Here is a 144179-nt window from a genome sequence, read left to right on the forward strand (position 1 = left end):
CGGGAACTTTCTGCTTTAATTATCCCATCTTCCATCTTTATTCTGTCCCTCTCTCCCGGCTGCTTTTCCTTTGCATGGAACAAACATCGATCTCACTCACAGTGGAGAAAAGGCTGTCCACTGAGTCTTCAGTTTCTTTAGTTACATTTCTGCGCTCATTTTTTTTTTTTTTTTTTGCTGCACAGCTAACTTTCTCTTAATAATGGGCCATACACACCCTTACATCCTAACTTCATTCTCTTAACCTCCTACAATCTGTCTTCTGCCTCACCTCTCTACTAAAACAGCGATTTTGAAACCAGTTATCTAGTAATGGCCCAAACAAAACAACCTTTCCTCAAGGTCATTATCTCGGATCTATTTCTGGCACATGACACTATTAATCACTGACAACCTCTTCTGCCCTTTGGCAAGTCATGGTCTTGAACTTCCCTTCTAAGAGGCCCTGCATTCCACTGGCATTCCTGAGGAGTGAGGTGCTGGTGGAGAGTGAGAAGCTCAGAGCCTAAGAGAGGAGGAGGCTTCTACTTCAGAGTTGGGGGTGGGGGTGGGGGTGGGGAGCAGCTAGAGAGATGATTGGGAGAGCAGTGGGTGGAAATGGAGGGAATTGGTTGGGTGACTTTGTTCTCAGTAAAGTAAGCATGAAGACCATTGGCTGAGCGTGTGGAAGATGAGGTGAAAAGGTCAGTATTGAAGAAACTGGATAAACATCAGAAATATTTTAAAGAACAAATTGACAAATCCAAGAGAAATGAATATATGATCATAAACCAGCCGTGATGGCCCAGATTAAGACAGGTAGGCGAATTCAATCAGCACAATTGTGTAGCTTGTGCCCAAAGTCCAAATTTAGAGGATGCCAGTTAAGTAGCAATTGCAAGCTTAGAGGCCTCACGGACATGGCTGCCCAGGGTCCAGACATGGGTCTGAACCTCAGACCACGGCAAATATAAGATTAGCAAAGTTGAGAGAAGAGAAAAATGATGACAAGTTGGCAAAGCAGAGATCTCAGAGCCCCACTGATGGCATGATCCAGGTGGGGCATCCTCTGCATTAGTGGTTCTTAAACTTTTGTGTATCAGAGTCACCTGGAGGGCTTGTTAAAGCACGGCTTGCTGGCTCCACCCCTAAAGATTCTGACTCAACAGTCCTGGCTGAGCCTCCGATTTGCAGTTTCAGGTGATCCTGATCTTAGCGGTCCAGTCTGAGAACCATGCTTTGAGAGCCACTGCTCTGTTGTGAGAAAGAGAAAGGAGGTGAAAGTCATTGATGCTGAGGAGGTTGAGATCCTGGGAGGCGTAGGCCATTAGTCCACAATAAAAGCTCAGTGTGCTCAGGGACTCTCGAGTGAACAGGTGCTCAAAGCGTTCGGGGTCAGAAGGGTCCATTAAGGAGCGAGGGAGGAGAGCGGCAGAGGAGAAGCGCTTTTAGGTGATGGCTTCGGACCTGCTCTGCCAGGTAGGTTGAGAGCGAGTGTGACTTGCTCTGAGTTGGGGTCAGGGAAGAGAAAACAGCTTCGCGAAGGGGTTGGAAAGCCATTTACCAAGAAAGGAAAGCCATGTTTCCATTTGACAGTGAGATGGGAAGAACGCTGCCATAAGGATTTGCAGCTATGTGGGAGTTTGCTCCTTAAACAGGATCCCACAGGATGCCAAAGAAGAGACCTTTGAGAAGATAGAGGGAAATAGGTGGATGGAAAACTGGTGTTGGTTGTACGTGGGGCTGACTGAAAGGGAAAGCAGGGGAAGGAAACAAGGTGGGTGGGCTCTGGACTTAGACTAGAAGTAGGGGAGACCAGAGCTGAAGTTAGGCTGAGTATGGGGCTAGGAAATGTTGTGGACTTGTGCTAGCGATGGGGTGAGAGGGCCAACTAGGCATGCCACCTCCATTGTGGGACATCAACCCCCTCTGTTGTGTTGTGTGAAGATCTGGCTGTGTTTGCTGATGGTAATAGCGTTTAACTGGGGAGAAGGTAGGCAAAGGATGTTGTGAGTGGGAATAGGAGGCCAGGCAGAGGCTGTGCCTGTGTGGATATTTTTAACCCTAGGGTCTTTGTAGTATAGCAGGCAGAAGTCAATATTTGTCAAAATACTTGGTCCATATAACTGACCCCCTTTGCTGTCCTCCTTGTTATATTGAGTTAAGAGTTGTAATAGGAGAACACTAGACTCATTTTAGCAGTTTAATGGGGCAAACACACACTTTGAAGAAAACACAGCTTTGGTCACTTTGCTGCCATGCAAAATAAGACTGAGCTAAGGGAGTTCCCATTGTGGCTCAGTGGGTTAAGAACCCGATAGAGCATCTGTGAGGATGTTGTATTTGATCCCTGGCCTCGCTCAGTGGTTAAGGATCCAGTGTTGCCACAAGCTACGGCATAGGTCACAGATGCAATTTAGATCCACTGTTGCTGTGGCTGTGGGGTAGGCTGCAGTTCCCATTGCCTGGGAACTCCCATATGTCACAGGTGTGGCCCTAAAAAGAAGAAAGAAAGAAAAAAAAAGGACTGAGCTAAGAATCAAGATTCTTATTTGCACTTGTTTGTATTTTCACTAGTGTTTGGGTCTGTGGTTTCTGAAGACCCTTGCTGTTGGCCACAGTACCATAGCTTGGAAACAGATTGGCTTCAAAATTAGGTATGCTGTGACCCTAGTCCTCGCTTACCCCCTTCGACTGTGAAGTTTACCCACCCATCTTGTTCTCAGGGTCTTTAAGTGGAAAAAAAAGATAACGGATCTCATAAATGAAAATGATGAAATGAAGCAACCCTTGTAAAGTATCTTGTTTGGCAGGAAAGTTGCCTCCATGTTACTAGCTCCTTTTCCATGTGGAACGTGCTTGTAATGCAGGGCTTGGATATTCTAGAAAGGGAAAGCTTCTCAGCAGAAAATAGGGATTACATTTCCCTGCACATACGCTCAAGTTTGAAATTAAGAGGAAGAGGCTTTTGCCAAGTCTGGGTCCTGCTTGGATGATTGTTTTGAACCTGAAAGTTCTTGGCAGCTCTCACAGCACGTACCTCCCTTCATCTGTCCTTGGGCTGGACATACATTGAAAATTTATAGTTTATTTTCCCCATGCTTCATCTGCGTGCACGTCTCCGATGGTGTCAATTAGTGAAAAAAAAGTGGAAAACCTATATTTCCAATGTTCCCCATGCCACAGTGAGCACAGGCTGGCAATAACTTTCTCTGACACTGTGAATACTTGAAACTTTGTTTCAAAACATTTTGGGGAAAAAAACCCCTTTTTATAACCAACTCTGTGTATACTTTGAGGCTCCCAGAAAAACTTGCATAAATGTCACCAAAGTTAGTTGAGAAGGATGGGGTGGGGGGGAAGGTCCTGCTCTGAGTTCTATAGGTTTCTATCCTATTTGGGGACTTGAGGGGTGGGGAGAGGAATTACTCTTTGTGGAGTAAAAATATTAGGGCATCCTAAGGTTTTTGCACAATGCGTTGCTCTGACAAAATTTAGACTCTAGAAAAATCTACGCACTTCAGTTGAAAGTGAAGTAAAGAATGAGTGAGCCGACATCCTTGTTCACTTACTATGTAAATGTCAGCGCTGTGAGCATGGGTTTTACTTAGTCCTGCCTTATTTTGTTTCTGTCATAGAATGTTTCTCTTTAGATTCCTTGAGTTAGATGATGCAAATTTCTAGAGTATGAGTATGAGAGCGCCACCCTGAAGCTTTTCCTTCTTACAGCTGTGTGGGTGTGTGGACATTTCCCTAAGGAAATGATCCTGCTTCTGGGGATTATTTTCTTTATGTTTAGAAGGAAGATGAGGCTTGTTAGTGGAATGGGGGAGCACAGATCTGAACAAAGTGGACTTTACTGTTTGAGGGGCACAGTGTCCTCATCCTTCCCTGAGATGCCCTTTGGGTATGGCTCATTTTCCCAATGGGCAGGTTAGGTCTTGCTTTGTCTGCTGTACCCATTGTGATGCCTCACATTTTCTCTTAAGGGAGAAATTTAGAGGAACAATGATGATCGCACCCATAACCCATAGGGTTAGCAGTCTAAGGACTCTGAGGCTTTAGAGACTGCATGTAAAATGGGAGTAGAGAGTTCCTGTTGTGGCTCAGTGGGTTAAGAACCTGACTAGTTTCCACGAGGATGCAGGTTCAAACCCTGGCTTCACTCAGTGGGTTAAGGATCCGGTGTTTCTGCAAGCTGCCATGTAGGTCACAGGTGTGGCTCAGATCTTGTGTTGCCATGACCTGGTGTAGGCTGGCAGCTGAAGTGCCGATTTGACCCCTAGCCTGAGAACTTCTAAATGCCTCTGGAGCAGCCATAAAAAGAAAACAAACAAACAAACAAAAAGCAAAAAACAGGAGCAGAGGCTGGGGTGAGCAGCCTCATCCTGGGTATCAGCATTCTCCCTTTATTAGAGCACTGCCCTTGCATGTTTTTTGTTTGTTTGTTCTTCGGTTTGGGGATTTTTTTTGGCTGCACCCATGCATATAGTAGTTCCCAGGGCAGGGATTGAACCCATGCACAGCAGCAACCTTGAGCTGCTGCAGTGACAATGCAGAGCCTTAACCCACTGTGCCACAAGGGAACTCTGAGCCCTTGCAGCTTTGCTCCCTGGTTGGTTTGTGCGGCCCCTGCATATGCTGGTCCCCACAGACAGAGGTGAACCTGGCATGTGCATGGTGAGTCTGGTCTCTGACTTGCAGGCTTTGTTTCCAGAACAGGCTGATTTCCTTCAGGTTTAGCCATGCAGGAACACTGAAGCATCTGTATTTTCACTCTGAGGTCTCGAGGAAGCCTGCAGCCAGACAGGTCATCCTAAATGTTCCTGATCAGTCCTCCACGGAGGAGGCAGTGGTCAAGGTCCAGGTGGGCTGCCATGGTCCTCCCGTTCATCACTTCATGTACAACAACAATTTCTCCTTCCTCCGTTCCCCTTTCCAAAGGGGAGGGGGAGGAAGGAGGAGGTCATGCATATTTAATCAGGGGAAAGTAGGCACACATTATTTGGATAAACTACTTAATAGCGATGCTAGCCCCTCCTCGGATGGGGGTGGATGCTGCATTGCCTGCCTAGCCTGCTTTCATCTTTAATCATCTCTTCTCGGTGGTTTCCTTTGAGTGGGGATCTACGAAGGCTCTGTCTCTCCATCAAACCGCATCTCTAATTTAAACGGCTGTTAATAAGGGTTAAATCTGCAGGCTGAGCTGGCCCTTCACTTGTTACTCGCAAAGGGGGGAAAAAAAATCAATGGAGCAGGAAGCCAGAGGGGCGTCCATTTTGAGAAGCCGTAACGAATGATGCTTCCTTCCGAAAGCTGGCAACCTCCAGTTCGGCTCCCTCAGCCTCCTTTTCACATAGCCGAGCCCTCTGCGACACATCAAGCTTAATGAGACTGCACAGATCTCAAATAAGGAAGGGGAGCACCACTGCTGGGGCACTTGATTAAGGAGGATCAGAGAAAACTGGCTGGCTTTTAAAAGGAGCCCTTAATGGCAAAGGATCTTTTGGGAGCAGTGGAAGGAGGCCCCTAATTTCAGTGTTTCATGTCCCCTCTGGAGCACTTGAACGACCTAATTCAGTGTGAGCTTTTGGGTCTCTGCACTGGCAAACCGGTCCTCAAACCTCAGAACCACCGACAAGCCAGAGGATGGTGGTAGGTAATTAGGGATCTTTGATTTAAGCGCCACCCACCACCCCCATAGGCCATTAGAGGGAAATGGAGAGAGATCTTCTGTAACCGTCTTCCCTGTGATGAATCATCCTCGTAACCGTATTTTCCAAATCAATAATTAAATCACTTATTTAGCCAAGAGGAACTGCACTTGTGCACACAATGGCAAGATGTTTTGAAATCTAGAGAATCTGGTGGATGTATGGGCTCTAGGTTTAAGAAACGGAGCATTATCTGGGCATCCAGAGACTTTTGTTCAAATATCAGCTTTGCTGCTACTTTACAAACTCCTGTAATAAAATGCTCTAACTTGGATTTCAATGTACTTGTATATAAAATGAGCAGGTGAGGGCCATCTGTGCTTTTCCATTGAGACTTAGAGCTCTGAGTTGGTCTTGGAAGACAAGATACCATGGTGCTAAATCAAGAAAACTTGGGTATGCTAGACACAGCTCCAGGGAATAGCTACAACCCATCTCTTTGGAGGTGGTTTTTTTTTTTTTTTTTTTTTTTGTCTTTTTAGGGCTTCATCCATGGCATATGGAGGCTCCCAGGCTAGGTGTCAAATTGGAGCTGCGGCTGCCAGCCTACACCACAGCCACAGCAACTCAGGATCCGAGCCACATCTGCAACCTGCACCACAGATCACAGCAATACTGGATCCTTGACCCACTGAGCAAGGCCAGGGATCTAATCTGCGTCCTCATGGATACTAGTCAGGTTCATTACTGCTGAGCCATGACAGGAACTCCAGTGGGTCCTTTCTGAATTCTCCCAGAACAACTCTCCGGGCTTGCAGGGCTCCGGGTATTGCACTCCATAGCCTCTCTCTGTCCCCAGTCTCTATTGCAGAAAAGTTTTCCTTATATCCTAAGTAAGAAAAATAATCATCAAATGATAATTGACATGTCCAACACTTATTATCACATCGCAGGCACCTGGCTGAGTGATATATGGGCATGATATAGAAAGTCCTGGTAGATAAGAACATAGACTGGCACCAGTCTTCCTGGGTTCAAGTCACCATTTGGCTACTTGCTAGCTGTGTGACCTTGGGCAAGTTACGAAACAAACATAATGTTTATTAATGTCTGGCATATAGTAAGTGCAATAGAAGTGCTCATGTTATGATCTCATCTTAATCTTGAAATATTCCTATGTGGGTAGGATTATTCCCATTTTACAGATGGGAACCTGTAATTCAACAACTTACTTGAGATCAGCTGGTTGGCAGGAGGCAGTGCTGGGAACTGGGCAAAGTATGACCTCCTAACCAGGGTTCTCATACTCCTTTTGGTCTTTTAAAGGATCTTTGTGCCTCAGTAGAAGTAAAATGAATCAGCAACATTGATGGAGTAGGGATTTTAATACTTGCCTCCACATTGCTGTCTCAAAATCCTCAGATTTCTCTTTACTTGGTATCATAATTCCTGTTTCAATTCTTTTTCTTATTTGTGTGGCCTTCTCTCCAAGGTCATTGCATCTTTCCCTTGAGAATCTACTGAGACGTACTTAAGGTGTCTCCCTCTGTGCCTTGATTGGGCGAACCCCTGTTCACCCATTGCTAAGCAGCCCAGCAGTGGGGGCAGGGGCAGGCCTGACCATACTAATTGGAATTGAAAGGGAACCAACTCATCTAGATCACTTTGCATCCCAAATGTCACCTTTACAGAGCACAGAGGTCCAGAATAAATAGCGTTTGAAAGGAAGGATGGAGTCTGGATAGGGGAGGTCAGAGAATAAAGCGTTGTTACATGTGGGACCTTTTTTAGAATGATCTGGAGGGATAGCAGTGAAATTAGAGTTGTACCTCTTGAGGGCAATATTTTATTTTCTTCTCTGTTGTAAATTAGTATGGGTGGTTCAAACTGAAGAGTCCAGAAGTTGTTATGCCAAGGTGATGAAATTAGCTGTTTGGTCCATCTACACCTCTGGCTCCATACTCTAGCTCATGGTCTGATTTGATCTCTGGGTAGACAGAGGAGAAAGAATTTATGTGTATAATTTGAGTTTTTTGTTTGCTTGTTTGTTTTGTTTTTAAGGGCTGCAGCCGTGACATATGGAGGTTTCCAGGCTTGGGGTCAAATCCAAGCTACAGCTGCTGGCCTACACCACAGCCACAGTGACATCAGAGCTGAGCCATGTCTGCAACCTACACCACAGCTCAAGGCAATGCCAGATTCTTAACCCACTGAGCAAAGCCAGGGATCAAACCCGCAACCTTGTGATTCCTAGTCAGATTCATTTCCACTGTGCCACGAAGGGAACTCCTGAAATTTATTTAAAGTCATGTTTTCTTTGTGTCCTATGTCTTTTCAAGGAGGTGCATCCTATTTCTCTGCTCATGCCACCTTCTTAGTCTTGAAGCTTCTCGTGTGTTAGGACAACCTTATCTCCTCTTTGTGTCTTCAGTTCTTGTTCCAGTAAAGGGCACTATTGGTTCTATTGTTTCTTAGAAGAGTCTTTATTGCAATAACTGAGCATTCCAGAGAGGCCTTTCCTCTTTCTCCTGCCTTGTCTGGTTCTCAGCACCCAACCCTGGCAATTGGTGGACTCTGACAGTAGATTGAACTCAAGTTATTCAGCTTGTGATAAACGCTACTTCTAAGGGTAAAACCAAATTCCTTAGTCACTGTGGGTTGCAGCAATTACCTTCCCCTAATCTAGACAAACAGGCACGAGGTTTCCTTTGGTCTTGATCTAGAAAGGGAGCCAATGACAGAAATCTGAGACATAATTCATAAATACACTAACAGTTTCCAATAAAATGGTCACACATAAGGACTGCAACATCGCAATCTCCATTCAGTTCTGAAAGCATTGAAGAATGGCAAATTCAACTTTTTGATGACAAAACAAAAGCAGACAAACCAAAAAAAAGCCAAAAACAAACAAAAGACTGGACCTATACTATGATTTCGCAACAGGTAGTTTTTTGGGAAAAATACCTGTGTAAAATCCCATTTGCTGGTTTACTTTCAATAATTGATTCATTATCTTCATTGAGACACAGCCTGGGTTCCAACAACCGGTGCATATATAAGTATTTACAGCTGTTCTGCTCCTCACTAAGTGTGTGCACTTTGGCAAGTCCACTGGACTTCCTGGTGGAAAGAAACCCAGGCTGGTTAAAAAGTGGAGGCAAAGCTATGAAAAGCATCTAAACTTTAAAAAATTAACACCAGTTCTAGCTGGCAGTAAGCAAAGGGACTTGGCCACAGTAGACACTGGCCAAGAGAAGGTCCCCAGAAGGGCATTTGTAAGGGCACAAGGGGACAACTCGACAATAAGCCCATTTTGCTGCTCAAGGGGCAACACTTGAAGACTGTGTTCAGTGCCAGAGCCTGGGACAAGCCTGGAGACAAGGATCAGATTGTAGCTTTCTGAGGCGACTTCAATCAGTACAGCCAAAGGGAATTGCAGAGCAGCAGGGAAAGAGAATTCTGTTCTCCGGGCAGAGCAGCTGAACTGTCATCACCTGTGCTGCCTCCCCTACACCCCACCAGCCCACCTTGGAAACACTCCTGAGATGCTATGTCCTGGGGAGACTTTCCAAGGGCTCCTCTGTTGCTTTCTCTTCCCTCCTCCCGAAAAAGTCAAAAATGTAAAGAAAGAAAAGTTGGTGGCAGAGAGGGAAGAAGGGAAGGGAGGAAAGAAGGAAGGATCTCTTGCCAGGAAGGAAGGCACTTGGGTAACCAATGAAGCTTTAGTCAGAGAAGGGCAAGTGGAGGGTTAAATATATAAGAAAAAAGAATGCAAAACATCAAGGCTCAATGGTGCCAAGAGGTTTGGTCTCCTGAAAAGCCAAGGACGTTTGGCTGAGAGTGTGGTGAGGGAAGCAGTGTTAGATTCAGGCATTTCTGCTCTGCGACTTTGGGCGGACTTCAAAACCGACATAGCTGTGGTGCAGAGCAGTGATGGGGGGACGATCCCCAGGGTCTGCCCTGCCTCCCCCTCCCCTGAGCCCCTGACACGCCCCCTCCCCACCAGGGCCATGAAGGAATGTAGGTGGAATCCAAGCCAGGCTGGGGCTCAAGGAGGGATAACAGAATTCACGGCCGGGTTGGGGAGTGGGCCAGCACCCAGGGGCTCAGAAAGACAAGGGGTTTGTAAAGCGGGGAAAATATTAACTCCCTTGCTTCTGCGTTCTGTACTTGACTCCAAAATTGCAGGATGTGCTATTGTTTTCCCTTAGGTTTTCCGCTCCTTTCTTACGTTATTCATGTCCTTCTTTTAAGTGCCTCTGCTCTCTGTGTCTCTGCTCAGCGAAGGAGGGAGGCTGAGTGGGGGTTAGGCTGGGGGAGGATCGTGGAAGCAGGAAGGAACAGCTCAACAACTGGACCTTCCTCAGCGGCAGGAAAATCATTCCAGATTTGAAAAGGGCTTTGGTGAGATTTACGGATGGGGTGCCTGTGACTTTGCCAAACAAGCTCTTTTGTCTCAATCTTCCCTCATGCCTGGGTCTCTCCGCCACCCTGAGCTCCGCTACTTTTAAGGAGTTAAATCGGAGGGAAAGCACAGTTTGGACAAAGGTGTTGCACGGAGGTACAGAGAGCAGGCTGCCTGATATTTATGCGATCTGGCAGAAGGGAGGCTGTGTCTTGACACAGAAGCCAGTAATCAGGAAACAGGAGGGTAAGAAAGAGCAGGAAGGAAGGGAAGGGAAAGGAGGAGGGAATAAAGAAAGAGGGAAAGGAAGAAGAAAGGAAAGAGGGAAGAAAGGATAGAGGGAAGGGTCAGAGGAAAAGAAAGTGCAAATAAACCATAGCCTGAAGTCCCAGGAGGATGAATAAATGGGGGAAAGGAGTGGAAGGAACTAATATAATAAAAGTGAATGTTTCAAATTTCCCCACCACTGTCCCTTAGAATTACAGAGCTCTGAACAAACAACCTGATGAAGATGTGAACTTAACCTTCAAAAACAGGCAGGTTGGAAGTTTATAGCATTTTAAACATTTTAAACAATAACAACAAGCCTCATTGTTTATGCCTTGAGAGTTTAGGCATGTGAAGTTCATACTCAAAGCAACCAAGAGTCAGGAGTTGAAGTATGTATCAATAAGAACAGCCGTGAAAGCAAAGCTTCTGACTTAAATGAAAATAGAATACAGCGGGAACTATTGTTTGTGGTGTTTGCGCTGGGACTTACTTCTAATTGGGTTATTATCTTGAACCCAATGCAGTCTATCTCATAAAAGCTTGAAACTTAACTCCCAGCCTGTTTTTAGGAGGAAAAGTCCCTTAAGCCCTTTCTTTTCCTCCAAGGTCTTGAACTTCAAGTGTGGCATATACCTGATGGATAATAGGGAAATGCACTGATATTAGGGAAGTGCTCTGGGGCTTGCTTTATGTACGTGCACAGGGAACTGCAGGTGCATTAGCCCTACTGTGCCTCAAACTCGGGCCCCCATGCATGGAAGCACCACAAAAGCACAGATGAGCATGTGGGATGAAATGTCTGGATGCCCCCCCGCCACCTCCCCATCAGGGGGAAAAGGCTTTTACAGTATTTCGAACTGTTCTGCATCTCAGCACAAATAGAAAGTAGAAGAGATGGACCTAAAGATTTTCACACTAAGTGACGTTAGTGAAAGACACACATCATATGTTACTGCTTATACATGAAATCTAAAAAGTCGATACAAATGAAGGTCCTTGCAGAACAGGAACAGACTCACAGACTTTGAAAACAAACTCACAGTTACCAAAGGGGACAGGTGGCAGTGGGAGGGGGGTGGGTAGAGGGATGGACTGGGAGTTTGAGATTAGCATATGCACACTGAAGTATATGGAATGATTGGCCAACAGAGATCTACTGTCTGGCATAGGGAACTCTACCCACTATTCTGTAATCGTTTATGTGGGAAAAGAATCTGAAAGAGAATGGCTGTGTGTGTATGTATAACTGAGTCACTTTGTTGTAGAGCAGAAATTATCACAACATTGTAAATCAACTATATGTCAAAAAAACTTTAAAAAATGGGGGGAGTTCCCATTGTGGCTCAGTGGTAAAGAACCCCGCTAGTATCCATTAAGGACACGGGTTTGATCCCTGGTCTCTTTCAGTGAGTTAAGAATCCAGTGTTGCCATGAACTACAGTGTAGGCCACAGACATGGCTCGGATAACACGTTGCTGTGGCTGTAGCGTAGGCCCACGGCTACAGCTCCAATTCAACCCCTAGCCTGGGAATTTCCATATGCTGAAGGTGTGGCCCTAAAAAGCAAATAAATAAATAAATAAGGGGAAGAAAAAGTAGGAGAGACAAAGAAATGAAGGAGAAATCTGCCCCTCATGGGACCAGCATCTACCACGAGTGGGGCATTGGGCTGAGCACACCTTTTCCATGTCACGTGGCATTTCATTTCATGTAACAGCTGCTTTTAGAATCCTGTTTAACACATTGCACAGTCAAAGCAATCTCTTCTGGTAAACGGCCTCAGAGAGAGCCATCTCGCTTTACAAAGCCAGCTGTGAGGAGCTGGAAGGCACACAGCTGCAGACAGCTGCAAGGCTGGGCCGAAAGGGGATCCCAGAGAAGAGAACTCCTGCTCACAGGCCTGAGGCTGCAGGAGGGAAGTGGGGAGTTGCTGCTTCTGCATTTGCTGTCCAGGGCTTCTGCCTCCTGCCTCACTTATCTGATGGAACCGAACACATCAGCTGAACTTACAGAACCAAATGACCTGGGAACCGGAGCAGGGTTCTCCAAACCCTGGTTCTATATTTATGTAGTTTTGCTGTGTAGAATACTGTGATTTTTATCCCCCTAAGACGACCACCTCCCCCTCCGCCTCCCTCTGACTTAATGGATTGTCTCTGGAGATCTAGAAGACGCCTTTTGTGGGCTCCAGGAGAAACAAGGCAAAACCCTTGAAGCCAAAGAAAATTGTAAAAGTACATTAGGCAGGAGGTGGAGGAAGCCCTCCTCCTCTACTGCCAGTGAAACGTGTCTGCCCCAGGCATGAGAAGGCCACCTATGCTTGTTGCTCTCCCTTCAGTTCTTCTAGAGAAAAAGGGGCTTGAGCCCTGGGAACATTGCCTGGTGATTTGACCTCATGGGAATTCCCTCATCATCTGTACGAAAACTAATATAGTTGGTGCAAGCTAATAATCCTTCCCAGCATGAGTTGTCCCCAGGCTTTCCTTTTGAACTTGGTCATCGAGACTTATTGAGTAATAGAAAATGCTTTTAAAAACATGTTCTGAGCAATGAGAATAAAGAGGTCATAAAATGATCCAAGAAGCAGCTCCTTATTGACCCTATGACCTGGCCTGAGCCTTGACCAGCCTTGCCACCTACAAAGTACCCAGGAAAGCCAAGGTTCCTGCCATTCTGATGGTTCAAAGCTGGCAGTGCTGGGGGAGCAGTATCAAATGTCAGCTGGAGGGGTGGGGACGGGGAGAATTTCAGACTAGAGACAGGAAATGTGTCTAGGGGTTAGGGGCCAAGGAGAGCAGCAATGGGTCAGGAAGGAGACTGTGAGGTGGGGCAAGAGCAAAAAAGGTTCAGGACACAGGTTGAGAAGCTGGCAAGAATGAGAGAGAGTCTGTACTTATCAGGTACTGGTCACGTGGAAGCATAGTGGGTCCCACCCAATTTTTTATCTCCTCCACCAAGGAAATGGTCTACTTCCAGGGAAACAGAATATTTGCTTTGTAGTTTACAACATCTTACAGCCCTGATGCTCTCATTGGAGCCTTCAACAACCCAACAAGGTGAGCAGAACAGCTGGTGTTGTTGGCGTTTAATTGACTGTGAAGCTCAGACTAAAAGAGATGAAGAGATTTGCCCACTGTTACTAATGGCAGAGGCAGACCTAGAACTCAGGGCTGGTGACACCCTGTTCAGTGCCCTATCTCCTATATCGTATGACTCCCTAACATTGTTTAGAAAGGATTGAAACCCGAGAGGAGGAAGGACTGGATAAGGGGAGCTTCTGGAATGTCAGTCCCAGGCATTGGTAAACTTTTCCAGCCGTGCTTCCAGTGACTGAAATCTCTCCATCTGCTTTCTGTCCCTTGATGTTTTCTTCAAACCACAACATCACAAGAAATAATTTATTTGGTCCAACTGGACCTGTGATCATCCTTGAGCTCAGAAGGTGCCCCATGATTGGCAGCTGTGCATGGAGACAGAGGTGTTTCTCCCAAGAAGTTCTGTGTCCACCTTCCTTCTCTCCAAGGGCTGGAGGAAGGTGCCAGTGAGACAACATTTGCTAAATTTTTATTTTAAAGTGTGAAGCACTATACATATTCATTCATTTGTTAAATGAACCAAACAGAAAAATTCAAGCGCCTCTGCTGAGCTAGATACCATGTTAGGTGCTGGGGATAAAAAATTGAACAAAACACACCTGAATAGAGAAATGCTTGGGGGGAGGTGATAAGACTAAGTACTGTATTGCCTGGTTGTTTTGTTCCCAAAATTGCACAAAGCCCTGGACACAGATTGTCTTTTAGTTCTTCAACACACCCCAAAGAGGCAGTTATTACTACCCAATTACAGAAGAGGCACAAGGTTAAATAAACTGCCCAAGTAAGCCTGGGTTTAAAGTCTGGGATCTTGACTCCAGGGCTAGTGCTTTTGTGAGATAAGATATGATATATATAGGAGAGGGTTAGAGAGGCAGGCTAGGTGGAAGGACCATGATGAGGAAGGTGGAACAGGCTCCAATGGGAAGGGATGCTGGAAGATGGATGAGGAACTGACCAGGAGGCAGAATGATGGTAGGGGGTCTACCCCAGCTAAGGGGAGAGCATGTAAAATGGCAGGAAGTAGGATGGAGGAGAAGCAACAGGCAACAAGGAGCCGTTTCTTTTCTCTCTCTCTCCATTTTCTTGGTTCATTTCTTACAGTTTAATATCAACGCATAGAAAACTTCTGCTCTGAATTTCAGTGTTTGTCTTTCCATTGAGTAATAATTCCATCCAAGGAAAAACCATTCTGGGTGGTAAGGAGGGTCACTATTTATTTATTTAAGATGTGGGCAAACCCCTAATCAAAACTTCTACCATCATCTAAGCTAGCGTTTTCCGCCAAGGCACTTTGTGAAAACTTTTGCCTAAGGCTTTCAGATTTGGTTTGCTAGTTAAAATAATGTAATTTGGCAATTGCTGAGGCTTTGTGTGCGTCTGTTGTGTGTTTAAGTGGAACCTCATGGCAGATTTGGAAAATCAGGTCACAAAGGCTGCTTGAGAGCTACCTCCCTTTGGAAACACACCATAGGCTTCCATCTCTCTGTGTTACCATCTTTTACAAAGTGTTCACATTTTCATCATCATTGAGGTCATCCTTTTCAGCTGTGGGTTCTGTGAACATCTGTTGTCATTATGGGACCATGAGCTATTCCCCCTGGGGGAAAATGGAACATGTATGAATATGGTCAAAGAGAAATAGGTAAATATAGATGCAGAATGCATAAAAGATTCCAGGGAACTCTGAAATTAAGTTAGAAGGCTGAACATTCATAGGAGTTTAATTTGCAAGAGGCATTGATGAGACCGTGGGAAGTGGTGCTGAATAGGGAAGCAAACTTGCATATTTGCATAATTTCTATCCTTATTTGAACTTCCACTGTTAATTTTGAAACTTTTAACCATTTAGCATTCAAATCTATCATCTTTATAGGAAATAATATACACCCAAACTGCTTTATGACTTATAAAGTCCCAGTGACTGGTTAGTGGTTCCTACTTTTGTTTTGGCTGTAAAGGCTTATATGTGTCCTTTTCAGCTTCTGGAAACCAAGCCTCAGAAGTCTGGTGATGTGGACAGAATCCCTGAAGAAATTAACAGAATAAGATGGGACTAAAATTCTGGTGTTATGACTTTCTAGAGATTTTTAGAAAAGATCTTGCCACCAGTCGGCACCTTGCTTTTACTTCTTGGGAAAACCTCTTTGCAGAACATAGAATATACAAATATAATTGGCAGAATAGTTCCATTTGCAGAACCTATTTATAAAATCAGAATCTCCCTCTCTAGAGACTTATAAAGGAAAATTATCTTTTGGATATGACTTAAAAGAAGGCTTCCTTATCCTGAAGCAGGGGCAAGTCTAAAATATTCTTGATCAAGGTCTAGGATCCTGAGATTCCACTGAATAGGGTTTCTTGTCCTCACAGTGATAGAACAGGAGAGCATCGCAGTCAGCCATTCTTATTACCTTCCTTTACCCAGGCAAAGCATTGACCTTCGACTGTTCTCCATTTTTTTTCCATTGCCTCCACCAGTTGCATGTTCTTAATGTTGTTGCATAAATGAGTCTAATTAGGAACATAAGTCTCAGACTGCAGAAAATCGCTTAGCTGCTCTCCATGAACACTGAGTTTAAAGGAAATAGAATTAAAATGCAGAACAGTATCACAGTATCCGTTTCTCCATCTCCTCTCTCTCTCTCGGTCTATCCTCACTTCGTTACCACAGTGACTCTCATGACTCAATATTCCTAACAGACATCTTGCCGTTGGATTTTCATCTCCACTCATTCTTCTTTTATAGTCTTTTCCTACGCCTTACAGATAATGTGAAGCAGATATCTTCCCAAAGTCACTTCTGCTTTGTGTAGTAAATCATTTCCAGAGGCAAACTCTTCCCTTTTGTTCTGCAAGAACTCCCCCACACCCGCTAACCTCAGGTCTCATGTTGATCCATCCATTTATTCATCCATCCATCTTAAATAACAGTTTATCAAGAGCAGATCCATTCAGACTGTGTGTTAGCCAACACACAGGGAACACACTTTAAACTTTGCACCCACCTCCCTCACTATTGAAGCTGGAGGATGAAAGCTGTGTTCAGTTTTCAGCAAAACACACACATCAAGCTCTCCATAAATGCACAACTTGTGAGCACGTACTATATTCTTTTTCTGAAGGCATATCTACCTAAAAGAGGTTGGAAAAAAGTTAATCCTCCCCCCACTCTCTAGGAGACTGAACCAATTTGAAAAACTGCATAATAAGCAATTAGATATTAAACGAAGTAAAAGCCTAAGAGTCTATGCACACTTAGGGAAGGTTTGCATTGATCATAAAAAGCTCATTAAAGAATTAAGCTGGTGTTTGAAAGATGGGTAATATTTGGATAAAGAAGACAAAGGATAATATGGATAATCTACTATTTTCTAGACCTTAAGTGCTATATACATAGACACTTAAGTGCTATTATTTATATAATATTATATATATGTGTATGTATATTAACTCATTCAATCCATATGGAAACATGTGATGTAGTACTGTTAATATATTCATTTTGCAGATGATTAAATTGAACAGAGAGTTTAGGTAACACAGCTAGGAATTATCAGAGTCAGAAGTTGAACCTAGACAAGACTGGCTATAGGGCACAGGCTCTCAACCACTGTGCAACAGAATTCCTAATGGTAAACAAGAGGGGAGGAACAGGAGAGGCCAGATGAAAGAGGCCTGTGAAAGAACCAAATTCAGCTGGGTGAAGGATGGGATGTTAACATTCTCCAAAGAAATGAATAACATTATTTGTTTGGTAGCATTCACCAAATAAATGCATCTTTCTTTACATAAAATCTCTCTGCCACTTACCTGGTTTTTAAAAGGAATGTCTGCTGATCCTCACAAGTTAGGCTCCAGGAATCCACAACAATGGGTTAACTTTGTTCCATGGGCCAAGTTTTATTTTTTCCCTGATAAAAATAATATTTAATACAGAGCTCAGACTATTTGATTTATCGCCTGTTGGAAAATCCTTTTCATCACTGTATATTTTACCAGTAAATATTTAATCCTTGGCACCAGATGCCACCCTGTTTATTAACTTAAGGGTTCATATTTTAGAGTAAACTAAATTCTAAAATATCCTATGAAGAGAAGGATTGCTCATCTACATAGTCCACTGAGAAATAATCTCCCATAATACCACTTGATCACCCTTTTAATTATTGGAAAACTTCATCACTATAAAAATAAACTCTCCTTAACAATAATATCTATATTGTATTACGCTTGCTGTGGAATCCCAAGTTTTCTTCCCAAACAATTGTCTTAGGCCCCAAAACATGACCAGAACAAATGGCCTGGCTAGAAGCTTCAGGCCTTTGCTTGGGTGGCCCCAACTGCTTGACGATCCTGTTCTTCTGTCTTTGAAGCTTTGGTTTCAAAAACTTAAAACCACTAGACTCAGAAAAGATAAATCTTACTCAGTTTGCTTCAGAAAATCTAAACCCAATAAGAAGTCAGTGGCTTCTGGAGAGAGTTACTCATCTGTCTGTGAGGAATGGGCCTTTGGGCTCGCCCTGTTTTCTTCCCGGACTATTGGGGTTGTGCTGTACCGCATCACTCTAAAACATCTGAGTTTCCTCTCCTCGCTGCCCTTCCACAAATCCTCTATTTTAAAATATCCTATACTTCTATTCTGTTTATGCCCTTGACTTTGGAGGAACTGCCTTTCCTTCTCACCTTCCCCCTTGTAATTGAAATTGTAAATGACCATTATTTTACTCAAAGTTTAATATAGAGAGCTCACACATCTTTCATGAAGACTTCCCCAATTTTAAGTTGTGAATCTTTATACACATCTTAATTCTTAGTACACTAACACTTTTTTTTTTTTGCCATTCAATACTTCTTATTTCTTTATAGTTAGTAGAAAACTTAAGTTGTCTCAGTTTCTGCGGTGAGGAAAATGTCCAGGAAATTGGAGAAATATCAGAGCTATAATACACCCTAATCCTAATAAAATTAAAGTTGAAGTGAAAAGAATAACAAATAACTATGAAACAACTATTCATGATCTGAATAGTTGAGTGTTGCTTGTTACATTTAGTAAACACTTGATAAAGAAGGATTTACTAGGAGTGTTATATATGTATTTCCAGTAATCCATTTGATAGCATGTTATAAAGCATAAATAATTTTACAAATGATCACTAATTAATATTACTGTGTAGAATAGGATCTCTCTCAACATATCTCTTCTTAATTGATATCTTGGGTTAATGAACGTCCTTCATTTCCTCTGTAAGCCATTCTCACTGATGCCCCATAGTACAGTGAGTACTTGTAACTAATAGGCTACTTTCTAGTAAGCCTATGCAATTCTTTTCAGAAAAATCACATGTTCACTGAGTCAGTTGAATTTATTCCCAAACCTATTTATTTCCAATTGTACTTGGATTTATAATTATATAACTTAATTTGATACTATATAGGGAGTGCCCTCTTGGTCTAATGGTTCAATCTCTGGTCTTGGAACTGAGATCTCATATCAAGCCACTGCATGTTATGGCTCCCTCCAAAGTCGATAGTATGTAAGCCAATGGACTCTGAATGTGAAAATGTTTATTCGAAAAAAATATATTTTCAAAAGACTCAATAAATATAGATTCTATAACCAGATATGGGTGAGAAAACTACAATTTCAACAAAAATATCTTAAAAATCTAGAATTCTGTACTTAGCTTTCTGTACAAATAACTTTAAGTTCTGACTTCCCTTTAAAGAAACAAAAACTAGAGATTCTGGATGTTGCTTTAAAAGTATATTGTTTTTCAAACAAAAGTAGATTACATATTCTTCTCAAGTTCATATGGAACATTCACCAAGACACACCACATTTTCTGCCATAATATAAACCTTAACAAATTTAAAAGAATAGAAATCATACAATGTCTGCTCTCAGACCAAAACAGAATTAAACTAGAAATAGAAAGATAGTTGGAAAATTCCCAAACATGTAGAGATTAAACAACACATGTCTGAATAGTACATGGGTCAAAAAATAAATCCCAAGAAAAATTTAAATTATTTTAAACTAAATGAAAATAAAAATATTTATCAAAATATGTTTTGATAAGGATGCAGTAACAGCAGTTTTTAGAGGGAAGTTTGTAACATTTTAATATATGAGTGCATATATTAGAAAAGAAGAAAAATCTAAAACCAATAATCTAAGTTCCCACTTTAAAACTAGAAAAAGAAGAGCAAATTCAATCCAAAGTAAGGAAGAGAAAGGAAATAATAAGGATTAGAGCAGAAATCAAATTGAAAATAGGAAATCAATATGTAAAATCAACAAAACTAAAACCTGCTTCTTTAAAAAGATCAATAAAATCAGTAAACCTCTAGCCAGGCTAACTAATTAGGAAAAAAGTAGAGAGGACACAGAGAAATGAAAGAGAACTATAACTACAGATTGTATGATATTAAACAAATAATAAAACTGTGAACAACTTTATGCCCACAGATTTGCTAACCTGGATGAAATGAACCAATTTCTTGAAAAAACAAAAAATTTGCCAGAACTTATACAAGAAGAAATAGACAATATGGATAGGCCTACATCTATTAAAGAAATTAAATGAATGATTAATGGGCCATCAAAATAGAAAGCCCAAGCCCAGATGGTTTCACTGGTGAATTTTATCAAACATTTAAAGAAGAAATGATACAAATTCTCTAAAACCTCTTTCAGAAGATCAAAGTAGAGGGAATACTTCCTAACTCACTCTATGAGGCCAGCATTACCCTAGTACCAAAACCAAAGACATAATAAGATAAAAAAAACCTACAGACTAATCTCTCATGAATGTAGATGGAAAAATTCTCAACAAAATGTTAGCAAATAAAATATAACAATGTTAGAATTATATACATCATGAAAACATAGAATTTATCCCAGGTATACAAGACTGACTTGACATTTGAGATAGGTTAATGTAATCAATCACATTAATGGGGCAAAAAAAATCACATATCAATAGATGCAGAAAAAGCACTTGACAAAAATCCATTATCTGTTTCATGACAAATATTCTCAGGAAACTAGGAATAGAGAGGAACTTCCTTAACTTATTGAAGACATCTACAAGAAACTTACAGCTCACATGATACATAATGGTGAGAAACTTGAAGTTTTCCTACTAAGATCAGGTACCAAGCAAGAGTATCTCCTATCAACATCACACTGGAAGTTCTAGATAATGCAGTCAGACAAGAAAAGAAAAGGTAAATACATTGGAAAGGAAGAAACACAACTTTATTTGCAGATGACATGATTTTCTATAGAGAAAATTTGAGAGAAATGATGAAAAAAACATCCTGGAATTAATAAGCAATTCTAGCAAGATTGTAGGATTCCAGATTAATACACAAAAGTCAGTTTTCTGTATATCAGCAATGAACAAGTGGAATCTGAAATTAAAACATTAGCATTCCCCCCAGATAAAATAATTATGTATAAATCTCACAAAATACATGCAGGATTTATATGAGGAAAACTGCAAAACTCTGATAAATGAAATCAAAGAAGTAAATAAATGGAGTGATATTTTATGTTCAAGGGTGGAAAAACTCAATGTCATCATGATGTCAGTTTTCCCCAACTTGATCTATATAGTCTATGAGATAGTTTAATGCAATCTCAACCAAAATCCCAGTTATGTTATGAATATTGAGAAACTTATTCCAACGTTTATATGGAGAGGCACAAACCACAAAATAAACAACACAGTACTGAAGGATAAGAACTAAGTTGGAAGACCTGTACTTCCAGACTTTAAGACATACTAGAAAGCTACAGTAATCAAAGCAGTGTGGTACTGAGGAGAGAAATGATAAATAGATTGATGAATAGAGAATAGAGATCCCATAAACAAACCTACATAAATAAAGTCAACTGAATTTTGACAAAGAAGCCAAGGTGATACAATGGAGCAAAGATGGTCTTTTCAACCAAAGGAGTCTGGAACAACTGGGCATTCACATAGAAAAACAAATTTAAACACAGACTTTATATCCTTCATAAAAAGTAACTCAGAATGGATCACAGACCTAAATGTAAAGTGAAAACTATAAAACTCATAGACAATAACAGGTGAAAACCTACCTGATCTTTGGTATGGTAATGAGTCTTTAGATACAGCACCAAAGGCACAATCTATGAAATAAATAACTGATAAGCTGGACTTCATTAAAATTGAAAACTTCTGTTCTATGAAAAATAACATCAAGAGAATGAGAAGACAAGCCACAGACTGAGAAAAAAAATTTTTTTTCAAAAGGCATTATCTACTAAATGTCTATTTTTCCAAAATATATAAAAACTCAACAAGAAAACAAAAGCCCTGATTAAAAACTGGGTCCCACACCTTACTAGATCCCTTAACAAAGAAGATATACATATGGCAAATAACTATATGAAAAGATGCTTCACATCACATGTCATCAGGGAAATGCAAGTTAAAATAATAGTGAGATACCATTATATGCCTCTTAGAATGGCCAATATCTAGAACGCTGACAGCACTAAATGCCAGTCAAGATATGAAACAACAGGAAAGCTTGAGGGAATACAAAATGGTACAACCGTTTTTTACAAAACTAAAAACTAAAAACCATGCAACCTAATAACTGAGCACCTTGGTATTTACCCCCCCAAATTAAAAACATATGTCCACACAAAAACCTGCACATGGATGTTTACTGCAGTTTTATTTGTAATTGCCAAAACTTGGAACTAACTAAGATGTCCTTTGGTAGGTGAGTAGGTAAATAAATGTGTTATCTCCTAACAATGGAATATTATTCATCATTAATAAGAAATGAGCTCTCAAGCCACAAAAAGACATGGAAGAACCCTAACTGCATATTACAAAGTGAAAGTAGCCAACCTGACAAGATTAAATACCATATGGTTCTAACTACTGCATAAATAATACACTTTTAAAAGTTAAGAATTTATTTTTAAGAGCAGTTTAAGGTTACAGCAAAATTGAGAAGATTTTCATGTGGCCCCCCACCCCCACGCACACATAATATATTATTTATTTTTATTTATTTTTAATTTTAATTTTTATTTCTTTATATATATATTTTTTTCTACTGCACAGCATGGTGACCTAGTTACACATACATGTATACATTATTTTTTCTCACATTTATGCAATAAAAACTAAGCAGAACATTTATCAGCAGATCAATATTCAAAGAAAAATTTGTTCTCCTATATTATAAGGTTGGTAAATAAGTTTACATTAGCTTTTAGCTAAAATTAATGTTTATGGTACTTTTAGAAATAAGCTCCTTATTGAAAATAAGTCATCCTCAATTTGAATGACTTTTCTCATTAACTGTGAAACTAAGGATTTCTCCTGGAGCATGTTTCTGTTAGCTATCAATGTTGGACAGGGTTTGGTCCTAATGAGGTTAACCTTGTATGATACCTTCTGACCAATGACTCCTTAGATACAGGAATATCTGGACACTGGAGAGAGCATCAAACAGTAACTCAAGATCCAAGAACAAATGCAACAAGAAGCCCATCTCTCTGGTGAAAGAGCCCTCTTTATGTTCTGGATGGTATGACTGCTTAGATCTGGACTAGATCAAAACTAATGGGAGCTTTGGCAGATGCGTGGTACTGTAGCCTGCCCAATGCAATCCCAGATGTCAAGCCAAGTCAGGTGAGATGTTGACCCAGGATGATTGATGCCTCCAGAACTGGAAGGAAAATATGAATCATAGTAGAAGAAAAAAACCAAAAGGTCATATCCAGGGAAGTTGTGCCAAATGTTGGTCTAAGGGCTAAATGAGGTTGTGAATGGAAAGATGAGTCAAAAATCACAAAACTTTATTGATTGGAAGCCAGATGAAAAGTTTTATATGAGATTAGTCATAGCTAAAGCTGTGATCAGTGAAGGTATTTGAGAGACCAGATTTTATTCCCCCTGGTAAATTTTTATTTAAGAACCTAGAAGATGGAGAGAGGCTAGGGAAGGTTAAAACTTATAATCTTTTAGGGTTACATTTGTATATAATGCATTAATATTATGTAACCAATTTACTGATGAATTGTATTTTGTTGAAGATATAGATTTGAAAGAGTTTAATTTTTCTATAACTGTCCTCTGTGTAATGTTGAATTTTCCTTTCATTCTAGATGGTGACCCCCTTAATGTTATCTTGACCTTTCCATAACCTCTTCTCTGTGCACTAATGGTTTGGTATCTCTTTCTGAGATCCAGGACTTTCATCTTAAAATTTGCATCTTGAGGAGTTCCCGTCATGGCTCAGTGGTTAACGAATCCAAGTAGGAACCATGAGGTTGCGGGTTCAATCCCTGGCCTTGCTCAGTGGGTTAAGGATCTGGCGTTGCCATGAGCTGTGGTGTAGGTTGCAGACGCGGCTCGGATCTGGCGTTGCTATGGCTCTGGCGTAGGCCAGTGGCTACAGCTCCGATTAGACCCCTAGCCTGGGAGCCTCCATATGCCCCAGGAGAGGCCCTAGAAAAGGTAAAAAGACAAAAAAAATTTGCATCTTTAATATCCAAAGTGGTCTTTTCCTCTCCGCCCAGTTCCAGGACTTAGCTCTCTTGGAGTGAGGTTGTGGGTTGTGTGGCCTGGCTCTCAGGTAGCTCGACCTTTTCCCTCTTCCTCTCAGATGTTAGGACAGGAGAAAGAGAAAAAGAAGACAACTTTCTTTTTGACTGGGCAGTATTGCCATCTTGTCCTTGGGTGGTCTTGATGGCTGTGAACTCTAAGTACATGGATGGTTGCTCTCACATGCCTTATGTATGAAGAACTCCTCCCAAAGTAGGTTCCCTAGTCATTGGTGATGTCTTGTAAGATCTGTCCATATCTTCCTGGTGACTCCTAGGAGGTGGTATCATGCTTCACTTCTCAGGTGTTCTGCTGTCCTCAACCTTCTGGGTCAGCTGCTGAGAGACTGAGCCCTTATCTCTTCCCTGTGGCCTACAGGCCTATGGAATCATCGTCTGAATCGCTTTGAAGCTAAGAACAAAGGAAGTCAGTCCTGTCCCCGCTCATCACCGGTAGCCTCCTGCCACATCATCTCTTCCCCCTTCTTGTATCTCCTACATCCAGTAGCCCAATAGACATCTTCAGGTGTAACAGGCATCCAGTGGTGTCATTAAATACTGGTTTTCTTATTTTACTAACACCCTCAAGTTTTACAAAGTGATTCTCTCTTGGGTATGGGGGAAAATTACCCAGGGAATTTTCATCCTCTTCACAAGCCCTACGATGACTTCAAACAACTATTTTCACCAAGTTCTCTCCTCCTACTTGACAGGGCTTAATAGTGGCACCAGTTTATTGCAGGGCTGGCCCTCCGAATTGGCACTATTTGATAAACCTTAGGGTGGTAAATGATACACTCCTCAATAATCCTCTGAAATTGAGATGGGATTCTTGTTTTTTGTTTGTTTGTTTGTTTGTTTTTGGCCAAGACGTGCAGTGGCTTGATGTGGGATCTCAGTTCCCAGATCAGGGATTGAACCAGGTGGTGAAAGTGCCAAGTCTAACCACTAGACCGCTAGGGAACTCCTCCTCCCATTTCTTAAGAGTTTTTTTTTTTTTTTTTTTTTTTTTTTTTTTTTTTTTAAAGACTGTTGCCTTGAGTCTTAACTAATAAGAAAATCTCAGTTTGATTTTCTCTGACATCGGCTTTGGTAGCAGTGGCTTCGAGTTACTTTTTTTCCTTTTTTCACCCATTACCACTGGTGATGTAGAGCACTTTCTTGGTTCCAGATAATCCAGATAACCCTGGGTCAGACATTCTAATGAATTCCACTAATCCCACCTAAGAAGAGTCAAGTATAAATGGTTGGGCATAGGCCAATTCACTATACATTTCTTTGAACTCAATTTAGTATACTTTTATAGTTTTTCTACTGTATACAAGTGCTACAGGGTGGCAAAGAGTCATGATTCCAGGCTTCAAGATATTCTAGACAGGTAGAAATGTTTTTTTATAATTGTGTAATTTATTGTTTTTGAAAAAGTCATTTGATAGGCATTCAGGAGACTCTTTTTTTTTTTTTTTTTTTTTTTTTTTTGGCTGTTCCACAAACAGTTTCCACACATGCAGTTGAGGCTGTATAACGAGCAAGTTGAATCAGCTCTCTTTGTCTAAACTTTCTTGTTTTTTTAATAATAGGGTATTGGGGGAGTTCATCTCCAAGGGCTCAGTTCTGATATTGCTTAATAATATGAACCATAGAGATCTGTTTATTCCTGCTCATGTCCTGTAGCATTAAAAGCAGCCTTCTCATTTCCTTTCTGCTTTAATTTTTTTACCTTTTTTTTTTTGACGGATATATAACTCAAAGTTTAAGAATTACTCTAGTAAACATTTGCCTTGATCAATGAAAGGAAATGATGTCCTGAAGATATATGGTAGTAGACTGAATCTATAGATGATTGGAGAGAATTAAAATCTTAACAATATTAGAGCTGCCTTCCAATCCATGAATATGATAGCCATCTCCATTTATTTAGATCTTTAATTTCTTTCATGGTGTTTTTTTAGTTACAACATATTTTGGAAACACTTTAAACCTAAGTATTATATGGTGTGTGTTTTTTTACAGTGATTTTGTAAATGGAATTTTGAAAATAGTCAATTTCCGATTATCAGTAACTAGTATGTAGACATAAATTTGTTTTTGTTTTTGATTTTTTTTTTTTGTTTTTTTTTTAAATATTAACCTGAAACCTTGCTAAACTCACTTATGGATTCTAATGGTTGTTTTTTTTTTTTTTTAAGTATCATCTGTGAAGATAAATAGCTTCTTCCTTCCAATTTTATATACCTTTTATTTATTTTTCTTTATTTTTCTTCTTCTATCCCTACTCCTATTCAACATTTAACTGATGGTTAAATAAGGTATGACCGGCTAGGACCATCAGTTAAATGTTGAATAGGAGTAGGGATAGAAGATATCCTTGCATTGTTCCAGAACTTAGGAGAAAAACATTTAGTCTGTTACCTTTAAGGTTTTTTCCCCCAAGGAAGTTTCCTTCTCAGTTTGTTCAAAAGTTCTACCATGAAAGCATATTGCATTTTAAGTGCCTTTTGTACGTATACTGAGGTTATCATTTTTTCCCTTTAGTCTGTTGAGATAGTGAACAGAACATTGATTTATGTTTGAATGTTGAGCCAGTCTTGGATCTCTAGCATAAATCTCTCTTAATCATGATGTATTACCCTTTTTATATATCATTATATTTGACTTCCTAATATTTTGTTAGGAAATTTTGCAACCTGTTCATGAGATCAATTGTACTATAGTTTTCTTGTAATCTCTTTTGTTTGGGAATAAGTAATGCTGATCTCATGAAATGATTTGGAGAGAATTTCTATTGCTTTTATTTTTTGGAAGAACTTGAATAGAATTTATATTATTTCTTTCTTTATTAAAATTTATATATAGATAGTAATATAATTTAAGAATGTTGAAAATATATATCTCATTACTTTTTTATGCTTTATTGCACTGGTTCTATGTTCCAGAAATACATCAAATACTAGTGTATAGTGTACATTTTTTATCCTTCCAATGAGAGTGTCTCCTGAATTTCACCATTAAGTACATTGAAATATGACCTTGGTTTGATAGGTTTACTGTGTTTAAAAAAAAATAAGTCTTACTTTGTAAAGATTTGTATCTATCATGATGGATTTAGAAGTTTATCAAATTACTTTCAAGCATTTATTTTTAAGAACCTTCTTGAAATATAATTCATACACCATACTATTTGCTATTTAAAGTGTAGAATTCAATAGTTTTTTGTATACTCAAGAGTTTTGCAGCCCTTGCCAGAACCTAATTTTAAACTTTTTCATCACTCCAAAAAGAAACTCCGTGCCCATTAGTGGTCACTCTGCATTTCCACCTCCCACTTTCATCTAGTAACCATTAATCTATTTCTATCTCTATAGATTTGCCTATTCTGGGAATTTAATATAAACAGAATCTTAAAATACATATTTTGTGTGTATACAGTTTGTTTCACCTAGCATGATATTTTTAAGGTTCATTCATGTTGCAGCATGGAACAGTACTTTATTTCCTTTTATTCTCAAATAATATTTCATTGTATGGATATAGTATAGTTTACCCATTTATCAGTTGATGGACATTTGGATTGTTTCTACTTTTGTTTATGCTGCTTTGATATTCACATATAAGTCATTGTGTAGGCATATGTTTTTATTTCTCTTGGATATGCCTAGAAGTGGAATTCCTGGGTCATATGGTAACTGTGTGTTTAACTTTTTTTTTTTTTTGTATTTTCTAAACCAAAGTATCTTTCCCATTTTAAATTCTAACCAGCAATGGATGCAAGCTCTTATTTGTCTTTTGGGCTTAGCCATCCTAGTGAGTATGCAGTGGTAGTCCCTTATCAAATATCTGATTTGCACATATTTTCTCCTATTCTGTGCATTGTCTTTTCTTTGATGATTTCATTACAGCACAGTTTTTTTTTAATTTTGATGAAGTCCAGTTTACCTAATTTTTTCTTTTGTTGTTTGTGTTTTTACTCTTGTATCTAAAAAATTATTGATTAACCTAAGGTCATGAAAATTTACTTTTTTAAAAAAGTTTTATAGATTCAGTTCTTAAATTCATGTCTATGCTCTATTTGAGCTTATTTTGTCTATGGTATAAGAAAGGGTTCTAATTTTATTCTTTTACACTTCAATATTATTTTTTTCCAGCATCATTTTTGAAATGACCATTATTTCTCTATTTAAATGTCTCGACATCCTTGCCTAAAATCAATTGGCCTCAACTATAAGGGATTATTTTCAGTTTCTCAATTGTGTTCCATTGATTTTTATGTCTGTCATTAGGCCATTACCACACTGTCTTGATTACTGTAGCTTTGTAGCACACTTTGGAATCAAGAGTAGGTGCTCCAACTTTGTTCTCTTTTCAAGATTGTTTTGGCTATTCTTGGTCTTCAAAAATTGTTGATGTAACAAATTATACAATGAAGGTTCTGACAGTCAATCATCATTATCAGTCATCATTATTGAAACCATAAAGGAAAAAATTAAGCTCTATGACTACAGAATTCTATATATGACAAAGCATTGTAAATCAGTTTAAAAGGTAAAGTATAAAAGTATTTGCAAATTATGAGAAAGCCAATTGGTGAATATACTTAATTTATAAAGTATTACAGTAAGTTAAGCAGTAAAGCTAGTGTGGTAAGGAACATAATAAACAGTTAAATTTAGAAATAGCATAGGAAGTGAACAGATAATTTATGAGAGAAATACCAGTGGCAAATAAGCTTAGACAAAAAGTTCGAGTTTATAGTAATAAAAGAGATTGGAATTAAAACAACAAAATATTTCTTTTTTTCCATCTTTTCAATTAGCAAGTGCATATATTTTTCAGTGACTAATGTAGGTAAGGATTATTTAAACAGAAACTCGGGTCTTATTGCTGGTGGGTGAAAACTGGAGCCACCTCACTGGAGGTGATTTGACAGTGGTTGTTGAGAACCATATATATGCTCAAATCCTTTGATCACATAATCTCATTTCAAGGTATTTGTTTTGAAAAAATTATCAGAGGTTTTCCCAGAGATTTATGTACAAATAACCTCACAGTAGTATTAGATGTGAAAAACTGGGAAATGTAATGGTTGTATAACGATTATATAACTAATGAATATAGAACTGTAAAATATATTGTATATATAATGATTCTATAACAAAACCACAAAAAGTGAATAATAAAATAATTGGGATTTAGTTATATAATCAGATACTTTGGAGACACTAAAAATAAATAATTTGAAGCAAATTGATGAGACAAATGCTCCTGATTTAATATACTTTTAGGAGCATTTTGTCTCACCTGTAGTATCTGGTTGTATACCACTACAAATATTTTCATTTCCCCCCACTCATTACTTCCATTCATAGTTTACAGTTTATTATATCTGAAGAAAGTCTTCATAATCTCAGGCTGTAAATCAGCTAAAGCCATGTGAAAAATCAAATTTAATTGGCTGTATTTTAAAATATCTTCAAGAGTTATATGGCCCAAGTAATACTGAATAAAGCAAAAATCCCAATAAACACAAAGGTCTTAGTTTGTAGGCTATGCAGACTGACTCTTCCATGAAAAAAAAAAAAAAAAATAAAAATATCGAGAACCCAATGAGAGAAGCTGAAGAGAAACCAGAAATCTTGAAAGAGAAGTTGAATATGGAAGTTTCTTTTGTCCCAAGGATGTCCTTGCTCACTTAAACTATTATTTTGATGTGAGGTATGAGGTATAAAAATAAAACCTAAAATAGAGCCCCCAAATGTGAGGAGTCTCATAGACAATATATGGTGATCTTGGACCATTGGTACTTCTGCACACTTGACAGAAGAAAGTGCAAATATTCTATGGAGAAGGCCTGGGGTCATTCCTACAAAATTTCTTTCAAGTACAAAGACTAGCATACTGCCAAAGATAGCTAACTCCCCCCATCCCCCCCCAAAAAAAAACACCTGATATGAGTAAGAATCAACAAAAACAAAATAAAACAAGATAGGAAAATTCATGTAAAGATTTAGATATTGGAATATCAGACACAGCCTATAAAAGAGCCATGTTTAATATACTTCAAGAAATAGAAGATAAGTTTGGAAATGGCTTCAAGCAACAGGATACCATAAAAATGATACCACAAATTTGATGAAAAACTAAGTATAAAACACCCAGAAATAAAAATGCTGTAACTTACTTAGATTAAAATCTCAATGGTTGAGCAACAGATTAGCCATGACTGAAGAAAAAATAATTGGCAAACTGAAAGACAGGCCAGAAGAAATCACACAGCATGCAATATTAGGCAACAAAAGGTGGAGATCACAGAAGAAAGAGTAAGAGACACTTAGGACAGAGTAAGAAGGACAGAATAAGAACTTTAATAGGTCTCCAAATGAGAGAAGATACAGAAGCAATATTTTTTTTTTTTTTCCCACTGTACAGCAAGGGGGTCAGGTTATCCTTACATGTATACATTACAATTAAGAAGCAATATTTAAAGAGATATTTGCTGAGAATTTTTCAGAATATCTGAAAAACTCCAAGCCACAGTTTTCAAAGGCCCAATGAATCCCAATAGGATAAATAAATAAACTCCTACACTTCCACACATCAGAGTAAAACTGCATAGCACCAAAAACAAAGAGAAAAATCTTAAAAGCAGCCAGAGGAAAAAAAGATATATTATCTTTAAAGGAATAAGAATTAATCTGAGGTTGATTTCTCAGTAGCAAAAGTGGAAACAAGAAAGTAGTGGAATATTATTCTCAATTTGATGCAATAACTACAAACTGAAAATACCTTATTTAGGAAAAATATCTTTTAAGATGAAAGTAAGTAAAGATATTTTCAAATAAACAAAAACTGAGTTTGTCACTGGCATACCTTCTCTAGAGGATATTCTAAAATGTATTCTTCATGCAGAAAGGAAACCGATCTTTGATAGTAGTTCTAAAATGCAAGAAAAAAGAGTAAAGAAAACAGTAAAATTTATGGTAAATACAAATTATTTGTGTAAAACAAAAATAGCATTGACTTGTGACTTAAAAAACAATTTAAAAACATGACAATATCAGTATATATATTTGAAGGGAAAAATTTGTGGTGTCCACAGATCTTTCTATTGTCCAGCAAAAGAATAAAGTTGCTTATTAGTTTTAGATTTTAAGTATGCATACTCTAATCGTTCAGTTAACTACTTACAGGAAAGAAATTTGGTATGTAACTTCCAAACATAGGAAAGAAATGGAATGATAAATATGACCTCTAAAAAATATAAAAAAGAAATAATTACAAGCAGGACAAAATAAGCAAAAATAAGATATTAAGTTTAAATTCAAATATGTGTGATTATATTAAATGAAAACAAATTAAATTATCCAAATTAAAACTAATTTAAATATACACTGTCTACAAGAGACTCATCTAAAATTAAAGATATAAAGAGTTTAATTTAAAACCTTGGACAGTGAAATACCATGTAAATCATGAAAATGCAAATCGAAGTAGGAAATATATAGTTTTGTTAACATCAACAAAATTGACAAGTTAAAAGGTAATAATAGAGATAAAGAGCATTTCTTTTGGCATTGTTAGAGCTTAAATTCACCATGAACATGTAACAGTTTAAAATTCATATGTGCCTAATAACATAGTCTTACAAATATATGAAGTAAAAATGGACAGAACTACTAGGAGAAATCAATAAATCTACAATCAGAAAGATTTTAACTCTTCACTCTCAATCATCAAACAAATAGAAAATATGATTACTTCTCTGGAGGGCTCTGCCAAGCACAAAGTTCTTTAGATTTAGATGGAAAATACATGTTCATGAATTGAGAGTAAGAAAAATAAAAGTTCTAAGCAAGTGTTCAGTCTGGAAAAAATATGTTCATTTCTGAGGGTAGTCAGAGAAACAAAAACTTTCTATGCTGCCTCAAAGAGAGGTTCTGCGTTATGGCTGGGGTGGTAAGTGTCTGCAATTCAATTGTTCTCAGCAGATGTCCAGGGCTCTAAGATTTCAATCTGGTCAGTATCCCTGGTTATAAGGAACTCCAGTTAACTAGGGTGGTTGTGTCTTGCCTCATGGGTAGGCAAACTCAAGTAACTGTCTTTCTTGAATGATGATCCATCTTTTAATCCTAGGAAAATGTTAAGTATAGAAATATTTAAGAAGTTAAAAACCATAATAATTTATAATAAAGAATCTGCATATATATTTCATATATGTTAAATGTTTTATAGAACATATCTCAGATTAATAGCCTTATAACTTCAATTTAAACAGTATAATTGAGTAATTAATTTAGACTTGTAGGTTTAAGTTGAACTGTTATGTAAAGTATTGGGCTATATAAGATTCTAGGGTCACCATATTTTTAAATTATAAGAGCTTTTTAAGATACATAAGAATTATTTAGTACTCATAAAGTTTCTGTTTGCGGAGTCATACAACTGAATATTAGAAAGGAATTAGATGATATTACATCTACAAATTTAGTTCAACATACTTAAAGGGTCTAATTAACTACATTCATAAGCGGGAGCAAATATTATTTATAGATCCTTAAAATTTATTGTTAAAACTTATCAGATATATAAACAACTCCATAAGATTTATAATTTGAACTTAATGAGGTATTTGCATTTATAAATTAAATAAATAGAATATCAAATTCTTTAAACCAAAAATAATCTTTTCTATGTGCAAAAGCACTCTCAAGAGCATTGAAAGCCTCCATCTGAAGATGTTCAAACTTCCCCTTTTTTGCCTCATAACAATATCTTGGACAGATACTGTCTCTGTTTGCTTTCAGTTACTAGTAAATGCAATCCCATCCAGTTGAATTTAATTTGTTTTAAAATTTCATTTCCAATCGAATGCTCATACCCAATTCTCCCTGCCCCAGCAACAGCAAAGCTTCAGCTCGAAGGACATTTTTGCCCTTCTTCCATCCATGCCATTGGAACTTCCTTCACTGCATGATGGGGAAACGAGGTCTTCTGTCCCTAAGGAAGGGGACGAAAAATATCCCACACTCCCCATGAGGCTTGTGAATCTTATTTCTAGTCAAGCCTTTGAATCTTACCCCAAATCTTCCTTCCTATTTAGAATCTTCTACGCCCACAAGTCTGCACAGCGTATCATGTGTGTATGTGTCCACGTGAGGTTACTGGGGCAACGAACCCTGAGAAAATAGCTGACCCCAAATAATTTCAGCTTTTTTGGGGTACCTAGGGTACTTGATTTCTTCTTTGTCCTCAGTATAAGTTTCTAGATGCCAATTACAGGGCTATAGAAAGAAAAGAGAATTTTAGCGATTGTTAATTATCTCTGAAGGGGGGGTCACGGATAATTTTTATCTTTATGTTAAGGTATATTTTTTTGCTGTTTTTTTTTTAATTGTAGTTGATTTACAGTGTTGGGAAAGAAATCTTTTGAAAAGGCATTCAAAATAGATATAAAATTTGAGCTCTTTTTGTGATAATCATAGAAATTGTACTTAGTAAAGGATGAAAACATTTTAACTTGAAGAGAAAGAACGACAATGTTGTATACTTAGAAGTTAGGAGACACTTTCTCTTTAGTGTCTTTTGAAGAGATGCTTAGGCTTTGGGTTTTCCCACTCAGTATTCGAACATTCCCAAGTGTCTAGAGGGCCTTTTAGGGACCCGATTATCTTGAGAAGAAAACTGGGAGGGGAAACTTCTAATGGAAAATAAGGAAGGAACGCAGTGATTTCCTAACTGAAGGGCTAGCAGATGGAGGTGAAGGCTGAGGGTCCTTGAAAGGAGAAGCAAAGCCAGCTTCTCCAGGCTTCTGTTCATCAGGGTGAAGGGTGCGGAGGAGTCAAGTGCATGGGCTGGAAGGACGAGAAATTTGAAAGCAGGAGAGGATGGGATGAGGACACTGAGAACACCTAATATTTCCCCGCAAATTAGTCATCTCCTGCGGATGGACTCTATGACGCAAAGGTTACTTTCTGTCTTGTTTTTCAAAAGCCTGGTGATCCACACTGAGGGGAGCTGGAGGAGAGACACAGCAGACTGGCTGATGTCAGAGGGATAAAAGAGGATGACATGTCAGCAACACAAACATGAGTTTCTGCAGCTGACTGGCTCTGAGTGTGAAAATGTCAAAATTGGGCTCTGCCCTGAGATGCCGAGGAGGTGTGATGTTAGTGCCGATGACACAGATGGAGTCAGTGAGCAGTTTTGGCAGCAGACTCTCCAACGCAGCTCCAGCCTTCTTCTGGGGGGCCCGTGATGGCTTGAGTAGCTGTTACAGAGATGTCGGAACAGAGTTTCACCCCTAATCTTGTGGTTTCCAGTTGCAGAGCTAACTGTTCAGGGAGCTGGTGTGAGCTGATTCCTCAAGTTAGAATTTTATCCAGCTCTTTGAGGGAGGGTAGGCTTGTGGTGAAGAAAGTATTCAACTCTAAATTAGAATTGTCTGGTTGCTTCACTATCTCCTTCCTCATACCGTGATTTCCTTGAGGAAGAATAGCATTCACTATCTTTATATCACCCAGCATGAAATTAGTGCTCAGTAACAGCTTTTAAAAAAGTGAGTGGGAGTTCCCGTCATGGCTCAGTGGTTAATGAATCCGACTAGGAACCATGAGGTTGCAGGTTCAATTCGTGGCCTCACTTAGTGGCTTAAGGATCCGGTGTTGCTGTGAGCTGTGGTGTAGCTTGCAGACACGGCTTGGATCCTGCATTGCTGTGGCTGTGGTATAGGCTGGAGGCTACAGCCCGATTAGATCCCTAGCCTGGAAATTTCCATATGTCACGGGTGTGGCCCTAGAAAGACAAAAAGACCAAAAAAAAAAAAAAAAAAAATAGTGAGTAGAAGTTTTTGTTGTGACTCAGCAGGTTAAGAACCTGACTAGTATCCATGAAGACAAAGGTTCAATCCCTGGCCTCACTCAGTGGGCTAAGGATTGGGCATTGCCCTGACCTGTGGCATAGGTCTCAGACACAGCTTGGATCTGGCGTTGCTGTGGCTGTGGCGTAGGCCAGCAGCTGCAACCCTGGTTTGACCCCTAGTCTGGGAACTTCCATGTGCTATGGGTGGGCCCTAAAAAGAAAAAAAAGTAAGTAAACATCCTCTTACCATGGCAACGATTGAAATACTGGCTTTCAAATTTATTCCATGTAGCATCTGTGGCATCTCTATTTTTCTTTTCTTCACTGAACACCTCTTAGGGAAGTTATTTGGTCTTAGCAAAATTTGGGGGGAAATGTGGTATCTTTTGGCCTTCTATGTAGTCACTTACCAGAATATTAGTATTGTCTTGTACTAATAATAAGTTTTAGGTTTTTTTGGTCCCATTCATCAGTTTTAACCTAACAACAGGCCAGGCAGTCCAACTTGTCAACATAAATGTGTATTCAAAAGTCACATTCAGAGAATTTTCCATTGGGGGAATTTTAAAGCTGTGACTTTTTTAAACAAAATAAATTACACTGGAGTATAGCAGACTTAGAAAGTTGCGTCAAGTTTCAGGTGTACAGTAAAGTAAATCTGTTATACTTATACGTATATCTGTTCCTTTTCAAACTCTTTTCCCATATAGATTATTTCATAGTATTGAGTAGATTACCCCATGCTTCACAGTAGGTTCTTGTTACCTATCTATTTTATGGATAGTAGTGTGTATATGTTCATTCCAATCCCCTAATTTAACCATGTTCCCCCTTTGGAAACCATAAATTTGGTTTCAAAATCTGAAAGCTGTGACTTTTATTAGCCAAGAAACTATCCAGTGGTATTGGAGAGAATGGAAATAAAAATAATGCCACTGGGCTGAGGTCACTTTGTACACCCTTGCTCCATTGCTAAGAGTTGGAAGTTAACACTTCCCAAAGGATCCCCCCCAATTTTTTTTTTTTTTTTTTTTTTTTTTTTAAGGAGAATGTTAATAATTGCTGACCAGGAGAAACTCCTCTCTCTTCCTTTTTCCTGTGACTAACTTTGGGAATAAGTTTCTTTTCTCCTTAATAATCTCAAATGATTTGATCGACATTGATAGTATCATGCTATGGTTCCTCAGGAACACCAAGGACCAGCACGCCTAATAGAGTCATCCGTAACTTTGTAATGCCTTTGGTCTTTCGGGGAGTCTTCCGCTTTGGACAGACCACACTGATGACTGTGTTAGTGAACCACTCCTTTAACTACACTCTGGTTACAAGATGAGATTGGGAAGAGATGATGAAGGTTTAGGAGAAGAGTTGTTGCAAATCCAAGCAGTGGATGAAATTCCAGAAGCTTAAGGCTTCAAGGAAAAAAAAAACAAACAAACTATGACAGATTTAAATGAGATAATGCTGTTTCTCTGGTCCTTCTGAGTCCATACCAAAGCGTTGTCCTCTAAACATTTTAAGACAGTCAGGAAAATGCATAGTTTTGAGCCATGAGACCACCTCTTAGTCTAAGAAAATTTGTGGAGATGAAATGGATTTTAGAGGTAAAACACTAAAACTATATTTTAAAGCAGAGGACACACAGGACCAGAGAGATTTTTTTTTTTTTTTTTTTTTTTTTTTGTCTTTTTAGGGCTGCACCCTTGGCATATGGAGTTCCCAGGCTAGGGGTCAAATCAGAGCTACAGCTGCTGGCCTACGCCACAGCCACAGAAATGCCAGATCCGAGCCTTGTCTGCAACCTACACCACCGGTCACAGCAATGCCTGAGTGAGGCCAGGGATCGAACCCACAACCTTGTGGTTCCTAGTCGGATTCGTTTCCTCTGTGCCACAATGGGAACTCCAAGACCAGAGATTTTAAGTGAAGTGTACAATCCTTCGTGCTCAGGTTGTGATTAGAATCTAGTTTTGCAGTCCATGACTTCATTCATAGTACTTGCTGATTTTCCACCTTATAAAAATGGTTCATAACACTGTATGGATTAAAATTTTAAAAATTTAAAAACGCTGTGATGCTCTCTTGAAAAGGCTGGAGGAGGAAGTGTGATAGGCAGGTCATGGCATAAACATGGACTTGATAGTCTGGGTTTATGCCACTTCTAAGCTATGTAATCCCAGGTAAATTTTCAAACCTCTTTGAGCCTAAGCTTCCTTTTCTGTGAAAGGGGGATAAACAATAAGGTTACCTATTTCAGGGTTGTGAGATTTAAGTGAAATAGTGCCTGGCAAAGTGCCAAGCACAGAGTCATTATTTTGAGACGTGACTCAGTGTGTCCTGATTTATTCCTTTGCTGACATGTATGCTGTGAGCACACTTCATCAGTCACTTTTTCACTGTCATGCCCGCAGTGACCCCACACTTGTTGCGGGTCCTCTCTTAACAAGTTGATGATAATTGGACAACTGCTAGGGAAGGTGAATGATGATGTCACATATTTACTTATGAAATAATAAGCCCTTGGAACTTTACAACTGGAGTGGTCTTTGAGGGTACATAGCTCAGTGCTCTCTGAGATAGCAACATTTTCTTTAGAATACTCCAGAGTTAAAAACAAAAATAATGCATCTGGATGTCTTAGTCCCCTTCCTCAATTCATTCAGTCTTGTCGATGTTACAACCTGCATCTGCTGAGTACCTACTGTGTCCTGGGCACTTCATTATATGTTCTGTGTGTGATCTCAGTGAACGCTCATCATAATTTTGAAAGTTCTGCTACTTTGGCCCCATTTTTAAAGATACGTAGACAGAGGTTCAGAGAAGTTAAACAATTTGCCTTTGGACACATACGAGTATTGTGATTTGAAGTGTACTTGACTTCAAATTCTCAGCTCTGAACCACTTCCCACACAAAGAATAAACCTGAAATCATTTCCTCTGGACTGTGTATATGTTCACTACCTCAATAAGCCTATTTTTGATACATTAGGGAGATGGGATTGCATGAAGGTAACTTTGAGATTTCTTATATAAAGCCTTAAACAGTGGTTTTTACCTGCTACAGACATAACATTGATGCCTACTATAACATCAAGCTAAAAAAGACCCCAAACAAATAGAAACATAACTTTGCCTCTTTTTTTTTTTTTTTTTTTTGCTATATATTTCTATTCTTCCTGCTTTTCTTCCTTGACTCTTAAGGATGGTGATGCCAAAGCACTGGGCAGAGAAAATAATCTTGCCAATTATTTTTATTTTTTCTGATTCTTCAGATAATTTGACCTCATGGAACCCAAACATCCAGATAAGCTGCATCTACACACAAAGTAACCAAACTGTCACTGAGCCATTTCAGCCAAATCGGGCAGTCCGGGATCTAGAAGGACCACAGATTTTTGCCCCTTGCCAGGACCCATCCGCCTGATGTCGTTCCTTTCACCTGGCCTCATTTCTCTCCTTGGGGTTATTATGTTTTGCTGCGAAGACCGTAGGCACAATATGAATTTTACCATTTCCATTCAGGGTTTGGGTGAGGAGCAATCCTTTCCATCCCCGGTTCCGCTGACCTCGCTCCTCGGAATGCTGCTTCCACCCAGTGGGTTACTGAGACGTTCTCTCTCCCAAACGCTGGCCTGAGATTGAAAACCTCTCCCTCCCACTCCACCTCAGCACCCCACCCCGCCGCCCCGCTTTTTTTTTTTTTTTTTTTTCCACCCTGTGAAAATTGTTTAATCCTCTTCTACGCAGCACTCTTTGCTGCCTCTCTTTTATCTGCCACGGTCACGTGTCAAGATACACCTTAACACCATCTCTTTTTTCTCCTTTGTGATGCTCACTCCTTGACGTGAGGGTGAAGCGATTTCTCTTTTAAAACAACTCCTGGCAAAGCCTCTGCCCTTTTGTTCTGCTTGGATCTGAGCACCCTGTCATTTCTTTGCAGGCCGCAGTTGTATTTTTGCTCTGGCGTCACTGGAAATCGTGGCGTCTCGCTGAGTGATTTGTTAGAAAGCTCTCGTTGAGCCACTTTACCCATCTCCCAGCCAACTGCAGAAGAGACTCAGACTCCTCTGACGTTGCTGCGTTTGCGCAGTTCAGTGGAGGTTACTGACTGGATTTCAGCAACATTCCCTCTCCAAGTTCTTACCAACAAAGATTTTCTTGCATTTTACTTCTGAGTCAGGAACTGCTCAATTGCTCTTGAGTACTTACGGTCAGCTCAGCCTTTCCGCAACAGACCTTTTATGTGCCTCATCGGGGCTCCCTGTTTCCCCTTGACCTGGCTCTTTGTCCTTCCTGTGAGTTCGTAGCATGGCACTCTGGAGCAGAAGGGGGAGCATTATTTGGGTTGCAAGGAGGAGACCCTTCATGTTCTGCAGTAAACGCTGGCATTTGGCAAGTTATAGCACTTCCTTGGGTCTTTGTTTTTTCCTTCTAAACACATGCACTAGATCAGATTATCTTTAAGGGGGCCCTCCTTTCGGGGGAGACATGTTGTGAAATGTTAGCGTCTTTTGAAAGCCCTGGAATAGATTGCTGAGTGGACAGTTAGTTGAATCAGTTGGCAGCAGTCCATGATGATACTATTAAAATTACCTTGATTTCAGGAGTTCCTGCTGTGGATCAACAGGTTAAGAACCCAGTGTAATCTCTGTGAGGATGCAGGGTTGATCCCTGGCCTTACTCAGTGGGTTAAGGATCTGGTGTTGCCACAAGCTGTGGCTTGGGTCACAGATATGGCTCAGATCCAGTGTTGCTGTGGCTGTGGTGCAGGCTGGCAGCTGCACCTCTGATTTGATCCCTAGCCCAGGAACTTCCATATGCCATGGGTGTGGCTATAAAAAGAAAAAAAATTACCTTGATTTCTGGCTAAGGAGACTAATGATTTTCTATAACACGCTTGTTATCACCGAAAGATATACTGAGTGATGGATCCAGTTTTGTTTACTACTGTCTCCAACTGTTTCATATTGTTTGGCCCATTGCTGACTAATGAAAAAGAGATTTGTTTAAAAAAATTATTCATTAATTCACTCCCTAATTTTTATTTTATTTGATTTTTTATGGACACACCTGGGGCATATGGAAGTTCCTGGGCCAGGGATTGAATCCAAGCTGCAGCTATAGCAATGCCAGATCCTTTAACCCACTTCTCTAGGACAGGGATCAAACCTGTGCCTCTACAGTGCCCCAAGCCACTGCAGTCAGATTCTTAACCCACTGCACCACAGTGGGAACTCTACTTACTCCCTAATTTGTCCACCAAAGGACCATGCTAGACGTGTTCTACATCCTCAAAGTGTTTATACTCAAGCTAACTTAATTTCTTTGGTTAAACTCTGTCTAGAAACAGGGTGAAAAATTACAGTTCTTGTGTTATTTTAGAAAGCAGAAATTAAAAAAAAAAACTCATTAAAGATTAATTCTACTTGGAAGGATTCCCTTAGGCTGGCTCTGAATTCTCTTGTAATTGGTATAATCCAGTTCATTGGGATCAATGCTAGAGGTTAACTTGGAAACACTGGCCTCACTAGAGCCTCAATTAATATGCTTTGAGAATGTTACACTTTATTATTGATAGAATGAGACCTTGGGTGAATTAGGTGTGTAATTCTGACACTAAGAAATATAAGATATTTACCATTCAGGTAGATTTTTTTTTTAAACCTCTTCATACATAGAAAGGGGAATTCAGTAGAAAATATATGTGAAGTATGTACTTTGATGGTAAAGCATCATTATTATTATCATGGGTGCTGCCAAGATTTGGTAATGGGGGAATAAAACTGCAGAGTGTTAGTCAGCAACTCAGCTATTGGGACGGAAGTCTGACCCATGCATGTTTCACCGGATTCAAAAGATAGACTTTTCTCCTTGGATAAAGGGGAACGACTTCATGTGGTGACCTAAATGATATTGTGGCATTTGAGAGCCAAAGTGATTTTTGTGGGTCAATAGCACATTTTCAGGGAATATTACTTTGCCTTTGAAGGAAATGATCCAAACAAGATATAAAAATAAGATAATCTGAAAGACATCAGGGGAAAATTCTCCTTGCCTAAGTAGAGAGTAAGAAAATAACCTTATAATAATGATAACCTACTTGCAAAAAGAAAGCACTATTATATTAAGCAAACTACAAGTCTCTCTTCCCAAACCCTCTCCCTCTCCCCGCACCACCTTCCTCTATTCTATGCAAATCTTGGTATAATCCCAGGTTAGGATTGCTCTACTCTAGCCAGGGACACCCACAGCCAATTTTACTGACTCCTGCTTCTCAACCAGCATCCCCATCATTTCTCAGTAGCTGGACTGTTTTCCTTATTTCTAGTCATGTCTCCACAACTTACCCTTTCCTACAACAACTCTGTAGGATACCCTTGCAAACTCCTGCTTTATTTGGATTCTGAAGCATCCTTCACAGCAATTTGTCTCATTTGCCCCTGGACTTTAAGTTCTTGGAGAGACAGAATCCTCACACCTCTTTATCTTTCCTTACCCCCTTTGGTCCTGTCTTTTGAGCAGCTGGTGGGCAATATTTTTGCCAGAGAAACAGTCCTCTGGATAGAGTTAAGTTTTAGCAAGATCCTCTCCCAGGCTATTCAATGCCTTACGATGTCTGCCTGTAGAAAGGAAAAGACATTTTGGGGTGACATTCAATCCCCTCATCTCCCAGAAATACAAAAGGAGTCTAAACGTCAACTAAGTTTTAGGTTACTTAGAGACAAGCTTTCTACTTCAGTGATTTCAGAAATTGGGTGGATTGTTCTTTGTCTCATAAAGAATTCATTTTTGAGATGCTGATGGCCTCAGCCCTGGCTGGTGGCCAGCCTCAGGAAGTGTGGTTCACAAGCCGTCAAGGACTGTGCATACTCCACATTCCTTGGGTAATGCAATTCTGGACCCAAATCGATTCCAGAAGTCTGATCTTCCAGGAGGGGCCCATGCTCCGAGCTTGTTGAACAGTCCCTCCAGGTCCCCCCTGCCCACCGCCCCGATCAGCCTGGGAGGGTTACGCAGCCAATCAAGGAGCTAAGCAAGCAGTTTGGTGAGACCAAAGTTGCAAGGATATGAACAAGCTGATGAGCTTGGCAGCTTTTGTTTGAGGAGTTTGTTTCATGTGTTGGATAAAGTCTGGGAATTTACCCTTCAAAATTCCTTAGATTTAGTAACATGTCAATGCACTACGTTAATGCAAGTTTTTCTTTCTTTCTTTCTTTCTTTCTTTCTTTCTTTCTTTCTTTCTTTCTTTCTTTCTTTCTTTCTTTCTTTCTTTCTTTTTTTAAGGTTAAAAGCCGCCTTCCTTTTAAAGTATGAGTAATCCATCCAAATCCTGCCTAAGGGAACAAAAGGGGTGCCGGTAATTTTCTCTTTCACAAAATGCAGAGACTTCCTCTCTGTCCTCTCCAAGTACTATTCTATGAACTGAAGGGAAATTACACTCCTCACCATTGAAAAAGAGATTATGCAAAACGAGAAGGTAAAGCCAATCACCATAATACAAATACAAATACCAGCTTAGTTCTTGCATGGAATGAGCCCTGTGCCTTTTCTTTCCAGATGTGGGTGTATATACACATCTACCTCCCCCCCCCAAATTCTGTTATCTGGTATTTTTAAGAGCTCACACAAAGTAGAATCCTTGGTAGGAACATCATGAGCTCCAGCTCTAGACTCCAGATCTTACAAAACTCTCCTCTTCCCCTTAAAAGGGAGCATCTCCAGTGAATCTCTCCTGGTGCTGGGGAGTAGGGAGAGGGGGAGGAGGGAGGGAAGCGCCAAAACTCAAGGGTTGCCATTTTAGGTAGAAATTAACCAAAGAGAAAATGATAGAAGGCAGAGGCTTGAGCAGAACATCTCAAACAAAAGTGATAGTTGGAGACCATGGAATTTGGGGTGTTATAAGCAGCTCAAAATGATTTCATATCTCATAGTTACCACTCAGAAAATACTATGTGCTAAGCACTGGGCCAAGTGCATAGTGTACATTATCCTCTTTTACCCTGTAGACTTGGTGAAGGAGGTTCCCTCTAGTTTTAAATATGGACACTGAAATTGAGAGTGGGTAAACCATTTGCTCAAAGGCCAGATATTTAGCAAGGGATAGATACAGTATTCAAATCCAGGCAAATCTGGTTTCAACACTACTGGGAATGAGGATTCTATCTGTGGGGTTCTGTAGAAGTTGGATGCCAGACAAGGAAATGTGGAATTTATCCTGTAGGCAATACATGATGAGAAGAGAATTAAGTTCTTTGGGAAGGAGGCATGGTTAGATTACTGTTTTCTTTGTTTTTTTAAATATTTTTTGTCTTTTTAGAGCCACACCCACAGCACAGGGAAGTTCTCAGGCTTGGGGTCAAATCGGAGCTGTAGCTGCTGGCCTACACCATAGCCACAGCAACACTGGATCCGTAACCCACTGAATGAGGCCAGGGATCGAACCCGCATCTTCATGGATACTAGTTGGGTTCCTATGCCACCATAGGGGCTCCAAGATTAGTTTTCGAATGATTTCTTTTTTGGCCAGTTGTAGGTTAAGTTGGAAGGGTGTGAGTTCATATTTTTATTTTGTATTCATATCATTTCACATTATATTAAAGTCAGTAGTTTTCGAATTACTTTTCTGGTGGATAGGGGCTGTTTAACTCTTTATCCCTCTGATAGCATATGGTAGTAGATGAATGAATGTAGTTTTAACTTCTACATAGAAAATTTCTATGTATGGCCACTTCCCCAACTCCATTTGCTGTCCCCTAAAAATGTCATCAATATAAATGAAAAACTGGCACTAACTTTGGGAAGAAGTCTTATGGGGTATAAAAGTGCAGCTAATATTAGAGGAAAGATTGCCGAAGTGGAGAAAGCCCTAGTCTTTAGCAAACTGGGGATTTGAATCCCAGCCTTAATATTTGCTATGTGCACTTAGGCAGACCTCTTCCCTTTTCTGAGCTAGAATTTCCTCATCTCTCTAATGAGAGTAACCTTTGAGGAAAGCATGAATGATTCAAAGTATAAGGGGGGGATTCTGGATCCTAGTAATATTCGCTTTTTTTTTTATTAGCGTATAATTGATTTACAGTGTTGTGTCAATTTCTGCTGTACAGCATAGTGACCCAGTCATACATAGATATGCATTCTTTTTCTCATACTATCTTTCATCATGTTCTACTCCACGAGATTGGACATAGTTCCCTGTGCTTTAGAGTAGGACCCAACTGCTTATCCATTCTAAATGCAATACTTTGTATCTACCAACCCCAAACTCCCTGTCCGTCCTACTCCCTCCCCGACTCCCCCCTGGCAACCACAAGTCTGTTCTCCATGTCTGTGATCTATTAATGTTTGCTTTCTTGTTCTGAACAACGGTTATGTGGGTTGTTCACTGTGTGAAAAGTCATCAATTCCATATATATATCTGCATGCGTTTTATATTTCAATAAGTTATTATAGAAAAGGAAATGAGGAAATTTGGGTCTAATCTCATTTATTGCTTTTCCAGTTTGGGTACTCAGTAGGCATAATTATTGATCCTTGACAGAAATAAAATTATAGATATTGTCACATCCAAACACAAATATCATGAAAGACTCTCCCGTAAACTCTCTAGAACAGCCATTTAAAGAAAGAAAGAGACTAGAATAGAAGGACTGCTGGTTAAATGTGGCAGAATGAATACAACTGTTCAGTACTACTTCTCAAATCTCCCTAAAAGGACAGTAAACAAATATAAAATGCACAAAGAGACTATGACAGAGAAAATGGGAAAGTAAATGTCATGAAATGAAAATAATATTTCAAAATTTATTTTTATTTTTACTTTTAATTTGAAATAGTTTAATAGTCATGAGAAGTTGCAAAGATAGTATAAAAAATTTCACCCAGCTTTCCCCAATGAGAACATCTTATATAACCACAGTACATTGTGGAAACCAGGAAATTGACATTGGTACAATATTATGACTCATCGGTACAATATTATTACAGATCTTATTTGAATTTCACCAGTTATAACATTCTTTTTCTCTCCGGTCTCTCTCTCTCTCCCTTTCTTTTTTGTTTTATTTTTTTTGGTGTATACTTCTATGAAATTGTATCATATGTCTGGATTTGATGAATACTTAACCACACACAGAATACAGAACAATTCTATCACTACAAAGAAATTCCTTCATGTTACCGCTTAATAGTCACGTCTCTTCCCCAACCCCTAACAGCTACTGATCTGTTCTTGCACTACAATTTTGTCATGTTGAGAATATTCTATAAATGAAATTGTGTAGTATATAAATCTTTGATATGGGCTTTTTGTCCACAGTCAGCATAATACCTTTGAGTTCATGCATAGTTTGTTCCTTTTTTTTTTTTTTTTTTTTTCCAGGCCAGGGGTTGAATCAGAGCTGTAGCCGCCCGGCCTACAATACAGCCACAGTGACATGGGATCCGAGCTGCATCTGTGACCTATGCCACAGCTCACAGGCAATGTCGGATCCTTAACCCACTGAGTGAGGCCAGGGATCAAACCCTCATCCTCATGGATCCTAGTCGGGTTCGTTAACCACTGAGCCACAAAGAGAACTCCATAGTTTGTTCCTATTTGCAGAGTAATCTATTGTATGAACATACCAGTTTCTTTATCCATTCACCTGTTCAAGAACATCTGTGTTGTTTCTAGTTTGGGTCTATTATAAATAAAGCGGTACGATAAACATTTGTGTACAGGTATTTGTGTAAACGGATTTTTCATTTCTCCAGGATAAGTACTTACGGCCAAAACTTGGCCTCTGTCCACCAGTGCTGAATATAAATATGGAGACAGAGTTTGGGGCAAAGGAGAAAAAAAATAGCTTTATTGCTTTTCTAGGCAAGAGGTCACAGCAGGCTAATGCCCTTAAGACTGTGCCCTCCTTTGTGAGAGAATAGGAGGTGGTCTTTCAGTTTTAGGAGTGGAAAATAGGGCCACAGGTAAGGATCAGGGTAGGTGCAAGCTTTCATTCTTCTTCAAGCCTGGCGTTTAGTGGCCCTGGACTTGTTCTGGTTGTCTTCCTTCTTTCCGGAATGAAGAATGCTTAATAACATCTTTCATTGATTCATTGGTTCGGGGTTTATTTCTGCAGAAGAGCTCAAAGGTACTTTTATGTGTATTCCTTGAGGAGGAACCAGGACCCTGCCCTAGGGCTGCACTGTTTTTTCTGGACTACTTCTCCCTTCTCTCTTCATCCCCTCCCTTCCCTGATTAGCAATTGTTTGAACCTGCCCTTTGGAACTCAGGGAAGGTGTGGAGGCTGAATGAGGCCTATTTCCTAAAAACAAGAAGTGGGAGGATTTCCTGCTGTGGCGTAGTGGGTTAATGGTCCGGTTTGTCTCTTTGGTGGCGTATTTTGATTCTGGCCTGGTCCAATGGGTTAGGGATCGAGTGTTGCCACAGCTGTGGCAGAGGTCATAGCTCCAGCTTGGATTCAATCCCTGGCCGAGGAACATCCATATGCTGCAGGTGTGGCTGAAAAAGAAAAAAAGAAATGGGGAACACAGGAAGGCTTTTTTGCCCAGGAGCCCCACAGGGCCCTGCTCAGCTTCATACCTAGGAGTATGACTCCTGACCCAGAAGGATGACTGCTTAACCTTGTAAGAAACTATCAGATATTTCTAGTGTCTTTACCAGAAATGTATGAGAGATGCAGTTGTTCTTCTAGTCCTTGGTGTTATCAGTATTTTTATTACCAATTATTATTGGTATTTTAAAATTATAGCCATTCTAGTAGATGTAAAGTGATATCTTATTGGAGCTTTAATTTGCTTTTTTCCGTTGGCTAATGATGTTGAACATCTTTCCATGTGTGGATTTGTCATCCATTTATCTTCATGGGTCAAGGGTTTGTTCAAATTTTTTGCCCATTTTCTAATTGGATTGTTTGTTTTCTTATTGAGTTTAGAGAGGTCTTTATATATCCTGATATCTTTGTTGGCTGTATGATTGCAAATATTTTCTCCTTGTCTGTGACCAGGGTCTTATAAAGAGCAAACATTTTTAATTTTGACGACATCCAATTTATTGACTTTTTTGGAGCATGGTTTTGATGTTTAAGGACTCTTTTGCCTCACTCTTAGTCATAAGATTTCTTCAATGTTTTCTTCTTGAAGTTTTATGCTTTTATATGTTGCATGGAGATAATCCATTTTGAGTAAATTTTTGAATAAGTTTATGTGTGGAGTTTATGTTGAGGTGCTTTGTTTTGACTATGAATGTTTATCCCAAAAGCATTTGTTAAAAATATATCCTTCCTTCTTTGAAATGCTTTTGCACTTAGTCAAAAATTATTTGGCCACATATATGGGCTCTATTTTGTGTTTTTTGTTTGTTTGTTTGTTTGTTTGTTTTTTGTCTATTTGTCTTTTTCTAGGGCCGCTCTTGCAGCATATGGAGGTTCCCAGGCTAGGGGTCGAATCGGAGCTGTCGCTGCCAGCACAGCAGAGCCACAGCAACCTGGGATCCAAGCCACATATGCAACCTACACCATAGCTCACAGCAACGCTGGATCCTTAACCCACTGAGCAAGGCCAGGGATCAAACCCACAACTTCATGGTTCCTAGTCAGATTCGTTAACCACTGAGCCATGACAGGAACTCCGGGCTCTATTTTGGATTCTTTATTCCATTAATCTGTGTGACTGTCCCTTCATCAATACCACACTGTTTTTGTTTATTGTATCTATATAATAAGTCAAAATCAGATCATTTTTTTCTGTCTTTATTCTTCTTTTTAATACTGCTTTTGTTATCATAGTTTATTTTTCTGCTTATATAAATTTTGGCATCAGCTTGTCTATATCTGCAAAGAGTCATTCTGGGATTTTGATAGAAATTGCTTTAAACCCATAGATCAATTCTGGGGAAAATTGATATGTATACTATGTTGAGTCTTTTAATCCCTGAACATGGTATAACTTTTCATTTATGTAGATCTTTTTTTGACTTCTTTCATTAGCGTTTAGTAGTTTACAACATAGAGGTTATGTATATGTTTTAGTGGATTTATAACTTTATTTCATTTGGTGGTGATTTCAACTTGTACAGTGTTTTAAATTTTACTTCTATCATATTGAAATCTAATTGAATTTGTGTGTTGACCTTGACCTTGTGATCTTATGAAATCCCTTATTAGTTCCATAAATTTTTTATAGATTATTGGATTTTTCTATGTAGAAAGTCATGTCACCTAAAAATAGAGAAAATTTTTATTTCTTCTTTTCTGATCTGTATGCCTTTCATTTCCTTTTCCTGCCTTATTGCACTGGCTCAAATTTCCAGTACTATGTTTACTAGAAGTGGTAAGGATATCCTTGCCTTAGAGTTGATCTTACAGTTGGTGAAAGCGTTCGGTCTTTCACAATTAAGTATCATGTTAATTCTAGGTTAACATCAGATCTTTATCAGATTGAGAAAGTTTTATTCTATTCCTAATTTTCTGAGAATTTTTAGTATGAGTGGTATTGAAATTTGTCAAATGCTTTTTTCTGCATCAACTGATATGATCATATGGTTTTTCTTCTTTATTGACCGTTAATATGCTTGATTACACTGGTTGATTATCAAATATTGAACCAAGTTTGTATTTCTGGAATACATCCCTCTTAGTCATGGTGCAGTAAATACTATTTTGATATATTTCTGGATTTCAGTTGCTATTTTTTTTTTTTTTTTTGTCTTTTTGTCTTTTGTTGTTGTTGTTGCTATTTCTTGGGCCGCTCCTGCGGCATATGGAGGTTCCCAGGCTAGGGGTTGAATCGGAGCTGTAGCCACCGGCCTACGCCAAAGCCACAGCAACACGGGATCCGAGCCGCGTCTGCAACCTACACCACAGCTCACAGCAATGCCGGATCGTTAACCCACTGAGCAAGGGCAAGGACTGAACCCGCAACCTCATGGTTCCTAGTCGGATTCGTTAACCACTGCGCCACGACGGGTACTCCTTCAGTTGCTATTTTTTAAGATTTTATGGCTGCACCTGTGGCATATGGAAGTTCCCAGAGCAGGGATTTAATCTGAGCCATAGCTGCAACCTACACTGCATCTGTGGCAGTGCTGGATCCTTTAACCCACTGCACTGGGCCAGGGCTCGAACCTGTGCCTCTGCAGTTACCTGAGCTGCTTGCAGTCAGATTCTTAACCCACTGTACCATAGCAGGAACTCCTTGAATTGCTAATATTTTGATGAGGATTTTTTGCAATTCTGTTTAGAGGGATATTGTTTGTAGTTTTCCTTTTTATAAATTATGGATTCAATTTCTTTAATGTTGTAGGACTATACAGGTTATCTATTTTGTTTGGGTGAGTTTGGTAGTCTGTGATTTTTGAGGTATCAGACAAATTTATCTAAATTGTCAAATTTATGTCTTCATAGTTACTATAATATTTTTTTCCTTTTAATATCTATCCTTTTAAATTTCTATAGTGATATCCTTTCTCTTATTCCAAATATTGTCAATAGATGTATTTTAATTTGTCAGTCTTGCTGGAGGTTTAGTTTTACTGATTTTTTTTTAAATCAATTTTAGATTACTGTTTTAAATTTTATTGATTTCTGTCCTTTATTTCCTTCTTTCCTTTTGCTTTAGATTTCTTTTATTTTTTACTCTTTTGAGGTAGATTTTCAAAATACTAATTTGATACATTTTTTTCTTTTGTGATAGCAATCTTTTAGTGCTATAAATTTTCATGTTAGGACTGCTTTAGCTGCTTCCCATGTATTTTAATATGTTACATTTTCATTTGAATTCCGTTCAATATATTTTAAATTGTATTGAGGTTTTCTGTTTGAGCCATGAATTATTTAGAAACATGTCCTTTAATTTCCAAGTGTTTGGATTTTCCTGTTATATTTCTTCTATTGATTTTTAGTTTGATTATATGATAGTAATAGAATGTAGTTTGCATTTTCAGTTCTTTAGAATTTGTTTGTTTTATACTCAAGATATGATCTATAGTAATAGTTTTATTTGTCGACTTAACTGGATCATGGTATGCTCAGATATTTTTTAATTTTTTAATTGTTATTTCCCCAAAATAATTTTTTTCTACTGTATAGCATGGTGACACAGTTACACATACAGGTATATATTCTTTTTAAACATTATTTCTTGATATGTCTGTGAGAATGTTCCTGAATGAAATTAGCATTAAGTTTGCTTGTCCTCCACTATGAGTGGCACCATCCAATCCATTAAGCCTGAATAGAACTAATAGGTGGAAAAAGGACAAATTCAGTCTTTCCTACCTTATTGCTTGAGTTGAAACACTGACTTTCCCCTGCCCTTGCTAGTCCTGATTCTCAAGCCTTCAGACTTAGACTGAATTAGGCCACCAATTTTCCTGAGTCCTCAGCCTGCAGACAGCAAATTGTGGGATTTCACAGTCTATGTAATTGCATAAGTGTGTGAGCCAATCTCTTATAAAACACTCGTAGTGTGTGTGTTTATACATACACACACAGCATTAATTCTTGAACAATGCAGCGATTAGAGGTGCCATGGTTGAAAATTCATATATAACTTTATATTTGCCCCTCTGTGTCTATGGTTCCACATCTGCTGATTCAACTAAGCTCAGATTATGCAGTAATATAATATTTACTACTGAAAAAAATCCACATATAAAGGAACCTTGCAGTTCAAACCCATGTTGTTCAAGGGGCAACTTCATGCTCAAACTTTATACATAGAATACATATTTTATATATTGTATGTTTTTTAATACATTTATTTCTAAAAATTAAATTATAGTTGATTTGCAATATTAGTTCAGGTGTACAACAGTGATTCAAAATTTTTATAGCTTATATCCCATTTTAAGTTATTATAAAATATTGACTACTTTTTCCTGTGCTCTGCAACATATCCTTGTAGTTTATTTACTTTATATGTAGTAATTTGTAACTCTTAATCCTCTTATTTTGTCCCTCCCCACTTACTCCTCCCCAATGGCAACCAGTAGTTTGTTTTCTATACCTGTGTGTCTGTTTGTTTTGTTGGATTAATTCTTTTGTTTTATTTTTTAGATTCCACATATAAGTGATAACATACTTATCTTTCTCTGTATGACTTGCTCCACTAAGCATAATACCCTCCATTCACATTGATGCAAATGGAAAAATTTCATTTTTTTTATGGTTTGATAGCATTCCATTATAATACCACCTAATGGTAATGGTATTATATAAAGAAGGATAGATATACTTCTTTATCTTTCATCTGTCGATGGACACTTAGGTTGATTCTGTATCTTGGCTATTGCGAGTAATGCTGCTATGAACATGTACCTTTTTGAATTAATACGTCTATATTCTTGAATGTCCCATGAACAGTTGAAAATAATGTGTAGTCTGTTCTTGTTGGGGGAGTATTTGTAAATGTCATTTTCATTAATTAATTGAAAGTATTATTCAGTTCGTCTATATTCATGCTGACATTTTGTCTAGTAGTTCAATTACTGACAGAAATTCTGAAATCTCCGACTATATTTTTGAATTTTTCTGTTTCTCTGTTCTGTTAGTTTTTGATTCAGGAATTTTTTGCAGCTCTATTTTTTTTTTTTTTTTTTGGTGCATATACATTTAAGATTATGTCTTCTTAGTGAATTAACCTTTTTATTTTCATGTAATGTTTTTATGTCTAGTAATTTTCTCTGCTCTGAAGCTTATTTTGTCTGATCTTAACATAGTTTCTTCAGCTTTCTTTTGATTTATGTTTGTGTGTTTTTCTTTTATCATTTTATCTTTAATCTATTGCTATAATTATATTTGAATTGAGTTTTTTTTTTTTTTTTTTTTTGGTCTTTTTTGTCTTTTTAGGGCCACACCCATGGCATATGGAGATTCCAGACTAGGGGTTGAATCGGAGCTGTAGCTGCTGGCCTATGCCACAGTCACAGCAACCCAGGATCTGAGCCATGTCTGTGACCTACACCACAGCTCACAGCAATGCCAGATCTTTAACCCACTGAGCATCCTCATGGATACTAGTCATGTTCGTTAGCCACTGAGCCATGACAGGAACTCCCCTGAAGTGAGTTTCTTAGAGATAGCATATGAGTGAATCATGATCCACCCCCTCCACTTTTTTTTGATATCTTTGGAAGTTTCCCTTTTAATGGATTTTCTGACATGATTTAAACCTGCATTGAACTTTGGGATTTATGTTTGTTCTTCCTGTTTTACCTTCCTATTCTCTTTCTCCTATCTTCATGTGGAATACCTGAACTTTAAAAAAATTCTATTTTAATTTATCTAGTTGTTGTTTTAGTGTATCTATTTCTATAGCTATGTTAATGATTGCTTTGGGGATTATGATATACATACATAACTTTTTTGCAGTTTACTAGTATCAACATTTTACCTCTTCAGATAGAATTGTAAATACCTCATCACCATTAGGTTCACTTCCCCTTTTGCCTTTAGGATATGGTTTTTAAATTTTTTTTTTAAATCGTGTATACAATTTTTAAAAGTTACTTTTTATTTATTGTTATTATATGATACAGTTGTCAATGTTACATTAAAACTATATAAGACAGTGTTATAACTTTAATTATCAAATGCAATTAAAAAACTCAAGAGGAAAGGAATTATATATTTACCTATATATTTGCTCTTGGCATTGCTTCTTTTATTCTTAATGCTAGTAGATTTCTTCTATTACTATTTCCTTTTTGCCTAAAGAGTTTCTTTAGCCATTCTTTTAAAGTACATTGGCTGACAACAGATTCTCTTTGCTTTTCTTCATCTGAGAATGCCCTTATTTCACCTTTATTATGGAAGGATATTTTCACTGAATATATAATTCTAAGGTGACAGTCCCTTTTTTTTTTCAGGACATGAAAAATGGTGTGCCACTTGCTTTTGGCCTCCATGAATGAGGAATCTGTCATCACTCAAATCATTTTTCTTGGAAAGGTAATGCACATATTTTCCTTGCTGTTAGTCTTTGAATGTTTGATTATGATGTGTCTTGACATGGAATTTTGGAGTTTATTTTGTTTGGGATTCACTCAGTCTCCTGAATCTACAGGTTTATGTCTTTCACCAAATTTGATATGTTTGGGGGCCATATTTCTTCAAGTACTTTTTTTCAAGCCCACTCTCTTTCTCCTCTCCTCTTGCGACTTTAATGACAGAGATGTTAATTATTTGTTATCGTCCATAGATGTCTCCTCTTTCCACCAGAAAAAAAAATTCAAATACTCAGATAATTTATAAGTGAGTTCAAGGAAGAGATAATCCTTGATTTATACAATACACAGGGACACATATTTTTCATAGTTATGAAGGAAATTGAACCTTGATTCCAAGATTCAGGTAAAGGCAGCACCATTAAAAAAAATTATAGATACATTTTATTTATGAACACAGATGCAGAGATGTAAGTTATAAGCCTGTCAAAATAATGTATTAAAAATAACTCAGGTGTTCCCGTCGTGGTGCAGTGGTTAACGAATCCGACTAGGAACCATGAGGTTGCGGGTTCGATCCCTGCCCTTGCTCAGTGGGTTAACGATCCGGCGTTGCTGTGAGCTGTGGTGTAGGTTGCAGATGCGGCTCAGATCCCTTGTTGCTGTGGCTCTGGCTTAGGCCGGTGGCTACAGCTCCGATTCGACCCCTAGCCTGGGAACCTCCATATGCCGTGAGAGCAGCCCAAGAAATGGCAAAAAGACAAAAAATAAAAAACAAAAAAACTTCATAAAGTACAATTTTTACCTTAAGTGAAAGGAACAAAATTCATGTGATTATCTCCATAGAGTCAGGAAAGGAAAAAAAAAAAAAAAAAAAAAAAAGCTGATCAAGTTTAAATCTACTTATAATTTATAACTATCAAATAACAGGAGTTAAAGGGAATATCCTTAATAAGATAAAGGATATTAAAAATGATGTCAAACATCATGTCCAACAGGAAAACTTTAAATGCATAAGACTTAAAGAAGTATATTCATCATCATTATTATTGCTCAGCACAGTACTGACAGCTCTGGCCAATATAAGAAGAAAAGAAAAGATGTCAAATGTATAAAGTTAGGGAAAGGAAAGAGAAAAATGTTGTTATTCATGGATGATAAGGTTATCTACAAAGAAAATGTTAGAAAATCAGGCTGTTAGTATTAATAAGAGAGTTCTATAAAAATGATAATGATCTTCTACACAACAATTAAGCAATTTCAAAAGATAGACAATAAAATACCACTTAAAATATCATTAAAACCTATGATGGACGAAGGAATTAATGGAACTCTAAAGTTTTATGTGAAACATTTGAAAACTCAAAAAAATATAGAAGAGTTACACTGTGTATGTAGCTGCAATGAGTTAATTCTGTTAATATTTTTTCTTCAAATTTATTTTATATTCAATGAAATTCAAGTTAATTAAATTTCCTACAAGGTATTTTTGGAAAAAAGGCAAATTTAATATCTAAAATTAGGATTCATGAATGAATGAGGCCAGGGCTAAGGGAATTTTCATAAAAGAGCTAAAAGACATGGCTACTGTATGATGTATAGCATATAAAGACATACAATAAGGCATAAGAATTTAAAACAAAATGGTGTAGTGGAACAAGAAGAGACAAAAGAGAACACATAGTTTAAAAAGAGGTCATGTAGGAGTTCCTGTCGTGGCACAGTGGTTAACGAATCTGACTAGGAACCATGAGGTTGCAGGTTCGATCCCTGGCCTTGCTCAGTGGGTTGAGGATCTGGCGTTGCTGTGAGCTGTGGTGTAGGTCGCAGACGTAGCTCGGATTCTGTGTTGCTGTGGCTCTGGCATAGACTGGTGGCTACCACTCCAATTAGACCCCTAGCCTAGAAGGGGGAGGGAGTGGGATGGACTGGGAATTTGGGACTAATAGATGCAAAGTATTGCCTTTGGAATGGATAAGCAATGAGATCCTGCTGTATAATACTGGGAACTATATCTAGTCACTTATGATAGAACATGATAATGTGAGAAAAAAGAGTGTATACATGTACGTGTGACTGGGTCACCTTGCAGTACAGTAGAAAATTGACAGAACACTGTAAACCAGCTATAATAGAAAAAATAAAAATCATGATTAAAAAAAGATTAAATTAAAAAAGGTATTGAAGAAATAGCAAAGTTACTGTGGCTTGATCTGAGGAAGTTAAGGTGGAGAATAAGAGGAAATGAGATAAGAGAGAGAAAGGCAGATAACAAGGACGTTGTATGTATTTGAAGAATTTGGATTACACTCTGAATAGGATGGAAAGTCATTTGAAGAAAATGTTTTGCGGAAGGAGTTCTGATGGAAATTAGGTATGCTTATAGCCTAAGATTCAGCATTTCCACTACTGGCTAAATTCCACAGGAAAACCTGTATACAGATACCTAAGACATATGCAAGAATTTTTTTTTATTTTAAATTGAATTTATTTATTTATTTTTTGATGAAAGTGAGGAATAGGAGGCAATTGAGGCATCCTTCATTAGAGGAATGAATAAGTAAAACCCTTTCAACAATCAGTGCAATGAAGAACTACATATAACTTCTAAATAGCTCAGAATGAAAGAAACAAAAACAGAATGAGATCTATGGCAATATATACACATATAAACTACAAATATACCAAAGGCAATACTACCTTTCAAATATACCCAAATTTCCAAGGATATAGACCACTTAATGTGATTGCCTTTGAAGAGGTAATGAGAATGAAATGAGAATTGGGGATATAAAATAAAAATAAATTTTCAGAAAGAGAAAAGGCTTATGGAGAGGCTAAAACAATCATCGGCAATATTACATTTCCTCCGTCACAACCAGCAGTCTATTTCCCTCTTGAAAAAAAAAATCAAGAACTTTTTTTTGTTATTATAGGGAATTTTGAGTAACAGCAAATCTCTAAGTAGCCATCACCCAGCTTCCCAAATCATTAGCTCATGGCCAGTCTATGCCCATTTGCACCCTCATTCATTTTCCTCTGCTTGCTTTTATGTATTTTTTTGAGCATTTAAAATCAACTTTTTAAAGATGTAATTTACATATCTAATAAAATACACCCATTTACATGCATATGATTTAAATGGTGTTGGATTTTATTCTGGTAAGCAGTTAATTTACTTCTGGATCAGCTTTGTTCTTTGAGGCATATTTTTAAGCTTTGTTAGGGTGATTTTGGAAATTTTACTCTGCAATGATTTTAATCCCACTGCTAAAGCATGATATTTCTGTGTCTCAATGAAATTTTTTAAGTGTTCAATGAAGTCTTTTATTGGTCTGGATAGGATTTGAATGTCTCCTAGTCCTGTATGTGTTCTGGTAGCTGTTCAGTTTCTAGTTCCCTGGTACTTGATTGTTCCTTAGTAATTGTTCTTTACCAAGCCTTGTGCAGTCTTATCCTCTGCAGCCACAGTTTAGTATTCATACAAAACTCTAGGAGATCCCTTCCTAGATTTCTGGAGTTCTTTCTCGGCACAGATCCCTTCTCTCAAGTAAATCAACTTGAGTATTTCAGCCACACCAGCTTCCCGGACTTGGAGTTCTGTTTTCTCAATAAAAATTCTTTGCTCTGCTAAGGACCTTGCCTCCTGGCTTTATGTTCTGGAATATGTCTTCAGACAAAAAACAAAAGCTATCGTTAGGCTTACATTTTTATCTTTTCTCATTGGGTCACAGTCTGTATTTGTTTCCTATATTTTGACCAATTTTCTAGTTATTAAAGGAGGGATCTAGTCTGATACCACTTAGTCTATCACAGCCAAAAGCAGAAGTCTCAGAAATCTTGGGTAGTAAGCTTTTCAGAAGAATATTTAGACTGTAGCAAGGGCCATGATATATATTCTTCTGTTCAATTATTTTTATCTGTATAGAACTATCAATTATTTAGGGTTATGCCAGATTTTAAACTACTCTTACAGTATTTTGAAGCAAATATCAGGCATATATTATTGGTAAATATTTTGTAAATGTAAAGTATACCCTTTAAAGACAGGGATTATTAGAAAAATTATAATTCCATGATAATAGCTAAAAATTCAATAATAATTCCTCATTAAATATACAATGTTCAAATTTCCAGTTGATTGAAGTTTTTAAAATAAAAAAAATTTTTTTAAAATAATCAGAATTCAGGGAGTTCCCATCATGGCTCAGCAGATACAAATTTTACTAGCATCCATGAGGATGCTGGTTTGATCCCTGGCCTCACTCAGTGGGTTAGGGATCTGGCATTGCCGTGAGCTATGGTGTAGGTCGCAGATGCAACTTGGATCTGGTGTTGCTGTGGCTGTGGTATAGGCCAGCAGCTACAGCTCCGATTCAACCCCTAACCTGGGAACCTCCATACCCTGCAGATGAGGCCCTAAAAAGACAAAAAAAAATTTTTTTAATCAGAATTCAAGATTCACAAATTGTCACTGTTGTATCTTCTAAGTCTTTGTAATTCTCCGTGTTAATTTTTCATTTCTTTTGCATTTCTCTTGACATACATTGTTTTCGGACTGTAGCATTTCCCACACACTTATATTTTGCTGATTGCATCCCTATGGTGTAGTTTAACATGTTAGCTTATTAAATTATCCCCACTAACTACTAGTAGTTGGAGGAAGAAGTGACTGTTTACAATAATCCATGTTTCCATTCAGGTTGTTCCTCTTCATTTTGTAAGTTCTATTTTTTATCATCTTCCACAAAGTTTTTTCCCACAATTTACTAATCAGACATTTCCTTCTTTACTTTTTGGTTCCTTATAGTTTTCCTCTTGATGTTATATATAACCTACATTTTAACTTCCTCTAGTTAGTCAGCTTGTTGGATTTGAAATTACTGGGCAAACCCCACTGTCCAGATTTATCTGCATGATACAGAGGAAAGGCATATGATATACTGGATACCTTGTTTATATCATGGAAATGCTTGGATCCCCAAGCAGACATGAAGGCCAAATGAAAGTAGTACACGTGTTGCAATTGTTTCTATGTGTGCATGCTCATTTGACTGTTGCTTGGACTATGTGGCTGTTTTAAGATATGTCAGTCTCTCTTTAGTTGCTTAGTACAAAGTTTACTGTTAACCTTTTAAACAGGTCAGTTTAAAAGTCCAAGTGGCCTTTCTTAAATTTCACCTGCAGTTTCGAGACACTGGAAGAGCCTTGGATTTTAATCAGAAACCCTGGAGTTAGGCTCTGGCTCTTATTCCAAGGCTTGGTAAACCACAACTACCTGAACCTTTGTTTCTATATCTTTAAACCAGGGATTATAGTACCTATTTTAAGCAACTCATGGGGCTATTGTAAAAAAGAAATAGTTTTTTTTTTTTTTTTTTTTTTTTTTTTTGTCTTTTGGCCATACCCTTGGCATATGGAGGTTCCCAGGCTAGGGGTCTAATTGGAGCTGTAGCTGCCAGCCTATGCCAGAGCACAGCAACACCAGATCCGAGCCTCATCTGCAACTTACACCACAGCTCACGGCAACACCAGATCCTTAACCCACTGAACAAGGGCAGGGATCGAACCCGCAACCTCATGTTTCCTAGTCAGATTCATTTTCACTGCGCCACAACGGGAACTCTGGTTGGTATTTTTGAAATTGCTTTATAACAGTACTGTCTAATAGGAATATAATGTGAGCCACAGAAGTAATTTATATTTTTCTAAGCCACATGACCGAAATGTTAGAAGAGTCCAGTGAATTTAACTTTAATGATATATTTTGTTCAACCCAATATAAGCAAAATGTCATTTCAACAAGTGACCAATATGAAAAAATGATAAAGGAGATATTTTACATTCTTTTTTTTAACTTAGTTTTTGAATCCAGTGTATGTTACACTTTATAGCACAGCTCAATTTGGATCCTGAATGTATATTTAGATTACAAAATATTTACAGTTAAGTAAAATTTCCCAATGTAAAAAGTTTTTCAGTAATGGAATCAAGTATTGGTTTTTAAATTAAAATTCATTAAAATCACGAGGGGCTTGGAGTTCCTGTTGTAGCTCAACAGAAAAAAACTGACTAGTACCCATGAGGATGCAGGTTCCATCCCTGGCCTCACTCAGTGGATTAAGGATTCAGCATTGCCATGAGCTGTGGTGTAGGTTGCAGATGTGGCTTGGATCTGGCGTGGCTGTGGCATGGGCCGATGGCTACAGCTCTGATTTGACCCCGGGCTTGGGAACTTCCATATGCAGCAGGTATGCCCCCCCCCCAAAAAAAATTAAAACCACATAAAATTAGAAATTCCTTAGTCATGCCAGCCATATTTCAAGTGCTTAACAGCCATATGCAGCTAGTGGCTATTATATTGGATAATGTCACTATATCAACTATTGAGCTCTATGTACCTGACAGCTTTTACAGACATTCTTAAATCTCAGTTGGATGTTACACTGTTTGTTTCACTTTGGGCCTCTACATTAGAGAGATGAATTTCCTTTGCTTTGACCTACAAAAGAATTTCCCAAGGAAAACCTCCCAGCTTTCCTGACAACTGGACAACAGATTGCTTCCATTTCAGTAATCAGAATTTATTTTGTCTAAAGAGTCTCTACACTTTCTGGGAAATAAATACATCTCTAAGAGTAGAGGAAAGATGACCAAAATAGACTGTTTTTAAAGAGCTGAAAAATCAATTCCTGGTAGTAATGCAATCTGGAATACATGAAACCATTAGTATAGGGAGCCCACAGCAAGGTCAGGATCTATTCTGAGCTGTGGAGAATCGAGTTCCCATGTGACTTCAGTGCATTACCAAGAACAGATTGTGATTCTGGGTAAGACCAAACCCATCATCTCAGGGTGAGGAGCATCACATGGGGTCACCTCAGATATCTGGGATCTCCTGGCAGAGGTGAGTCAGGGCAGTGGGGCAATGATGAAGGACACTCTACCCCAAGCATCTTTTCTTTCATGAATGCATCACAGAATTTGGTTCCAAGGCGTTTCTTTCCTCCTCCTTACTTGAATAACTAGGAACTCTTCACAGTTCTTCTTGGTCCCCACAGAGAATCTTTGATCTGAAAGAGCCTACAGCATTCAGTTAGCTTGGGTTGTTTTATCCAACACTTATCTAGTACTTGCCACATCCCAGACATGTTCTAAGCCCTTAACCTATATTAACTCATTTAATTCTTGCAATGAATTTATGAGGTAGAGAGTATGATAATGGCTACAGATGAGGAAACTGAGGCAGAGGAAGCTTAAATAACTTGCACAAAGTCATACTGCTAGTAAGTGATGAGGAAGGGATTTGAACCCAGAAAATATAGATTTCTGACTCAATAAACCCCATGGCCTGTGCTACTACTGGGTGTAGATCAGAGGCTAGATTTCCATGCCCAACCCAGAGTCACCCAGTCATTAGGAACTCAGAGGACACTTTCCCTAATTAACTAGTGAAAATGGGGAGGAGCTCGGAAACCCATCTGCCTCTACAGCTTTGTCTTGCTCCCACACTCCTCTAAGTGCGGAGGGCTTCCATCTCCACGGCCTCTAACACGATTCAATGCATCTTCCAAGGCTCAGCTCAAAACATACCTTTTCCACTAGATTTCTTAAATCTCAGAGTCAAAATGATTCCCTTTTTCATCTCTCCAACCTTTTCCAACCTCCTACTGCCTAATCTCTATTGCAGTTTTCTGAAAGCTGCCTTGAATTACAGAGCCGTCTCTCTCTCCTCCATGGCTGTGAGCCCCTAGAGGATGGGAAGTATGTCTTAGTCATTGCATTCCCCTATCATGAAGCCTTTGCCTTCTATCACTCAGTAAATGTTCATTACTAATTCATTACTGCTTATGTATTTCTAATTTTGAATAGAAATATATTACATTGGAAAATGCACTGCAGTGGATTTCAAGAAACTTGAATTCTAGACTTGGTTCTGTCACCAACTAACTATGTACATTTGGGCAATTTATTTCCTCTCTTTGAGCCTTAGTTGTCTGTAATTGGATGAGATAATCTCTGAGGCCTCATGACATTTATGGAATAGGCTATTATTTGTTCTGAATTGATAGACACGAAAGGTTGTTAACAAGTCCCTGAAGGGTGTTTCATACATTCTGAGATTGCTCCTGGGCTACTGGGTTAAGGTTCTTCTCGACAGGAACACAGGAGAGGGGTCAGCAGAAGCAGCCACTTAAGATGGGCTCAGGCTGGCTGGTTGGTTGTGCTTTAAAATTCCAGCCTGCTGAAAGCTTGGATCCTTAAGGAAAGGGCCCTGCATGAAGGGTGGTTATGATGGAAGATGGCAGTAGGAAACAGAAGGGATGATTCTGTCGTCAGTGCACTTCATATGTGCTAAGAATCTCTGGCTAACTAGGCTTCCTTCAAGAACACCCTGGAAATAGCATGCAGATAAGAGGTATGCACATACAGGTGATAAGGCAGTTGAAAACAAAAGATAGCAAGTGTGGGTGAGACGGCAGAGAAGTTGGAACCATTTAATGCTGTTGGTGGGAATGTAAAATGATAAGCCTACTCTGGAGCACAGTAGGGTAGTTCCTCAAAAAATTAAAAAACAGAACTACTCTATGATCCAGCCATCCCACTTTTGGGGGGATATACCCCAAAATTAAAATCAGGATCTTAAGATAACTGCACTCAAGCATTCACTGCAGCACTATTCACAATAGCCAAGGTATGGAAACACTCCAGATGGATGGATAAAGAAATTATAGGATATACACACAGTAGTATTTTCAACCTTTTTTTTTTTTTCTTTTCTTTTTATGGTCATACCTGCAGCATAAGGAAGTTCCCAGGCAGGGGGTTGAATCAGAGCTACAGCTTACGCTATAGCTCACAGCTAGATCCAAGCATCTGTGACCTACACCACAACTGACAGCAATGTCATATCCTCAACCCACTGAGCAAGGCTAGGGATCAAATCCATATCTTCATGGATACTATGCCTGGTTCTTGACCCACTGAGCCACAATGGGAACTTCTAGTCAGCCTTTTAAAAAAAGGAAATCCTGTTATTTTTTATGGCTGAGTAGTATTCCATTGTGTATATATACCACATCTTCCTAATCCAATCATCTGTCAATGGACATTTGGGTTTTTCCCATGTCTTGGCTATTGTGAATAGTGCTGCAATGAACATATGGGTGCATGTGACTTTTTCAAGGAAAGTTTTGTCTGGATATATGCCCAAGAGTGGGATTGCTGGGTCATATGGTAGTTCTATGTATAGTTTTCTATGGTACCTCCATAATGTTCTCCACAGTGGTTGTACCAGCTTATATTCCCACCAACAGTGCAGGAGGGTTCCTTTTTCTCCACACCCCCTCCAGCATTTGTTATTTTTGGACTTATTAATGATGGCCATTCTGACTGGTGTGAGGTTGTATCTCATGGTAGTTTTGATTTGCATTTCTCTAGTAATCAGGGATGTTGAGCGTTTTTTCATGTGCTTGATAATGTCATTTGCAGCAACATGGATGGAACTAGAGACTCTCATACTGAGTAAAGTAAGTCAGAAAGAGAAAGACAAATACCATATGATATCACTTATTTCTGGAATCTAATATATGGCACAAATGAACCTTTCCACAGAAAAGAAAATCATGGACTTGGAGAATAGACTTGCAGTTGCCAAGGGGGAGGAAATGGGATGGATAGGGTCCTTGCGGTTAATAGATGCAGACTATTGCCTTTGGAATGGATTAGCAATGAGATCCTGCTATGTAGAACTGGGAACTATGTCTGGTCTCTTATGATGGAGCATGATAATGTGAGAAAATAGAATGTATACATGTATGTGTAACTGGGTCACGATGCTGTACAGTGGAAAATTGACAGAACACTGTAAACCAGCTATAATGGAAAAAAATAAAAATAATTATATAAAAAAATTAAAAAAAAGAAATCTTGCCATTTTGGACAACAGTGATGAACCTGGAGGACATTATGCTGAGTGAAATAAACCAGCTACAGAATGCCAAACACTGAATGTTACCCTTTAAATGAGACCAAAAATAATCAGACTCACAGAAGCAGAGGATAGAATGGTTATGACCAGGGGCTAAGGGATGGGGGAAGTGAGGAAACTGTTATTCAATTGGTATAAAATTTGAGTTACATAATCTGATTGTGCTCTAGAGATGTGTTTTACAACCTAGTGCCTAGAGTTAACAATTCGTGCTGCACTTAAAATTTTGTTAAGGAGAGCTCAAGTATTCTTACCACAAAAACCAAACAAAAAGCAGAGGGACACAGGGAAACTTTTGGGGGTGATGGATATGGTGGTGGTTTCCTAGGCATTTTTGGACATATGACCACACTAATCAAACGATACCCATTAAATATGTGCAGTGTTTTGTGTATCAATTATACCTCAATCAAATAGTAAAATTAAAAAGTAAGGCATTATGGTTTTCAAGCCAGAAAAAAAAAAAAAAAAAAAGATTGGGTCTGTCTGGATCACTTAGAATTAACATTCAACTTTAAGAACAAATGAAGAGGGTTAGAAGGCAGGAAATAGTGGGATTAGGAGATTAAATATTTGCCTGGGTCAAATAGTTTCAAAGTCCCTAAATGTCAAATATAATTTTTTAAGTTACGAAATAATGGATTTTAAAATTACTTCTCAGGGATGTATCCTACTTATCAGAGCCATAGAAGAGGAATCGGTCTCACATCTCCACCCTGGATAAAGCAATGCAGGTTTGTTTTTGTTTTCATTCCTTTACTGGCACATGCTGGAACAAACCCTGGCTTCTGAACCATGGGATCCAAACTCCAGGTCTTTCACAGCCATGGGGAAGGTGCCACTTGGGTAAATCACTTTACCTTGCTGGATCTTAGTAACAGCTTCTGCGAAATGAAGGGATTTATTATAAATCCTCTCTAATAGCCCTTTCAGCTGGAGAAAAGGTGACAGATATCTTCCTCTAGATTCTAAACCCCTCAAAGGCAGGAGCTGTGCCTTGCACATCTCTGTAGCATCAGGTGCCAGCCAAAGGTCCTGGCATATACTAGGGGCTCAATAAATGTCAGTTGAATTGAACTGAATTGGATACATGAGGAAGTAGGAAATAAGAACTAGAAAGGAAAAAAAAAAAAAAATGAAAGCAAGCTTTTCCCTCTCTCTGTGGGCAAAAGCTGGAAGAGACCATTTTCGTAACAGGAAAGGACATTCCATCACCTGAGCAGCAGAAGCCCCTAAGGTGTATAAATGCTTTGGGGGAAGGTTATTGATTATAAAATAAGAGAGTGCTGATAAATTACAAGGCCCAGATCTAATAAAAATGGAGGCACAATGTTAAGCCTCTACATATAATAATACATAAAAAATCAGTGGAAAAGCTCCCAAATTGTAGCTTACATTTTCAAAATGTAAATAATATTTGTGAGTAGGTAATGCATAAATGTAAAAGATTTTTAAAGCTTTTATTAGAAATATCAATTTGGTCTTTTTTTTTTTTTTTTTTTTTGCTATTTCTTGGGCTACTCTTGTGGCACATGGAGGTTCCCAGGCTAGGGGTCTAATCGGAGCTGTAGCCGCCAGCCTACACCAGAGCCACAGCAACACGGGATCCGAGCTGCGTCTGTGACCTACACCACAGCTCACAGCAACGCTAGATCCTTAACCCACTGAGCAAGGCCAGGGATCGAACCCACAACCTCATGGTTCCTAGTTAGATTCGTTAACCACTGTGCCACAACGGGAACTCCTCAACTTGGTCTTTTTATAAGCCATTCGTTATTCAAATAAAAATTTACTTTCCTTTTGAAAGTGACCTTGGAGCGGAAACACCAGTTAGCCTGTCTGATACTGTACCACCTGGGACTGAAGGCCAGACCCCTCCAGACTGCTGCATAGTGGGACGGCAGGGGAAATGTTGGCATCTTGATGGTGAACCATGAGTAAGGTAAGGGTGACATTAGCCCATTGTACAGAATGGGAACCCAAGGCCTAGAATGGAGACAGATTTGACAAAGTCACTTAGAGGGACACTGGTGGAACCCAATTTGGAAAATCAGCTAGCCTCTCATTGGGTTCTTTATTGATCACGCCTTCCTGCCCAGGGCAGTTTATTTGAAAGGGACGCTCACTACAGTCCTGGGGTCAGGAGCCAAGCACCCCAATGGCTCAGTGCCTGCTGGAAGAGGCAAGAATGTTTCTCTGGCTGAGGCTTATGACAGTTTCCAAGGAGAGCCAGGTTCGCTTTGGAGAGGAGCACATTGGCATCTTTGTTCCCAAATGGGTCACATTGCCTCATGTTTATTGAATTCTCTCCATCACAAACTTGATCTCTGAGTCCCAGGAAGGAGGGCTTGCTAGCTAGCAAACATGCAAAGCTGAACTTTATTGACTCTGGGTAAAAGAATCAAAAAAGGGAAGTTAACTTTTCACTCATTCTCTCCTCAAAGCCATCAAAAGAATTATGAAATCTTTTCAAGATCAAACACGGAGGTTCTTCACAAAGGTTGTTTCTGTGAATTAATCTGCAGATCTCTCCTCATCTCCTGCTGTGCAGAAGCCAGGGGTGGGGCAGGTCGCCTCCTCTCTGCATAGGCGTAAAGGCCATCCAGGACCCTGTTCCCTGCTTCCTGCGTTCCCCATCTTCAGCACACGTGGTCCACATCTCAGGCCCTGTTCCATCTGGAGGGTTAGAGGAACTAAAGCTGGAATGCAGGAGTAGGGACCCACCTGTTCTGTCCAAATAAGAGACTATTAAGACATTTGGACGAGGCACGTTTTGAGGACGTAATTCTGGAGAAAGGCACTCATCCCCCAATAGGCCCAGTTTATTTTCCTGACTTCTCTCCCTCCGTGACACCGCTGCCTCCATGCACTGACTACATTGTCTTTTATTCTCAGTGCTCCCAACTTGCTCCAATCATCACGTTTCTTAAACTCCTTGAAAACCAGCTTGTTAGAGCTGTCTCCAATGCCATGCAGTTCTAACTTCCTCTGATTAATTGGGAGGCTTGGCAATGTGTGAGTATGTTTTAGAAACTGTGCCGTGGGTGATTATGGCACTGAGCAAGCTCCCTTCTTTAATATTTCATGCTGAGCTATTTTCTACTCTTAGAGGTAGATTGGGGGAAGGGGCAGTGTGTAGCCATTGAGTGTATTTTCATCTGTCCTTTTTGCCATGTGTTGCTAAACTACTTGGCTTCCCCCTCCTTCAGCCAGAAAAATAAGTGAAGAGAAGGGAAGACCATTGTTCTTTAGGCAGGTGCTAAAAGGAAGCGTTGCTAAATGATCCAGGCAGCTTGGATCCTCTGCTCCCTTTAAAGAAGACACCGCTGGGGATGTGTGCATGGTGATTCATTATAGGCGGCAAAAATATCTGTGATCCAATGTGCTGCTGCTGAGCCTTCTGCCCTCCTGTTTTGCAGAGTTAATGATAAAGGCCAGTACATCCTGGCAAACCTAGTCTAGGCTTAGGTGTTTCTCCATTTCCCTAAATACCCATTTTCTGTCTGGTCGCCAGGCAGCTAATCTAATCTATTTTATTTTGCTTCTTGTAATTTCATTATTGGGTGTAACCTTGTCCCAAAGTCTGAGACTGTCACAGCCATGAAGCTTCTCTAATAGCCTTTTACAGTTAGTCCATTGATTCATTTACCCATTAAATATTTATTTGTAATCTTTGTGCTGGATGTTGGGTATCCAAGGATGTTTAAGACAAATACATCCCCTCTGTTCTTTTGAAGGGTACTATCGAGCCTCAAAGGTGTTCACTGAACAAGAATTTGCAAATGTGATGGGTATGATGCCGATATGCAGGGAGCTATGGAGTCACGTCAGAGGAGACTTCACCTAGAATGCGGATGCGTCAGGAATGGCCTCTCTGACAAAGTGCCATTTAACTTTAAGGGAAGGAGTGAGCACCGAAGAATCCATGAAGAGAGGAGTCACACATGTGAAGGGTCTGAGGTAGAAAGGGGTATCCTGTGTTGTAAGTAACAGAAGGCCAGTGTGGTGGGAGCAGAATAACGACCAATGGTAACTTGGCATTTTATGAACCTGGCTGTGTTCAAAGCAGTTTACGTGTTTAATTTTTGTAACCTTCATGGCAAGTCTTTGATGAGGTCCCTGAGAACACAGAGGAGTGAACTAAGTTAACTAACCCAGGGTCATACAGCTAGGAAGTTCCATAGCTGGGATATGACCAAGACAGTCTGGAGCCAACCCCTGCCCCCTCTGAGCACAGCACCACACTTCAGAGATGGCAAAGCCAGGACAGTCAAGGACCACATCACTTGATTTAGGAAGTCTGGAGTAAGATCATAAGTTAATTTAGACCACACTGAGAGTTCAATACAGCACCCAGGTCTTCTCCATACTAACTTCAATTTCTTTCTTCATGTGGAAAATTGGGAGAACCCACCAAGAATCTGACTCTATGTTAGGCACCGGAGAACCATAAGAAGAGATCAAATTCGTCCTTAAAAGGCTAATAAAGTCCCCATAACTTTGAGGGAAAGAAGAGGTTCATGTGGGGTAGAGAGCTGAAGGGTTCATGGAGCAAGCTGAATCTTGAAGTGACCGAGTAGGAATCATTAGGGTCTAGACTGAGGGAAACAGTGGAAGCTTGTCCACACCTTTCCATTCTTTTATTTTTTTCAGTATATACTGATTACGTAGTTTCTCCATGGTTTGGGGCTAGGGATCAAGAAGAGTGCAGTGAATTGGACAAATAAAATAGAAACCAGCATGAGGAGGGCACAAGCATGAGAAAGCTTGTGACTCTGGATAACACAGAAGAAGCCAGTAGGCACCCAAGAAGCATGTGGAGAGTTCACGGGGGCTGAGCTTAAGAGGAGGGAAATGGGGATAGTGAGATAAAGCAATTGATTGTTCAAGGTGCTATCAGTGTCAGATGAAAAAAAAATTTCCCCTGACAGATGAGAAGCCATTTCTAGCTCTTGTGAAGGAAAGAAAAAGAATTCATCTCTAGAATGCTTTGCTGGCAGTTGTGTGAAGTCCACACTGGACAGCAGTGAAACACAAGTGTTAATATAATGTCATGTCAGGTGGGAGAAGGCTCAAGGAACAGAAAAGTAGGTCTAAATGTCTTTCATTTCTCACATGCCTTGCATATCCTTTAAGATGGTAGTTGCTGGGAAATTAGTATGCATTCTCATCCTTAGAGGTCAGGATTAAATCAGTTTCTCTTTGTTTCTAAAAGTAGACAGGACTTTTGGCTGATAGGTCAGTTTTATTAACCAAAAGCTACCTTTAAACTTGGCACTTCTTCATCCAGAAACAAACATAATATTCACTCTGGACTGCCCTGAACAGAGTAAGAGCAATGAATGTAATTTAAGGAGATGGTCTTTAATTAAAAGAGCTACTTGGTAAATTTCAATGGGTGCCTTGTTTTGGCTATGCATTCTTTTCCATTTGAATATACTTTTCCAAATCCTCTTATTTGTTGGAGGGTTTATCACGTTTGGCTTTTACCTGGTAAATTTTTATTTAATCTGAGAGAAGGCTGTGTCAGGTTAACTGTAATTCAGGCTGGGCACGTGCTGGGTACTCTAGCTTCAAAGTGTGTGGGAGGACGCTGAGTCCCAAGGAGTCAATGCAGGCTGTTGTGTGGTGAGCTCTCAGGGTGACAGTTTGGTGCCCAGCTTATCAGGGCAGTCAGGAGAGTGAAGGGTGGTTTCTTTTCTTTTTACTGGCATACACTTTAAGCCTGCCTCCTCTAAGTAGCTCCTCTGGATGGACTTTTCTCCACTCTGTGTGTATATTTTCACTCTTAACACAGTGTCACACATTTTGTTGGTTGGCATTATTTAGGGTGTTGGTTGAGGTGCTATAGCAATAAGTGAATGCTGCCCATAGTCAAACAGGTCAAGCAAGAATCATTGTACTGTTCTAGCAACCACCCTGCATTGCTAACTGTCACTTGCAGAGCTAATGCAAAGGCATGAACATGTTATCTGGTTTTACCCTCAAATATTTTTTCCATAGTATCACAGAATTTTGGAACTGGAAGGAACCTTATGGATGGTAAAATGTATCCCTGCTATTTATCGACAAGGAAACTGAGACATAGAAAATGGGGCATGGAGGCCAAAGGCCACAGGGCTAGTGATGAAGTGCCTGGTTTAGAATACCAATTTCCAGACTATGGTCTCTCTGAAAACCTCACCACCTAAAGTTCTCATACTTTATGAATGAAGAAACATGGACTTGTAAGACTGGAGACTTATTGAGTGTTTAAAAAAAAAAAGCAATCAACCTAGAAATCATGTGCATAGATCTGTCTTCAACTCAGGTCTCTGGACTCCCAGATCAGGATCATTCAACCATTCTATGGTAGAGGTATTTGGGACTGTTTAGATGCATTTGGAAAATGCATCTAAACAGGTAGAGGTAGAATGAAACAATTAAAAAGTTTCCCCAAACGCCATGCTCTGTAGATCCTGACCCTTTTAAACACTGACCCCATGTCTATATTTGTCTTAGACATGTCAGGGAACTGCAGAGAGTGGGGCTCAGAGTGTGCTGAGATAGCCCCCAGGTTAGATAATTCAACATAATACTTCCAGTCACCAGAGTTAATTACTTCAGACGTACAGCTTAAGTATAGTCCATGAGTCAGATCTGAACCAATTCCTGGAAATGAGGCTTAGATGATGAGAGCTTGGGGAGTCAAGAGTTCTAATCCCTTGGTCCCACTGGAGGGGAAATGGGGATCTAGACCTACCCCTTCCAACTCTCTGACTGCAGAAGCCTCACATTGCCTCCACGCAGGACTGCTGGGGGCTGCCCACTTCAGCATCTCCTCCTCTCCTGTCTTCCCTGGGCAGCACTTTGTATGCTGGAATATTCTTCCCTGTCTTCTCACAGTATCCCTTCGTTCAGCTAAGGTGGCCTCTTTTGTGTTCCAGAGCTCTCTTCTGCTCTCCTTCATGACTATCAGGGGTCTTACCCGTTGGTCTATTTGGGGACATTACTGTAAATATGGTGAATTTATCATTTGTGGGATTTGTACCTCTATTAGTCAGCTAGGGCTGCCATAACAGAATGTCACAGAATGGGTGGCTTAAACAATCAGAAATTTGTCTTCTCATAGTTCTGGAGGCTGGAAGTCCAAGATCAAGGTGCTGGCACGTAGGCTTCTCCCAGGACCACTTTCCTTAGCTTTCAGAAAGTCACCTTCTTAGAGTATCTTCACATGACTAAGTTTTCTCTCATCCATGGTATATGGCTCTTCTGATGAGGACACCAGTTGTACTGGATTAAGGCCCCACTCTTAGGACCCCATGTAACCTTAGTGACCTCCCTAAAGCCCTCATCTCCAAATATAATCGTACTGGGGGTTAGAGCTTCAACATGTGAATTTGTGAGGACACAAGTCAGTTCATAACAGGCCTGCAAGTCATTCGTTTCTAATAAAGTATATGCAGACTTACCCCAGAGCAGTAACTCTCTAGAAGCAATAATGGAAGGCATGACTACAGGCAAATGAGGGAAGTGTTTTGGACAGAGACCCCTACTCCTAAATACACATCTCCTACACTGCTTACAAATAAAGCTAGATATGGACAACTGAAGTTTTGCATTCCCAATCTCCTCGTGATGGATAAGTGGAGTGGTAAAATCTCCAGGATCATAACTCCCGAAGCTGCCCAGTTGGCACTTTCAGTTGGTGCAGAGAATTACCAAAGGGAGGTACCCATATTCATCACAAGCAAGTCAGTTTTCTTTTGTTTGATGACTTGAGTTTCATTTTTAATATTTTCAAAAGTAGAAAGATGTTTATGGGTATCTACATTCATATACAAATAAATGTGACTATGTTATGTATACCTGGAAATATTTTCTTTCATTGTGAGCTTTGAGAGGGTTAGAAAAATTCATAGATTAGATCAGATGCTGGAGACTAAGGTCACCATAATCTGGGGCTTCATTTTGCCCCATGAGACAAACTACTATGACACTGAGCCAAACATCCCCGCATCAGGCACTGATAACCTTGATAATAGCGAACAGTGAGCCAGTGGTGCTTTAATCGATTGTCACTGTAACTCTACAAGGATAGTGTTATATTATCCCCATTTTATGGAGTGGAAAGTGTGGCATGGTTTGCTCAAGGTCACAGTTCTACTAAGTGGGGAAAGGGTGAGTATCTATCAGCCCTCAAAATCCAGATACATTTGTGGTCACTCTGAAGAGACAAAACACAAACATTAGAAATGAAAAACAGAGGGCTAATCTGTGTAGTTGACTTAGTGCTGTAGCCTTTGAAGGAAACAGTTGGAAGATAAATTGCTGGAAAAATGCCTGTCAAAGAGACTTTACCTGAACCAAGCCTTGAGACACAGGTAGAATTAATTTTTTAAATTACTTTTATTTTAAAAAATTTTTATTGGAGTACAGTTGACTTATAATGTATTAGTTTCAGATGTACAGCAAAGTGAATCAGTTATATATAGACATATATCCATTCTTTTTTCCCATATAGGTTATTACATACTATTGAGTAGATTTACCTGTGCTATACAGTAGGTCCTAATTAATTATCTATTTTATATAAAGTAGTGTGTATAAAATATGGGTAGAATTTAGAGAAGGACAGAGGTGGGGAAAAGGTGTCTGCAGAACTGGAGGCAGAAATGGCAAATTGAAGGCAGGAAAGAGAAAGAAAATTGGCAGGTCTTTGAGGATTTGGAAGTAAGAATGAAAAGAGGCTGTGTTCCTATTTGTCAAGATTGGGGTACGTGCATCTTTTTGAATTATAGTTTTGTCCAGATCTATGAACTCTACCCAATATTCTGTGATAATCTATGTGGGGAAATAATCTGAAAGAGAAGGGATATGTGCACATGTATAACTGAATAACTTTGTTGTACAGCAGAAATTATCACAACCTTGTAAATCAACTATATTTCGATAAAACTTAAAAAAAAAAAAAGATTGGGAGCTCCCGTAGTGGCTCAGCCGAAACTAATCTGACTAGTAACCACGAGGTTGCCGGTGTAGGCATGAGACTGTAGCTCTGATTGGATCCCTAGCATGGAAACTTCCACATGCCACAGGTGCAGCCCTAAAAAGCAAAAAAGAAAAGATTGGCTCTGGATTCCATCTTGAAGGATAAGCAAAGTTCTCACTGAATCTTGGAAGGTGGGTGGGACTTGAGCTGGTAGATGTTCATGAACAGCAGTTCACCTTGGTCAGACATGTGACTCTTGAGTCAAGTGGTAGGAATTTGTATGTGAAATCTATTTTAATAGCAAAAAAGCCACCAGCCCTTCTGCTTACTGAAAAATAATAATTAAACATAAAGAAAAAAACAAAACAACAACAAACCATGACATTTTTGTAGCTTTGTTCTCTCTTGGGTGCACATGGATTTGTATGGAATTGTATGGAATTGTTCTTACAAGAGCTATAGTCTGAGTGAAAGTGTGAGTCATAGTTCTGTCTTCTCTGAGCCAGAAAAAAACTTCCTATGCAATCAGTAATATTATGTTCTCAACAAAAGACATGCTTAACATTGTCAATTCAGACTTGAGGCTCTCATTATGTATGAGTTACCTTGAAGTCATTTAACTTCCATCCATAGAATGAAGAAGTATAAGAAGATCACCTCAGAATTAATTATTTTTCAACATATGTATCTTCATTCTTCATGGGTTTACCTGACCTATAACTTTATTTTTAAAAGATTATTGAAATATAGTCAATTTACAATGTTGTATTAATTTCTGCTATATAGCAAACTGATTTAGTTACACACACACACACACATATATATATTTTTCTGTAATGGTTTATCACAGGATATTGAATATAGTTCTCAGCGCTATACAGTAGGACCATGTATACCCATCCTATGATAGTAGTTTGCATCTGCTAATCCCAGAATCCAAATCCTTTGCTCCCACACCCCCTCTTCCTCTTGGTAACCACAAGTCTGTTTTCTGTCTGTAAGTCTGTTTCTGTTTCATAGATATATTCACTTGTGTTGCATTTTAGGTTCCACATATAAGTGATATCATGGTATTTGTGTTTTGCTTTCTAATTTTGCATAGTATGATAATGTCTAGGTCCATCTATATTGCTGTAAATGGCATTATTTCATTCTTTTTATGGCCGAGTAGTATTCCACTGTGTGTGTATGTATATACACACATACATACCATATCTTCTTTATCCATTCATCGGTAGATGGAAATTGAGGTTGCTTCCATGTCTTGGCTATTGTAAATACTGCTGTTATGAGCATTGAGGGTGCATGCATTTTTTCAAGTTTTGTCTGAATATATGCCGTGGAGTAGAATTGTTGGACTGGATCATATGGTAACTCTATTTTTAGGTTGCTGAGGAACCTCCACAATATTTTCAGTAGTGGCTGCACCAATTTACATTTTCTCAACAGTGTAGGATCGTTGCCTTTTCTCCACACCCTCTCCAGCATTTCTTTTATGTAGACTTTTTAATGATGGCCATTCTCACAGGCGTGAGGTGATAGCGTATTATAGTTTTGATTTATATTTCTCTAATAATTAGTGATGTTGACCATCTTTTCATGTGCCTATTGGCCATCTGGATGTCTTCTTTGGAGAAAGGTCTATTTAGGTCTTTTGCTCATTTTTCAATTGAGTTGTTCGTTTTTTTGCTATCAAGTTTTATGAGCTGTTTGTATATTTTGGAAATTAAGCCCTTATCAGTCCCATCATTTGCAAATATTTTCTCCCATTACGCTTGTCTTGTCGTTTTGTTTATGGTTTTCTTTGCTGTGCACAACCTTATCAGTTTGATTAGGTCCCATTTGTTTACTTTTGCTTTTATTTCTATTGTTTTAGGAGGCTGATCTAAGAAAACATTGCTATGAATTATGTCAGAGAATGTTTTATCTGCAGTCTTTTCTAGTTTTATGGTATCATGTTTTATATTTAAGTCATTAAGTCATTTGAGGTTTTGGGGGGTTTTTTGTTTTTGGTTTCTTTTTTTTTTTTTTGCCTTTTAGGGCCACACCCCAAGCCTATGGAGGTTCCCAGGCTAGGGGTTGAATTAGAGCTACAGCTGCCAGCCTACACCACAGCTCACGGCAATGCTGGATCCTTAACCCACTGAGCAAGGCTGGGGATCAAACCTGCATCATCATGGATCCTAGTCGAGTTTGTTAACTGCTGAGCCATAAAGGGAACTCCTTGAGTTTATTTTTGTATGGTGTGAAGGTGTGTTCCAACTTCTTTGATTTACATGCAACTGTCCAACTTTCCCACCACCACTTGCTAAAGAGACTCTCTTTTCCCTATTGTGTATTCTTCTATCTTTTGTCAAAAATCAGTTGACCATAGGTGTGAAAGTTTATTTCTGGGCTCTCTGTTCTGTTCCATTGATCCATATGTCTGTTTTCGTGCCAGTATCACACTGTTTGGATTTCTGAAGCTTTGTAGTATTATCTGACATCTGGGAAGTTTACACCTCTTGCTTTGTTCTTTTCCCTCAGAATTGCTTTGGCAGATATGAATCTTTTGTGGTTCCATATAAATTTTAGAATTATTTGTTCTAGTTCTGTGAGAAATGTCTTGGGTAATTTCATATGGATCACATTAAATCTGTGAATTACTTGAGGCACTATGGCCATTTTAAAAATATTAATTCTTCCAATTTAAGAGCATAGGATATCTTTCCACTTCTTTGAGTCATCAGCAGCTTCTTTAATCAGATTTTATAATTCTCACTGTAAAAGTCTTTCACCTCCTTGATGAGGTTTATTCATAAGTTTTGCTTGCTTGCTTATTTATTTATTTATTTAACATTTTAGGCCCTCACTCATGGCATATGGAAGTTCCCAAGCTAGGGGTTGAGTTGGAGCTGCAGCTGCCAGCCTATGCCACAGCAACACCAGATCTCAGCCACATCTGTGACCTACACCACACCTCACAGCAACGCGGGATCCTTATCCCACTAGGCAGGGACAGAGATCGAACCCACATCCTCATGGATGCTAGTTGGGTTCATTATTGCTGAGCCTTAACACAAACTCCTATTCATAAGTAGTTTTTAATGATATTTTTAAAATTTATTTATTTATTGTCATTTTGCCATTTCTTGGGCCACTCCCGCAGCATATGGAGGTTCCCAGGCTAGGGGTCTAACTGGAGCTGTAGCCACCAGCCTACGCCAGAGCCACAGCAATGCGGGATCCGAGACACATCTGCAACCTACACCACAGCTCACGGCAATGCCAGATCCTTAACCCACTGAACAAGGCCAGGGATCGAACCCACAACATCATGGTTCCTAGTTGGATTCGTTAACCACTGCGCCACAATGGGAACTCCCAATGAAATTTTTTAAAGTGATTTTTGGAGTTCCTGTTGTGGCTCAGTAGAAATGAATCCAACTAGTATCCATGAGGACACAAGTTCAATCCCTGGCCTCACTCAGTGGGTTAAGGATCTGGTGGTTTTGTGAGCTGTGATGTAGGTCACAGATGTGGCTCAGATCTGGCATTGCTATGGCTGTGACGTAGGCCAGCGCTACAGCTCCAGTTTGACTCCTAGCCTGGGAACCTCCATATGCCAAGAGTTCAGCCCTAAAAAGACAAAAAGAAAAGTGATTGATTTTTAATTTCCCTTTGTGATTTTTCATTGTAATGTAAAAAAGTGCAACAGACTTCTACACGTTAATCTTGTATCCTGCTACCTTGATGAATTTATTTATTCTAGTAGATTTTGCATGGAGTCTTTAGGGTTTTCTGTATAGAATATCATATCATCTGCATAAAATGCCAATTTTACCTATTTCTTTCCAATTTGAATCCCTTTTCTTTTTCTTGTATGACTGCTGTGGCTAGGACTACCAAACTATGTTAAGTAGAAGAGCTTAGACTGGGCATCCTTGTCTTGCTCCAGATTTTGGTGGAAAGGTTTTCAGCTATTCACCATTGAATATTTTATTGACTGCTGGTTTGTCATAAATAGCTTTTTTTATGTTGAGATATGTTCCTTCTATACCCACTTTGGTGAGAGTTTCTATCATGAAAGATACTGAATTTTATCAATGCTTTTTCTGCATCTATTGAGATGATCATGTGCTTTTTTGCCTTTTTTTCCTTGATATGGTGTATCACATTGATTGATTTGCATATTTTGGACCATCCATGTGACCCTGGGACAAATCCTATTGATAACGGCGTATGACCTTTTTAATTTGGTTTTTGGGATTTGATTTGCTAACATTTTATTGACAATTTTTTGCAACTATATTCATCAAAGATACTGGCCTATAATTTTCTTTTTTGGTCTTTGTCTGATTTATTCTTTTGAAAGAATTTGAGAAGGATCAGATCAGTATAAGTTCTCCTTTGTACATCTGGTGGAATTCCCTACTGAAGCAATCCTGTCCTGGACTTTTATTTGCAGGGAGATATTATTATAGTTTCTGTTTTACTTCTAGTGGTCAGTCTGTTCAAATGATCTATTTCTTCTTGCTTTAGTTTTGGTGGGATGTATGTTTCTAAAAAGTTGTCCAGTTCTATGTTGTCCAATTTGTTGGTATATAATTTTTCATAGTATTAAAGTTTTTTTGTGTTTCTGCAGCATCAGCTTGTATTTCTCTTTTATATCTTATTTTGTTTATTTGGTTCCTTTCTCTTTTCTTCTTTGTGAGCCTGGACAGAGGATTTTCAATTTTGTTTACCCTTCCAAAAGATCAGCTCTTGGTTATGCTTATTTCTTTCTATTATCTTTTAAATTTCTATTTTATTTCCTCTCTGATCTCTCTTATTTCCTTCCTTCAGCTGACTTCAGGTTTTGTTTGTTCTTCTTTTTCTAATTCTTTTAAGTGGTGGGTTAGGTTGTTTATTTAATATATTTCTTGTTTTTTTGAAGAAGGCCTGTATCACTATGAACTTCCCTCTTAGGATTTCTTTTGCTATAGCCCAAAGATTTTGTATGGTTGTATTCTCATTGACATTGTCTAGAGTTATTTTTATGTTACCTCTTTGATTTCATTATTGACCCATTGATTCTTTTAGTAGAATGTTGTTTATTCTCCATGTAATCTTTTTTTTTTTTTCTCATCTCCCTTTCCATGCTAGATTTCTAGTTTTATGCCATTGTGGTCAGAAAAGATATTTTAAATAATTTCTATACTGTTAAATATATTGAGGCTTTTTTGGTATGTGTTCCTGGTACACAATCTATCCCAGAGAATATTCCATGTGCATTTAAAAAGAATACATAGTCTGTTTTTTTGGGATGTAATGTCCTGAAAATAATAATTAGGTCTAACTGTTCTGTTGTGTCATTTAGGATCTCTGTTGCCTCATTTATTTCTGTCCGGAAGATCTGTCCATTGATAAGAGTGTGTTGTTAAAATCTACTATTACTGTATTCCTGTCAATTTCTCCCTTTATGTCTGTTAGTATTTGTTTTATGTATGTAGGTGTTCCTATATTGGATGCATAGATATTAACGAGTGATCCTTGAATTGATCCCTTTATCATTATGTAATGTCCTTCTTTATCTTCCTTTATGCCCTTTGTTTTAAAGTCTATTTGTTTGATATGAGTATTGCTATCCCTGCAGTCTTCTCATTTCCATTTGCATGAAATATCTTTTTTCATCCTTTCACTTTCAATCTATGTGTGTCCTTTGCCCTAAAGTATGTCTCTTGTAGGCAGCATATTTTAGACTCTTATTATCCAACCTGCCACTCTATATCTTTTGATTGGAGCCTTCAGTCCATTGACATTTAAGGTAATTATTCATAGATATGTATTTATTGACAATTTAAACCTTGTTTTCCTGTTGATTTTTTTATTTCTTCTTTGTTCCTCTCTCCCTTTTTTCACTTTTGTAGTTTGATGGTTTCTTTTGTATTATGCTTGAATTTTATTCTTTTTGGTTTTTGTAAATTTATTGTACGTTTTTGATTTGTGGTTACCCTGGTTGTCAAGTATGTTAACCCCTTCCTATATCTATTTGTTTTTGACTAGTGGTCATGTAGGCTCAAACACATTCTGGAAAATAATCTACATTTCTATATTCTCCTCTCCCACATTTGATGATTGTGATGTTGTCTTTTACATCTTTCTGTTCATTTTTTTTCTGTTCATTGTGGTTATCATTACTTTCATAGATTTTTTTTATTAAAAAAAAAATTTGCACCAGCTTATTTAAGTGATTTACTTTCCAATTGTGATTTTTATCTTTCCTATAGATTCCTGCTTCTTTTCTATTTACAGAAGACCTTTCAAGATTTCCTTGAGGATAGGTTTAGTACTTATGTATTCCCTTAATTTTTGCTTTTCTGAGAAATTCTTTCTCTCTCCTTCTATTCTAAATGATAATCTTACTGGGTAGAGTGTCCTAGGTAGCAGCTTTTCCCCTTTCACGACTTTGAATATATTTTGCCAGCCCCTCAGACCTACAACGTTTCTATCGAGAAATCAGCTGAGAGTCTTATGAAAGTTCCCTTGTAACTAATTGTTTTTCTCTTGCTGCCTTTAGAATCCTATATTTAACCTTTGCATTTTAATTATAATATGTCTTGGTATAGGTTTGTTTGGGTTCATCTTGTTTTGGACCCTCTGCACTTGTACCTGGATATTTTCTTTAGGTTTGGGATGTTCTTAGCCATAATTTCTTCAAATATATTTTCAGCCATCTTTTCTCCTTCTTCTCCTTGGATCCCTATTGTGCATAGATTTTTTTCATACTTTATATTATTCCAAAGGTCTCTTATGTTGCTTTCATTTTTTTCATTTGTTCTTAATCTGTACTTCTATCAACAGCCCTTAATTCCTTTAGTATTTTCATTATCTTCTTTTTGAACTTGATATCTATTAGACTGAAGAGGTGTATCTCATTGTTCTTTCTCTTTTTCCTAATTGGGAGTGGCTCCCCTGCTTCTTTATTTTACTTAAATTTCTCTTACTATATGAGTTTAGGAGAAACAATTATCTACTGAGTTCTTGAAGGGCTACTTTTATGTGGGAGTATCCCTGTGTAGCCTGCATGGGTTTAATGTTTGGTGTGAGGGATCCTTTTACTATAGCTGCATGTTGCCTGTTTCTTCAGTGTGTGCTGGCCATTATTCTCTTGAATAGGGAGTGTGACTGATGTTGTGGTGACCAAAGTCTGCACTGGATATTGAGCTGGGCCTCCTCTCTTCTTGGTGGTTATAACTGCCCTGATGTTATCAGAGTCTGCTCCCTAGATGTTGGAGTAGAAGCCCCGAAATCCACTTCTGAAGTGTGTGAAGTAGGCATGACTGGAGCAATCCTGATGGGAGAGGGGCCACTGAGTATGCCTTCAGCAGAGCTGTCCACCCAGGATTGCACTCTGTGGTGTCTCCTGCATGGACTCACAAAGTACACTATTACTGTTAATGCCCTCAACCCCATCTCTACTATATGAATGCAATTGACCCTGGTGTCCTTGAAGTGCTTTGTTCACAAAGCCACCAGCACAGATCCTTAGGCATCAATCCACTGAGGTCAGGTACCCAGGACCACAGTAGTCACACACCTGGACCCACCATGGAGTTATGGAAGCAGCTCAGGCTCCGACCCTGCCTTTGAATGCACACACCCACAAATCCCACAGCTGCCAGGGCCAGACCCATCACAGCCACAGGAGCACATGTTGTTCCCCTCCCAGAGCTCCTAGTGGTGATGCCAAGAAATAAGCTCCTAGGGCAGGCCCTTCTCCTCCCTGTGTGTGCTCCTCAGCAATGGCATTTCACTTATATGGTAGAGCGCCAGGACTTCTGTACAACCCACAGTTGTGGCCTGTACCACACTCCAGCCATTTCAGGCTGTCTTTGTGCAGCCAATCCCAGTCTTCTCCTTTGGTCTATCCTCTGAGTTTCAGCACCCAGCCCCCTACCTGTATCAGCTGGCTTGGGATTTGGGATTGCTGTGTCTGTCATCTCTGTTCTGCCTGCTGCCAGCTGGCTGCTGGGCTCTCCTCTGAGCCTCTGAAGCTTCCTTTATGTACCAGCAGATCTCCCTGCCAGCGAAGGGGCTTCCCTGGGTGAGGGAACTTTTCCTATTTCATAGCTCTCTCCCAGGGGTGCAGGTTCCATCTCAGTTCCTTTTCTTTTTTTCTTTTGTCCTCCCTGGTTACTTGGAGTTCTTTGTTGGTACTTCTGGGTACTTGATAGCTTTTGCCAGTGTTCAGTAAGGTATTTTGTAAGAACTGTTCCACATGTAGATATATTTTTGATGTATCTGTGGGAGGATGTTGGCTCCATGTGCTTCTATTCAGCCATCTTGATTTCTCCCTGATCAACCACTTTGGTTATGTCACTAGATATATCTGTATGTTTCCAACCAAAGGCAGCTTCTTACATGGGTCTGGATCTTTTATATAGATCCAAATAGCCACATTGCCTTTTTCCTCTGCTCTAGATTTCTCTTCTCTTCAGAGATAAAATATTAGGAAAGAATGGAGGGTTTTGGTAAGAAGTTTTGTCGTACAGTAATTTTACATTTGAGAAGTTGTTTCATGGAGGTGGTATCAGAAGTAACAGGAATATGTTGCTGTTGGGAGTGAGAGATTAATACCATTATAACATTGGATATGGGGAGTATGGACAGTGGGGAAGGGCTGGAAAATTCTCAAAATTCCTATCCCTAGGTGGGTAAGCTTTGTGACTTTACTAAGATGGGGGTCATGTTAAACCAGCATGCTCTCAGCCTGTCATCCTATAAAGTTGACAAAACCCAATTTATCATATTATTGAAAAACATTTTCTGAGCATCTCTTCCTGCACTAGGGAAGGGAAATATCAAGGAAATAAGCTATGGTTCCAGTCTAGGATATCATGGTTTGCTTCTGGAGGCTAGACTCAGCTCATGAAAAATTACGTGCCATACACAGCAATTTATAACAAGTCCTAAACAATCACACAGTGCCCAATAATTTGCAAATGATGTGCATCAGAATCTGCTTTGGGCTTGTGAAAGTATAGATTCTCAGGCTCTATTCCTGGAAACCCGGGCCTTTGCATCTGGGTTTCTTAACAAGCTCCAAGTCCACTACAGATCTATTGGTGAAAACAAGGAAAGAGCAGGGGGAAACTCACTTCAGGCTGGGACTTAAGGACAGCCCCCCACCCTGATCAGAGGTGGGAGATGCAAGTTCATGGAGATGAAGATGTATCAGTGGATAGGCAATTTGGGTGGAGTGAGAGATTTTAAGAGGAGGTGGTGTCCACTGGGTGGATGCCTGGATGGCTGTGGATTAGTACCATCCTGTGAGAGAAGGAAGAGAAAAATGGTTTAGAATGGACAAGAACCCTGACAGAGAAAGTGATGGTTTGAAGAGGCAAGTGGGAGGAGAGGAAAGTAGGTCTTGGATCCACTGGGCACTCAGCTGGTGAGGCCGCTCAGGAGAAAGGAGAGGGGTACGGACACCTGTGTTCTCCACCCCCCTCCCCACCCATATGTTCAGTAAAGCTAACTGATTTCTAGCACAATGCAGGCTGTACTTTAAACAAAACACTAAGAGGAGCCAATCCACTTAGCTCCCCCAAAGGAGCTCACTCACCCAGAGGAAGCCTGACAAATGATCACGTAAAACACTATGCTTTTAAGAAGGTCCCTTATATCTCTCAGAGAGTCAATATAGTCCATTATGTCAGTTCCTCTCCACTGGCTTCTTCCTTAGCTATTTATATTTCCATTTAGTTGAAGCTTAGGCAAAGCTCACCAAGACCCAGAAAATTAGAGTTATCAGAGCCTCGTTAGTTATCTTTTCTACAACCATCTATCTTTTTCATTCCACCCACTCCGAGCCTGGCAGTTTGTCTCTTGCTTTGGACTTCCTTCTGAGACCTTCCAGTGTGAGCTCCTTTCCAGTGTTTCCACTCCAGATCTTTTGATGGTATCTTTTCCTTCATGGGTCTTCCTTCCTGTGTTTGTTCTTTTGGAGGGGGGCAGAGAGTAAGGAGTTGGAGGAGGGAAAAGAGCTGGTCTGTTCTGATTTTCCTGCACGCTCCGGTCTTACTTCTCTATTTACATCCTACACTTTGTACACCCTAGTCTAATCCCTTAAACACCACTCACAAAATCATAGGAAAGATGGGATGAGTAAATACGGACACAGAGATAAGCTGACAGTGCCTTGAAAGATAAAGTTAGGGAGTAAGAAGAGATACTGCTGCAAAAGAAAGTAAAAGGTGGGGGTGCTGAGAAAGGGATGGGAAAGGCCAGTATAACAACAACGACAATAGCAACAGAAACAACAATAGCAGCAGCAGCAATTACTATGTATTAAGCAGCCAATATGTGCCAAGTATTATGATAGCATAAAATCACTTAATCTTTATAATGCTCCTTTGACAGTAGATTATTTCTTCATTTGGAAAATAGGTACAGTAAGACTCAAAGAGTTTAACCATATTTTTCAAGGTCATACTACTAGTATGAGGCACAGCTGGAATTCAAACTCTGTCTTTATCCACTACATCATGAAGAAGTAATCAGCAACTTTTTTTAGACTTAAACTCAAGATATAAATATTTTAAAATTGAGATATATTTATACACTCATATACTTGCACATGCACAGACACACAAATCAAGAGTAAAAACATTTATTTAGTTCACTAATATTCTTTCACTTTATCTCATAATCTTAGAATTGGAAAGACCACCGGATTCTTCAAGTTCAATGACAGGAATCTCTCTAAAATATTTCTTATTCTTCCTCAAGTATTTTAAGAAAAAGGAGAACTCACCACCACAAAGACAGTTGGACAGCTTTGAAGTTTATAAATTTGTTCCTCTGTTACAGTGCTGTAAGGATGATCTCAGACTTGTCCAACAATTTTTGCCTTCTCAAGTTACACAAAATATATCACATTGTTTTTCTCACAGTATAGCTCTTTGTGTGTGTTGCTAAGAATTTCCACACACATACAGAGCCTTAAAGTCTCCTCTTTTCTAGCTAAGTACCTCTAACTCTTGCGATTATGACTAATTTAACAGTTTTCATCTTGCTTATTGTCCTCTGACCAACCTGGGTCATACAATTGAGCACAGAACTCAAGATACAGTCAGACCACACAACCCAAAGAGGATTTTTGCTTCTTATTATTGGGTACCATGCTTTTGTTGAAATAGCCTAGATTACATTAGCATTTTGAAAGCCAGTGACACTGTTGATTCCTGTTATACTTGTAATCAACTGAGACCTATAGGCCTTCAATCTAAGGTAAGGTATTAGGAGGTATCTCTGTTATTTTTAACCTTGTTAGTTTGGCCCTTGTTCTCTTCTGGCAAGATCTTTCTAGGTGGTAATTCTTTTACCGGTGGCTTTCCTTCAGAACTTTGTGTAATCTATGATTTGGTAAGAATATTTTTAATTTTTTTCATAATATATTGTTGAACATAACTAATAAGTTAAAACAGTTTTATAGTATGATTTTTTTTTTGAAAATATCTCTTATTTGTACAGAAATGATCTGGATGAAAATATACTAAAATGTTAATAGTCCTTATCTCTGATCATATGACTTAGGATTTTTAATTTTTAATTATCCATTTTTCTGATTTAATAAATTGTTATTTTTAAGAGGAAAACTTCTAAGTGGAAAAACTGGTGTATTACACATCTTTTTGTTTTGAATGCACAGTATCTTTATTATTACCTAATTGCCATGTTTGTTTTGAGTCTTCAATTTGACTTGAAGTTTTTTGAGGACAGGGCACTTATACCTTCATTATTCTTTATGGAGCTGGCATAATGCTGGATTGATTGGTTTGCCTCTAAATTGACTTTTCCTTTCTCTAGTGCTAAAGTCATGGCCTTTGACTTTACCTCTTGTTCATGTCAATGTCCTAAAATAATGGGAACATGATGTTTTATCTGTGACCTACACTTAAACAAATTAGGCTGATTCATTTCTGGTGAATAATCATTTAGTGTGTTAACAAATCTATTTAGCCAATCGAAAGTCAATTATTTTGATTTGCCATGGCTGGCTAATAAATGTACAATGTAAACATAAATAATGAAATAATTTTGGTGAGAAAGGACTGTTGTAAACCCTCCAAGTAGTGATTTGTTGAGACCATCACTATGCTAAGAATTCCTACAAGTGGAGATGAAGACACGACTCTAGATTTTATTTATTTTTCTTTTGATTCATGATTTTAAAGTGCTTACAGCTTAGTTGGTGAGATGAGACTTTCAAGAACAAAAAGATGTCAGGTTGCATATTGGGATGTTGGGTTGGTATTTGATATTGTCTCAAGGTCATTAGATTTCTTTCTTTGACAGTATTTGGTTATGGGAAGTGGTGGGGGTGGGGATAGGATTGGGCCTCCAGTTGTAACCATTGGAAGATAATAAACTGACATTCACAGAAAAGTTATTCCTATAAGGTTTTTCTATGTATTTGCTTTGCAGGATTGTAGAAAATACACATTTTCTATAAGGTAGAAATAACTTACCCTGGCTCTTCCATTTTCTGCCATTGTCCAGCTCACCCTGATTTCCCCTTTTTCCTGAGTCCCTGGGAAATATGGGCTGAACAGATCCTTTGTCTTTCAGGAATAACACACAGATTATACGGAAAATATGGTTGTGATAATACCTTACATGCTCACAAAGGGCAAAAACCATGAGGAGACACAACAAAATTCTAAAATTTCTATCAATTAACTTGTAGCCGCTTGTAGTATGCAACGCTCCACAATTAAAGTTTGACACCCCTCCTTGGGTAAGGATTTTTTTTTTGTTTGTTTTTTGCTATTCTCTTTCATTGCCGCTTGATTGTTCTCATTCCTGAGAAGCCTAAACTGGACTAGAAAATGAATGACTCTTTCTCTCCTTCTCTCTATTATTCCTTTCTTTTCTCCCTCCTTTTCTTTATGATTCTATTTAATCTACCAAACCACAAAGAAAAGTAAGAATTATTACTTTCTCTTAAACAGCAGAAAAGAAGAATAAGTTTCCCCAAGGTCACATAGCTAGTGAGAGGCAGAGGCAGGGTTCAAATCTTTCCACTCCAAAGCCAGCATCATTTCTTTGACACCTGCAGGGCAGGTACTGGCCTTCATCTCTGTCTCTCTAGGACCTGGTATAGGTCTTGGTACAAGATGACCACCAACAAGCTTTTTTTTTTTTTTTTTGGAATTGGATTTTAGTTTGAATCTTGGAACATCGAGTTGGACAGGGCCTTGGAGGTCATCTAGCACCTTGTTTCTATAAGGCAGGTACCCACCTGGCATCCTAGAAAGAGTAGGACCCAGAGATTTCCTGCTTCAGTCCTTCTTTCTTCTCCCACTGCTCCCACACAGTGCTTCTGGCCAGAGTCCTATGCTATACAAATCACAGAGCATGCCTATTTGTCTTTTAACTAACTGAAAATCTTTTCCTTTATGTAAAATTAATATATCTATCTGCATTGTAGAAAATGTACAAAGCCAACTCAGTAAAAAGAAAATTAAAAACCATATAGATATTTTATACAGATTATTTAACAAAAATGCAATCATATTGTACAAACTCTTCTAACCAATTCTTTCACTCAACTATGTACTATAAACATCTTTCAGCATTAGTGGTTATAGATGAACCTCACCTTCAATGACTCCATAGCTTTCCCTATGCTGGATGGATGGTTGGATAAATTATCACTCACAGCTAGTTCCTAGAAGATTAATATTTAGATCACCACTTTTTTAAAATTTTCATTTAAATGGTTTCTAAATAATTTCATTCATCCAGAGATTTACTTGCAGAAGTGCAGGAGTCATTCATTTCTTAAGTTTGCTTCTCTGAGGTCTAGACTATCCTACACATTCACATTAGATCATAGAGGAATATATCATTTTCTTGTGTATATAGAAATATATTTAATTTGGTACAAGATGTATCTAATTGTTCAGAAAGTACAAGTTCAAATGTAAAACATTATTCAGAATCAATTTATGTTGATGTATACATAAATTCAGTTCCAATGGAGATAGCCTATCATATATAGAAATATGTCTTTACCCAAGAAAAATAATATTTAAATAGTGTTCCAGTTTTATGATTAACAAGGTATTGCTTAGTTAACAGTAATGGAAAATAATTAGTTGTTAATTTAATCTTATGTTTCCTTCTTTCTACTTCTTTTGGGAAAAGAGAAAATTCTCTGTCTATGAAGAGCCACCTTCCTGAAGGCATTTAACATAGGGAACTTGTTATAAAAGCCTTGAAGAGATAAAACCTTTTTCCTGGTAACCCAGAAATTATTTGCCACAGGAAGGAAATAAGGCTAAAGAAAAAAAGGAAAGGATTAGTGTTTCTGCTGTGCTAATTAGTGAGGGTACCATGTATAATGCTGTTACCATGGATGATGGAGGTACTTAGTGGATACTGAAGCCATGGGGTAGACCACCCAATAGACACTGACCTCACAGAGAGGGAATCTCATGGTCACTATCAGAACCACCAAAGGATTGTTGACACCAAATCTGGGATCATCAAAGCAATTCAGCCACTTCCACAGTTGCTGCCAGAAGCAAAAGAAGAAAAAGGAGGAATAATAACTTGTCTTCACTTCCCATTTCTGATCTCACTCCAGTGTTTTGTAAAATGCAGAACCCATTAGGAAGGCAGTTGGCACAGAAGTCTGAGCAGTGAATGGAAGGATAGGTATGGGAATGACAGACAGTACATAAATAACTGACATCATTTTCTTCCTACTACTTGGTGACATAGAGGAAGCTTCATTGCAAGGCAAGAGATCTGGTTCTGGTTCAATTAAAAGACCCTAGCAATCTTACCTGGAGTTCAAGTGAGAGTGTCAAGGGGAGGGATAGTAACCATCAAAAGGGCTTTTATCCTCCATACTCAGTCTTAGTTAAATGGGGAAGCAGATACCTTGCTTCTTGGTCCTGTAGAGATAGGGTCTGGGTCCTTCTGTCACTTATGGCAGTCTCAGGCATGGAAAAGCTGGCAAAATGCATAGCGCTGTGGAGATGGAGAATATAGCTCCAGTCAGCATGCTTTGATCTCTTCCATCCATCTCGTCCCTTCCCCAACTCCACCCTCCTGAGACAGGTCTCAAGAGGTAAAGTCCAAAAGCCAGCCTTGGTAAAGTTAAGAAAATTGAAATCACATTAAGCATCTTTTCTGACCATACCACTATGAGACTAGAAATCAACTACAAGAAAAAAAAACCTGCAAAAACACAAACACAGGGAGTTTAAACAATATGCTACTAAACAACCAATGGATCACTGAAAAAATCAAGAGGAAATTAAAAAAAATACAGAGATGAAAATGAGAACACAATGATCAAAAACCTGTGGAACACAGCAAAAGCAGTTCTAAGTGGGAAGTTTCTAGTAATACAAGCTTACCTCAGGAAACAAGAAAAACTTCAAACAGCCTAATCTTACAACTAAAGGAACCAGAGAGGGAGGAGCAAACAAAACCCAAAGTTAGTACAAGGAAAGAAATCATAAGGATCAGAGTAGAAATAGAGGCGAAAAATTAGGAAAGATTAATAAAACTAAAAGCTATTCTTTGAAAAGATACAAACAAAACTGATAAAACTTTAGCCAGACTCATTAAGAAAAAAAAGGGAGAGGGCTCAAACTAATAAAATCAGAAATGAAAAAAGTTATAAAAGGACACCATAGAAATACAAAGGATCATAAGAGACTAACTACTAGGAGCCTACTACAATAAAATGGATGACCTAGAAGAAGTGGACAAATTCTTAGAAAGGTATAATCTCCAAAGACTGAACCAGAGAGAAATAGAAAATATGAACAGACCAAATACCAGTAATGAAATTGAATCAGTAATTAAAAAACTCCCAGCAAACAAAATCCACCAGATGGGTTCACGGGTGAATTCTACCAAATATTTAGAGAAGAGTTAATATCTATCCTTCTGAAACTATTCAAAATATTTCAGAGGAAGGAAACTTGTACTCATTCTATGAGGCCACCATCACCAGACAAAAATATCACACAAAAAGAATTATGGGACAATATTATTGATGTACATATGTGCAAAAATCCTCAACAAAATATGAGCAAATCAAATCCAACAATACATTAAAAGAATCATATACCATGATCAAGTGGGATTTATCCCAGAGATGCAAGGAGTTTTCAATATCTGCAAATTAATCAATATGATATACCACATTAACAAACTGAAGAAAAAAAAACTATACAATTATATCAATAGATGCAGAAAAAGTTTTTTATTAGGGAGTTCCTGTCATGGCTCAGCAGTAACAAACCACACTAGTATCCATGAGAATGTGGGTTTTATCCTTGGACTTGCTCAGTGGATTAAGGAACCCAGTGTTGCTGTGAGCTGTGGTGTAGGTCACAGACGCAGTTCGGATCCAGCATTGCTGTGGTTGTGGTATAGGCTGGCAGCTGTCACTCTGATTAGGCCTGGGAACTTCCATATGCTGTGGAAGCAAGCAAACAAACAAGAAACAAACAAATAAAACCTTTTAAATTCAACATTCATTTACTATAAAAATTCTCCAGAAAGTGAGCATAGAGGGAACCTGCTTCAAAATAATAAGGCCATATATGACAAACCCATAGCTAACATCATACTCAAAGATTTTTCAACTGAAACCATTCCTTCTAAGATCAGAAACAAGACAAGGATGCTGACTTTTGACACCACTCTTGTTCAACACAGTTTTGGGAGTCCTAGCCACAGCAATCAGAGTAGAAAAAGAAATAGAATCTAAATTAGAAAGGAAGAAATAAAATTCATTGTTTGTGAATGATGTGATACTATATATAGAAAACCATAATGACTATCAGAGAACTACTAGAGCTCATCAATGAATCAGTAAAGCTGCTGGATACAAAATTAATTTACAAAAATCTGTTGCATTTCTGTACACTAATGAACTACAGAAACAGAAATTAAGGAAACTGCCCCATTTACCAGCGCATCAAAAAGAATAAAATATCCAGGAATAAGCCCACCTAAACAGATGAAAGACTTGTGCTCCAAAAAAAAATTTAAGACAGTGATGAAAGAGATTGAAGTGGACACAGACAGAAAGAAATGCCATGTTCTTGGATTGAAAGAATCAATAGTGTTAAAATGACTGTAATACCTAAGGCAGTATTACAGATTTAATACAATTCCTATGAAAATTCCAATGGCATTGTTCACAGAAATAGAACCAAAAATTTAAAAATTTGTATGGAAACACAAAAGACTTCAGTAACCAAAACAATCTTAAGAAGAACAGAGCTAGAAGAATCACATTCCTTGACTTCAGACTATACTACAAAGCTAAAGAAAAGATAGTCTTTTCAGTAAGTGGTGCTGGGAAAACTAGACAGCTACATTTAAGAGAATGAAATTAGAGTATTCTCTAAGACCATATGCAAAAATAAATTCCAAATGGTCTAAAAACATAAATGTAAGACCAGATACTATAAAACTCCTAGAGAAAAACATAGGCAGAATACTCTTTGATGTAAATCACAGTGATATATTTTTGGGTCTGTCTCCTAGAATGGAAAAAAAAATTTAAAAATTGGATCTAATAAAACTTAAAAGTTTTTGCATAGAAAAGAAAAACATAAACTATACAAAAAACTACCTAGAAAATGAGAGAAAATATTTGCAAAGGATGTTACTGATAAGGGCTCAATTCCCAACTATACAAATAGCTCCTACAACTCAACAACAACAACAGCAAAAACCCCAAACAACTCAAAAAATGAGCAGAAGACCTAAGCAGACATTTCTCCAAAAAGACATACAGATGGACAATGGGCACATGAAAAGATGCTCAGTATTGCTAATTATTAGAGAAATGTGCATTGGGGTGCACTGAGGTTGTGGGATGGAAATCCTATAAAATCAGATTGTGATGATCATTGTACAACTATAAATGTAATAAATTAAGTAATAAAAAATTTTTTAATTACAGTGAGGTATCACCTCACAACAGTCAGAATGTCCATTATTAAAGAGTCTATAGATAATAAATGCTGGAGGGGGTGCAGAGAAAAGGGAACCCTCCTACCCTGTTGGTGGGAATGTATATTGATGCAGCCACAATGAAGAATAGAGTGCAGAGGTTCCTTAAAAACCAAAAGCAGAGTTACTGTATGATCTAGCATCCCATTCCTGTGCATATATCCAAAGAAAATTCTTATTTCAAAAAGTACCTGTACCACAAAGTTCATAGCAGTACTATTTGCAGTAGCCAAGACATGGAAGCAACCTAAATGTTCATAGACATATGAATGGATAGAGAAGATGTGTTACATATATACATGGAATATTAGCCATAAAAAAGAATGAAATAATGCCATTTGCAGCAACATGGATGGACCTAGAGATTATCATACTAAGTGAAATAAGTCAGAGGAAGACAAATACCACATTATATCACTTTTATGTAGACTATAAAAAAAAGGATACAAATGAGCCTATTTATAAAACAGAAACAGACTCATGGATATAGAAAGAAAACTTATGGTTACCAAAGGAGAAAGGGAGGATAAATTAGGAGTCTGAGATTAACAGATACACATGACTATATATAAAAATAGATAAATATGTAAATATGCAAAGACTTACTATGTAGCACAGGGAACTATATTCAATATCTTATCATAACCTATAATGGAAACAATCTGAAAATATATATTAATATATATTATTTTATATGTATTAATATATGCATATGTTCAGTGATATGCACATGACTGAATAACTCTGCTATGCACTTGAAGTTAATACAACATTGTAAATTTAAAGCGAGCGAGTCTAGGCCTGAGCTTGGGTAAGGCATAGCACCCCTAGAGGAGGTGAATGGGCCCCAGATTTCTTACTCCACCTTCTGAATCCTCCTCTTCACCCCTGATCCATACCCCAAATCCCATCCCCGGGGCAGGGATGGTATTATGAGCTTTCATTTAACTTCTCTGAGTGCCCCAAGACCACCACACACAACTTCCACTACGCAGATAACTGGGTGGAGGGGTAGGGGGAGTTCCTCACTGATCTTGGCTCAAGCTAAGGTGTTTGTAAACTGAGCACTGAGAAGGGTATAGAGAAGCAGAAGAGAACTATTTCTATTTACCCAGCTCTTAAAACTTATGCATGTCCCTTGAATGAATGACTGCAGAAGCCACAATCCATTCTTTTTTTTTTTTTTGATGCATATTGAATGCAATGCCAACTATGTGCCATTCACTCTGCTAAGTCCTGAGGATAGAGTGATGAGAATCATGCAGAAAAGTTATGACACAAGCAAGAATTACTCCTGCCACAAACGTCTGTGAGATCCCTCCTCAGTGCCCTCTTTGGACTCTTGAACATTCCATGACGTACAGGTAATTCTACTTTACAGATAGATAAACTGAGACCTAAAGCAAATCACTAACTACTCCAGCTTACATCAGGTGTGCAGTATTCTACTGAAATAAGAACACAGAGCTATAGGGTCCTATAAGGACAGTGCCTCCTTCTACCTCATTCACTCCCACTCTACACTCCCAGGGTGGGGTCGTAAGAGCAGAGCTATTGATTTTGCAGTTATTTACCTGATAGCCTTAAATGAGATAGCCTTGTCCATATAGTTGATATTCCTGAAAATCTTTGTCAAAGAGAAATATCTGGCTATCATAAGCCCTTTCAAGCTCTGTGTTTACACTCTGTGGCCACCATCTGGGGTAGATGAGGTGGAGGTCTGGAGAGTTCTACCTGGGACAGACTCTCCAGAAAGCACCGAGAGAGTGCAACATGATGGGCAGGGGAGGGTAGCCCCTTCAGCAACAACAAGGTGCTGCCCCGTTGTTGGCCAAAGACCAGTAGAGAGTCTCTTCCTGTTATCACTGTGATCCCCTTCCACTTGTTACTGTGGCAATTGTCATTTAGTGGCTCCATGGTCCATCGCAGAAAGCTCAGGCTTATTGTTTCCCAGGATTTAGTCAGTCGTCATCTGGGCCAGACTTGAGATGCCAGAGGAAAATCCTTGGTTGAAACAAGGCTCCCTCCCTCTGATGCTGGCATGGCCCTGGGGTCTTACGGACTTCTACTCTATGATGATGATCTGCTTGCCAAGGGCAGGTGCTTGGAAAATGCTGGAGTTTGAACATGTGGATCTCAACATTTAGGACTTTCTTGTGATAGCCCACTGGAGAGACGCTGAAGAAAAGGTGGTTCTGTTTGATGTACTCTCCTTAAAAGATGAAAGCATATTGCCTGTAAGAGTGTTAGGATTATTGACTACCCTGCTGGGATGGACCCTATGGGAGAGATCCATCAGGAAGCTGGGTGGGAATCGGGGTGAGTCCTGCATGATATAGCTCTTTCACTGTGTACAGGTATTCCATACCCATCTCCCCCTTCACTTCTGATCCCTGTCAGCAAGTGCCACCAGGTGCCACCAACAGGGCTACAGACCAACAAGGCTTAGTCCAGGGTCCAGGGTAAGCACTGATGTGAACAGTCTCTCTGGCACTGGCCTTATGCTTTCACATAGCTCAGAACTGAATGAATAAATAAATGAGTAGAGGAATAAGTTAATCATATCTTTACCCAGAAAATCAGCCCTTGTTTATGACAACTTCGTTAAAGAACTCTAGGACTTTTCTATTACTAAAACATTCTCTGTCATGCCTTTATACTTCCTGTGATCATAATGGGAAGAAGGCACCACTGGATCACAAAATCCTACAGGAATTCAGAGAAGGAAAAAAGCATTTATTTGAGACTTTGAAAATAGATGGTATTTGAAGGAAATGTTGATTTCAGATGGCAGAATGATTAAGGGAAGTTGTCCTAGGCAAGAACAATAAGAACAAAGGCATGGAGGTAAGAAAGTAACTTCACATGTTAGTTCTAAAGCACTTATTGTTGGAAACCATGAGAGAAAATGTTGATAGGGGATGTTCTTGATGGATGGAGTATTTGTCAGTATTAGATTCAGGATATATAATTTGCTTTTGTTATCTTCAGTGCCTCACCCAGAACTTGATAAAGAATAGCATTTAGTAAATGTTTATTGAGTGAGTAAATGAATAAATGAGTGGATAAATGAACACATGGATTAATGAATAAATTCGATGGGAAAGAAAGTGTTCAAATTGAAGCCAATGAGCCTGGAAGGATGGTGATGTTATGGGCATAAATGGGACATTTAGGCACAGTTAGATAATGGTAGAAGCGTCAAGTGGAAATTTCCCATAGGAAGCAATTCCAAATTAAGAAGAATGTGGAGATTTGTGAATCATTATTACAATGGTAATTTAAACCACAAGTCTGGATATGCTCTTGAGGGCAATTAAAGCTAAAAAGCAGAAGCTAAGGGACTAAGCAGCATGGTTTACACTTTAGGCAGTGGTAGAAAAAGAAGATAGAAGAGAAACCAGGGACTCCATGTTTCCCCATGGAGAACTAGGAAAATAATATGAGTGTAAGATAAAGAAGCATTAAAAAAAAAGAGTGTGGAGGGTGATTATGAGACTATGCAGCAAATCTTAGAGACAGTAGGTTGAAAGGACAGGGTCTAGTTCCTTAGACAACCAAAGACAGTGCAGATGGAAGGTAGAATTAGTGTTGGGAAATGGCTGGTGTGTATTATGCTGGCAAACCTCCAGGATACAGAGAGAGGATGAGACATTGGCAGCTGGGGCCAAGGAGATTTCTCTGAGTGTGGGACGTCACCTGCAAAGCTAAAGTTTGAAACACCATAGATGATTTTCAGGGTCAAGGACAGAAGTGTTATTCTCAGAGAAGATGACCATGAGCAAAGAAAGAAGAAATGCATAAATAACTCATATTTGGGGTACAGATTATGAAGTAGGTCTAAGAATTTCACATTTAGCAGCTTTCAGGCTGAATCTCTCTCAGCTCTAATTTAAGTAGGCAAGCCATTTAAGAGAGAACTCAAGACCATCTAAAAAGGAAATAACTAGGTGTTCCCATCATGGCTCAGCAGAAATGAATCTGACTAGTATCCAAGAGGACACAGGTTCAATCCCTGGCCTCACTCAGAGGGTCAAGGATCTGTGTTGCTGTGAGCTGTGCTATAGGTCGCAGACATGGCTTGGACCTGGCATAGTTGTGGCTGTGATGTAGGCCAGTGGCTACAGCTCCGAGTCGACCCCTAGCCTGAGAACCTCCATGTGCTGTGGGTGTGGCCCTAAAAAGACCCCAAAAAAAAGTGTGTAAAAAGGAAATAACTAAAAATAAATAAATAGCAAGATGGCAGAATATGAGGACATGGAGCTCACCTCCTCCCTCAGATACACAAAAATATATCTACATGTAGAATAATTATTACAGAATACCTACCAATGGCTGGCAGAAAACCTCATACAACCAAAGCTGTAAAAAAGATCCCTACATAACCTGGTAGGATAAAAGGAATCAGAAAGGGAACTGTGGGGAGTTCCCGTCTTGGCGCAGTGGTTAACGAATCCGACTAGGAACCATGAGGTTGCGGGTTCGGTCCCTGCCCTTGCTCAGTGGGTTAACGATCCGGCGTTGCCGTGAGCTGTGGTGTAGGTTGCAGACGCGGCTCGGATCCCGCGTTGCTGTGGCTCTGGCGTAGGCCGGTGGCTACAGCTCTGATTCAACCCCTAGCCTGGGAACCTTCATATGCCGCGGGAGCGGCCGAAGAAGTAGCAACAACAACAACAAAAAAAAAGACAAAAAGACAAAAAAAAAAAAAAAGGGAACTGTGATCCTAGTAGGGAGCAGTGAAAGAAGAAGGATTCCTTTATCCTGGGAACCCTCTTCACTGGCTGGGAGATCAGCTAGGACAGAGGGAGCTTTGGAGGCTCAGATGAGAGTACATCAGCCAGCAGGCAGCAGGCAGAACAGAGAAAGACCAGCACAGATAACCCTGGCCACCTCACTGCAGTCACCAGCCTGGATGCTTGTCTGCTGGTGCACACTGGGACTAGGTGCTGAAACTTGGTCTTCAGCATACAGACCCAGCCAGAGGACTGGGGTTAGCTGCATGGAAACAGCCTGAAGAAACTGGAATGTGGACTGAGTCACAACTAGGGGTGTGCCCGTCAAGGAACCCCAGACCATCATAGGAACTCCATTGTTAACATGTATGCAAAAGGAAGGAGTAGGGCCCTGTCATAGCAACCTCTTTATCCACATGTTCATAATGGACATGGTTCCACCTCTACAAGCTTTAGGAGCTTGCAAGCACAATGTGTTGCCCACAGGAAATGAGGCTGAAATCTGAGCCATGTACCAGTGACTGAGCAAGTTTGGTGGATTTATGCACTGCTGGCTTTGTAAGCTCAGCACCAGCTAGACATCTGAGGGAGTGATGGGTGCACTTATGGTTGGGGCAGGTCTAGCTTTGCTGAGGCAGGCTTTATGGGCATGCCCACTCAGAGGTGGGGCTGGGGTCTGGGCTGATTCCATAGCTCCTATGGTGGGTCCTGGTGCCTGTTTTTAGCAGATCTTTGCTGGTGGCTTTGTAAGCACAGCACCAGAGGGACATCTAAGCCAATTACCTGCATCCCTAGGGCTAAAGTGGGGCTGAGGGCAATGCCAATAACAGTGTACTTCGTAAGTGCACACAAGGGGTGACAGACAATGCCACAGAGTGCACTACACAGAGCTCTGGAGAAGGAATACCCAGTGGCTCCACTCCCAGGCAAGTGCTCCAGTCCTACTAACCTCACACTGAAGCTCAGAACCAGATCGGGAGTCTTCTACTCCAACTGGGGAGCAGACCTTGTTCCCCAACAGGGCTGTGACAGCCACAGGGCAAAGAGCAGACCCTGCTGGACATGCAGTGCAGGCTTTTGTCACCACAATACTAATCCTGCCCCCATCAAAGGAATAATGGTCAACACACACTGAAGAAAGATGTGGCAGCCATCCATACTAAAAAGATCTCTCACACCACACGGGCTATAGAGAGATGCTCTCATGTAAAAATAGCCCTTCAAGACCTGAGTAAATGTTTCTTCTAAGTTCATAGAGTCAGAGAAATACAAGTAAAATGAAGAAGCAGAGAATCACTCCCAATTAAAAGAATGCAAAAAATTCCCTGAAAAAAAAAATGAAACAGACCTTTCCAGTCTACCAGAGCCTGATTTCAAAAAGTACGTAATAAAAATACTGTAGGAATTAAGAAAGGCTATCAATAGAAATGCAGATCAGTGTAACAAGGAACTAGAAACTATAAAGATGAGACAATCAAAATTTAAAAACTCATTTGCTGAGGTGAGAGCCAAGCCAAAGTCAATAAATAGCAAACTAAAGAATGCAAAAGAATAAATAAGTGATCTGGAAGATAGAATAATGGAAATCATCCAATCAGAAAGGCAAACAGAAAGACAATTTTTAAAAAAGAGAGCTATATAAAAGACTTATGAGATAATATAAAGCAATACAATTTATACATAATAGGGATCCCAGAAGAAAAAGACAGACAAAAAGGGTTTGAAAACATATCTTAAGAAATTATGGCTGAGAATTCTCCAAACTTAAAGAAGGAAAGAAATATCTGGGTACAGGAAGCACAGAAGGACCAGAACAAGATGAACCCAAACAGACCTATAACAAGACATAATTGAAATGGCAAAAGTTAAAGAGACAATTCTAAAGGTAGCAAGAGAAAGACAAAGAGTTAGTTACAAGGAAACCCCCATAGACATTTCTCTACAGAAACATTGCAGGCCAGAAGGGAGTGGCAAGATATGTTCAAAGACATAAGAGGGAAAAAAACCTGCAATCTAGGATACTCTATACAGCAAGATTATCATGGCAAGATATGTTCAAAGACATAAGAGGGAAAAAAACCTGCAATCTAGGATACTCTATACAGCAAGATTATCAATTAGAATAGAAAGAGAGAAAAAGAATTTCTCAGACAATCAAAAAACAAAGGAATACATAAATACTAAATCTGGAGTTCCCGTCATGGCTCAGTGGTTAATGAATCTACTGAGGAACCATGAGGTTTCAGCTTTGCTCAGTGGGTTAAGGATCCAGCGTTGCCCTGAGATGTGGTGTAGGTCACAGACACAGTTCAGATCCCATGTTGCTGTGGCTCTGGTGTAGACCAGTGGCTACAGCTCTGATTAGACCCCTAGCCTGGGAACCTCCATATGCCACGGGAGCAGCCCTAGAAAAGGCAAAAAGACAAAAATACATACATACATACATACTAAATCTATCCTAAAGGAAATACTGAAAAGTCTTCTCTAAAGAGAAAAGAAGCACAAATCTATATGAAAGATAAAATCACAACTGGAAAGTAAATAAATCAGTACACAGATTTTTTAAAAAATTGAAATGTCTGTGAAAGTGAAGGTAAATATAATGAACAGGAAGATGTAAAAGAAGATATCAAAATCATAAACTATGGGAGAGGAGAGTAAGAAAATGTAGACTTTTTTTAGAATGTTTGAGCTATTATGAATATCAGTGTAAAACAAATAGATATAGGAAGGGGTTAACATACTTGAAAACCAGGGTAACCACAAATCAAAAACATACAGTATATTCACCAAAACCAAAAAGAAAACTCAAGCAAAACACAAAAGACACTTATCTAACTACAAAAGGAAAAAAAGGAGAAAGGAACAAAGAAGCAATACAAAATCAATAGGAACACAAGGTTTAAATTGTCAATAAATGCATGTCTATCAATGACTACCTTAAAAGTCAGTGGACTGAATGCTCCAATCGAAAGACAGAGTCACAGGTTGGATAATAAAAAAGGATTTTACTATATGCTGCCTACAAGAGACCCACTTTAGGGAGAATGGCACACATAGATTGAATGTGAAGGAATGGAAAAAGATATTTCATGCAAATAGAAATGACAAGAAAGCAGTGATAGCAATACTCACATCAGACAAAATAGACTTTAAAACAAAGGGCATAAAGGAAGATAAAGAAGGACATTATATAATGATAAAAGGATCGATTCAGTAAGAGGATAGCACATTTGTTAACACATATGCACCTATATTTAGGAGCTCCTAAATATATAAAACAAATAGTAACAGGGAGTTCCCATTTGGTGTAATGGAAACGAATCTGACCAGTATCCATGAGAATGCAGGTTCGATCCCTGGCCTCGCTCAGTGGGTCGGAGATCTGGCATTGCCATGAGCTGTGGTGTAGGTTGCAGTTGTGGCTCAGATCCCTCCTTTGTTGTGGCTGTGGTACAGGCCGGTGGCTACAGCTCCAATTTTTTTTTTTTTTTTGTCTTTTTGTCTTTTTAGGGTTGTACCCACAGCATATGAAAGTTCTTAGGCTAGGGGTCGAATCAGAGCTATAGATGCTGGCCACAGCCACAGCAATGTCTGTGACCTATACCACAGCTCACAGCAACACCAGATCCTTAACCCATTGAGGGAGGCCAGGGATCAAGTCCAAGTCCTCATGACTACTATTTGGGTTCATTAATCACTAAGCTACATTGGGAACTCCTACAGCTCTAATTTTTTTTTTTCACTCTAATATTTTACTTTGTGTTTTATACTTTCTATTCTATTTTATTCTTTTTTTTAATTTTTTTTTTTTATTTTCCCACTGTACAGCAAGGGGGTCAGGTTATCCTTACATGTATACATTACAATTACATTTTTTCCCCCACCCTTTCTTCTGTTGCAACATGAGTATCTAGACAAAGTTCTCAATGCTATTCAGCAGGATCTCCTTGTAAATCTATTCTAAGTTGTGTCTGATAAGCCCAAGCTCCCGATCCCTCCCACTCCCTCCCCCCCCCATCAGGCAGCCACAAGTCTCTTCTCCAAGTCCATGATTTTCTTTTCTGAGGAGATGTTCATTTGTGCTGGATATTAGATTCCAGTTATAAGTGATATCATATGGTATTTGTCTTTGTCTTTCTGGCTCATTTCACTCAGGATGAGAGTCTCTAGTTCCATCCATGTTGCTGCAAATGGCATTATGTCATTCTTTTTTATGGCTGAGTAGTATTCCATTGTGTATATATACCACCACTTCCGAATCCAATCATCTGTCGATGGATATTTAGGTTGTTTCCATGTCCTGGCTATTGTGAATAGGGCTGCAATGAACATGCGGGTGCATGTGTCTCTTTTAAGTAGAGTTTTGTCCGGATAGATGCCCAAGAGTGGGATTGCGGGGTCATATGGAAGTTCTATGTATAGATTTCTAAGGTATCTCCAGACTGTTCTCCATAGTGGCTGTACCAGTTTACATTCCCACCAGCAGTGCAGGAGTGTTCCCTTTTCTCCACAGCCCCTCTAGCACTTGTTATTTGTGGATTTATTAATGATGGCCATTCTGACTGGTGTGAGGTGGTATCTCATGGTAGTTTTGATTTGCATTTCTCTTATAATCAGCGATGTTTAGCATTTTTTTCATGTGTTTGTTGGCCATCTGTATATCTTCTTTGGAGAAATGTCTATTCAGGTCTTTTGCCCATTTTTCCATTGATTGATTGGTTTTTTTGGTGTTGGGTTGTATAAGTTGTTTATATATTCTAGAGATTAAGCCCTTGTCAGTTGCATCATTTGAAACTATTTTCTCCCATTCTGTAAGTTGTCTTTTTGTTTTCTTTTGGGTTTCCTTTGCTGTGCAAAAGCTTTTCAGTTTGATGAGGTCCCATGGGTTTATTTTTGCTCTAATTTCTATTGCTTTGGGAGACTGACCTGAGAAAATATTCATAATGTTGATGTCAGAGAGTGTTTTGCCTATGTTTTCTTCTAGGAGTTTGATGGTGTCCTGTCGTATATTTAAGTCTTTCAGCCATTTGGAGTTTATTTTTGTGCATGGTGTGAGGGTGTGTTCTAGTTTCATTGCTTTGCATGCAGCTGTCCAGGTTTCCCAGCAATGCTTGCTGAATAGACTTTCCTTTTCCCATTTTATGTTCTTGCCTCCCTTGTCAAAGATTAATTGACCATAGGTGTCAGGGTTTATTTCCAGATTCTCTATTCTGTTCCATTGTTCTGTCTGTCTGTTTTGGTACCCTACAGCTCTAATTTGACACCTAGCCTGGGAACTTCCATATACCCTGAGTGCGGCCCTAAAAAGCAAAAGAAACAACAACAAAAAATAGTAACAGAGGAATTGACAGGAATACAGTAATGGTAAGAGACTCTAACAACCCCACTCACATCAGTGGACAGATCTTCCAGAGAGAAAATCAGTAAAGCAACAGAGATCCTAAATGACACAATAGAACTGTTAGACTGGATATTTTCAGGACATTGCATCCCCCAAAACCAGAGTACTCATTCTTTCCAAATGTACATGGAATATTCTCTAGGATAGACTATGTCCTGGGACACAAAGCATCAACAACTTAAGAGTATAGAAAATATTTCAAGCATCTTTTCTGACAACAATGGTATGAAACTAAAAATCTAGCACAGAAAGGGAAATGAGGAAAAAAAAAACCCAATTACATGGGGACTAAACAATGTACTTACTAAACAAGCCAATGATTCAATAATGATATCAAAGAGGAAGTTAGAAAATACCTCTAGTCAATGACAATGAGAACACAACCATATAAAATCTATGGGCTATACCAAAAGAGATCCTAAGAGGGATGTTCTTAGTGATACAGGGCTTCTTCATAAAAAATAAGAAAAATATTAAATAAACAACATAACTCACTATCAAAAAGAATTAGAAAAAGAAGAACTAACAAAATCTAAAGTCAGCAGAAAGAAATAAAAAATATCAGAGGGAAAATAAAATAGAGATTTAAAAGATAATAAAAATAAATAAATATAACCAAGACCTGGTTTTTTGAAAGGGTAAGCAAAATTGGAAAACCTCAGGCCAGGTTCACCAAGAAGCTGAGAGAGGAACCAAATAAAAATAAGAAATAAAAAAGGAGAAAAGCCAGTCAATACAGCAGAAATGCAAAATATATACATATATATATGAAAATACTATGAACAAATACATACCAGCAAATTGGACAACATAGAAGAAATGGACAAGTTTCTAGAAACATGCATCTCACCAAAACTAAAGCAAGAAGAAATAGATCATTTGAATAGACTGATCACTAGAAGTGAAAAAGAATCTATAATTTAAAAAATAACCCTGCAAATAAAATCCAGGACAGGATTGCTTCATGGGGGAACTCTACCAAATATGCAAGGGAGAATTTATACCAAGCCTTCTCAAATTTTTCCAAAAGACTGAAGATGAGGGAACACTCCCAAAGTCATGCTATAAAGCCACCATCACTTTGAAACCAAAACCATACAAAGACACACCAAAAAAGAAAATTACAGGCCAATATCTTCGATGAATATAGATTCAGAAATTCTCAGTAAAATATTGGCAAATCAAATCCAACAAAACATAAAAATGGCCATATACCGTGACCAAGTAGGATCCATCTCAGGATCTTATGAATGGTTCAAAATACACAAGTCAATAAATGTGATACACCCATCAACAAAAGAAATGGCAAAAACTTGAGATTTCTCTGGTGGCTCAGTGGGTTAAGGATCCAGCACTGTCACTCCTGTGGCTTGGGCCACTGTTGTGGTGTGGGTTTGATTTCAGGCCTGGGGAACTTCTGCATGCCATGGGCATAGCAAACAAGCCACATAATCATCTCAATAATGCAGAAAAAACATTTGCTAAAATTCAACATAAATTCATGATAAAAACTCTCACGAAAGTGGGTATAGAGGGAATATATTGCAAAAATAAGAAAGCTATTTATGACAAACCTACAGCCAATATAATACTCAATAGAGCCAAAAGCCTTCCCACTAAAATCTTGAACAAGGCAAGGATGTCCACTCTCACCACTTCTATTCACCATGGTATTGGAGGTCCTAGCCACATCAATCAGACAAGAAAAAGAAATAAAAGAGATCCAAACTGGAAAAGAAGAGGTAAACTTGCCATTGTACACAGATGACATAATACTCTATGTAGAAAACCCTAAAGATTCCACACAAAATCTGCTAGAATTGATAACTGATTTCTGCAAGGTAGCAAGATACAAGATTAACATACAGAAATCGCTTGCATTTTTTTACACTAACAATGAAATATCAGAAAAGGATAGTAGAAAACAACCACTTTTAAAACCTCATTTAAAAAATACTTATGAGGCGTTCCCATCGTGGTGCAGCGGAAATGAATCCAACTAGGAACCATGAGGTTGCAGGTTTGATCCCTGGCCTTGCTCAGTGGGTTAAGGATCTGGCGCTGCCGTGAGCTGTGGTGTAGGTCACAGATGTGGCTCAGATCTGGCGTTGCTGTGGCTGTGGCGTAGGCCAGTCGCTATAGCTCCAATTCGACCGCTAGCCTGGGAACCTCCATATGCTGTGGGTACAGCCCTAAAAAGACAAAAGGAAAAAAAAATATGAATAAACCTGACCAAGGAGGTGAAAGTGTTTACACTGAGAACTATAAACCATTGGTAAAGGAAGTTGACAATGATTCAAAGAAATGGAAAAGTATTCCATGCTCTTGGTTTAGAAGAATGAATACTGTTAAAATGGCTATACTACCCTAAGAATTAACAGATTTAATGTAATCTTTATCAAATTATCCATGATATTTTTACAGAACTAAAATGAATAACCTTAAAAGTTATATGGAACCATAAAAGACCCAGAATTGCCAAAGCAATCCTGAAGAAAAAGAACAAAGCAGGAGGCATAATCTTCCCAGACTTCAGATAATACTACAAATCTATGGTAATCAAGAATGTGATATAAGCACAAAAACAGACATATGGAACAACGTAACAGAATAGAGTCCAGAAATAAATCCACACACCTGTGGTCAATTAATCTTTGAGAAAGGAGACCTGAATATAAAATGGGGAAAAGATAGACTCTCCTGTAAGTGGTGTTGGGAAAACTGACAGCCACATGTAAATCAATGAAGTTAGAATACATCTTCACACTATATACAAAAAATAAGTTTAAAATGATTTAAAGACTTAAATATGACATGACATCATAAAACTCCTAGAAGAGAATGTAGACAAAACATTCTCTGACATAAATCATACCCATGTTTTCTTAGGTCAGTTTCCTAAGGCAACAGAAATAAAGATAAACAAATAAGATAAACAAAGATTAGCAAATAAAAGCAAAGATAAATAAGATAAACAAACTAATCAAACATAAATTTCTGCATAGCAAAGGAAATCATAAAACAAAAGACAACCTATGGACTGGGAGAAGATATGTACAAATAACGCAACTTAAAACTGATTATTTCCAAAGTATACAAACAGCTCACAGAACTCCATAACCAAAAAAAAAAAAAACACCTCATATCAAAAATGAGCATAAGACCTAAATAAACATTTCTCCAAAGAAGACTTACAGATGGCCAATAGGCACATGGAAAGTTGCTCAACATTGCTAACTATTAGAGAAATGCATATCAAAACTGCAATGAGATCTCACCTTACAACAGTCAGAATAGCCAGTTTTAAAGAGACTAGAAATAATAAATGCTGGAGGGGGTTGTGAAGAAAAGGCAACCCTCTTCTGTTGGTGGGAATGTAAATTGGTGCAGCCACTATGGGGTATAGTATGGTGGTTCCTCAAAAAACCAAAAACTGAGTTACTATATGATCTAGCAATCCCAGTTCTGCATATATCCAGACAAAACTATAATTTGAAAAGGTATATGCACCCCAGTGTTCACCGTAGCACTATTAACAACAGCTCGTACATGAAAGAAACCTAAAAGTCTACCAACCAATGAATGCATTAAGATGTGGTATGTATATCTAGTAGAATATTACTTGGTCATGAAAAAGAATGAAATGATACCATTTGCAGACCTAGAGATTATCATACTAAGTGAATTAAATCAGAGAGAGAGGAGTTCCCGTCGTGGCGCAGTGCTTAACAAATCTGACTAGGAACCATGAGATTGCGGGTTCGATCCCTGGCCTTGCTCAGCGGGTTAAGGATCTGGCATTGCCGTGAGCGGTCGTGTAGGTTGCAGATGCGGCTCGCATCCCGCATTGCTGTGTCTCTGGCTTAGGCTGGTGACTACAGCTCCGATTCGACCCCTAGCCTGGGAGCCTCCGTATGCCGCAGGAAGCAGCCCTCGAAAAGGCAAAAAGACAAATAAATAAATAAATAATAAATAATTAAATAAATCATAGAAAGATATCATATAATATCACTCATATATGAAGTCTAAAAAATGAAAAGAATGAACTTATTTATAAAGGAGAAACAGACTCACAACATAGAAAACAAACTTACAGTAACTGAAAGGGAAAGGGTTGGTGGGGGGTGAATTAGTAGGTACAAACTGCTATGGGTAAAATGAACAATAAGATCCTACTGTATAGCAAAGGGAATGATATTCAATATCTTGTAAAAACTATAATGGAAAAACTAAATAGGAAGTCAGGGCCTCTATTTGATAGATCAATTACTATAAAAACTGTACAGGGTTTATTAAACCTTTTGGCTCTCTGTTGTTTTTTCCTGTGATGGTGGTTATCTAGAGCACGAGGAGGAAAGAGGGCAGTCAGGGTTACTACCCCCTGCTCCACTGCCAGCCTTAGCAGGGAAAGAACTTGAAGATGGAGGTATGTTTCAAACGAGGAAGAAATGAGATGGTTGAGAGTCCTTGATGCTGGAGGGAGGTAGGCAGGAAGGGAGGGAAGGAGGGAAGAGAAGGAAGATAGGAGCCAATTCAGGACTGAAAAAGCTGCCTACAGGCTTAGCCATATGCCCTTGAATGTAAGACCAGTGGTTAACCTCAGGACTTCAGAGTTCTAAAAATCCCAGAGTCAAGTTCTGCCCTCTCTACTCACCAGACAAATAACTTAATCCTCAGCTTATCAGTATGAAATAGCATAGCAACAATAAGAACAATGACGAAAGTAATAGAATCTACCTCTGGAGTTCTTGTGAAAATTATACAAAATAATGTGCCTGATATAAGACTTGACATTCAATAAATGGCAGTTTTTAGAAAAGTAGGTTCTTCACAGAGATATATTAACTCTTTGGACCCCCAATGGTCAGTCTTATTGGATAAATGAAAATTCCAGTATCAGTTTACCTAAGTCCTAGCCCTTCAGACTGCTAAACAGACCCTGGACACTAGAATGTTCTTCATGCCAGGTCATGAGAATGGTATGTCTGTTGTTTTCCAGGATGGTGGGGTGCCATTTAAAGCCAAGAAACTCAAATAAGACCCAAAGGAGAGAAATCCGCTAATGAGCCCATCAAAATAAAGAGGTAAGAGTGTCAGCTTCTGACCATCTGTCTTGTTCTGGCAGCTCGTGCTGAACAGACCCCACCCCCGTGCCTTGTCCGAAACTTGCCAATGCCATTGATTTGTATTAATCTGATTGAACATTCATTACTCCAAGTACCAACCTGTCACTGTTTGCTTAGCTTGCATGAAATCAGAGCTACACAAATCAATGTGTGAAATCTTTGTATCAACATATAAGAAATAAAAAGGTTTATGCTGGCAGGTGCAGGTTTTCCAACAGATTAAAACTGACACATTGGCATGATCCATGATGCAGGCAATGATGAGGTGCAGTGAAATGTCAAAGGTTTTGAAAATGGCATACTGAGGAAAGAAATGCATTGGTGTCAGGGGAAAAATGTGGAAAGAGAGGGTTGTTTACAATAAAGGGCTTCGGGGTTGGCACACATATGATGACTTTTTCTGAAGAACTGACTTGTTTTCAGCAGGGTTGGCTTGGCGCTCTTGTCCCCAAGGAACCAATAAGAAAAACAAAGGTTAATGACTTGAGCAGGGTCACCATGGGCCATGGCAGTGCCAGGACAGAAAGGAAGAGCCTGGATGCCTGTTTTCCCCAATCACTAAACCCCCTGATGCTCAGAGGAAGAAACACTCACCTCTTGCCCTCTATATATCTTCTCCCTCTAAGAAATGAATGAGGGAACTCATCCCCATCCAAACAATCACAAGCCCCCAACAGAATCCTAAAGCAGACTGATCAGGGCAAACATCTGCATGTTTTGTGCAACGAATGCTGTGTTCTATACTTCAACTTATAAGACACTCATTCATTGGGTAGAATGTCATAGTTTTGCTTGAAAGAACACCTTTAATAAAGATTATGGTCAGCTTAATAAAAAAAGAAAAAGCCGCTTCTACTTATGACATACACTGCACTTAAGTACCCACACACAAAGCACCATAGCACTTCATAACTGTGACAAAATGTCCCTTTAATTTCGATTCCCCATGTCTCACAGCATACTTGTGGACCATCTGCTTTCAACACCGATGGATTGTGTATGCTTCAGGAATGCAAATTCTTTTTTTTAAAAAATAGTAGCCAAGAAAGGTAAATAAATATGCTGCTGCTGAAGAAAAAGGAATCCACTACCAAACAACTCCTAATCTATTAATAGCACGTGTATGCAAAAACAAAAGAGAAATCATCTTTGGCAAATATGTAGGATGATGTGGTAAAAAGAGACTGAGCTCTGGAATTTGACTTGAGTTTGAATCACGCCCCTACCTCTCATTGGTGTGAGATGTTTTTTTAAAAAATCAATTTTTGAAATTTTTCTGACCCTATAAAATGAGAGTAAGAGTCTGTAGGAGTTTCATGAGCATGAGGTGAGGAAAGAGTGTGAAAAGTCTAACATTTTGCCTAAAACATAGTAGACTCTCAATGCAGTTTTGTTTTCCATTGGATCATTCATTCCACTGGATCATTATCTGCATCTCCACCTCCATCTGTTAGAATCTATACTATAGAAATGCTATGATTAATAATTTGTTAACTGGTTGTAAATAGATACCCATATTTCCCAGCTTTAAAATTTCATTTCTTAGAGCAATAGAGACATAATAAAGTAAATAAAATTGAGCTTTATTACCATTTGTCCAGGATTCATCAGTATGCCTGCTGGTTGATACACAAGTGACTCTTTCTTCCATTGTCTCTTTTTATTCTGGCTATCTGTGGTTGAACACTCAATCACCCCAAAATTTAGTAATTAAAGCAACAACAATCATTTATTTTGCCCTCAAATTTGCAATTTGGACAAAGCTCAGTCTGGAAGGTTTGTCTTTGCTCTGTGTGGCAATATCTGAACAGTTCAACTGGAGACTGGCAGATCTGCTTCCAAGATAACTTGCTCACAGTGCTAGTAAATTGGTGCTTGAGGTTGACAGGGATCTCAAGTGGCTAGGGGTCTCAGTTTCTCTCCAAAAGGGCCTGTGTGCCTGGCCTTTCTTGCAATTCAATGCCTGGGCCTCTATAGACAGGCATCCAAAGAGAGGGTGAACCAGATAGAAAGTATATCACTCTTTATGACATAGTCTTGGAGGTCACATACTGTTACTTTTGTCTATTAGTCCAAGCAGTCACAAAGCCCGCCTCAGGTTCATAGGAGGGGTCATGGACTCTACATCTTAAAGAGGAATGACAAGTTTCTAGAAGAACATATGGGATGGGAAAAATTATTATGGCTATTTTTAGAAAATATAATCTGCCACATTTTTTCCAGGTATTTCAGTTACCATCTTCATTCATACTTTTATTACTAACATTTTCTAAATGTACCAAAATAAACTCAAAATTGACTAAAACCTAAATGTAAGACCATATACTATAAAACTCCAGGAGGAAAACACAGGCAGAACACTGAAAAAAATCACAGCAATATTTTGGGGGGAACCACCTCCTAAAGTAAAAGAAATAAAAGCAAAAATAAACAAATGGGTCCTGATTTAACTTAAAAGTTTTGCATGGCAAAGAAAACCATTGACAAAAAGACAACCAACTAAATGGGAGAAAATATTTGCAAATGATATGACCAATAAGAGATTAACATCTGATTTATATAAACAGCTCATACAACTCAACTCAAAAAAACAACCCAAGTGTTCCTGTGGTGGCTCAGTGGTTAACGAATCCAACTAGGAACCATGAGGTTGTGGGTTCAATCCCTGGCCTCGCTCAGGGGGTTAAGGATCCAGCGTTGCCCTGAGCTGTGGTGTAGGTCGCAGATGTGGCTCGGATCTGGCATTGCTGTGGCTCTGGTGTAGGCCAGCGGCTACAGCTCCGATTAGACCCCTAGCCTGGGAACCTTCATATGCCATAGGTGTGGCCCTAGAAAAGGCAAAAAGACAAAAAAAAAATCAAAAATGGGCAGAACTTAATAGAAATTTTTCCAAAGAGGAAATGTAGATGGCCAAAAGGCATATGAAAAATGCTCAACATCACTAATCTCCAGGGAAAATTATATCAAAACTGCAATGAGATATATCACCTCACAACTGTCAGAATGGTTATCACCAAACAGAACACAACAAATGTTGATGAGGATGTGGAGAAAAGGGATGTTGTTGGGGATATAAATTGATATAGCCATTGTGGAAACAGTAGAGTGATTTCTCAAAAAAAAAAAACAAAAAAACAAAAAAAAAACAAAAAATAGAACTACCATATGAACCAGCAATTCCATTACTGGGTATATATCAGAAAAAAACCCAAAACACTAATTTGAAAAGAAAATGCACGTCAATGTTCATAGCAGCATTATTTACAATTGCCAAGACAGGGAAACAACCTGTGCTTAACAGGTGAATGGATAAAGAAGATGTGGCTTGTGCAGGTACACACACACACACGCTGGAATACTACTCAGCCATTAAAAGGAATGAAAATTTTCCATTTGTGGCAACATGGATGGACTTAGAGGGCATTATGCTTAGTGAAATAAGAGAAAGACAAATACTGTATGATGTCACTTATATGTGGAATTAAAAAAATACAACAAACTACTGAATACAACAAAAAAAGCACATTCACAGATCTTGAGAACAAACTAGTGGTTACCAATGGGTGGGGGGAAGGGCAATGTAGGGGTGGGGGAACAGGAAGTACAAACTATTGGGTATAAGATAGGTTCAAGGGTGTATTATACAAAATAGGGTATGTAGCCAATATTTTGTAATAACTGTAAATGGAAAATAACCCTTAAAATTATGCTAAAAAACTAAATTTAAAAAATCCTTTCTTACTCACTTGCCAGAACTTGGACTTTTCTCCTATTTGCTTTTCATCTGGTCTCTCCTACTCTCTTCTATATTGAACTCTACTCTTAAGAGTGGGAAGGAAATTCCTGATTATTCCCCATCCTCATCCCATTCTAAAATCTTCTTTGACCTCCACATTGCCTATTGATCTTTTAACATGATAGTCAGTCATTCTACACCTTTCATGATTTGGATACAACTTTTCAGCCCTTGCTTATTCTAGTCCCATATATATATAGCCTAACATCTCAGTGAAATTAAACAATGTTCTGTTTTCTCAAGGTAAACCTGTGAGGTGGCAAGACCGTGGACTCATAGACTGGAGTCAATCAGATGTGGGTTCAAATCTCAGCTATGCCACTAGGCTGTACCATTTGTAAAATGAGCTTAGTCATTCTTATCTTGCAGAATTGCCATAATTAAATAAAACAATGTTGGTACATGACTGGCACAGAGTAGCATTTAAATGGATGTCATGGCTTCCTCCTTTTCCACTTTCAAGTATTTAATTTCAGCACCTGTTTGTAAGGAGTATCCTTATAAAGTGGGTTATGGACTTGGTTCCCAGACCTCATTGCCAGTGGTCTAAGCAGGAGCCACATGCTGGGCAGCTAGTCTGTGGAACTACCTGGCTTCGTTTCTTTGGCCACAGAAACCCACAATGTGAGTTGGTGGCATCATTGCCCAGGATGGACTTTCCACAGTCTTTCAGTCTGGGTTCTTAAGTGGCTTTTCATACATGGTGGAAATGCATCCTGGTTTACATGCCTTTTGGAGATAACTGTGGTGCTGTTACTGTATTCCACAAATCCACACTGGACTGAGCAGATGTCTAAAGCAGTATCACCGTGATCCCTAAAAGCACCCAGTAATTTCCTCCTCAGTCTCTTTACTGTTTATACGTTTCCAATCAATTAGGGCATTTTTTGGTTACTTCTAACATTTTGCCTAATCACTTCACTTATTAATTATATTAAATGTATATCTTTCGAATTAGATTTCCATTTAGCAGATGATTTACTCAACCAATCAATAGGAAAGTTCCAAGAATTGCAATCTCCCTATTTCCAATAATTTGTAGTCTTGAAGAGGTCATCTCCCTCATCTGTATCAGAAGCAGCAGATCTATGGCAAGCAAACCAAGTTATTAGACTTAACCTTTTAAGAAGTTATCCACACTAAGAATAGCTCAACATTACAGCACACTCAATTTTTAATGGAGTTATACAAAAGCTATTCTTCATTCTAGGATAGACTTTGCTTTAATGCTGGCATCTCCCCATGCCTCCTGTAAGTCATCCATCTACAGCCTCTCCAATGACATTCTGCTATTTTACTGTTCCACAGTGTGTTTAAAAATGTGAAAGTCTGTGGAGATAGTTTGGGCATCCACATTCAGAGATGGACATATCTGTGCCTATAGGAGCATGAGGGAGAAGAAACAATGCCAGACCCTAAACCTGCTTTCGTTTTTTTGGCCAGCCTGTGGCATATGAAAGTTCCCAGGCGAGGGGTCAAATCAGAGCTGCAGCTGGGGCCTGTGCCACAGCCATGGCAATACCAGATCTAAGATGCATTTGTGACCTACGCTGCAGCTTCCTGCCAACCCTTGATCCTTAACCCACTGATTGAGGCCAGGGTTGGAACCTGAATCCTCATGGACATTAAGTTGGGTTCTTAATGCACTGAGCCACAATGGGAACTCCCCCCAATCTTACTTTCAAATTCCTACTGCACTTTAATTTCCTCCATGAAACTTTTCCTAATTTAACTCCATTCAGTTTCATTGCTCTATTCACTGCATTATATGAATAGTTACTATTTAACATTTATTTAGCTCTTCCTATCTGTCAGACCCTGTGCTAAGCACTTTATATTAATTATCTCATTTACTCCTCAAAATAACACCATGAAAATGGTATTATTATTCTCATTTCATACATGATGAAACTGAAGCTCAGAGGTAAGGGAACATGTCCTGTCACAGAACATGGGTTAGAGCTGGGGCCAGAAATCACATCTGCTGCCTCCACAGCCACCCTCACCCCATGGTCACCCTGAGATGTGGGGGGCCTTTCCTGCTACCTACCCTACCACCAATTCCACAGTTCTTCTGACTGAAGGAAGATTTTCATGTGTTCATAGTTTTCCATGAGTCTTTTGTTTTGTTTTGTTTTGTTTTTGTTTTTGTTTTTGTTTTTGTTTTGGCCTTGTTATGGCCATGCCTGCTGTATATGGCAGTTCCCAGGCTAGAGGTCTAATCAGAGCTATAGCTGCCAGCCTACATCACAGCTACAGCAAGGCAGGATCCAGGCCGCATCTGTGACCTCCACCACAGCTCAGGGCAACGCCGGATCCCAGATTCACTGAGCAAGGCCAGGGATCAAACCTACACCCTCATGGATACTAGTTGGATTCGTTTCCCGTGTGCCACAACAGGAACTCCCATTTTCCATGAGTCTTAATGCTCATTTCCTTGAGTATCTGCCTCTCTGTTCTTTAGACTAAGAATTGCAATGGTAAGAAATATCTGATCAGTGATCCAGGGCTTTATTTTTTTTCCCCAGGAAGCACCTCTGGTGCAGTGGAAAGACTGTTGAACTTGATGCATCGTGATTTGAGGTCCAACTCTTGGTTTTCCCTCTTCTAATCTGTTCAACTCTTGGTTGAGCCAATCTTGGTGACACAATTTCCTTACCTTTCAAATGATGGTTATTATACCTTCAGTGGCACTTGCATGTGCACAAATGTTAGGTAAAGCACAGTAAAGATGTAAAGCCTTCTTACATGTCATCTCTCAAAGCCCCTGCAGGATCTTTTCTCAGGGGGTGATAAGTCACTTGCGATCATTTTAGGATCCTAAAGAACTGTGCCCCAAGTATGCAAAGTAACTCCTCAGAGGAGCCAGGGGTTCATGCCTGGGTTCCTGCTGGGTGGTAGGGAGCCAATCAACACATGCCCAGAGCTTCCTCCCCTGAACAATGGAAATGTGGAATGGTGTGACTGGCAAGGGGCCAGGCAGCTGTTCTTTGAATCCTCAGAGGATAACAGTGGTCTCCCATTGCAGCGAGAGGGATTTAAGTAAAACCTGAGGAAGTATTTCCTGAGTATAGGCACTGTGAGACCCTGGAATGCAAGGTTAAGGAAGACTGGAATGTTCTTTGGAAATGCTGAAAAAAGAACAAAAAAACCAATCTATTGTCGCGTTGCCTGGAGGCAGAAGAATGGATTAGCTCCTTTCAGACTGAGGAGTTAATATTGAGCAAAGAGATCTGCTTCATGTCTCGTCTCACCTTGCGTAATAGAAAACTTCTTTTCAATGCTGGAAAGAAGTGACTCATGTATTATACCCAGATAATCGTCCCAACACCTCTCCCCTTCCTCAAACATCTGGTCCAGCTATCAACATTGTTTCATATGGGGTGGGGGATGGGGCTGACTCTGTCTATGGAATTCTTTGGAAAGCACATGCCCCCAGAAACAGGATCCTGATACCTAAGAAAGCTTTGGGAGTCCAAATATATCATGGAATCCTGCCCTGAGACCTTTCCAAGCTTCTTTTCACAGGTAGCCCTTAGCTGTAGGTTTTACTTTGCAGCTACAATCCTAAGGTTTCCATCGATAGATCAGCAACCAGCAAATACAAGGCACCGATTTTATGAGTAAGAATGCACAAAATCTTTCCCCTTATTGTCTCATTCCTACCAGCAGAGAATATACTTAATTAAAAGTCGTTGGGAAAAGCTCCAAAGAAGAAATGACACCTCTGCAAGGTTCAACATGTGCAAGCTCTGGGCCCAGAAAATCATTAACCTTTGGAATCCTAGGAGTTGCCAACACACAGTGGTGAAGAGTGTGGCATTTCTCCACGCAATGTGGCAAGCATATCAAGGAAATATGCAGCCCTGCAAAATAACTTCCAAGTTTGCCTCATTTTTAAAGTTTGTTTTTTTAATTTTTTTATTACAGTTGATTTATAATGTTCTGTAAATTTCTGTTTTTATGCTGTTTTTAACCTTCTTAGTGTTTCTGAAACATAGTTGGTCCAGATAGGTGATGAGAATGATAAATAGTGCTACAATTTAAGAAAAAATTTCAGTTTCTAAGACTTGATATTTTTCCCCCCAAGGCAATGCTACTTTAGTTGCTGTTTAATGCACCAATGAATATAATTTTCTTGGTCATCAAAAACAGTATTAGGAGTTCCCCCTGTGTTGCAACAGGATGGGTGGCCCCTCTACAGCGCCAGGAGGCAGGGTCGCTCCCCAGCTTGATATGGTGGGTTAAAGGATCAGGATCTGGTGCTGCTGCAGTCGAAGCTTAGTCACAATTGCAGCTCAGATCTGATCCCTGGCCTAGGAACTCCATGTGCCTCAAAGTGGCCAGAAAAGAAGCCATTAAATCCGGGATTCTTAGCATCTATGATGGATTTGGGGAATTAAAACCTATTAAAATTATATTCAAAATATCACATCTATACACTCTGTTCTGGGAGAGGATCTAAGCTTTGTTCATATTCCCCTGGGGTTTGTGTTTGTAAACTGTAAATAACCATTGCATTTAAGGCAAACTTTTCAGTCACCCCTCTGCCAACAGAGCTTCCCTCCCACAAGCCACCAGTTCTCTCGTCAATGAATGGCTGAGGGAGGTCCCTCCTCTCACAGGTAGAATGCAAGCAGGGGCAGCAGCACTGCACAGGAGGCAGGCCAAGGAGATGTGTAGGCAGATGCAGCAGACATAGAGAGATGATCTAGAGAATCTTTAGGGTCTCTTTCAGTTCCAAGGTTCTAGGACTCAGTGAAATGTTACCCAGAAATGAGACTTTGGGGCCACATCATATTTCTTCCCCCTGCTTTTCTTTTAAGGAAAATTGTCATCCTCATGCCGCAATTTGCTTTTCAGTGGGGACTAAATCTGACGAGCAGAATAGGAGATGATTGTGTTGGCTACAAGGAGAGGCTGAAAACTCTCCGTATCAAGGGATCCAGAAAGTGGGTAGTTAGATGAGGTGCCCAAGGGGCAAAGCAGATGGTCTTAGAAAATGCGGTTGCTGCTGGTGTGAGGTCTCTGTGCAGGAGTGTGTCTGTGGTCTGTGTTTGGAAAGGGTCGGTGTAAGTATTTTGGTATCTCCAGAACTACTTTTAAAGAGCCGATAGTCCAGAGTTCCCATGTGGCTCAGTAGGTTAAGGATCTGGTGTCACTGCCGTGGCTTAAGTCACTGCTGTGGCAAGGATTTGACCCCTGGCCTGGAAACTGCCATATGCTGCAGGCATGACCAAAAAAATAAATAAATATAGAGTTGACAGTCCTATTGCCTTTCCTCTACTTTTTATTAAATGGGGCTAAGAATTGATTTGGCTAATTTGCAGCCAAGTGGAGGGATCTAGAGATTCGCACACAAAGTGAAGTAAGTCAGAAAGAGACAAAGATAAACACCGTACCATATCACTTATATGTGGAATCTAAAATATGGCACAAATGAACCTATCTACAAAACAGAAACAGACTCACAGACTTAGAGAACAGATCTACAGTTGCCAAGGGAAATGGGGGTAGGAGAGGGAAAGATTGGGAGTTTGGGATTAGCAGAAGTGAACTGTTATATACATAGGATGGATAAACCACAAAGTGCTACTGTATAGCACAGGGAACTATACGCAATATCCTCTGATAAACCATGATGGAAAAGAACATATGTTAAAAAAAAAAAAAAAAAAAAAAAGAATTCATTTGGCCAAGGTCCTCCACCTGCCACTCTGCTTCCACTCTTTGGTAGGAACAGATGTTCCACAGCAAAAAGAACACCAATAAAGTATCATGGTGTGGTTACTCCATTTGCCTTCAAACCTTCCTCACTTTCTGGTCTCTGACCATGGAGAAGGTACGGTGTAGCTACAGTCCAGTGACCACAGGCAGAGGAGATCAATAGAAAGTTACAACAAACCCCTGATGCTCAGTGGAAAGGACAAAAAAGCCTAGCATGAAAGAGACAGAGGAGTAAATTTTTAAATAATTAATATGTTCCAAAAAATATTAATGTTCTTACCATGTAAATAGCTCTGTAGCACCACACGAGCCACTGTGGGAGAATATATCCTCAAGGAATTTGTAAGCCCTTTACATAAACCATAATATTTTGAAATCTGAAGTGCAAAGAGCCCAATTAACTAACTGGGTAAAGCCAGTAACAGAGAAGGGAAAGGTCCCTCTATGGGAAATGATTAAGAAAGGCTTTATGGAGGTAGTAAGAATTATAAGCAACTTTAGAAGATGGATAAGATTTGGAGAAGGAAGGGAATAGGGGAAACTCCAGTTTGGGAGGGGAAAGGTGAGTGTAACTCTAGAGTATGAAAATATCAGGTGTTATTGATCCATAGTGAGTTAGCATGAAGCTATTGCGAAATACTCTGAATGTCATACAAATGGGCTTAGATTTTATCTCATAAGCAAGAATTTCCCAAACTTTTTAACATATGCAACCCTTAATGATTTCTCTTCCTCCCTTTCTTTTTTTCCTTCTCATTCTCTTCCTTCTCTTTCTCCCTTTCTTATTTTTCTAAATTTAATATTTAAATTTTATACACTGATTGTTGTACATTTCATTCGTGGTTGAAACATCATGGAGTATACTGGGATTACGTTTCCCCCCCCTGGAAATAATAATTGTATTATTTTAAAATTTCTTTTCAGTGTGCTTGAAAATTTACCTCCAGACCTCACCTAAGGGCTACATCTTTTCTTAGAACTTCTGTTAAAACATATCAGGGAGTTCCTGTTGTGGCTTAGTGATTAACGAATCTGACTAGGAACCACGAGGTTGCGGGATCGATCCCTGGCCTCGCTCAGTGGATTGAGGATCCGGCATTGCTGTGAGCTGTGGTGTAGGTCACAGACGCGGCTCGGATCTGGTGTGGCTGTGGCTGTGGCATAGGCCGGTGGCTACAACTCCGATTAGACCCCTAGCCTGGGAACCCCCATATGCCTTGGCCATGGCCCTAGAAAAGGCCAAAAAAAATAAAAAAATACATTAAACTCATTGCTTCAGGTTTTTCTGGAGACATATTTTTGGAGCCCTCTGGGTCCCTGTTCCAATCTGGACCTGTTACTTCCTAGATCCTGCTCTACACAGGGTCTCTCTAACATTTCCCCTTAACCTTTTCGGATATTCTTTCCACTTCTCTCCTGACTTGGAGATCCTGATTCTTGGAGCTTGCCTCTCCCCATTTCTTATTGATTCTTCATTTTGGTAGAAGCCACCCTCTAGTATCTGAAGAATGAGGGCAGAAATCTTACTTTTTTCTGTAGTTGAAATTTCAAATCAGCATTTAAAAAAATTTTTATTGGAGTCCAGCTAATTTACAATGTTGTATTTTCAGGTGTACAGCAAAGCGAATCAATTATACATATACATATATCCATTCTTTTTTCCCATATAGGTTATTACACTATTGAGTAGATTTACCTGTGCTAGTGGATTCTTGTTAATCACCTATTTTATACAGTAATGTGTATATTGTTATTCTCACCTTCCTAATTCCTCCGTCCCCCCAAGGGTCTCACCTATGATAACCATAAGATTGGTCTTGAAATCTGAGTTTATTTCTGTTTTATAAATAATTTCTTTTGTATCATTTTTATTAGATTCCACATATAAGTGATATCATATGATATTTATCTTTCTGACTTATTTTACTTAGTATGATAATCTCTAAGTCCATCCAGGCCTTATTTCATTCTTTTTATGATTAATATTACATTGTATATATGTACCACATCTTAATCCATTCCTCTGTCAATGGACATTTAGGTTGCTTCCATGTCTTGGCTATTGTATATAGTGCTGCAGTGAACATTGGGGTGCATGTATATTTTAATATTATGGTTTTCTTCTGCAAGATGCTCAGGAGTGGGATTGCTGGATCATATAATAGTTCTATATTTAGTTTTTTAAGGAACCTCCATACTCCATAGTGGTTGTACCAGCTTACATTCCCACCAACAGTGTAAAAGGATTCCATTTTCATTTTCTCCACACCCTCTCCAGCATTTATTGTTCATAGATTTTTTGATGATGGCCATTCTGACTAGTGTGAGCTGATATCTCATAGTTTTGATTTGCATCTCTCTAATAATTAGTGATGTTGAGCATCCTTTTTTTTTTTTTTTTTTGGCCATCTGTCTGTCTTTGGAGAAATGTCTATTTAGATCTTATGCCCATTTTTTAGTGGGTTTTTTTTTCATATAAAGCTCCATGAGATGTTTGTGTATTTTCAAGATTAATCCCTTGTTGGTTGCTTCATTTGCAAAGATTTTCTCTCATTCTGTGGGTTGTCTTTTCAGTTTTTTTCTTTTTATGTTTTTTGTTTTTTTGGGGTTTTTTTGGCTGTGCAAAAAAATTTTAAGTTTATTTAGATCCTATTGGTTTATTTTTGTTTTTATTTTCGCTATTCTAGGAGATAAATCGAACAAGATTACTGCAATTTATGTCAAAGAGTGTTTGGTTTATGTTTTCCTCTAGGAGTTTTACAGTAAATGACCTTACCTTTAGGTACTTAATCTGTTTGGAGTTTATTTTTGTGTATGGTGTTAGAAAATATTCTAATTTCATCCTCTTAGAGGTAGCTGTGCAGTTTTCCCAGCACCACTTATCGAAGAGGCTGTCTTTGCTGTCTTTTCCTTCTTTCTGCCTCCTTTGTCATCCATTAGCTGGCATTAGGTGGAGATAATACTTCCTGGAGAATTTTCTTGTCTGAAAACATCTTTACTTTAACTCTTCATTGATGCTATGTGTAGAATTCTACTTTGAAAATCATTTTCCCTTGGCACTTTGAAGGTATTTTTCTGATGTCTTCTAGCTTCCAGTGTTGCTGAGAGAAGTCCTGTCCTCTTTGGATCTACCTTTCTTTGTAGTTTCCTGGCTTCCTCTCTCTAGAACCTTGCGAGATGTTCTTTTTCACTGTAGTCATCAGTTTTTCTGGATATTTACAGATATTTCTATCTGGAAAATTATGTCTGTCAGTTCTGAAAATGTCTCTTGAACTACCACCATGGTAATTTTCTCTCCTCTGTTTTCTCTATATTCTTTTTTTTTTTTTTCTGGAACTCTTCCTATTCAGATTCCAGATAGCCATAAGTTCTCAAATTTTCTTATGTTTTCCATTTTCTGTCTCTTCGTCTTTTTGCCCCACCTTCTGTGATATATCCTCAACTTTATTTTCCAATTATTGTATTGAATCTTTCATTTCTGCTCTTTTCTTTAATCTTTCTGAAGGTCTTGATTGTAATTTTCTTTCTCCTTTCACTCCTCCTTTACTGCTCCTGACATTATCTCTATTTCCTCTGGTTTCTTCATCTCAATTTGTTTTCAGATGGAGGTTTTCCTCAGGTATATGGTGAGCCTTGAATCTCTCTTTCTACTGAGGCTATCAATGTTAAAAAAAAAAAAAAAAAAAAAGACTACTGGAAGCTATTTTTACTTAGGAAATGCTTATTCATTGCTAATCTTCATTGCAGGTTAGCACATGTGGGAAATCCAGTGGTCAAAATCTCTAGGTCTTTCTTTTATGGGCTGGTAACTTGTTCCTTTACTAATTTTTAAAGAGAGAATTCCTCCAATTTCTTGACTGGTTGGAGGAAGGGATACATAAGGCAAAACTTATGTGTTAACATTCATGAGCCTAATAGGAAAAAGTGCCCAGATATGTCATTGTTCCATGTGTAGATTTTTATTTCATTCCCTCTCTTTTCACAAACACATCACATCATTAGCTGGCCTGCTACCCCCTGTCCAGAATCCCTCTGGTTCATTCCTCTCCAAGACCCTAAACCTTTGGTCTTCTGCCACAGTAGAGGAGGGGCAGCTGCTATTCTTATACAGACTTTTCATTTTATTTTTTTGTGTGTGTAAGTTCCACTTTTATTTTTTTTTCCAGGTATCTTAACAAGTGTGTCCTAATATAATTTTCTCCACTGATTTGCAGTGCCACTTTCATTATATACCAAATTCATATGAATACGTGGATTTGTTTCTGGATCTTTTACACTCTTCCAGTGGTTTGCTTATTTAAATATCAGAACAAAACTATTTTAATTATTGACATTTTATGCTATATTTTTATAACTGATAGGACTAGTGTCCCTTCATTTGTCTTTTTTTTTCTGCAGAAGTTTTCTAATGTTTCTCACTGTTCTTACTTGTTTATTTTTCTGCATAAACATTAGAGTAAACTTGTCCAGTTTAAAAATAAGCCCTGCATTATTTCTATTTTTTATTTTATAAAATTCTATTATCCTGAAATATGGAATACCTTTCTATTTGTTTAAGTCTTCCTTTTTGAACTTCAGAAGTGTTTAAAATTTTTCTTTATTTTACGATTTTTCCATTATATTTGATTTACAGTGTTCTGTCAATTTCTACTGTACAGCAAAGTGACCTAGTTTATATATATATATATATTTTTTTCTCACATTATCCTCCATCATGTTCCATCACAAATGACTGAATGTAGTTTTCTGTGCTATATGGCAGGATCTCATTTCTTATCCACTTCTAATGCAATAGTTTGCATCTATTAACCCCAGACTCCCAATCCATCTCACTCCCTCTCCCCTTCCCTTTGGCAACCATAAGTCCATTCTCCAAGTCCTTGAGTTTCTTTTCTGTGGAAAGGTTCATTTGTGCTATATATTAGATTCCAGATGTAAGTGATATAATATGGTATTTGTCTTTCTGACTTACTTCACTTAGCATGAGAGCCTCTAATTGCATCCATGTTGCTGCAAATGGCATTATTTTGTTCTATGTTATGGCTGAGTAGTATTCCATTGTGTATGTATAGCACATCTTAATCCATTTATCTGTTGATGGACATTTAGGTTGTTTTCCATGTCTTGACTATTCTGAATAGTGCTGCATTGAACATATGGATGCATGTATCTTTTTGAATGAAAGTTTTATCTGGATATATGCCCAGCAGTGGAATTGCTGGGTCATATGTTAGCTCTATATTTAGTTTACTGAGGTGCCGCCATACCATTTTCCATAGTGATTGTACCAATTTATATTCCCACCAACAGTGCAAGAGGGTTCCCTTTTTCCCACATCTTCTTCTGAGCCCTAATGATGGTCTTTGGAGCAAAGCAGCTTCAACTTTGCAAATCGTCTGAGTCGGTTATTGTTCTCCATTGGCTTTCTAGCCAAAATTCTGAGGTCCTATCTCTCTTTCCAGTTAAGTCTCTTAAGGATGTGTGTCCTTTCTATCCTTCTGCTATTGTTTTTTATGGAAATCCAGGAGGGATCAGAAGAAAACATGATGCTTTAATCCATCATTATGAACCAGAATTTAGGGCAATTTCTGTAGATAAAAGAAATTGCACATTTGAAAGACAATAGCTCATATATGCTCTTCTAGTCCAGAGATAAGTTGAGATATGTATATATCTTTGTGTTATATTCATAGTAATGCTACAGTATCACAAGCTAGGACAATGTCCTCATACTGCCATAAGCAATTTGGAAATGAGATATGGAAAAAGCAGGATTTTAGAAGATGACTCTTCAGAAAATGGGGTGAAGGGTAAATTGAATGAAGGAAGGGCTAAAGAGAAAGGCAATATTATAAACTGGGGAAAAGATAATAAGGTCCACACAGGGGGATAAGGGTCATCCATTCAATCAACCATTTATATTTAGAGAGAGACTATTAAGTGTCAGGCATTTTGCCAAGCCCTGGGTTTATAACTGTGGCAGGTTGTATTTTCTAAAGATGGCCACCTGGATGGCTATATCTTATCCTGCGTGCTCTTCTCATAGGTGTGATTTGAGCCTCCTCCATGGGGTTGAGAGATGCATTATATTCCCTCTCCACTGAATAATGGTCATCTAGAACTGTGGCAAAAGTGGCATTGTGAGATTGGGATAAGTGGTAAAAGGCAATATGGTTTCTGCCTGGTTCTCTGTCTCTTGGAACACCTGCCTTTGGGAGCCCTGAGTGTAAGATGTGTCTTTGCCAAAGCCGCTATGAAGGAGAGGCAATGAGGAAGGATTGCATAGGGATGGAGACTATTCCAAAGGGCCCCAGCTATTTGAGTTTTCTCTGCCTTAGCAGCAGCCATGTGTGTAATGAAGGCTTGGACATGATCCCAGCTCCAGCCCTGACCACGCTGACATCCCTTCTCTGATAGTAGTTGTGAAGAGACCCAGTGACAAATATGTAGCTGAGCCCAATTAAACCTGAGAACTATGAGAGATAACAATAATAATAAATTGTTGTTTTAAGCCACTAAGTTTTGAGGTGGCTTGTTATTCAGCCATAGAGAAGGGTAAATAAATAATTACAGCACAATGTGATAAATCTCCTAATAGCTGTGCTGACACTAGGCTGTTGAAGCATAGGGAGGGAAGTGCCTGGGTCTGGCAGCATGGTGGGGGAGGGGGAGTGTTGAGGTCAGGCAAGTGTTTACAAGGGAGGTGAAGAATGAGCTGAGATTTTATGGATGAGGAGGTGGGTGTCAACTACCTACTAGAAATGGAGAGAAAGACACACATAAGGCAGGAGAAAAAAAGAATTGATAGCATTTTGAGACTGCCTGGCTATGGGGAAAGGAGCAAAGGAAGAGAGAGGCTATAAATGGCTATGTGGGTTTCCTCTCTTCCTTTTATCCATTTAAATGTATTCTAGTACCACTGGCCACTGCCTACACAGCCTCTATTGCTTCATTTAAATGAACTTTACCTGAATTAGATCAAAACTGACAGTGTTCAATAAAAGCGTCTTTATTGGTAGAAGCAAGGCAAAGCCTGGAATCTAGAGGTGCCATAACAATATCCTCTAATAACTCATGTGTGATCTTTTCTCTCTATGCAAGATTAAAGGACTCTCTGTAGTCATCATGAAGCTTGGCTTGATTGTGTCCATGATTCATGGTCTGAGCAGCATCTATGCACCTGCCATGGGCTGGGGCCATGCTTCTCCCCCGGCACTCACACCTGCTCACAGATTGAGATAAAGGGGGATCGCTCCCCAGTCCCTTGGTATACCTACTTCTGGACACTAGCCCCTTATTTAGAGACATGTTGGGGGTGGTGAAGTGAGCTGGCTGTGGAAGAGATAGGAGGAGAAATAAGCATCTTCCTCGAAAAGCACTTCTTGGAATTCTTTTCTGATCGCGTGTGCGGAAGACAGCTTAATTAAGAGACAGTGCTTAATGACAAGGAAGGGAAATGCTCCTTAACTGGTGGATTTCTTTGCTAATGGATCTTCCAGCTTACCCTGGCTAAGTTCACTGACTATGCTATGAGGATTCATTGCCTTAAAATATCTAACATCCAATTGCCAGGGGCAGAAGCCCCCATGATTTGGGCACAGACTGTAGCTTTCCCATGTTTTTGGATGCTCTTCTAATATGGAAACACACCTGCAGGTATGCATCCAGGACTTTCCCAGAAAAGGGAGGTGTTTTGCATGGTCATGTTTCTTTGCCATGCACACCTCCTCCACCCCATGCATGAGCCATATTTATTCCCGAAACACCATCCTCTTTCAGGTCTTTCATGCTTGTCCTGGATTTTTCTTTCTTCCCTTCCTCATCTAACAAATTCCTCCTCATCCTTGGAAGCAGACGTCAAGGACACTTTGTAAAAGAGGTAGAATTGATTGTTCCCACTCCATGCTACCCGGGTCCATTGTCAGGAAAGTGCAGAGGCCATGAATATGGATATTGAGTTCAGGCAGACACAATCAAATCCTGACTCTGGAAATGACTAATTCTGTGATTTGGGGCAAGGCAGTTGTATTAGCTTTACAGGGTTGCTGTAACAAAGTACCATAAACAGAGATGTCTTAAAACAACAGAAATTTCTGGTCTCACAGATCTGGAGGCTTGAAGTCTAAAGTCAAGGTGTCAGGAAGGTCATGCTCCCTCTGAATGATCTGGTAGGAGACTCCTTCCTTGCCTCTCCTAGCTCCCAGTGTTTGTAATCCTGGGCATTTCTTGACTTGTAGATTTGTCATGCCCATTTCTGCCTCCATTGTCACATGGCTACCAGCTCCTGTGTGTCTCCGTACTGTCTTCCTTCAGTGCATGTCTGTCTCTGTGTTCAACTTACTGCTTCTTATAAGGACAAGGGTTGTATTGGATTAGGGCTTGCCCTAATGACCTCATCTAAACTTGGCTATATCACTAACAACTCTAATTCCAAATAAGGTCATGTTCATAGATACTGTAGGTTAGGATTTCGACATATCTTTTGGGGGACACACAATTCATTTCATCAGAACAGTTAACCTTTCTAAGCTTTAGTTTTCTTATCGGTAAAGTAAAGGATTATAATAACATCAAAGTCAAAGAGAAACTGTAGGGGATATCTCTGAAGTGTCGGACATGAGGCTTTGCAAATAGCCCTCAATAAAACATGGTCCTTATTAAGGAAAACAGGCATGTAGTAAGGAGCTGGCTAGCTTTCTCTTGTCTGCTACTGACCTCCAAAATGCACCTTCATCTTGAGATTTTTCACTAAACCCATTGCAACCTCTGTATGTACATAATTCCTTCTGAGGCCTGGGTGATGGGGGCAGTGATAATTAGTAAAAGTCACCAAAGGGTAAGTGTCTTCAAAGAAGAGAAGTTGAAACTTGTTCTGACCTTTTCTTTCATCTCAAACCATGGCTGATCCAAGTTTGATCTTATGAATGGAGCTGGCAGTTCTCTTTATACTTAAAACAAGTACCATTTAAAGGAGAAGCCACCAACTTAGCTTTAACTCTTTTCTTGTGTGATTCATGGGAGAGACTTACTCTTTTGGAAGCTTCCCAGGAAGCACCTTGACTCTCATCCTGGAGATACCCACAATTTCAGCACCTGAAGCCCTGGACAGAGGTCTGGCTGGGACAAACTTTCCCTGTGTGCCCTATGCATAGCCCCAGACTCAGAAACATGGCCCAGCTCCTGGGAAGAAGTATTGAGGGTGAGAAATGCCTGGCCTTCCCAGCCTAAGGAAACATCCTAGGGCCCTGACAATTTCTTCACATCAGTGCTCAAATGAAAGCCATCAGCAAAAATTTATTTCACTGGGGGAGCCCTTCTGGTCCAGGCTCAGCTGCCTTTGCTACATGATCATTCCTTGGCCTTCTAAATCTGTAATAGTCAAAGCAATAAAGACTAATTTTATGCTCTAGAACCTGACAGTGAAAAATATTTTAGGTGATGGTCTGTGACTGGTTGATTTAGGAAACCAAGAAACCTGACAGCTGAACATAACACAACCCTACAGGAGTGATGGGATGATCATATGTTCTGTTTTGCACCATGCAACACAATTGAAATGCAATTTGCAGATCAAATGCAGCTCTTATTGCCTTTTGCTCTTTTTTCTTTTAGAAAATAAATATTTCAGAGTATTCCCAGAATATCCCCTTATTTAGGTCACATTTTAAAAATAATATGGTTGATTTTTGCACAGTTAAGAATACGGTTTTTTGATTCTCAATGCCTGAGTTCAGATACACTCTCAGATATTTGCTAACTATATGGCCTTAGGTAGGTCACTTATATCACTGCCTCAGTTTCTTCAGCTGTAAAATGCAGATAATAATAATTACTTCATAGGGTTTGTGTAAAGATTAGTTCAAGAAAGTTTCTTAGCACAGCACCTGACCCAGAATAAATGCTCAAGTGTTAACTCTTTTATTCCTCCCTCCCTCTTTCTCTTCCTTCTTTGAACATTTATAAAATACATCCAAAGGATGGAATATAAAGATGAATTAGACATATTTTCTGCCATTGATGTATTAACGGTATAATAGAGGATGGCATGCTTTTTAGCAAGAACCACATATGTGTACATACACACACACACACACATACACACACATACGTAAGGGCATAAAGGAGCTTTGACTAGGTAGAGGTCACACAGCTTGTCATTCTGATATAAGGGCTGGGATAGAGCTCTCCATCAGGCACTTACACAATGGGTATGGATACAGGTTGGATCAGCAACCAATAACTTCCCCCTCAAACACTTCCTAGTTTCTTCTTCTCTTCATAACCAGGCTTCTAGAAAAGGTCTAAATTCTATCTTCCCACTTCTTTACTCTCAAACATACTGTAGCCAGGTTTCTGTTACCTCTCCTCCACCATAATTTTCCTTCTGCAGGCCAACTTCAAATGATTTCTTTTAAATTCTCTTACTCTGCTGTTTTGGGTTGACTTTCTGATTCCTTTTTGTTGAGCCTCTCCTGTTTGACAACTGGGATGCTATTCTTTTCCCTCCTCTCTGACTTCTCTTCCTTTCCACCTGCCCCTGAAGTATTGCACTTCTCTGTTTTGGACTTTTTTTTTTCTTGGCAGATGCACACTCCCAGACTGACCTCAACTATCATGTCTGTGCTGTACTCACAGCTCCATCCTCTCTCCTTGACTATGATGCCACACCTCCTGAATGTTTTCACTTGAATATTCTGTAGCAATTCAGACTCAACATGTGCCCTTGATTTTAATTCACCAGACTACCCTCCTCAGCCACCCAGATGGGAAACCTAGAGTCTCCTGGTTTTCCGTTTAAGTCTTCTCAACTCTATGAACAAGGTGCTCTCAAATTTTTCATGCTGTTTACGCTCCTCACTGACAATGTTTTCATTCTGATTTTCATCATCTTTACCTCACCTCATGACAATAGACTCCTGACTGGCCTAATATCTCCAGTTTTTCCTTTATCTGGGCTACCGACCTCATACTGTCAGTTTTCGTAGATGCATGTCTGATTGAGGCACACCCTTGCTTAAAACTCTTTTGTGTTGTTATTAGTTCAGGAAAATGTCCACATTCCTCACTTTGAAGTTCTTGACAATCTTATTCCTACCTGCCTTTCTAGCCTACTTTCTTCAAGACTCTGAAATATAGCAGCCTGTTTGTTATAGGATGATTTTGTCCTCTTTCAAATTCATGTGAAATCCAGCCCTTGGAATATGACAATATTTGGAGATAGGATCTTTAAGAGAGGTAATTAAATTAAAAATAAGGTCATTAGGGCCCTAACCTAACAGACCGGTATCCTTATAAAAGGAGGAATTAGACACACACTAACAATCAACTATCCAAAAGAGAAATTAAGGAATCAATTCCATTTACAATAACATCAAAAATAATAAAATACTTGGTAATATATTTAAGCAAGGAAGCAAAAGTGTTATATACTGAAAATTATAAGACGATGAGAGAAATTGAAAAAGACACAAATAAATGGAAAGATATCCTGTGCTCATGGACTGAAATGATTAATGCTATTAAAATATACATACTACCCAAAGTGACTTACACATTCAATGTAATACCTATCAAAAACCCCATGGCATTTTTCACAAAAATAGAAAAAATAACTTTAAGATTCCCATGGAACCACAAAAGACCTGAGTAGCTAAAGCAACATTGCAAAAGCCAAACAAAGCTGGACGCATCACACTTCCTAATTTTGGTTTATGTTACAAAACTGTAGTAACCAAAGCAGTATGGTATTGGCATAAAAATAGTCACAGAGACAGTGGAACAGAATAGAGTCTATAAATAAACCCATACATATATGGTTGACCTATCTTTAATAAGGGCATCAAGAGTACACAATGGGAAATAAAATCTCTTCAATGAATGGTGTTGGGAAAGCTGGAGAGCCTCATGTGAACTAATAAAATTGGACTCTATTTTATACCATAAAATTAACTCAAAATGGATTAAAGGCTTAAGTGAAACCATAAAACCCATAGAATAAAACATAGGGCAAAATCTTCTTAACATTAGTCTTGGCAATGGTTTTTTGGATATAACACCAAAAGTATAAGCAACAACAACCAAATAAATGAGTGGTACTACATTATACTAAAAAGCTTCTGTTACATTAAAGAGTCAACAAAGTGAAAAGGCAATCTATGAAATGGGAGAAAATGTTTTCAAACCATCTACGGTAAGGGGTTAATATCCAAAATATATTAGGAATTCATAGCACTCAATAGCAAACTAAACTAAAGTAACCTGATTAAAAGTTGGGCAACAGACATGAATAGGTCCAAAGAAGACCTACAAATTACCAGGCAGTATAAGAAAATGTGGTCAACATCACTAATCTTCAGGTAAATGCAAATCAAAACAATGGTTTGATATCACTTCATACCTATAATGTTAGCTGTTATCAAAAAGACAATAGATAATAAATACTGGCAAGATTCTGGAGAAAGGGAACTCTTCTACTCTGCTTGTAGGAATGTAAGTTGTTACAATGATTACAGAAAGAACTATGGAAGTTTCTCAAAAAATTTAAAAAATAATAGAACTACTATATGGTCCATCAATCCCACTCCTGGTTATATATCCAAAGAAAATAAAACCAGTATTTCGAAGAGATATCTGCATTCCTCCATTCACTGAAGCAGTATTCACAATAGCAAAGACATGGAAACAACCTAAGTGTTCATCAATGGATATATTGATAAAGAAACGGAATATTACTTAGCCATGAAAAGGAGGAAATCATTCCATCTGCAACAAAGTGAACGAACCTGGAGGACATTATGCTAAGTGAAACATGCCAGACATAGAAAAGCAGATAATATATGACCTCACTTACATATGAAATCTAAAACAAACCCATAGAAGCAGAGAGTAGGACAGTGTTTTTCAGAGGTGGGGGAAATATTAGTCAAAAGTAAAAACTTGTAGCATGGTGACACTAGTTAATACTGTATTATATATTTAAAATGTGCTATAGGGCATATCTTAAGTAACAACACACACACACAGTAACTATGTGAGGTGATGGATGTGTTAATTAACTTGATTGTGGTCATCATTTCACAATGTATATTAAATCATCATGTACATTCTAAAAAAAAAAAATGAAATAAAACAAAGAAATGGGCCATATCTTCCAACCTGGAAAAATAAATATTGGCTTCACTGCTTACTGAAAAAGAAAAAAAAAAAAAAAAGAGAGGAAGTTAGCACACAGCTGCACACACAGAGAAGAGAGACCTTATGAAGACAAAGAAGACAGCTATCTATAAGTCAAAGATAAAAGCATCCTAAGAAACCAGTCCTGTTAACAAGGTGATCCTGGACTTCCAACTTTCAGAATTGTGAGAAAATAAACTTTTATTGTTTAAGCCACCCAGTCCCTCTGGAACTTTGTTATGGCAGCTCTAGCAAACTAACACACAGCCTATAGAGTGTATTGTTTAATGTAGACTACGCTGATTTTGGAAAACACCATACTTTTGCTTATGAATTTTCTTCTACTTAGTGTCCTTTTCTAGCCAATATTTGTCTTTGAAAATATTTCACCTCTTTATCAAAGTATTTCTCAAAATTCTACGCTCATCAAAGCTAGAAGTAATTTTCCCCCTCTATGTTTCTTTGTACTTTGCTCTTTTTTCTACTAAAGCAACCATCATATTATAGTCTATTTTTCCTGTAAAATTATGCTCACCTTAGAAGATAAGATCAGAGCAGCAATGACAGTCAAGTTATGCATGATGGTTGCTTGAAGTGATGTAACGATGGTGTTGGTGGAAATGTGCAGAAAGGGAATGGATGCAGGTGTGGCCCTAAACAGCTAAAGAAAATAAAAATAAAGTCAGAGGGCAACTGTTGACCACGTCTCCTCCTCAACTGTTGGTGCAGATAATCTGGCTGGGAATAGAGGGAACTACCCCAATAGACTGTTAAGGAGAGCTAAGAGATTAAGGAGAGAACAGCAGGCAGCTGATACTACAGCATGGAGAAGCAAAATGTGTTGGCTGCCTGATGAGAATTTTCCTTGCCACACAGCTCTTCCATTTACGTTCCCAGAGCAGCCTCAGCTTCACTTGCCAAAAATGGCAGGGGGTGGGAACACTGTTGGCCTCATGCCCACCTGGGTACCTGCTGAGGGAATTTTGCACATGCTGCTAAGTGCCCAGTGGCACTCAGGGACTCCCTTTTACATTTTTAATTACCCTGAAATTCAGCCACATGGTCCTCCTGCCTGTCTGGACAAGTGCTTGATGGCAGCTGGTATTAGAAACCTACTGTGCTTCAAGAGCCTTCCTCTGTCAGGGAGAGTTCTCCCAAGTCACTCAGAGTGGTATGTATGTATGTGTGCATGTGTGGAGGTACATATGTGTGTGCACCTGGGTTCATGTATGTACTTCTTGGTTCCAGACAATGACTAGCATGCATGTGCATATGTGGAGGACATAGGCAGTTACATGCTTGTCAGAGGTTTTCTCTTGACTACTTCTCCTGATTAGAGTATTTTAAACTTTCTCTGGGAACCAGAAATGTTTCAATCTCAATGTAGGGAAGCACAGAAATACTTTGGTAAATAATAACTGACTGTGTTTGTATTATTTCTTAAAAGAGAAGAGGCAAGGTTTGGGGGATGTTGCTTCTTTATATTAGGGCAGAGGGGAAGGAAGTGAGGGTGGAGGTGTTGGAGAAATTTTTGAGTTGGCTCACTTCACCCTCCCTGCACAAAAATTCCCCACGTACCTCTTCTTCTGATATTGTTTCTGGAGGAGGGTTTTGAATTAAGTATTGTGTAGTATGCAATTCTACACACATTCACATATGCCCATATATAGACACGCAATGTATTAACGTGCTTACTGGGAAAGAAAAAGTAGTTTTCCATCTACCTCAAAGATCTCAAACTCTGTAAATGAGGACAAATATGGCAGAAAGCAGCAAGTGTAAGCATCTGAACTTACCAAGCATCTGGTAAGTTCATTATGTGGGGAAGAAGTTCAGAGATGGAGGGAGTCACTTCTCTGTGGTCAGGAGCTGAAACATGAACCAGGTCTCCGAGTATCAAGAGACTGTTCTCAGATGAGTGTGTTGCTGAAAACTGCCACTGGGGGAAATAATGGAAGAAGGCAAACCAGGAGAAAAAGAAGAGGGCAAATTATGAATATTTCCAGAAATCTATTATACCATGGTCATTGACCCTATATTGAAGAGTGATTGGTCTACTCATTTATTAAGTGGCCCAACTCTCCTTTCTAAGGTAACAGGGAAGTCTTATTCTGATTTCACAGGGAGATCTCTTGCCAACTTTTTCTCCTTGCAACATGAAGGTGAAAGAGCCAATCAGAGGAGATGGACAAATAGATAAATAGTTACTGCCCATTCAAAATGATTGCTTGCTTGATAGACCAAGTCTTCCTTTTTATTAGTTTAACTTATTTAACAAAAGCTTCATTAACCATCTATAAATTGTCAGGCATTATGCTAGGCATTTTCTCCAAAATGCTTAGTAAAGAAGAGTCATAGAAAAGTATCAGGACACACAATGGGATAGTGATGTGTTTAGGATGCTCCGGGGAGTCCTGAGAGGACTTTCAAGAAACAGGGAAATTAAGAATGGCTTTATGGAGAAGGAGAAATTTTAGCTGAGTTTATTTTTTTTCTGAGTTCTGAAAGAAAAAGAGGAGTTAATTTGATGAAAGGGGAACTGTGTCAATGATGAAAGGAGCATTGTGTCAGTTGTGTCAATGTGGTAAATTCTTATTGGTAAATATGATGCCATAAATATGATGTTGTAAATTTCTATTGGTAAATATATGACAATGCTCATAGCCATTGTTGCTTACAGTTACTCTCTACAGGATGTTACTTCAAACTTGATTCCTGGACAGACTCATTTAATGCTACCAAATCTGATGGTTTAACTCACAGCACCAAATAGCACTAAGGTAAAGGTTATATCAGAACTAGTCATTTGTAAAAGGTATCAAGATAAAGAACAGTTCAGTAATCCACTGTTGTTTGTATTTAAGTCTTTAGGCAGTAGAACACAGTGTTTAACCATATCATTTGTAATAATTTGGTTACACAATAGAGGGAAGAAGTCAAGAATTACCCTTGAAAATATTCTTGAAAAGTATTTTTAAAGTTCAGGTTAAATTAACAAAGACCAACAAGGAGTGCTATATATATGTTTAGTGGGAAGATGGTTCACAAAAGCATGCTAGATCATCCTTGGATGTGTATATCAAAAAAGAAATAAATATCAAAACTGCAGTCTAGGAGTTCCCGTCATGGCTCAGTGGTTAACGAATCCGACTAGGAACCATGAGGTTGCAGGTTCGGTCCCTGCCCTTGCTCAGTGGGTCAACGATCCGGCGTTGCCATGAGCTGTGGTGTAGGTTGCAGACGCGGCTCGGATCCCGCGTTGCTGTGGCTCTGGCGTAGGCCAGTGGCTACAGCTCCGATTGGACCCCTATCCTGGGAACCTCCATATGCCGTGGGAGCGGCCCAAAGAAATAGCAAAAAGACAAAAACAAAACAACAACAAAAAAAACTGCAGTCTATTTATAAAATGATGACAATAGAAACTGTTTGCCAAAATTCATTGCCTAAAATGATTAAGGTAGAGATAAATTCATTGATTAAAATGATTTAGTTATAAGAAAATATATAATCATTTTTATCGGATAGCTAGAAAACTGAGATCAACCCAAGGAAGGCAGGAGGAATAAAACAGAGTTAACAGAAATAAATAAAAATTTAAAATTTAAAATGCCATCACATTTGAAATAAATGAGTAAAAAATTATATAATGCTACATATCTGTGCTATTAAAATAATTAATATTTTAATTAATTTTAATGAAAAGGCTATATGTGAAACTTCATGCTTTTAAAAGCACAATATAATGGTAAATCTCTAGGGAACTTACAAATTATCAAAGTTGATTCAAAAAGAAATGGAGGAGTTCCTGTCATGGCACAGCAGAAATGAATCTGACTAAGAACCAGGAGGTTGAGGGCTCTATCCCGGGCCTCGCTCAGTGGGTTACGGATCCGGCATTGCCATAAGCTGTGGTGTATGTCACAGACACGGCTCAGATCTGGCATTGCTGTGGCTGTGGCATAGGCCAGCAGCTGTAGCTCCAATTAGACCCCTAGCCTGGGAACATTCATATGCTGCAGGTGTGGCCTTAAAAAGACAAAAAAAAAAGAGAGAGAGGTGGAAATTTAGAACAGATAAAATAATACGGCAAAAATTTCAAAGAATTAAGGAGTTATCCTATCAGATTAAAGATTTAGGGACAGATATTTCCACTGATGAGTTCTTTAAAATGCTAAAAGTAATGTGACTGTAAAAAATTCAAGGACAGAGAAAAATATTGAATATATTTAATTCATTTAATAAAGTAAATGTCAATGAAATAATAACCTAAATAAATTTAATAAATAAATGGACATATCTAATTCATTTATTATAAAAATTATACCAAAAAAATCTTACATACAATGCATATAATAATACTACAGAATTCTATTTTGAATTTATGAGTGTGGATATAAAATTCAAAATAAAAGATTGGTAAATAAATAATAAAGTAAATAGACTAATAAATGAAGTTAAACAGTATGGTTAAAAAAAAACCCACTTTGGAGTCCCCGTCGTGGCGCAGTGGTTAACGAATCCGACTAGGAACCATGAGGTTGCGGGTTCTGTCCCTGCCCTTGCTCAGTGGGTTAACGATCCGGCGTTGCCATGAGCTGTGGTGTAGGTTGCAGACGCGGCTCGGATCCCGCGTTGCTGTGGCTCTGGCGTAGGCCAGTGGCTACAGCTCCGATTGGACCCCTATCCTGGGAACCTCCATATGCCGTGGGAGCGGCCCAAGAAATAGCAAAAAGAAAAAAAAACAAAAACAAAAAAACAAACCCCACTTTGACATAGAAGAGTGAATACTTGAAAAAAAGAATCTAAGTTATGAAAATAATATGTCTGTCAAGTCAAAACATGAGAGGCTACATGACCATATCAATCACATCTGATTAAATTCAGTATCCAATATTGGAAAAAGAAAATCATACTGAAGTAGGACAAACAGTGTTTTTTCTTAATATGAAAGAGTCTGTATCTTAAACCAATTACAAACATCAAATTCATTAAAATCGGCAGGAGATGAGAGGGAAGATGCTGACATATGATACAGAATAGGTAAAATTATTCACAAGAAAGAAGCTTAATACTCAAAATTTTCAAAATATTTTAGAATTAGAATAATTTAGAATAATTAATTGAATCAAGTGGCAGGTTACAAAGTATGTATATGATATTCAATTACTTTTCTACTATAGATATTTAGAAAGTATAAAGAATAAGAGAATACACAAAGCATAGCAAGACTATAAACATAAACAATTATAATAAAATATGCAAAAAGCCTATATTAAAAAACAGAAAAATACAAATCCATTAAAAACGTATTGGAAACTAAGCACAAATTGGCCAAGTACAAAATAGGCTATCCTCCAAAAAATAAAACAAATGCTTATTGAGTATAAGAAGAAAATTATTCCATATCATTAGAAATCAAAGAAATAAAATACTATTTTCCACTGATAAAATTAATGTAATTTAAAAAATAATAATACTTTATTTTGAAAAGAATGCTGATAAATTGTTCTTGTAAATCATTGTTAAAATGGAAATGGGTACTAATGTTCTAGAAAGTGATTTGGCAATACTTATCAAGAACCATAGAGACATTTCTACCATTGGTCCTGGTAATGCCACTTATAAAAATATATCCTTGGAAAACTAGGAGAAATGTCTGAAAAGATTACATATAAGGCTCTTCATCATCAGTTTATTTATTATTGCAAATTATTAGAAGCAATCAAAATGCCCAATAATAAGTAAGAGTCTGGAATAACTATGATATGTCCATATGAGGTAACATTTTAAGACCATTACAAATCTGGTTTTCATAAAGTAGCTCATGACATGGGAGAATGCATATAATTTATATATATATATAGAGAGAGAGAGAGCAAGAGAGAGAGAGATGGGGAAAAACCAGGAGGAAGCACACTAAATATTAACAGTTCTAAATCTCTTTGTGACAGCATTACAAATTATTTAAAAATATTTTTACCTTTTCCTTAATTCTTTAAAGTTTCAAGAACCAAACTTAAAGAATATTCCTGATCATATTTTCTTTCTGCCAGTACCAAACATGACTCTTGTCTCGCACAGCATCCACGTTATGACTAGCATATTGGTACTGCCTTTCTCTTTCACTCTGCTTTTCAGTTCTTATTTCATTACTTCACATTGATAGCTTCTCCCCTTCCAGACCCCAGGGTCAGTTTCGATACTTAGTGGAATGAAGCAAGGGACTAACCAAATAGGGCAAATTGGAAGAAAAGTGAATCACATGTCGTAAGTACTCAGATCTCTTCAGTTTGAGTCCAGAGTATGTCCAGAACATGGCCTTGAAGGCTTCCCATTTGCAGTTAGACTTGCTCTTTCGTGTCTGATTAAACACCTCAACAGAGTTTGCTCCAGGGCTAGTGACAGTTAAGGTCAGAGCTCCTGGGAGCTGCAGCCCTTCTTATCTTATTTTTAAATTTTTTTATTTTTTTATGATTTTTTATTTTTTCCATTATAGTTGATTTACAGTGTTCTGTCAATTTCTACTGTACAGCAAAGTGACCCAGTCATACATATATACATACATTCTTTTTCTCACATTATCCTCCATCATGTTCCATCACAAGTAACTGGATATAGTTCCCTGTGCTCTACAGCAGGATCTCATTGCCCATCCGCTCCAAATACCATAGTTGCATCTGTTAACACCAGACTCCCAGTCTATCCCACTCTCTCTCCCCTTCCCCCTTGGCAATGACAAGTCTGTGCTCCGAGTCCATGAGTTTCTTTTCTGTGAAAAGGTTCATTTGTGCCGTATATTAGATTCCAGATATAAGTGATATCGTATGATATTTGGCTTTCTCTGAGTTACTTCACTTAGTATGAGAGTCTCTAGTTCCATCCATGTTGCTGCAAATGGCATTATTTTGTTCTATGTTATGGCTGAGTAGTATTCCATTGTGTATATGTACCTCATCTTTACATTAGCATTTGGTAAAAAGCAGGGACATTGGAGAGAGAAGGCATAGGCAAGTCCTACCACATCTTCCACTCCCTATGCCTAGTACTATGGTTGGACTCTTGATTACACTCAGTGTTTGATGGACCAAGAGAGAGGATCTTTTTTCTTATTGCTGAAAACCTGATAACTCTGGAGCCAGGTTGAGACAGATCATTTCTCCATAAAGTTTAGTTTTCTGCAAAAAAACGTAATGCTAAAGATTAAAACTAAATTTTAGTTATGAAAGTTTTAAGGGGCAATCCACAAAACCACCTTAATGTTCACTCTTTTCATGAGAGGGGGAAAAAAGATCATTCTATGAAATACTTGACATAATGCTACTCTGATAAGTCTAAAGAAGTGTGACTCATTACAGAACCATTCTCTCAACTCAGAACAAAAAACTTCATGGAATTACTGTGCTTTTAATCCAAAGAGTTGGGTGCTTGGCATTCCACAGTGCTTGGTGCTGTCATGCCAACCAGGGGAACCACTCATGAAAACAGTGTATTGTTGAATTGTGAGTCTCAGCTCTTTGGGTTTGATAAATGGCAGTCAATTTTTTTTAAAGATCCCTCTTGAATAGAGAAAAGGATTAGAGGATTAAGGTGTGTCCGAGAATGTTTTAAACATTTAATGTAAATTATATCTCATACTGGGGATTAATTAGAAGCTGTGTGTTGTAGAAATTATTTTTCCCCTTAATAGGAAGAGATGTAATGCTAAATCACACATGAAGGTTAAGTTTGTTTAGAAGACAGAACTTAACAGTGTAGCTATTCTTGGAATTAATGCTGAAGGAAAATTATGACCTGCTATCTCTAGGTGTGCTTGTGTGGGAGTGTGTATCTGTGTACATGTGAGATGCATTTGTTGTTGGAGGAGCCATGGTTGAGCAAGCAGGAATCAAACAATAGTTCTTTTCGTTAACAGGTGGGGTCACATGCTATCAGAGTTGGCTGGTTGGAGTCATGGAATGAATGCTAAATATTGCTTTGTTTTCAACCTGAATTTCAATGCTTTATCTGCCCTTCTCCTCCCTCTATCCTTCCCTTTCTTCATACTATACTGTTTGTTACATTGTTATATGTAGCAATAAAAAGCCAGAAAGCAATATTAAAGCCAGGTATAACTAGTTGGTTTAATTCTAATAGCTTTTGTATTTATTTGTTTCTACATCAACTGGGCCTCCTGACTTTTCTCCATCCTACTTGGAAAGTGGAGATTTTTTTTCATTGTATGACTCTATGTTTTTCATTTTCTTTCTCAAAAAAAAGGAGGATTTTTGAATTGTGTGAGCAAAAAATATAGTAGCACTACATGGGTTTGTGAAGTTTTGGTCCCAAATGCCCTCCCTCCTCCTCTCTTTTATCTCAGACAAGGAACTTGAATCTCAAAGCAAATGAAGATGCTGTAGTCTTTTTAGCACATTCATTTGGAGAGAAAAAAAATCCTAAGCTGTTAGAAAACTTGAAATATAACTTTCCCTACCCATTATATTCAGCAGGACACATTGAATTATTGGTGTTTGCACTTACTGCTGTAACAAACCCCAAATTATATAAAGTATAAAGGCTCAAACATGGAAGGTGTTTACTTTTCTCCTAAAGTATAAACAGGTGTTCCCAATGGATACACAGCCCTCTTCCAAACGGCAAATCAAGGACCCAGAATTTGTCCATTTCCTACTCCATCATCAACACTTTGGTTTCCCAAACTGTCATCATTAATCTGTGTCAAGTTAACACAAGAGGAAAGAAGATGAAGAATGGTATGTAAGTGATACTTAGGGCCAGGTCTTCGAGTGGAGCCCATCTTATGTTCGCTTAGGTTGAAATTCCACTGGCTGGAGCTCAGTCACATGACCACATTCAAAGGAAAAGGAAGGAAGGGGGATGGTCTAGCTATGTGGCAAGGGAAAGGGGGACACAGGCTTAGTGAACAGTTAGCTATGCTCTATTTCAACTGAAAATTCTACTTGCTTACAGCACTTGCCATGGTGTTTTGCTTCATGAGCAAATGTATTGAAACATGGTAGGGAGATAAGCTTTGGCTATTTGCTAAAATGAGAATCAGAGCAAAGCTTCTACAAACACAAAAATGTCTCAATAAGTAGAAATCTTTCCTTGCATCCATTTCAAATAAAAAATAAATCAAGGATGGGGTCTAATGGCAGATTAATGGGCATCTAAAGATATCTTTTTGGTGTCTTTGAGGACCAAGACTACCCACCTGAAGAATATAGGAGGATGTAATGAGCAGGTAGAGGTGCATCTCTGATCACAGTTATGACCAGTTGGAACACTCAAAATTTGGATATTGTTCCAGCTCTTATACTAGCTAAGATCTAGGTACACTGACAACCATTATTATCAGAATATAGTAATGACAGCAGACCCAGGGTTAAAAATCAAAAGACTGAGCAAAGTTGCAACTGTTCTAAAACCTATAGTATTTCCTCCTGTCATATTGCTGCAGCTGGGCCCACTGATTTATAAGTTATAGTCTCTGAGCCTCCATTAATTTCACTAAGGGCATTTGTACACGTACAATAAATGTTTGAATTAAGACATTTCTTCTAAAATTGAATTGCATGTTAACCAGTTATTGGTTGTTGCTGGTGGTCCATGCAATTATAGAGAAGAGCATTGATCTAGCAAGAATACACATTGGCTCTTTAAGGAGTTTGGATTTGACAGCTACAGATGATGAAGTGTCTCTCTAACAGATAATGTGATACAATGATCAGAGGTGTGAGAGACCTGCGAACCCTTCCTCTCAACTGCCCACTTCAACCTAGAAGGGCGGCTTCAATCTGCCTTTCCCCCTCAGTGCACATTAGCTGAATCCACTGATAGGGAATAATGCCCCAAATTATCTGGATGGTTGGTAAATTACCAATACCTCGGTTCATACTTTGAGATAGGCAGAGGTTACTAGGAGAAACCTTCTTGGTTCAATTAGGTAGCATTAGAAGTAATGTTGGTTCCAACTGCAAATGCCAGGCAGAAACAGATATAAACAGCCTCAGCCAGGCATGACAAAGTCCATCCCCCAGGGATGCAAGACCATCAAGGGTACTGGCCAGAGATTTCACACTATTCAAAGGAACCCAGATTCCAGTAGCTTTGGCTAGCAGACATCTACTGAGATGTATGGTTACATAGTTGCCCAGCAGTTGGTTTGCTGGCTTTTAGGAACTTGATCTGAGTTCAAACACTTTTTGGGGAGAATGACACAGGTCTGGTTCTATCTAGTGACCTCAGTTGAGAGCTAGAACCCCCAGCTTCCTTGTCATGAATATCAGCAGCTTGACCTCTGCCCTCCTTCTCTATCCCAGTCAAGGTAGGAGGCCTTCGGTGAACAGCTCAGCTCTGCCTATCTGATACCAAGGCTGCCTCCAATAGAAGCCGTTTTGGGGTAGATTCCTTTGATTTTTAAGAGTCATCTATACAACTCCTCCAATGTAAGATGATCTCATTGTAAAAATCTCTCTGTCCTCAGGGGAGTGATGAGCAGTATTCTTTTTAAGAGCTTCAGGTCAAAGTTGAGATTCCCAGCTTTATTCCATCTCTGGGTGCATCTAAAGGAGGCTATTACTTTCCAGGGGTCAAGCTTTCAGATCTTAGCCCATCGAGAAGATAATAAAAAAGCACTTGTAGTTGGATTTTATTCATCATTTATGTAATCACTGAAATTACAGATGAAATAGGCCATTATGTCATCCTGGCTCTCTTGCTGGCCAATGTGTGTGTGTATTTTCTCTTTTATAACATCCCATAAAAGCATCCTACACAGGGTTAGATCATAACAATCTCTTAGCCATTTGTGGCAAGTGCAAAATATTCCAAATGAACTGAGTCTCAGCCTGATTTCCATCTGGAGGACTCTGGATGGCTCTGTCTGAGCAGCCGTGCCTTTTTCCTCATCCTCCCGCTCCATATCTGTGATGGCAGCACCGCCAGCTCTGTCTGGATAGTGCTATAGGACCTGTGTCATCATGGGCTCTGACAAAAGCAGCTCACTCAGGTGGTTCCCTGGTCCTATTTGTCATGTGTGGATCCTCCAATGGGAGGCTAGAGTCATATTCTTGGAAAGTCAAAAGTTCTCTATGAGAAGTTTTCTATCTTATATCTTCATTTTGACAATAACACATATGCTATGCATCTAGAGCATCTGAAAGGGCTTGTAACTGAGAACTGCCATGTGACTCCACTATTTCGACTGCATTTGTGTAAGGGCCAAGTAGTACCGGTTTCACTAGTGGGAAAAGGGGTGCACTCTAGTGAAAACCAAAGGACTTTGACATACACTGAAAAAATGGTGGCTTCTCAGAATTTTCATTAAGAGAAGTACTTAAGGGATGGAGTCAGTGCATAGCAGGTGACAGCAGAGGCAAACCAAACTCAAAATCAAGTACACCATAGCACTTGGAGTTCCTGTCGTGGCTCAGTGGTTAACAAACCCAACTAGTATCCATGAGGATGTGGGTTTCAATCCCTGGCCTTGCTCAGTGGGTTAAGGATCCGGCATTGCTGTGAGCTGGGGTGTAGGTCACAGATGCAGCTAGGATCCCACCAGGCTTGCGGCTACAGCTCTGATTTGACCCCTAGCCTGGGAACCTCCATATGCCGCAGGTGCAGCCTTAAAAAAACAAAAGACCAAAAAAAAAGTATACCATAGCACTTGGAATCATACTCACATTCTGAGCAAAAATTAATTTTTACCAAGCTGTCCTATGCCATCCTAAATTAATGGTAATAATGCTAATATTAATTTTTTAGTTTTGCTTATTTGCAAATTAATTTCGACTCTGTTGCCTAAGGGCTAATATGCATAAGGAGTAGATGCCTAGTTTATGGTTGTGTACATATTTAAGCACATTAAAATAAAATGAAGTAATGTGGGATTCCATAGCAGTTGTTTTTCTCTAAAAGGACACTTACATATTGTTCAAGTTGAAATACCATTTTACTGGATTACCTTGTGTCTTTCTGGGGAGGGGGGTGAATTTAATCATTCTATTTTTATCTGCAAGGGCTAGGAACAGAAATCATCAATTCTTAATTTTAGTAAATTTGGAAGCTAAAGGATTGGACTAGGCTGGACCATATTTAAGGAGGAGGAAACAATTTTCTTTCACTTTCATTTTTCTTTACAGGATGTTCTGGCCACATTACTGGAACAAGACCTCCCATGGACCTCTCTGAGCAATTATTTGCAAGTATTGTGAACTAAGAAAAATAGATGAGCTGTATATGCCCTTCCTAAATACTTCTTTCTATCCTCTGATGAGAGGAAGGGATGCTATAGCCTTTTGATAACAACCTGTTCAACCTGTTTTATAAAAAGTGTTCAATAAGCTGAATGAATGAACCCAGGTCAACAAGAAGAAGATATTGAGACATGGAATAAACATTAGCAATTGGCTAGTTGGTCAAAGAATATTCCAGTAGGATGGAAGACATCTTCCAAAGCAATCTTTGGAAAGGTCCCTGATGCACAGTCTATTAACTGGGGTTCCCAGAGGCCTGATACAGATTAAGCGCCTTCCTTCATGCTGTAAAAACAGAAGAAATCTAGTCCACTAATCCTCTAGGCAAATGCTTGATTGTTCTCTGATAGAAATCCCCTGACATGTCAGATGAGGTAGTTTTGGAGCGGGTGAACCATCTGGAGGTTTATATAGGGACACAGAATAAAGAAATGAGCGGAAAGGTGCTCAAGGGAACTGTTGGGAAAGAATTATGCCAAAAACACAGAGAGTGAGAGAGGAAGGAGGAAGATGAGGTAGACAAGAAGCTGTGAAAGGTCACATTAACTCATCCCTATTTTTTCCTCTCTTTCTTTTTATATCTTTCTCTATAAAATAAAAAGATTTGATTGAGAGCTGGATGCCAGGGATAGGCACTTGTATCCTGGTTTCTCCTTGCTATCAAAAGTGGCGTGGTGTTAGAGAAATGCAAATCAAAACTACAATGAGGTATCACCTCACACCAGTCAGAATAGCCATGATCAAAACGGTCTACAAATAGGAGTTCCCACTGTGGCTCAACAGGTTAAGAACCCGACAATGTCTCCGTCAGGATGCAGGTTCAATCCCTGGGTGTGCTCAGTGGGTTAAGAATCTGGCATTGCTGCAAGCTGTAGCATAGGTTGCAGAGGCAGCTGGGATCTGCTGTGGCTGTGGCTGTGGTGTAGGCCTCAGCTGCAGCTCTAATTTGACCCTTAGCCTAGGAACTTCCATATTCCATATGGTGCAAGTTGGCCATTAAAAAAAAAAAAAAAAAAAAAAAAGGCTACAAACAGTAAATGCTGGAGAGGGTGTGGAAAAAAGGGAACCCTCCTACATTGTTTGTGGGAATGTAGGTGGTGCAACCTCTATGCCGGACAGTATGGAGTTTCCTTAAAAAACTAAATATAGAACTACCATATGATCCAGCAATCCCACTCCAGGGCATCTCTCTGGAGAAAACCATAATTTGAAAAGATACATGCAGCACTGTTTACAATAGCTCATACATGGAAGCAACCTAAATGTCCACTGACAGAGGAATGGATACAGAAAATGTGGTACATATATACAATGGAATACTACTCAGCCCTAAAAAAGAAGGAAATAATGCCATTTGCAACAATATAGATGGACCTAGAGATTATCATACTAAGTGAAGTCAGAGAAAGACGTATATGAATCACTAGTATGTGGAGTTTAATTTAAAAAATGATACAAAAAAGCTTGCAAAACAAACAGACTCAAAGATTTTGAAACCAAATTTATGGTTACCAAAGAGGAAGCATACTGGGGGGATAAATTAGAGGGTTGGTTGGGATTGACATATACACACTACTATATATAAAACACAGATATTAACAAGGTCCTACTGTATAGCACAGGGGACTCTACTCAATACTGTGTCATATCCTACATGGGAAAAGAATCTGAAAAGGAATAGATTTACTTTGCTATATATCCAAAATTAATACATAAGTATAATTTTATATATATAAGTCAACCATACTCCAATAAAATTTTTTTTGAAAGTGGCATGGTGTGATGGATCACTTCTTTTGAAGAAAGGTCTCTTCCACTGACCACTCAGCTCTGGGTGGGAGAGGACACCTACCCAGAAAGTCACAGCAGGTGAGTGGGAGCTGGTGGCCACTGGCTGTACTTGCATTGCATTCCTCTGTGAAGGGGGGGCAAGATGGAGCTTTATCTCCAGCCTGGAAAATAACTTTGGACAGTGCACCTTTTTTTAATGCCTCAGTTTTCTCCTCTGTAAAATAAAGGCAGTGATGCCCCTTACTTTGGGCATGTCTGTCCTTAAATTACTTTGAACTCTGTGGAAGGAAAAGTCCTCATGCAGTTCTTTCTTCATTATCCTGAACTGTCTATCCTGTGTTCCTTGGCTGTCCCCCTTCTCATCATCTACCTTTGGGAATATTACTAAACAGGTCCTTTGTCTGATATATCTCTCATTCTCTCAGAAATTGTCTCATTTCAAAGAAAAATGGAAGCAGTGGGGAGTTAATTTCTCTTTCCTTCCACTCACCATGGGGCGTCATATGTGTGATTGTTTCATTGACCTTCTTTTTCCTCATCTCTAAATTGGGACAATCTACTCAAATGCCAGGTACAAAGAGCTGGCAGTAATTGAGTAACATTACGATTTAGAGTCATCAAATCAAGAAATCTTTGTTTTTGGGAGCTTTATGACATTATCTTTGCTGGTCCCTGTTTCTTTGCTTCCTGACTCACCCTGCTCAGATGCAAAGTTTTCAGGTGGGACACTTAGGTGCACTTGAGATGCCCCATAACCTTAGTCTCTTCCCCTTTCTGACAGAATCTGTCACTTACACAGTATCCTCATCCTTGTACATTTAGTGCTAAGGTTGAAAATGGATGCATAAGTGAGAGTCTCTGGGCAAAGTTCATAACGTTTCTCCTTTGCTCCAATAACATCTTAAACAGAACTTTATTATATTTATGACCTGACTTATAATTATTTATCTGTTTATCTCCCCCCATTGACAACTCTTTGAAGGGAATATGGATTATCTGCATGTAATGTCAAGAACTTAGTCCAGTGTCCAGTGCAGAGTAAATGTGCAATACTAAATGAAGCAGTACTACCAGAATTTTCTTTCTTCCTTCCCTACTCATCACCCACAAGCACCTCTTCAGCACGTGGCCATTTGGCCATGCCTTCTATTTTGAATGAACTCGAACCCTAGTTGCTTCCACAAATCCGATCACCCTCTAAACCCAAAGCATAACTTCTTTTTTTTTTTTTTTTTTTTTTGTCTTTTTGTTGTTGCTATTTCTTGGGCCGCTCCTGCGGCATATGGAGGTTCCCAGGCTAGGGGTTGAATCGGAGCTGTAGCCACTGGCCTACGCCAGAGCCACAGCAACGTGGGATCCGAGCCGCGTCTGCAACCTACACCACAGCTCACGGCAACGCCGGATCGTTAACCCACTGAGCAAGGGCAGGGACCGAACCCGCAACCTCATGGTTCCTAGTCGGATTCGTTAACCACTGCGCCACGACGGGAACTCCCCAAAGCATAACTTCTTACCTGACACTGTTCAAGACCTCACATAGGATACATGGCCCTGAAGGTGAGGTCTATTTGCCTGTGTGATCTATTCGAATGGTCTTAAGGAAACTAGTGAAACTGCTAAATGTGTGGAATAAGGTAAAGAAAAGGAAAAAATAGAGGAAAATAAAAATAAAAACATAAGCTCAGAGGACAGTGGGAGAGCTACAGAGGGAATGTTTCTGCATTTGTTTAGCTAAGTGAAATTTCTGAAAACAAAACTCTGTTACCAATAAAGTGGAATTTATCTTGGCTTAGACACTAGTGTTTCTCAAAGTACAGTGCACAGAAACTAGTTCTGTTGCTATTTTTACATATTAGCTTCAAAAATATCCCATGTTCAAATAAGTTTGTAAGGCACAGTGTTATATAAACATGTTTCTTTACCCTAGAACCTTTTATAGGACCATGTAGCTTAGACATCTTCCAGAAGACATCATCACACTGCTTTGAACAATTTTTTGATCACCCTTAATTGGAGAATTCCAGATCAAGTGCTCCTTGGAACACATTTTGAGAAATGTTGCCTCAAAGATACATAATCAACTTTTATCAAGGCCCTTGACAATTAGTTCCATGGTAACATGGAGCAATATGGGTCTAATGACAATACAATTAGGTAGATTCTTGCCTGATTAAACTACTGTCTTCAAATGGTTTAATTAATAGGAGGTTGGCAAGCTGGGCATATTAATTCGACTTGTCTTCCCCCAGACTCTTTTTTACGTCCCTACCCTTGTCAACCCATCCATAAATACAAAATGTTATACTTTGCCTCAAAGAAACAAATGCAAAATAGGAGCTAATATGACAAACAATAGTCTGCAATGTCCAAGGACTTTTATTGTTTTCAAAGTCA

General features: G+C 38.8%; 1 long non-coding RNA gene across 1 annotated transcript; it reads left to right on the forward strand.

Annotated features, from left to right (window-relative positions):
- Positions 975-68185, forward strand: LOC106508308. Its single transcript, XR_001305073.2, has 5 exons — positions 975-1458; positions 52724-52805; positions 63454-63526; positions 64600-64734; positions 66530-68185. It is a non-coding gene; the product is annotated as an uncharacterized LOC106508308 (long non-coding RNA).

This window comes from Sus scrofa, chromosome 9 (assembly GCF_000003025.6).
Source record: "Sus scrofa isolate TJ Tabasco breed Duroc chromosome 9, Sscrofa11.1, whole genome shotgun sequence".
Classification (NCBI taxonomy): Eukaryota; Metazoa; Chordata; class Mammalia; order Artiodactyla; family Suidae; genus Sus; species Sus scrofa.